This window comes from Sus scrofa, chromosome 9 (assembly GCF_000003025.6).
Source record: "Sus scrofa isolate TJ Tabasco breed Duroc chromosome 9, Sscrofa11.1, whole genome shotgun sequence".
NCBI classification, from domain to species: Eukaryota; Metazoa; Chordata; class Mammalia; order Artiodactyla; family Suidae; genus Sus; species Sus scrofa.
In genome coordinates, this window is record NC_010451.4 from 130,709,913 (window position 1) to 130,831,808 (window position 121,896).

The 121,896-nt window shown below is 46.7% G+C and overlaps 3 protein-coding genes across 6 annotated transcripts in view; 1 reads left to right on the forward strand and 2 right to left on the reverse strand.

Annotated features, from left to right (window-relative positions):
* Positions 1-1,807, forward strand: part of BATF3 (basic leucine zipper ATF-like transcription factor 3) — a 12,628-nt gene extending 10,821 nt beyond the window's left edge. The window contains exon 3 of the mRNA XM_021063852.1: positions 1,304-1,807. Coding sequence (XP_020919511.1) covers positions 1,304-1,489 — 186 coding nt within the window. The 3' untranslated portion in view covers positions 1,490-1,807. The remainder of the gene's footprint in view (positions 1-1,303) is intronic.
* On the reverse strand, positions 56,238-58,132 carry FAM71A (family with sequence similarity 71 member A). Its single transcript, XM_003130409.4, has one exon. It carries the CDS (start codon positions 58,118-58,120, stop codon positions 56,327-56,329), a length of 1,794 nt encoding a protein of 597 aa, XP_003130457.2. The 5' UTR covers positions 58,121-58,132; the 3' UTR covers positions 56,238-56,326.
* Positions 62,347-119,766, reverse strand: ATF3 (activating transcription factor 3). Of its 4 annotated transcripts, none has more exons than XM_021063853.1 (4): positions 119,673-119,766; positions 69,036-69,279; positions 64,963-65,070; positions 62,347-63,809 (listed from the first exon to the last, which is right to left on the reverse strand). In XM_021063853.1, the coding sequence occupies exons 2-4, from the start codon at positions 69,273-69,275 to the stop codon at positions 63,612-63,614; spliced, it is 546 nt and encodes a 181-aa protein (XP_020919512.1). In that variant the 5' UTR covers positions 69,276-69,279; positions 119,673-119,766; the 3' UTR covers positions 62,347-63,611. The 4 variants fall into 4 exon arrangements, with proteins under 4 accessions (XP_020919512.1, XP_020919513.1, XP_003482797.4 ...); XM_021063854.1 differs by lacking the exon at positions 119,673-119,766 and adding an exon at positions 119,543-119,563; XM_003482749.4 differs by lacking the exon at positions 119,673-119,766 and adding an exon at positions 75,410-75,671.

Sequence of the window (121,896 nt, forward strand, 5' to 3'; positions counted from 1 at the left end):
ATATCAATCGTATTTCAAGGACATACAGAGAAGCGGCAGATGCAGACCGCGCCTGCACTTCTGTGCAGATTCCAGAAGAATCCCCCGAGCGAGGCGGCTGTGCATTTAGGGCCAGCCCAGAGCAGACCGCCTGCACGCATCTGCCCTCTGCACGGTTGGACCATCCCCAGAATCATGCACTGCATTTGGGGAACATTTTCTCAGAGCTCCTGGCACATCAGAGCATGTGCCAAGGATGGCCTCCAGGAGGGCAGAGGGACCACAAGTCCTAAAACCCAAGGTACTCAGAGGACCTGAAACAGTTGGGTTCAGAGAATACCTAAGGGGAAGTGGTATGGGGCTGTCTCCTAACATTTCAAGAACCGTGGCGTTGGAAAAGTATTGCATGTACTCTCTGTGGTTCCATAGGTGGAACCAAGCCCCGTAGGTGGGTTTGAAGGAGAGAGTGAGTTTGGATCAGTACAAAGAGGAACTTTCTAATAGGCAGCTCAGACTGTCCTTTGAAGGAGAGAATGCCCAGGACAAGTTGGATGAATGACATGGGGATAGTTTCTACACTGTCTGGGTGTGGCTAAGGGGGTCTCTGACCTCCCCTAGTTTTGAGCCTCTGGAAACTCTGACGTAGCACAGACTTAACAGGTGAGTGTTGGAGTGGAGCCAAGGCGAGGAATGTGGTCCTTCATTTACTCAGCACGCACCAAACATTTGTTATGTTCCAGGCTCTGTTCCAGGTGCTGGGGCTGGTGCAGTGAACCTGACAGAGACCTTCAGAAAGCAGATCAGTGGCTGGGGGAGGGGCAGCTGACTCCAAAGGGAAACTGGGAACTTTTCAGTGCGTGGGAATGTTCTTTCTCAACATAGTTGTTTGCATTTGTCAAAACTCATTGAATCATACACTTAAAGTGGGTGCATTTTATCTTATGTAAATTATACCGCGATAAAGATGAGGCGAAAAATCAAAGCCGCTTGCCCAAGGAGTTCCTTGGTGGCCTAGCAATGAAGCGTTCAGCCTTGCCACTGCTGTGGTCCTGGCTCGATCCCTGGCCCAGGAACTTCTAAATGCCTCAGGCTCAGCCAGAAATCCCCTGGAAAAACAAAAAAAACCAAAGCCTGGCCTTTGTGAGCCTTTCTTGCCGGTGGGGAGGGAAGAAACAAACTAATCTGAGTGGTGGAGGTGGGCTCAGCTCATGAGAACGCTTTCAGGGACCGGGGTGAGCCTTGTGGCAAGGATTCGATCTGCCGGGAGGACCGAGGAAGGGCAGGTGGTTTCAGCACCAATTTCGTGTATTCTCTGTCTCGCCAGGAATATGAATGCCTGGAGCAAGAAAACGCAGTGCTGCGGAGGGAGATCGGGAAGCTGACGGAGGAGCTGAAGCACCTGAGTGAGGCGCTGAAGGAGCACGAGAAGATGTGCCCACTGCTGCTGTGCCCCATGAACTTTGTGCCGGTGCCTCGGCCAGACCCCGTGCCTGGCTGCCTGCCCCGGTGAAGCCCAAGGACGGCCCTCCTTTGCCCAGCGAGGAGTGTTGGTCTTTTTCGCACCTGGGAGGAGGCTTCTGCCGGCATCTGTGGACCGGGGGTCCTGTGGCCGGGTCACCTCCTCAGAGCTTCGGGCCGTGTCCCCAGCAGCCCAGGCTCAGCTTGATGCTCCCACAGGTGCCTGGCTCGGAGCTTGCGCGGATCCAGGCGGGGAGGCCATCCTCAAGCATCACTGTGCATCCACTTTGGCAGCTAGGAGGTTCCGCTGTTGTGCAGAATCATGTCCTCCAGAGAATGGATAATAAAGTGGGAATCTTCGCTCCTTTCACCTTGTTCTTGGAACTGAGAGGCACAATACCTTTCCTTTCCTGTTAGAGGTCATCCTTCTCCTCAGGCTGCTTTGCAGCTCCTGGGTCTCGCTTGTCCTCCTGGTCCTCTCCCCCAAAGCCACGTCCATGCTAGAGGGGGAGGCACCTTTGGGGTGGGACTCCCCAGCTGGGCCATGCAGGGGTGTGCTGGGCGTGACTTGTGCTCTGCACAGCCCTCCCTCCCAGTCAACTCTCCCACCCAGGCCCGGCGGTCATGGGAGGTTTTCTGTTCCAGGCTGGTTTTCCCGAGTGCTCTGTACACTCCCAGGTCACCTCCCGTTCCAGGGGAGGGGACACATTTACTTAATAGCAGTTGGAATGGAGGCTATCTGTCCCTCATTTCAACACGTATTTCAGGTAGGTGAGGAGAAGAGAGTCATTCCCTTTCGAAGGTGCCATCCAACAACTCTATTCTTTCAGGAAAAACGGAACCAGGCCAAGTTGAGGTGGCCCTAGTGAGAAAAGCAAGATGGGAGAGCATGTCCCATCCCTTCCCAATTCTCCTTTTCCCTGGAACAAGAGGGCTGGGAAAAGTGGAGCCAGCCCACTACGAAGGGAATAAGGAGTAGGGACAGAAAGGGAAGTGCATTGTTGTAGATAGTTGAAAAGAAAAGAAAAGAAAAGAAATAGAAGTCAGCCCTTCATGGGAGGGAGGGACTTGCAGACCCCAGGCTTGGATCTGTGTTGGCTCCCCCCTAGCCTCCTCTTCCCCGGGGAAGCTCCCCTGCCTGCTGGAGGCTGGCCTGCTGTCTTCAACCTCACACAGGCTGATGGTGACAAGATTTCCCTTGTCAGAGGCATTGTGTGCCTACTGGCAGGACCAGGCCAAATGCAGCGGTTCCAGGGGTATGCTGGAATTATTTAGCACAAGGGACTTTAATATCACCCAGCCTCATCCCTTCACTTTGCGGATGACAGGTGCAGCGGGGGAGGGGATTGCTCACGGGCGACTGTGGGTGAGAAGCAGAACCAGGCTGTGGGCCCCAGGGGATCCGACTGCTGATCCACTGCAGTTGATGGAGTTAGGCTGAAGCGAGTCGGGCCAGGGTCCCGCTCAGCTGGTGGCTAAATGTGGCGTGATCTTGTCAGCACCTCGCCAGGCTGCCAGCGCTGCACCATCCGGGCGAGCGGCTCATCTGCGAAGGTCGGACTCAGAGCCAGGGTCCTGGAGCCTGTGTGGCTGAGAGCTTGAACACATGGAGTGTGCATCTTGTACTCGCAGGCATTTTTCAACTCCAGTGCTTTCCAGAAAGGAGCGTGTTATACTCTGCCTGCGGCTCACCTGACCCTGCAGTACCCTATGCTCTGGCTTGCAGCCCCTCTAAGCTGTCCTGACTGCTCATCTGCTCTGACCCCTAAGGTCCCTTCTGTCCAGTTGGCCGCGTACCTACTCCAGGGGTCCATTCCTGTCGGCCCCACTGGCCCGAGCTCCCTGGCTCCACACAACAATTCAGTGGCCAAACTCCTTCCAGGTAGTTGCTTTGGGCCTCCCAGCGCCGCCCCCTACCCCAGATCTTCTCCTCTGACTGGGAGACTTGGAGGAAGAGTCCGTAGAGGATGCTGTGCAGGGGCTGTATCTCGGAGCTGATGGTGCTCATTTCACACCCCTAGTCCGTGGGCCACCCACTTCTCGGGGCCCCGGTCACCACCTATCCCTATTCTAATATCCCCCATCGGTACCCAGAACCGGCTCTCTCTTCCGAGGACAGACCTGTGTACTCAGCTGTCCAGCACGTGTCTATGTGAGGACAGCCCCCAAGATTTTCCCACTCAGCATATTCAAAGCTATACTCATGATCTCATCATCTTCTCTTGAAACGTGCTGCTCCATCGCTTTCTTTTTACCTGTTTCATAAAAGGCTCCGTCATCCACCTGGTCAGAAACCTACACATCCTCTCTGAGTCTTCCAAGTCCTTCAGTTGTGTCTCCTAAATACCCCCTCAGTCCAACCACTTGGCTCCAGTATATGCCAGCAGCCTTCTCCACTGTGGAGAATATCAATCACATTAACTTCTGAGCACAGAGGCTTTCTCCCTCAGCTGTGTGCTCTCTGAGGTTGAGCTCACATTTAGGGAGAGTTGGGCCTCCACTTTTGATGGCAACAGCAGATTTGGAGTTAGGGAACCAAAACTAGGGTAGCCCAGGGTAGTGAGTCATGGTGATGGGGCCAAGTCCCCTCCAGGATACCTGGAGAGGCGACGAGAGTTCTGAAAACCCAATATTCCAAACCTTGCTGCTGAGAGCATCTTTCTCAAGATCCTGGTAACATTAGGGGCTGTCTCAGCTCCCCAGCTCCTACTCGGAAAAATCAGAAGTTCTGTATAAATCAGAGAAATTCTTGCTGTATTCCAGGAGGAACAAAGAGGGTAGACCAGTTCTAGAGACTGGGTCTGACGGATTGCACTCCCACGGCTCCTGGGTGCCGGGCTGGGCGTTGGGCCTTGCGCCTGAATGAAGTCTGAGAGTGGCTGTTTGCTGGCCTGGGAGGAAGGGAGGGAGGCTGAGAAAGGCCCCTTCAGAATAGAAAGTGTCAGAGAGGGAGGAAGTCCTTCCTTCACGCCCAGGCAGCCACACCACTTCCTGTCCGCAATCCTGCCCCAGATTGCACCACCTCAGCCTTGAAGCCTGGGGTTTTCATCACTGAATCAGGCCCCAATTTTGGCCTCAAGCCTTAGCTGAGAATGATGACTGTAACGGACAGGAAGACGAGAGACCCAAAAGCCCCTCTCTTCTTTCCCATCAGAGCTAGGGTTTCCACAGTCTGGGCGTGCCCACCAGGGGTGTGGGCTCTGCCCCCGGCAGGAGCGAGAAGAAAAGGGACAGCCCCGAATCTCACAACACCTCTTCTCACCCTGATCGCCAGGAAGTCCCAGTGGGGTTATCCATGTCACAGCAGGAAGGCTTGTCATCGAAAGCCCGTGAAGCAGGAAGGAGGAGGAAGGGGAGAGGAAGGAAAAAAGGAAGTGGGAATGGGGGAAGGGAAGAGGGTGACAGGGATCCTTGTGCCCTGAAGTTAACTGCCCCCGCTCCTGGGGCGCTTACCCTAAAGCCCCGGGAAGGGGATGCCACACGTCGTGAGGCGTGAGCGTGGAACTAGCCTGGGCCAGTCTCTGGAAACCAGTCTGTGCTCGGGGTCAAGGGAAAGTTCCTGGAATGGCCATTTGGAACGTGGCCACCTTGAGGGAATTGTCCCACCCCAGCGACGTGGGGCAAAGGAGATCCTTGTGGTCCCTCTCCTGTCACCCTGGACACCATCCCCGTCGGCATGACGCACACTGAAAGTCTGCAGTTAGCAGGTGCAGGTGTGCTTCCTCGAACTCGTGCCCCCATCTGGGGCTGTGTTCAGGGAGGCCTCGGTCCCTAGAGACAGCTCACCTGCTTTTTGGGGTGTTCCAGCATGACCTTTTCTGGTCTAGTGTTCTTAAGAAGGTCAGAAATGCCATCTCAGATCAGGCCAAAGGCCACTGGCCCAGAATTCCAACCACGACACGGAGGGAGAGCGTGAGGGGGAGTCCAGAGCTGGCTTTCTCAGACACCGTCCTGAAAGGCCCAGGGTGTCCTTGGAACTTCCCTGATTTCCCTTAAGAAACCACCGCTTATCTATCCATCCATGAATCAGGAGTCTTCCTGAACGGGTCTGAGTTCTCTGTCGCCTTGTACAGGGCAGCACTTGTCTGAAGCCCAGAGGGACTCATTCTTGGGCAGCGCAGGTGCCCCTGCTGAGGTCTGAAAAATAGGACCGTTTTCTGAGCATCCCGAGGTCACCAAGATTCCTCCAAGGCTTCTCTCTAGGCTGGCAGCAAGGCCAAAAAGTACCTTCCAAAATGTCACAAACCCACAGAAGGCTCAATTTGCCAGGCAGTACTTTTTGAAATTGAGAAAGTAAGAGAGTTCCAGAACCACCAGGGTGGCCTGTGTCCTAAGGCTAAAGTGTGGGAAGAACCCGAGAGTGTTCCCTGTAGCCATCCTTGAGCGGTTTCGCCATGTTTGCAAACCATTAGTTAATCATTATAAAACTTTATTAGTAATTAATGACATTTTAATTCATCTTAATTGTTGCAATAAAAGGATACATTTATTAATAAAATAAATGATAAAATAAATAATTTCATTTGCTATTGTAATACACCAATACATTAGCCTCTTAAGTGTGTCACAGCATTATGCCTAAAAGCCAGTGTTTGACTCCTAGCCTGGTAACTTCCCTATGCCGCGGATGCCACCTTAAAAAGACAAAAAACAAAAAGCATAAAGAGTAAAAAGAGTGTATATACCTTAATGTAAAAATAATTTATTGCGAAAAAAGGTGAAATATCACCTGAGCCTTCAGTTGGTCATCCTCTCTTTGCTGGAGGAGTGTTTTGCTGCTGGCGGATGGTGATAGCTGCTGACCAGTCTGATCAGGGTAGTGGTTGCTGAAAGTTGTGGCAGTTTCTTAAAATAAGAGCAGTGAAGTTGTCTGCATCAAGTGACTCATCTTTTCACAAGCAATTTCTCTGCAGCAAGCAAAGCCGATTGACAATATTTTACCTGCAGCAAAAGCCCTTTCAAAATTGGAGTGAAACCTCGCCACTGTTACTAAACACATTTGGTCTGCTTGCCTGATGCTTTTTTTTTTTTTTTTTTTTTTTTTATTTCTTTAGGGCATATGGAGGTTCCCAGGCTAGGGGTATAATTGTAGCTGTAGCTGCTGGCCTATGCCACAGCCACAGCAACACCAGATCCGAGCTGCATCTGCAACCTACACCACAGCTCATGGCAATGCCGGATCCATAACCCACTGAGCGAGGCCAGGGATGGAACCCACAACTTCATTGCTCCTAGTCGGATTTTTTTCTGCTGCACCACGACGGAAACTCCTCCTGACGCATATTAAAGCCGATCTACTGACACTGGGTTGTAGTGAAGGGAAGTATAGCATTCATTGCAGAGCTAAGCAGGGAGACCCAGCAGTTCATGCTCAGAAAACCCAAACTCCACACTGGCTTTCAGGGAAGGGTTTTCAAAGGCAGTGGGAGGGAGAGGGTCTTGGGGTACGTGATTAGCTTGTGTATATCCTCCTAGTTGGTTGGCGGCAAGGTAACCGGGTGATGGTTCTAGAACTTCAATCATCAACCTTCTGGTTCCAACTGGTCTGGGGTTTATGTGCTGGTGATTAGTATGCAGTTAATTTTTCCACCTGGTGGAGGTTTCAGTATCTGTGAAACAAGTCAAGGATATGGCTCAGGATATTATCTATAGACTTTGAAGAGAAACAAAAGGTCCTTGGCTTTGTTTTATGGCTAAACTATTATTTTTTTCTTGCTTGTTTGCTTTTCTTTCTTTCTGCATTTTATCACTTCTCTGATTAAATTCATTCTTTGGACCTCAGGGAAGGTCTAGGAAGCTAAAGCATTTCTGCAAACAAGAGGTAGAAGACACAGGGGAAGGGGATTTGTCCCTAGGAACGTCCTGCAGGGTCCTGATAGGTTTCAACCCCTGCTTTTTCAACTAAGTTTTACCTAATATGACAAATTCTTTGTTGCCATTTCAACAACCTTAACAGCATCTTCACCAAGAGGAGATTCCATTTCAAAAAACCACTTTTCCTGGTCATCCAGAAGAAGCAACTCCTCATCTGTTAAAGTTGTATCATGAGACTGCTGCAATTCTGTTACATCTTCAGGCTCCACTTCTAATTCGAGGTCTCTTGCTATTTCTACCACATCTGGAGTCACTTCCTCCACTGAAGTCATAAACCCCTCAAAGTCATCCATGAAGGTTAGAATCAATCTCTTCCAAACTCCTGTGAAGAATGTTCATATTTGTATCTCTTTCCATGAATCAGAGCCACAGTCACCAGCCTACGCCACAGCCACAGCCACAGCAAGGCAGGATCCTAGCCTCGTCTGCGACCCACACCACAGCTCACGGCAACACCAGATCCTTAACCCACTGATCAAGGCCAAGAACCAAACCTGCATCCTCAAGTATACTACTGGGGTTCGTTACCACTGAGCCATGATGGGAACTTGAATCATGAATGCTAATGTCATCTAGAATAATGAGCTCTTTCCAGAAGATTTTCAATTTACTTTGTCCAGATCCATCAGAGGAATCTCTGTTTATGGCAGCTAGAGCCTCAAGAGATCTATTTCTTAAATACCGTTAAGACTTGAAAATTGAAATCATGCCTTGGTCCATGGGCCACAGAATGCATGTTGTGTTAGCAGGCATGAAAATAACATTAATTTCATTGTACCTCTCCATCGGTCCTCTTGGGTGACCAGTTGCATTGTCAATGAGCAGTAATATTTTGAAAGGACTCTTTTTTCTGAGCGATAGATTTCAATAGTGGGCGTAAAATATTCAGTAAACTGTGTTATAAACAGATATGCTGTCATCTAGGCTTTGTATCTCTTTTTATAGGGCAGAGGTGGAGTAGATTTAGCATAAATCTTAAGGGCCTTAGGATTTTCAGAATGATAAATGGACACTGGCTTCATCTTCAGGTCACCAGCTGCTTTAGCCCCTACCAAGAAAATCAGCCTATTCTTGAAAGCTTTGAGGCCAGGCATTGACTCCTCCTCTCCAGCTATGAAAGACTTAAATGCATCTTTTTGCAATAGAAGGCTGTTTTGACTACACTGAAAATCTGTTGGTTAATGTAGCCATCCTCATTAGTGATCTTAGCTAGATCCTCCAGATAATTTGCTGCCATCTACATCAGCGCTTGCTGCATCACCTTGTGCTTTGATATCATGGAGGCAGCATCTTTCCTGAAACCACATGCATCGATCTCTTTTAGTTTCAGACTTTCCTTCTGAAGCTCCCTCACCTCTCTTGACCTTTATAGAGTTAAAGAGAGTTAGGATCTTGCTCTAGATTAGTCTCTGGCTGAAGGGAAGGTTGTGGCTGGTTTGATCCTCTATCCAGACCACTAAAACGTTCTCCATACCAGCATTAAGCTGTTTCACTTTCTTATCATTCATGTGTTCATTGAAGTAGCCAATTGACAGCAGTGCAAAATAATTCTTATTGATAGACACGCAAATTACATCCAAAGACAATTAACTCCCTTCCTTCCTTCTCCCTCCCCAAACCAGTTTGCCTCTGTTTGCACAATCATTGCAATATGCCAAATCTGTAAATATGACTGGCCTTCGGATTCTCTTCTGAACTTGTTATAACTGCTCAGCAACCCCATTGATTAATGATCTTTAATCTTTATGACATTATTTAATCTTTAATAAGTAAAAAAATATTTTTTTGGCCACACCCACAGCATATGGAAGTTCCTGGGCCAGGGGTCAAATCAGAGCCACAGCTTCAGCCCAAGCCACTGCAGAAGCAATGACGGATCCTTAACCCACAGTGCCACAGCGGGGACTCCAATAAGTAAAAGTTTTAACACATACTCATTTCGTATCTGGACAAGAGCCACGATTTTGCCTCTTTTTTGGAAGTTGATTTATTTATTTGGCCACACCCACAGCATCTGAAGTTCCTGGGCCAGGTATCAAACCCAAGCCCCAGCAGTGACCTGAGCCACTGCCATGACAATGCTGGAGCTTAACCCAGTGAGCCACACAGGAACTCCTGAAATTTACTTTTAAACAGAGTCAAGTGATCCTAGTGTTGTTGGTTAAGAGATGTTCACCCCGTGTGGATAGAGAGTGTATTGATATTGGGGGTCACCTCCAAGGAGCACAATCTCTGGGGCCTCTTCTCCCGTTCTGCTGTCCTGGGCTGTGTTATCCTGAATCAGACACTCATATTTGCTGTTCCTCCTTCTCAATTTTCCTTCAGTTCCTGAGCATCCTTTACGTCAGAGGATGCAGGTCACTCTTCCCAGAAGCCTGCTGGATCCCAGACACATTTGATTAGATGCTCTTACCCTGTGCTTCCCTTGACCATACCTTGAGACAAGGTATACATCCTAGTCTTTGGTTTTGCTCATTTAAATACAGAAATTTGCAAATGGATGGATCCTGATGGGAAAGATTCCACAGCACCTTAAAGCCACCTGTTCTGATGCCCCACTTCAGTAAGAAAACTTTTGGGGTATAAACAGAATCTTCGTGGAAACTTTTCTTTCTTCATTTTCAGCAGACACATTGTCTTTTAAAATTTATTTTGTATTTTCACCTGCTTGAAAACACTCATACCTGTGTCACTTTTTCTGTTTCGTGTTTTCCTCTGTCTTTCTTTTTTTCCTCCTCTATCCTCTCTAGTGAACCACAGAGCCCCCAAAACTGATTGAACCTGTATTTGCATATTAATGCTTTGAAGGCATCAAGATCCGACACATTTCACCTTGGGCTGTTCTGCACCTGGGGATGCAAGGAAGGAGCGGGCCTCTCCTGAGGCCACCCTTGGAGAAACCTTGAGCCTGGTGTGCACAGTCTTCACACCCCCAAGAGAAAATGATGCTGTGTGCTTGTCTGAGTCACTGACCTTTGTAGAAAGCTAGGGAAGTAGAAGCATGAGAGGCACTCTGGGCCCCAGATCAGACTGTGCAAATCTGTGCCCTTCTCCAGACTAATTATTTATATTAAGGACAATGATGATGATACAAATCAGAAATATCTGGACCCCTTTTCAAATCAGGATTTCAGAAAGGCTCTGTGGTGTACTTGCATTTTACCCCAGGGCCGTGCAGTGTGGTTGGTGGTCACCAAAGGTTCTTTGCCTTCCAGCTTATTGGTGAGAAAACATGGAATCTTGTGTCATTAAGAACTGAAACTGTCTAGAAACAGGATTTGATACCCAGCAGGAGACAGGAGACTTCCCTTTTGCTGTTCAAGTTTCATCTTCAGTTATCAGGAACTGAGCAGGGGGCACCAGGACTGGAGCTGCAGCAGCACAGGCCTGCGAAGCTGCTGCTCTCTGGAGATGAATACACTCTTCTTTCCTTTTGAATGTACCTCATCACAGTGAAAGAAAGTCCCTGGCCGACTCTGCACGTCCCAGGGGTTCGCTGGAAGAGGAGAGCCCCAAGCGCAGTCCTGGATGCTGGCCAGTCCCAGGATTCCCCAGGGCTGTGCTCTGCTGCCTGGCACCCTGTCTGCACGGGGTGGGACCCTGGGAGCAGGGAGCACGGGTGGAGCCCAGCTTGTGCTGGTGAGCGAGTCAGCTGACTCCCTGTACAGTTAAGGGACCCTGCGTTGGAAGGCTTTGAGGGTCACATGACCCAACATTTTGCAGCCCAAGCAGTCGAGGCCCAAGATATCAGCCACAGGCCCGTCAGGATGGTTGGTGTGTGGCAGGGCCTGGACTGTCAGGAATCCAAGTACCTGGACCTCCTGGGGTGTGGTTTTCCTGCCAGTCCCTAGAATTACTCATGCCACTGCCTTGCGTGGGCTGTGTTGGGACTTGCGGTCATGCTGGTGGATCTCGCTTACTGCCACACACCTGAGCCCGTTTCCACCCTCCTCTGCCTCACTCTGTGTCCATGATGCTACGTCATCCACCCCCTGCTCCGCTAATGGCTGGTTTCTAACTGACATCAGCCAGTGGGAGGCACCAGTAAGAGACTAGAGGGTGAAAGGGGGCTACAGGTCCACCAGGGGGTTTCTTGCCTCTCCCTCCCTGATTTGAAACCTCAGTTCCAGAAGGGCCACATCCTTCTGTGACAATAGCTACTCCTGGAATGACAGCCCGTCTTTGACAGCTCATTTCCACAGGGCCCCAGGAGTACCCTCCTTTCCCTCTGCCCCTTCAGACCTAGATGTTGGGACAGCTTTCCACGGTTGATATCCCTTGGGTGTCTCAACATCTTTTGTGGGTTCCCTCAACCCTGACCCCATCCCTGTGAACTGTCCCTTCATTAAAATCTCATCCATAGAACCATTGTCCTGGAGTCCTAGAACCTGACTGATAATGCTGGTCAAATTTGTTCGGGCTTTCTAAACCAAGGGCCAGTTGGCTAGCAGCCAACAGAGTCCATGCTAAAGAAAACCACCACCATCCCCCAAAACATGGACAAAATTGCTTTGTACTTGCTCCGAGCCCAAAGACTCAGCAGCTATCTAACTAATTAATGCCCAGAGAACATCTCTGCCCCGTGCCAGCCCACCTCTAGCTCTCTGCCTGCTGGGCACACCCAGTGGGACTGAATCTTGAGCTCTCTGTGGGACACGTAGGTGTAATTCTTCCCTCCATCTCTCGCACCCACCACTCCTCACTATAAATCAACTCTGCTCTTCATTTCCCAAGTCCTAGAAAATGAAACCATCATCCACTCAGCTGCCCAAGCTGGAGATTACAGGGTTAACTGGACTTCTTCCACCAAGTCCAGGTGGTCTCCAAGTCCATCCCTGTCTTCCGGGAGCTCTTGCTTCTCTGTCCTCATAGGTGTCATTATGTTTGTTTGCACTAGTTGTTCTCAACCAGGATCAACTGGGGAGTTTTTTCAAAATGCCGTTGCTTTTAACTCTCCTTCCCCCGTCCCCCGAGGGATATCAAATTGTCGATCAGGGTGAGGTGTATTTTGCGTCTACTCAGTCCCCATGTTTGCTGAGTTCCCCTGGTGTTTACCTTCATATACCTTCCTCTTTGATCTGCCTGTTTCCACCCTCTCCGCACCGACAGAACCATCTGCCTAAAAGCCAAGTCTGATCATTTCTTTCTCTTGCTTAAAAATATTCAGTGGCTACAATGATAAAAATGAACCTGTGGAGTTCCCGTCATGGTGCAGCAGAAACAAATCCGACTAGGAACCACGAAGTTGCGGGTTCAATCCCTGCCCTAGCTCAGTGGGTTAAGGATCCGACGTGACCCTGAGCTGTGGTGTAGGTTGCAGGCATGGTTCAGATCTGGCGTTGCTGTGCTGTGGCGTAGGCCAGTGGCTACACCTCCAATTAGACCCCTAGCCTGGGAACTTCCATATGCCACCTGGTAAGTCTTTCAACTCCCAGTTCAAATGGTATCTCCTTTGAGGAGCCTTTCCTGAGTTACCTAATCAGAACTATTCTTCCTGGAGTTCCTGTCATGGCACAGTGGTTAATGAATCCGACTAGGAACCATGAAGTTGCGGGTTCAATCCCTGCCCTTGCTCAGTGGGTTAACGATCTGGCGTTGCCGTGAGCTGTGGTGTAGGTTGCAGACTCGGCTCGGATCCTGCGTTGCTGTGGCTCTGGCGTAGGCCGGTGGCTACAGCTCCAATTGGACCCCTAGCCTGGGAACCTCCATATGCCTCGAGAGCGGCCCAAAGAAATAGCAAAAAGACAAAAAAAAGACAAAAAAAAAAAAAAAAAAGAACTATTCTTCCTTCCTCTGTGCCGTTGTAGAACCCTGTGTGTGTCTCTGTTACAATATCGATTATATCTTATTCAATTTTAGTTTAACTGTATTATTTTAAAATTTTCATATAAATTTATTTATTAATTATGATTATTGGTTTTTTGGGGGGGTTGGTCTTTTTAGGGCTGCGTCTGCAGCATATGGAGGTTCCCAGTCTAGGGGTCTAATTGGAGCTATAGCTACCGGCTTACACCACAGCCACAGCAACATGGGATCCTTAACCCACTGAGCAAGGCCAGGGATCGAACTCATAACCTCATGGTTCCTAGTCAGATTTGTTTCTGCAGCACCACGATGGGAACTCCATATAAATTTAGAATCACTTGCCAATGTTCAGAAACCACAGTTGTTTTCAAATAGAATTGCATTAAATTTATATTTCAATGTGGGTAGAATTGACGTCTTGATAATCTTGAGACTTCCAGTTGATGCATGTGTTATATCTAGTCTTTTATTTAAATTTAAAAATGTCCCTGAGTTTATAGAATACATTACAAAAAAAATCCACTGTAGATGTCTCCCATATCTTTTACTAAATTTATCTCTAAGTGTTTGATGCATTCTGATTTTAATTGTCAATGGGATTTGTAAGATTATAATTTTCCAGTTGTTGTTCTGGTGTATTGGTTTTTGTGTGTTGATCTTGCATCCTTTCACCTTGCTAAATTCAGTTAATAATTCTAGTTTAGTTTGTTTTTTAAAAGATTCCTTGGAATTTTCTATGTAGACAATTATGTTGCCTGTAAAATAAAGTTTTACTTTTCCCTTTCCAAATTGTGTAACTTTTATTTCATTTTCTCGTTTATGCGTTGGCTAAGGGCTCCAGTGTTAAGAGCAATTACATTTTCATTGTTCCCTCTCTTAGGGGAAATCACTCAGTCTTTCACCATTAAGTTTTTTTTTTTTTTTCCCAGAATTGCCTCTAGTCAAGTTTAAGAAGTTCACTTCTATTCTTAGTTTTCCAAGATTTTTTATTGTGAAGGATTATTGGATTTTTTCAAATGCTTGTTCTGCATCTATTGAGAGGATTACTTGATTTGTAATCCTTTATGCTGTTAATATGGTCAATCACACTGACTGATTTTTGAATGCTGACTTGACCTTTCATTCCTGAGATAAACCACATTTGGTCATGGTACATAACTCTTTACATACTGCTGGATTCAATTCACCAAAATTTTGCCAAGAATTTTTCTGTCTATGTTCATAAGAGATATTAGTCTGTGATGTTTTTCTTGAAATGTTTTTGTGAGATTTGGGTTTAAAAGTTTTTTTGTTTTTGTTTTTAGGGCCGTGACTGTGGCATTTAGAAGTTCCCAGGCTAGGTGTCGAACTGGAGCTGCAGATGCTAGCCTGTGCCACAGCCACAGCAACATGGGATCCAAGCCGTGTTTGCCACCTACACCATAGCTCATGGCAATGCTGGATCCTTGACCCACTGAACAAGGCCAGGGATTGAACCTGCATCCTCATGGATACTAGTTGGGTTCACAACCTACTGAGCCACAGCAGGAACTCCCTAAAAGTTTTGTTTGTTTGTTTTTAAAAATTTTTTGGCTGCACTCATGGCAGGCGGAAGTTGCTGGGCCAGGGATTGACCCTGTGCCATAGCAGTGACCCAAGCCATTACAGTAACAATGTGGGATCTTTAATCCACTGTACCACAAGAGAACTCCATAAACGTTTATATTTATTTATTTACTTACTTATTTTTGCTTTTTTTTTTTTTTTTTTTAGGGCCACACCTGTGGCATATAGAGGTTCCCAGGCTAGGGGTCTAGTCGGAGCTGCAGCTGTCAGCCTACACCACAGCCACAGCAACACCAGATCCAAGCTGTGTCTGCAACCTACATCACAGCTCACGGCAACACCGGATCCATAACCCACTGAGCGAGGCCAGGGATTGAACCCACAACTTCATGGTTCCTGTCGGATTTGTTTCTGTAGCACCACGACGGGAACTCCATATAAACATTTATTTTTAAATCAAAATTTAGTTTGTAATAAAACATATGCATAACTTAAAACATCAAATAGTGCTAGAAGGCTTGTGGAGTAATTATAATTAGCTTCAACTACAAGTAATAGAAAAAAACCAAATATCTGTGCTTAAACAAGATATACATATGTATGTACGTATATATATATATGTATATATATATATATTTTTTTTATGTAAAAGCAGTCTGAGGGGAATGGAGTCAAGCTGGTGTGGTAGCTTCACTGTGTTAACAGAGACTCGGGCTCATTTTCTTTTCCTGCTTATCCTTAAAGTCAAGTCATATTCCAAGGTGGCTTCTAAAGCCCCATTCATCAAGGACATATTCCATGCCATCAGCGAGAGAAAAGGGGGAGAAAAGAAAAAGAGTGTCTGCCTCTCACTTGAAAAATATATATATACATATGTCTCAAAATATTTCTCAAAAAATTATATATATAGTATCTCTCTCTCTGCCCCTCTCTGTCTCTCTCTCTATATATATAATATACTATTTTTCAGATTATTTTCCCTTATAGATTATTACAAAATACAAAGTATTTTTCCTTATGCTATGTAGCAGGTCCTTTGTTGGTTATCTATTTTACATATAGTGTTTATATGTTAATCCCAAATTCCTAATTTATCCCTCTCTCTACCTTTGGTAACTGATAAGTTTGTTTTCTATATCTGTGGGTCTCTATCTGTTTTGTAAATAAGTTCATTTATATTATTTTTCAAAAAGATTCCAGGAGTTCACTTGTGGAGCAGCAGATTAAGGATCTGGCATTGTCACTGAAGTGGCTTGGGTTGCTGCTATGGCATGGATTCAGTTTCAGGACTGGGAACTTCCATATGCTGTGGGCGAAGCCAAAAAAAAAAAAAAAAGATTCCACATATAAGCTATGTCATATGATATTTATCTTTCTCTGTCTGGCTTACTTAACTTAGTATGATAATTTCTAGGTCCATCCATATTTCTGCAAATGGCATTATTTCATTCTTTTTAATGGCTAAGTAGTATTCCATTGTGTATATATACCACATCTTCTTTATCTATTCCTCTGTTGATGGACATTTAGTTGGCTTCTATGTCTTGGCTATTGTAAATCGTGCTGCAATGAACTTTGGGGTTCATGTATCTTTTCAAATTATGGTTTTCTCCAGCATATACCTGGGAATGGGATTGAAGGACCATATGGTAGGTTTATTTTTAGTTTTTTAAGGAACCTCCATACTGTTCTCCATAGTCTGCCTCTCACTTTTGAAGAGCCTTTCAGAAGTCCCACATGACACTTCTAAATATATGTCCTTGGCCATCCTACTGTCATACGACCATGTCTAGTTTCGAGGAAGGTTGGGAGATATAGTCTTTTAACCCAGGATCTACTGAGGAAGAAGAAGAGGATGGATACAAACATTATGCTGAGCCAAAAAGGCCAGGACTCACAAAGTGTACACGCTGTATGATTCCATTTACATGAAACTCTGGAAAAGCCAAATTTAATTTCTGGTGACATTACTGATTACAGGCCAGGATAGAACGGGATGGGATAAAAGGAAACTCTGGGGAATGAGGGAAATGTCCTCTAACTGTATGTTTTAAGTGGATGTGTATATAAATTACCCCTCAATAGAGTTAATTTTTCTAAGTAGTAGAACATCCGAGCAACCATCACAAAACGACTCAAAGTATCTTTACATGATTTAAATCGGAATGCACATAATGACTTTGGATCTTGGTTTTTTTTTTTTTTCACTTAACATTACACTAAAAGTTTTCCATATTCCTTCATTAATTTTCATAATTACATTTTATTTTTTTTATTATTATTATTATTTTTTGTCTTTTGTCTTTTGTTGTTGTTGCTATTTCTTGGGCCGCTCCCGCAGCATGTGGAGGTTCCCAGGCTAGGGGTTGAATCGGAGCTGTAGCCACCTGCCTACGCCAGAGCCACAGCAACGCGGGGTTTTTTTTTGTTGTTGTTGTCTTTTGTCTTTTGTTGTTGTTGTTGCTATTTCTTGCATAATTACATTTTAAATGACTCTATAATATTTTGGGAATTGAAAATGTAATAGATGATTCCAGCAGAAAAAAAAAAAAAAGTCAGAAAGATCCCACAGAGTAAAAACTAATTCTTCTCCCCAACTCTGACTTCTAAGGCCCCTTACTTAGGAAGCAGGGGACAATCCAGTTTCTTGCATGGACATCCAGAAATACTCTATGCACATAAAGACATAGATGTGAGCATCTTTCCTTCTCCTTTCAGACCCAAAGAAGACAATACGAGATTCTGGCTTTTTCCCACAATATAATGTGCGTACCATCCCATGTTCATGCATTGAAACAGGCCTCACTCTTTTTAACCACAGCATGTGATCTATAAACTGAACCAATATTGATAAACATTTAGGGTTTTCCCAGTTTTTTTTTTTCTTACACATACCACAAGATATAATGTTGAAGTTTTGACTCAGCTATAACGTTGCAATAGAGGCTACCTTCTAAAGGAAGTGCTAGCCTGTACAAAAAATATTACCACAAAAGTTGCTGAAAGTTGGTTGCCTGACCATTGAAACCTCTCCGCTACACTGAGGGTATAAAAGGGATCGGTGGGGGCTTCCTCAGCCCCCTAAAGTCAAGAGAGACTATTCAACAGGTAACTCAAAGGGCACGATATAGGCCCCTACGGGCCTATGGGGGACACAGCGAGCTGGGGTCTGACTGCTGCCTGGGAAACACTGAGAAGGGAAGAAATCCTGCAGTGCTGCCTTAAGGGAGTGAGGTCACGTGGCTGCTGCCTGTGCTCGACCTGTGTGCTCAGGATTCTTCTGGAGAAAATTACACAAGTGTGGACTTCCCCTTGTGGCTCAGCGATATTGAACCCAACTGGTACCCATGAGGATGCAGGGTCACGGCATTGCCGTGAGCTGTGGTGTAAGTCACAAAGGCAGCTCAGATCTGGTGTTGCTGTGACTGGGGTGCAGGCCAGCAGCTGCAGCTCCGATTGACCCCTAGCCTGGGAACCTCCATATGCTGCAGATGCGGCCCTAAAAAGACCAAAAAAAAAAAAAAAAAAAAAAAAAAAGAGAGAGACAAAATAATTGCAGGTTTTCCCGAGCAGGTGTTGGCATTAAGTCTGTGCCAGCTTTATCCCTGCCCCCCTTCCTTTTCTTCCTTTGGTCTGGCAGCTGGGGGCTCAGAAGGCCAGCTTTGATCTCCTTGCCCCATGAATCATAGCCTGTTTCTCTCATGTTCTCAACACAAGTCAGGAGCAGACAGGCCAGGACCTCTGGATTGGGCCTAGGTCCAGCTCTCAGCCTGGTTCCTTGCCTTTGACCCTCAGCACACCCACCTGTGGGCTGGGCTGAAATGGAGACACGTGGGTCCCTGTGCTGAGCCTAAAGGGCTTCTCTCTTCCTTCCTACCACCCTCATCAAAACAGGTGCTTCCTCTCATAGGGTCCAAACTCTCACCCCCTGAAGCACACTGCCTTCCCAGTAGAACCCACTGACTGGGCTTCTTCCCTCTCATTGCTCCTCCTGATCTAGAAGCCAGCTGCCAAGGTCATGAGATGCACACCCCCTATGGGATCTGTCCTATATAGGCGTTGGGTTGCTCCCTCTCTGTCCATCTCACCTTCAATTAAGCCCAGAACAAGGCACATGCTCAGAGAGGACCAGCCCATTAACAGCCTGGGAAGCAAAGCAAAACTCTGCCAGGAAAGTCACTACCCACGAAGACAGCCTCCAGCATGGCGCTTCTCGAACTTGAATGTGCACTGGAAGCACGTGGGATCTTGCTGAAACATCTTGACCCAGGAGATATGGAGCCTGACAGTCTGCATTTCTAACAAGACCTCAACTGGTGCCAATGCTGCTGGTCTGTGGACAAAACTCCGCATTGCAGACTTAGTCCATTCCAAAGGTAAAGGGGATTTTTAAAAAGTCATTCTTTGGGGAGTTCCCTGGTAGGTTAAGGATTCAGCCTTGCTGCTGCCGTGGCTCCAGTTTGATCCTTGGCCTGGGAACTTCTGCATGGTGTGGGAAAGGTCAAAGGCATTCTTTGGGATCATCTCATCAGGTAGGGAGAGCCGTCGGCACGCAGTTATTTAGATATTGTAAAGCACGAGGGCTTTTATTTCATTCAAGGACACGTGCGATCATGGAGTGGAGTGACAGAGAGTTAAAAAAGAGGGTCCCGTGAATCTGCTGCAAGGAAGGAAGCATGGAGACGCACAGGTCTGTTTTCCTGCTGCAGGTGAGGGCCTCGAAACAGCTTGAAAATGCCCGATTCTTACCCACAGGCCAGGCTGCTATGACTGATTCCCTTTTTTTTCCCTTGACTACAAGGGCCATGTTTAGGGGTGTTTCTAGCCCTCCTTAAAAATGTGCTTACATACGCATTGAATAAATGAAGAAAGAATTGGATTAGTCCACTTAGAAATTAGTTTCCTCATTGTACGAAAGTAAACTCAGGTCCCCCCACTGCACTGTCACAAAGTCTGTGCACTGTTCAGTTAAACGATTCTTTCCCAGAACCTATGCCAGGCTTGCACTCGTGTCCTTCTTGTGCCCCTGTTACTCAGGGTTGGGTGAATGTGCTTTCCTGAGCCAGGCTGGGCAGTCACTGTTTTGTTTTGTTTTTTTTTTAAATTTTTTTATTACTCAAATGAATTTATCACATCTGTAGCTGTATAATGATCATAACAATCTGATTTCACAGGATTCCCATCCCACAGCCCAGGCACATCCCCCCACCCCCAAACTGTCTCCTCTGGAGACCATAAGTTTTTCAATGTCTATGAGTCAGCATCTGTTCTGCAAAGAAGTTCAGTCTGTCCTTTTTTCAGATTCCACATGTCAGTGAAAGCATTTGATGTTGGTGTCTCATTGTATGGCTGACTTCACTTAGCATGATAATTTCCAAGTCCATCCATGTTGCTAAAAATGCCAGTATTTTGTTCCTTTTAAGGGCTGAGCAATATTCCATTGTGTATATGTACCCCATCTTCTTGATCCGCTGCTCTGTCGATGGACATTTATGTTGTTTCCATGTCTCGGCTATTGCAAATAGTGCTGCAGTGAACATTGGAGTACATGTGTCTTTGCGAGTCATGGTTTTCTCTGGATAGATGCCCAGGAGTGGGATTGCTGGATCAAATGGTAGTTCTATGCTTAATTTTCTGAGGAATCTCCATACTGTTTTCCACAGTGGTTGCACCCATTTACAATCCCACCAACAGTGTACTAGTGTTCCTTTTTCTCCACACCCTCTCCAGCACTTATTGTTTGTAGACTTTTGGATGATGGCCAGTCTGGCTGGTGTAAGGTGGTACCTCATCATGGTTTTGATTTGCATTTCTCTAATGATGAGTGATGTTGAACATCTTTTCACGTGTTTCTCGGCCATCTGTGTGTCTTCTTTGGAGATCTGTCTGTTTAGATCTTCTGCCCATTTTTGGATGGGGTTATTTGTTTTTTTGGTATGGAGCTGCAGAAGGTGTTTATAAATTTTGGAGATTAATCCCTTGTCAGTGGATTCACTTGCAAAGATTTCCTCCCATTCTGTGGGTTGTCTTTTCGTGTTGTTTAGGGTTTCCTTTGCTGTGCAGAAACTTTGAAGTTTGATTAGGTCCCATGTGTTTATTTTTGTTTTTGTTGTCAACACTCTAAGAGGTGGATCTGAGAAGATGCTGCTGTCGTTTATGTCAGAGAGTGTTTGGCCTATGTTTTCCTCTAAGAGTTTTATAGTGTCTGGTCTTATATCTAGGTCTTTAATCCATTTGGAGTTTATTTTTGTGTATGGTGTTAGGGAGTGTTCTAATTTCATTCTTTTCCATGTGGCTGTCCAGTTTTCAGGCTGGGCAGTCACTGTTGCTGCCCTGCAAGGACAGCGGGTAATGGCGTGCCTGTCATCACCTCCCTCTGCCTGCGCTAGGTGGGGTGGGATGCAGGAGGACACACAGGGAAGCTAAGTAGAAGCTTTGAAAGGCTGCCAAGCTAACTGCTGCGTGGTTTCTCTCTGAGTCATCAGGGCAGGGATGAGCTTGGAGGAGCGGGGTTTTGCTGCCAGTTTTCTGGTCTCTCTGGGTCTAAGTGGATGCAATTGGCTCTGCAGACTGGCAACCAGCCCTGTGGCTACCACCTCATTTGCATCATGATTTACGTGGCTGGGTCTTGGACACTCACGGGTAGGCATTTTTCTGAAAGGTCTAGGCAGATACACATTTTAGGTCTATCCATGCAATAAGAGCTCTTTGCAGTGATGGAGGATCAGGGAACTCGAATTTTGGCTGTTTCCTCCTTTGTGCACTTGTATCTGCAGTGTCAGCTGCTAAGGCAGGCACGGCCATGCAGCCAGAGCTTCTCGCTAGGGTCCACCTATGAAAGGCTGCACATGGGGCCTTGATGTTGGAGAGGAGAGAACATAAAGAGAACTGGTAACAACTGGTTTTTGAGGAACTGACAGTCTGAGGCAGGAAGAGAAGCAAAGAAAGATCCCGAGAACTGATGAAGGAACTTCTGTGCAAATGGGTTTAGGGGGCACCAGGGCACAAGGTCGTGACCATGGAGAGAGCAGAGGTGCTGTGGCCTGGGGGCGGGGGAAGCAGAGGAGGATTAGCTGTGTCCTCTAGGGAGTTACTTACCTCCCTAGGCCTTAATTTCCCCTGGACAGCGAGACAGAAACACCTGCCCACTCAGTTGCTTTGAGGAGTAAGTGAGATAATGACTATGAAATGCCTGGAGCAGCATCTGCTCTCAATGGCATCTGTCATAGGAATGACTGCTGCCAAGAGTATGGACCTGTCGCCCAACCATGAGGCTGTCCACTGTGAGGAAGGCCTGCTGGGCGCTCCCTCCTGCCTCCAAACCTTGGGTTGTCCTTGGAATCTGCATCACCAATGAATGGCAGGACAGAGGGCAAGGTACCACCAAACAGGACAGACAAGAAGGAGGCTGAGAGGGCCACTTGAGGGAACAGTGGGGACTGCAGCCTCAGGGACAGAGAGCATAACTCACTTCCCACCCCCCGGCCAGCGGCTGTGATGAGCTGCAGGCTGAGGGGCTGCATGGCGAGTCATTGAGAGCACAGAGCCAAACTGGATTCAAATCTCAGCACTGTCATCATGTGTATGCCCTTGGGAAAGTGAATTAAGCTTTCTGTGTCTCTCTTTCTTTTGTTTTTGTTTTTGCTTTTTAGGGCTGCACCTGTGACATATAGAGGTTCCCAGGCTAGGGGTCGAATCAGAGTTGCAGCTGCCGGCCTACACCACAGCCACAGCAGCATGGGATCTGAGCTACATCTGCCACCTATGGCATGGCTTGCAGCAATGCTGGATCCTTAACCCACTGAGCAAGGCCAGGGATCGAACCCATATCCTCACAGACACTATGTTGAGTTCTTAACCAGCTGAGCCACAATGGAATCTCCCTGTGCCTCTGTTTCTTGATCTGTCACATGATGTCATAAAAGTACCTACCTTGAAGTGCTGTTGTGAGAATCAGTGTAGTTAAGACATACAAAGTGGTTGGAAGAGTGTCTGACACAGAGTCAACACCATTAAAATAGAGCAGGGCCCTGTGGGGCTTCTGGGCACAAAGGCTTTCTTGTTTTTAGGAAATGGGCTTCATTCAGTCTGCATGGCCTTCCCTGAGTTCCAAGGGGCAGATTCAGACAGTTGCGGATCAGGGAAGGGAGGGCATGCAGAGACCAGGGAGGAAGAGCCAAGAAACAATAGTCCAGTCTTGGGGCAGGACCCTGGCTCCCTCTCAAGGGAAACACATAAGGATGTAGGCATCTTACACACCTAAGAGAAAAGTCATACGTCTTATGCTTCTTTTAGAAACGAATACTTTAAAATGGAACTGCATGGAGCCTTCCTTGTGCTTCTCTCTAGTTTGATGGCATCCTAAACACAGTCACCTAAAGATTAGGCACCCTGAGCACAGTTGCCTGTGGTTTGAAGATTACAAGCACACGATGTTTTTCAGGAACTTTCCTGGTTTGTTCTAATCTCTGATCCATATTCCCTTTTCACAAGAATGGTTATTCCAGGCAGTAACCCTGGGACCACCCCAGGATCACGTGAGATCTCCTGGCGCCAGCTTCCATCATTAAGATTCCCCCTAAGAAAGAAGAATGCATGTTTGCCCCAATCCTGATTCTTATCTGAAACCCTGTTTTTCTCCTTTTAGACTCTAAAACTCCCTGCACTTCTTCCCCAAGGGAGGGCACAATCTTTTTAAGGCATTAGCCTGCTGTGGTCTCCTCTGCCTGGCAAAACAATAAAAGCTATTTTTTTTTTCTCCTTTACTCAAAACGCTGGCTCCAAGTTTCTATTCAGCACCGGTGGAGTCACTATAGCAGACATTATAATAACACAAAATCTTGAAATTCTGTGAGAATTAGCAGAATTTGACACAGAGACATGAAGTGAGTATATGTTATTGGAAAAATGGTGCCAATAGACTTGCTTGATGCAGGGTTGCCACAAACCTCCAATTTGTAAAAAACACAGTACCTGTGAGGTAAAATAAAATGAAGTGCAATGAAAAATAAAATTACATATATAATTATATATATAATTATAATTATATATATCTAAAATTATAATTTCATGTGTGTGTGTGTGTGTGTGTGTGTGTGTGTATTCACACATACATCTTGCTCAGGTTAAAGGAGGGAGAAGGACACCAAGCCCGAGACCCTGGTGGTCCCCTTTCTCCTGAGGCATCCTTACCTAGCCTTAGCTCTGGGGAGCCCTGTTTGTAAATTACCAGTCTGCTCCATGGGAAACTGTGCTGCAATGTTTACTATTTCATTTTGATGCGGAAAAAAAAAAAAAGAAAAGAAAAGAAGGAAGTGAGATAGTTTCTTATGACCTTTTGGACAATTTGCTAATTGTTGATGGCCACTAACTGCTAAAGAATGAATATTCATTACAACCTAACAGGGAAGAACCAATCAAAAAAAATCAAAATCCTATTTACCTTTCTATTATATAAGATAAGCTTTGTGAGAAGTTCCCCAGTGGCTCAGGGGGTTAGGATCTGGTGCTGTTATTGCTGTGGCTGGGGTCACTTCTGTGGCATGGGTTCAGTCCCTGGCCTGGAAACTTCCTCATGCCATAGGCATGGACAAAAAAAAAAAAAAAAAACATTGTGAGTTTAAGTAAAATTTTGGTCTTAAATATTACTGACAGGATTTCATAGTTAAATGTGGGTCCTTGATGTTACATGTATAAGAAAAAAAATTCAAACGTCACTTTGGAACAGTTTTAACCAATTATCGACATAACCTCTATATCGGCTGCCTCCATCTCTCCCATACCAGAATTCCTTGTTCCTCAAACTGCCTCTACTTTCTTGTTTCTTGTCTTTCTCCTTTCATGTTGAACCCTCTTCCTCCTCAACTCTGAGCTCTACGAAGCCTCTTAGGACCTACTTAGTCCAAACCCTGTAGCACTATGTCAAGCACAGGCTGCTCTGGGTTAGAATCCGGACCTGGCTCCCCCAGGGAGGAGGTAAAGCGGTGTCTGTGTCACTTCATACTTAGTGGTCAGCCTGTGTGAGGGCAGTGGCTCCGAATAACTTCCCCTGGTCTGCTCTAGCTTTGCCTGGTACCTAAAATGCCCTCTTCTAAAATAATTAAAATTTTATAGCCCTGTTGGTATAAAGCCAAATATATTAATATCATATATTAAGACATTTTCTTAGAGACTTAAAAATTCATTTTTTTTCTTTTTCTTTTTTTTTTTTTGGCTTTTTAAGGCTGTACCCACTGCATATGGAGGTTCCCAGGCTAGGGGTCAAATTGGAGCTGTAGCCGCAGGCTTACATCACAGCCACAGCCGTGCTGGATCTAAGCAGCATCTGCAAACTACACCACAGCTCATGGCAACGCCGGATCCTTAACCCACTGAGCAAGGCCAGGGATCAAATCTGCAACCTCGTGGTTCCTAGTCGGATTTGTTTCCACTGTACCACAACAGAACTCCTTTTTTCTGATTTAAAAAAAAAAACAAAGCAACATTTTTGTAAGACTCCCAAAGTACTATGGGCCCTTGACACCATGCAGATGTATAAGGCTAGCTAGATGTATAAGGCTAGCTAGATGGACTGGGCAATTTACTTGACTTCTTTGGGTTCAGTTTTATCATTTGTAAAATGGGAATAATAATAGGACCCAACTGAGAAAATTAAAGGTTAGATATTACTAATATTTGTTTGTATTGCACAGTTTAAAACAGGGAAATGCAAGGGACAGAATCTTAATTTCTTCTTGTGCTCTGAGCCAATCTCAAATCTAGTGCTTTCTTCTTGGCAAAAGCAGACTTCCTATTTCAAAGGAAACGCATGACAAAACCCAAATGACACCAAACCCCAGAGCCTTTCCAAGACATCCAAGGACTCCTGCCAAACACCAGCTTGATGAGTCCATAGCAAATGAATCAGAGACACACGGCTTAGAGTCCTTCTCAAAGTCCCAAGAGGGAAAGAGGAAGATGAGGACTTGAGTGCACTGGCTGCGCCAGCCTCCTCTGCCAGCTGAGCAAGACATCAGATCGCCCAAGAGCCCCCCAGCCTTCCTTGCCCTGGGCTGGACTCACATGTGTTTGACTGTGTCCTGGCCCAGAGGGTAGATGGCCGTAAGGAACGCTGACAAGAAAATAACCAGGGCACCCAAAACTAGTATTTGGTTATTGCTTAATCCTCAACCTCTAATCCATTCATTTCCCAGCTGCAAACAGGTAGGGTTTCTAAGAAAGATACGGGAGGGAGGAGGAGGGGAGGACTGACTCTCTGGATGATGTTTTCCAGGAAACTCAGCAGGCTTCCCGAGAGATATCACACACGGGAACGTTCCCAGGGCTGGCAGGGGAACTCTGGAGTGACTCAAGTGAGGACCTGAATCAGGAAAGGGGGGGTGGTTATGGCCTAAAAACCACACCCTCCTCTCACTTTGTCAAACAGCATCCGTTTTAATTACGGCTTCACCCGCTCCCCCCACCCCAACACCGCCCCAAACCCGGAAGGCTTCCCAAATGAACTAGAAGCTCTTTCCATCCCAAGTCACTCTCCACTTCCAAGACTCTCATTTGCACAGTGTGATTTTATTGACCCCGGAGTGATCTGCGAACAGCTTCACCAGGGTCTTTCTAATGGAATCCAAAGAGCTGGATCACAGATTCTTTAAAGATCTGCTCAAGATCCAGCTTGGTCGCGACCCCAGAGCCAATCTGTCAGACAGTCAGTCGATGCATATGGAATGATCACACACAGCTAGCAAGGCCTTTTGCCACGTTAGTGTAAGACAGAGAGACTGAAGAAAGATCCGACTCTTAGAGATGAAGAAGTCAGGAAATATATAAATAATAACAACGCGAGAAACAAACATCTACAACCTGACTTGTCAACCCACGTGGTCATGCCCAGCACACCTCTTTTTTTTTTTTTTTTTAATTTTATGGCTGCACCCATGACATATGGAAATTCCCAGGCCAGGGACTGAATCCGAGCCGTAACTGAGACCTATGCCTCTGCTGTGGCAACACCGGCTCCTTTAACCCCCTGTGCCGGCCATGGCTCGAACCCACATCTCTGCAGCAACCCGAGTCAATGCAGTCAGGTTCTTAACCCACTGTGCCACAGCGGGAACTCGCCACACTGTCTTGATCTGGCTAAGGTTCTAGAAGCCAAAGTTCTAGAGCCAGCTTCTTCTCTGCCAAGCAGGTCTTTATATAGAATACAGAGTCTCTCCAATCCTAAGTGGAAACAAAACAAGCTTTAGTGCCACCCCTCCTTCTAGACCAGCCCCCCCACCTCAGCCACAGGGAGCAGGAGGGACTCCCTAACCTAGAGGAGAATAAAAGGCTCTCATCCCTCAAAACTGGGCACCAAGCACCCCACAGCAGAGAAGGGGAGCACTCAGCAATTGCACCTGCCGCCCTAGGTAAGAACTCAACTCCGGGAGAAGATGAGATGGATGCAGAATTGTAGCTGGAGGCTGTGGTTTGTTATGACCAACATGACCCACTCTAATTACCAGGCACAAAGTGAGGGCCTGCGCTGTGCACAGAGGTAGATAAGACAGCCCTCTGGCCAAGGGACATCCTATAAGAAAAATCAGCCAAAAGCACAAGGCTGTCTGCCCTGAATGCCAAAGGCCTGCTGGGCACAGTGTGTCAGAGGAAAAGAGAGTAAGAATAACATGTATTGAGCACTTCCTATGTGTCCAAGCACTATTCCTAATGATATGTACATAGGTAATTCTCCCAATAACCTATGAGGTGGGTACTAGTATTAGTCCCATTTTATGGATGAGAAGAATGAGTCTCAAGGAGATTAAAAAACTTGTTTGGCGTCACCTGATTTTTAACAGCAGATCCAGGACTTGCACTCAAAATTGCGCCTCACCAAGCATGTTTTTCTTAAAAGATGGGAAAGGACTTTGGGAATGAGAGGTGACAGAAGGCACTTATTTTTGATATCAAGAGGGAAATTCAATGGATGAGTTTTAAAGTAGAAGCACACCTTATAGTGAGGAGATGATTTTTGGGGTTTAGTTTTGCAGTAGTTAAAATCTTCAGGAGTTCCCTTCGTGGCGCAGTGGTTAATGAATCCGACTAGGAACCGTGAAGTTGCAGGTTCGATCCCTGGCCTCCCTCAGTGGGTTGAGAATCCGGCGTTGCCATGGGCGTTGCCGTGGTCTGTGGTGTAGGTCGCAGACACGGCTCGGATCCTGCATTGCTGTGGCTCTGGCGAAGGCCGGCGGCTACAGCTCCGATTAGACCCCTAGCCTGGGAACCTCCATGTGCCGCAGGTGCAGCCCTAAAAAACACAAAAACAAAAAACCCTTCAAATTGTGAGCATGCTTAAATTATAATTTAAGCTATATTCAATATCTTATAATGACCATATTCAATATCTTATAATGACCTATAATGGAAAATACTCTGAAAAAAGATATATATAGAAGTCAATCACTCAGTGCACCTGAAACCAACACGATGTTATAAAATATTGTTAAATCCACTATATTTCAATTTTTGAAAATTATAATATATGAGAGCAGTGGGCTGGGACAGGCTGGCTGGGCCGGGGAGGAGCTGAGGGGGAAAGAGGAAGGGAGGGCCAGGAAGGGAGAAACAGTTTTCCTGGGTGCTGCCTGAGAGTCACTGCGGAGTCCCAGGCCAGCCGCGGGGTCCTGCGCTCCCTGTAGAGGCCTCGGTTCCCCAGGCGGGAAGGAGGACGGAGGGGAGAGGGATCCCGGTGCCGTGGAAGTGGAAGAGCATTCTCAACGACCTCTTTCTGCGCCCTCGGGGTCGAGTCCTTTGCGAGGGCAGCTCTGTTCTGATGGGTCCCATCCCCCCAAGGTCCTGCGTCCTGGTCTTCGGTCCTCGGAGACGGTGTCAGGCAGGACCCCAGTCTCCTGAACCGCAGCGCCATCGTGTGGCCGCTGCCAGGTCCCTCTGGGGCACCTCTGGCTCAGGTGTCTCTCGCTCTTGCCACCCGCGCGCTGGTGGGTTCCAGCCGGCTGTCTTCCTGGGCAGGGAGCTGGGAGGGACAGTGGGCCTGGGTGCAGAGAAGCCAGGCCCAGATGTGCCTGACTCGGAGAAGTAGCTTCTAGAGGGAAGTATATTCGAGGGAAAGATCCTTCCAGCTGGGCGAGCCAGAGCCCTGCCCCTTGCCTTGTGAGCTTTTGTCCCGGAGCCTCTCTGAGCCTCAGTTTTTTCTCCTCTGTAAAAGCGCCATAATGACGCTGGGTGGAGGCTAAATTGCAAAACCTCTAAAACAATGCCTTCAAGCAGTAGGAGCTCAATGCGTCATTGACGGTGTCGTCATCCTCCGTCACCACAACAGGTCTATTCAGCCAGGCTTGGGAAATACTCCATCTTTACCAGTCACTCCTGCCTCCCACGTGGGAAGCCCTCTGGGAACAAAAACACCCACTTCTGGGAGGTGTTTTGACAGTGGCGGGAAGGGCAATGGTGCAGGGGGTCCCGCAGACCCAGAGTTCCTTGCCAGGTGGGGATCTGGGCTGAGTCACTAACGTCTCTGAACTGGTTTCTCCTCTGTAAATCAGAGCTCTTAACCCCTGCTTCCTTAGGCTTTTGTGGAATTAAGTGAGGCGCTCAGGTAAAACACTGCACACACTGGATTTAGCATGCATTCATGTCGCCAGAGGACTTATTAAAATACTAGTCACTGGGCCATGCCGGGAGTTTCTGAATCAGTCCGTCTGGGGCGAGGCTCAAGAATTTGCCTTTCTAATTTGCATTTCAGGAGATGTTGCTACAGTCTGTCGGGAGTGGAGGGGGGCGAGCTTTGAGAAGGACTAATCTAGCATATACTAGGCCTTCAGTTAGTGTTCGCTGTGATTAATCCACCACCCAAGCACAAGTCAGATGGGAGAAGGAGGAGATGGGGGGAAATTGAACCCAAATCTAACCAGGCAAAAGCTGCAAACCCAACATCCAGCCATCAGTAGGAATAGTTCCTTTCCACAAATGTTAATTGAATGTCTTCTCTCCATTTCTTCCATAGGCTCTATTGGGCAGTGCTTTGCTCACACACATCACCGCATTCCATTAGCATTATAGTCTTTTTTTATTTCTTATCTTTTAGGGCCACATCCATGGCATATGGAGGTTCCCAGGCTAGGGGTTGAACCAGAGCTGCAGCCGCTCGCTGGCCTACGCCACAGCACACCAGATCTGAGCTATGTATGCGACTCATAGCACAGCTCATGGCGACGCCAGATCCTTAACCCACTGAGCGTGGCCAGGGATCGAAACTGCATCCTCACGGATACTTGTTGGATTCATTTCCACAGAGGCACGACGGGAACTCCCATCATGGTCTTCTGAAGCGGGCAATGATCAGGAGAAAGGGACTCTCAGAGAGGCTGAATGATTGCGAGGGACACAGAATGCTGGAAGGCTGAGCTCAGGCAGCTGGAATCAGCTGACTGTGATTGGGGCCTGAAAATGCTGCCTCTCAGACACCTGAGCATGCTTGCTGAGGCAGGGTGGGCTCCGTGAACCTGCCTCAGGCCCTGCCCCCTGACAGCCTCCGTCCTGTCTAAATTCCCACCACGAGTCCACTTTCTTTACCAGCTCTGCCTGCTTTGGGGCCAAGTGTGAGTCATCTCCCCCTTGCCAGGCTCACTGACTCTGCCTCTCTTCTCAGCCACAGGACCCTTGGTCCTTCCAGAGTGTGTCCTGGGTCTTGAACTCTGGCTGTTTGCTCTGGGCCCCAGTGCTCCCATCAAAAGGAGGAGGTCCTCGGGGTTTGGGGTAGAATCAGGAGGCCCACCCAGGTCGTCTCAGAAGAAGTCTCCCTCTTGCCCATCCTGGGCATCTGAGAGGCAGAGACCCAGCCATAGCAACAGCTCAGGAGGGAGCCCCTTGGAGGCCCAGCAGGAGCTGCAGCCCTCCGCGACTCAGCCCGGTGGGGAGAGAGGAGGGGCTTTAACTGCAGGGACACCGCCAAGGTTGCCTGCTCCAGGCCCCATATCCGTTGGAGTTTTTCTGGTTGGTGGGAGGAACATGGCCTTGAGAGCAAAAGGCCACGATTCGAACCAACCCTGGGTCCCTGCTACCAAAATAGCCGTGTGGTCTTTAAGGAAGTTGCAACGTCTTTGCCTGCATTTATTTCCTCATCTGCAAAGGGCTGTGTGACCTGAACACATCTGTGTGCTTAAGCTGCTGGCACCTAAAGAGCGGTGAATGGCCCCGTTTTCCTTCCTTTGACATTTATCCGCAGCCTACGGTGAGCCTGTCCCTGGAGGTACGAGGCCTAGAGCCAAAGTCCACCCCTCCACCCCCCGCCCCCACAAGGAGCTTCCACTCACAGCCTGGCCCAGACAGGGCCATGGCAGGAGGTCTGAGATGGGATCTCGCTGGGGGTGTTGGGTACCAGAGTCCAGGCTGCTGGTCCAAGGGGCACCCGGTGTGTGAACTCTGCAGTGGGGTGACGAAAGCCTGCTCTGTGCCATCTGGGCTTGAGTCAGAGCTAATGGCCTGCTAATGGTTTTCAGAGCTTTGCCTTGGGGGTGTGGAGAGCGTGTGACTCACTGCTGGGCCAGCCAGAGTGGAGGGAGCCTCTTCCAGCCAGCAGTCTCTGCTCCTGGCACCTTTAGTTTCATGTTCCTTGGTTTATTCTTTTATTCATCCTGCAAACGCCTGCCAGGATCCCGGGGTGTGCTGAGCCCTGGGAACACAGGCCAGGGTGAGGAAGCCAGACTTGAAGGGGGAAGGACTGAAGTGGGTGGCCTCCCACCTGTCCTGAGTGAGGATGAGAGGAGAGGAGTCAGAGCGTTCCTCCAGGCTCTCGAGGCTCACCCCTTTCTCATGGGGTCAGGCCTGATGGAGGAGGAGTTCCTTAAGTTAATTGGGCTGAACTTGGCTCCTGCAGGGATGTGGGATGAGGGAGGAAACATGGAAGATAGTGCCTGGGGGACCAAGAGAAGGGTACAAGAGACAGATGGGGCCATGGAATTGGATTGGGGGGTGTGTGTCAATTTGGCTTCAGTTTAAGCGTTTTCTTGAGTTCCTTCCTTCCTCTTTCTTTTCCTTCCCTTCCCTTTCCTTGCCACACCAGCAGCATATGGAATTTCCTAGGCCAGGGACTGAATCTAAGCTGCAGCCACAGGTCACCTACGCCACAGCTGCAGCAATGCCAGATCCTTTAACCCACCGTGTTTGACAGGGAATCCAATCCAGGCTTCTGCAGCTATCTGAGCTGCTGCTGTTGGATTCTTAACTTACTACACCATAGCGGGAACTCTAGAGTTTCTTTCATTTTAGGAGATGAAAGGGAGTCAGGAAGCCCAGGATGGGGATCGTGGGGGATAAAAGCCAGGATAGAGGAGTGTTCTTGTGGCACAGTGGGTTAAGGATCTGGTGGTGTCACCGCAGTGGCTCAGATTGCTGCTGTGGCACAGGTTCAAATCCTGGCCGAGGAACTTTTGTATGCCACAGGCACAGCAAAAATAAAAAGCCATGATGGAGGGGGCAAATGTTCCCAAGGCCACAGCTCCCTCGATCGTTCTTCCCTGTTTCTCTGTCTCCAGCATCTCCCCTCCTTCTCTGGCCGTCCTGTCCATCCTGTTGTCTCTCCAATGCCTCCCCAACCCAGACCATCTCTGAAGCTCTCAAGAAATCGTTGAAAAGTACAATGACCCCCAAACCTGCACCCCTGCCTCTGCATCTGCTGTCCAGATTTTGCTTCAACGTTCTGCCTGAGATTTGCAAGCAGGAAAGAAGTCTTTTTCAGAAAAGAAAAAGAAGTTGAGGATTTGTGTTAGGAAGTGGAAGGAGGAAGGGACCTCGTTCACATTCAGGGGACGGTGACCCTGCACTGTGGCTGGTGAGGTATTAGTGGGACATCAACACCAACCCCAAATTCCACTCAAACCCTGCTGACTAGAGGTCCGATTAAAGGCTACCTGATGGATGGTGCGCGTGAAGTGATTTCTCTAAGGGGATTCAATAAACATCAGTTTTCTCCCTTTTGTCCTCCAAATTTCCTGAAAGTCCTAGACATTCCTCAGAACCACCGCCCTGCCCCACCCCCCATCACCTCTGTGGCCGTGGGTCAGCTTCTGACCTCCCGCCCAGCTCCCAGAGCCCAGAGGCGGTTAGGACCTTCGGAGTAGGGATGCTGGGTTCTTACTAGCCGTGGGAACTTGGGGAGTACTTAACATCTCAGAGTCTCAGTTTCCCCATCTGTCAAAGGAGGATAATATCTACCCAACGGGATGCCGTAAGGACTAAATGAGATAATGAGTGTGAAAGGCTTAACATGGTACCCAGAAGAGAGTAGGCTTTTGACAATGTCGCTCAATAATACCTGCAATAATAACTCTACTTGGATGACTTCCAATTAACTTGTACTCAATATTTCTTCCCCACAATCCAGCTCCCTGGCCTCACTTTCTAGTTCCCCTTGGTAGACGCAGCATGCCTCCTACATGTCCTTGGTGGCCTGGTCACCTAGATTCTATTCTCTTCCTTTCTCACGAGCTCCCTACCGTCTCCTCGTGCCCATGTTCAGCCCTTCGTTATGTCTCCTCTGGGCTCCCTGACATCAGTGTCCCCGTTCAGTCCCTCTCCACACAGCCACCAGATTGAGCTTTTGGACTATGTCACTCTCTTCCTCAGGAAGCTCCAGAGACTCCCTAGGGGCCACTGTTAATATAACTACGCCCTCCTTCCCCCGGTGGTTCAGGCCCTCCATACACTCTGCCACCCTCCCGGCTGCCCTTTGCCTCACCCAACTTCGCCCCTTGGAAGGGTCCTAACTGTTCCCACTGCCCTCTTGCTCCCCAGCAGAACAGGTTGCAGAGACTATCCTGGGTGGAAAAAGGAACGTTTTGATGCTACCCTCAACCCACCAATACACTGGTCCCCTCAGTCAAGGTTCTCCAGAACAGATTTGTATATAGAATGTCTGTATATATAAATGAATTGGCTCATGGAATTATGGAGGCTGGCAGCTCCATCATCTGCAGGGTGAGCTGGCAGGAGGAAGACAGGAATGCCAATCTACAGTTCCAGTCCGAAGGCCATCTGCCATAGACTCGGGATGAGTCAAGTGTTGCAGGTGAAGTCCACAGACGGTCGGTGGGAGAATTTTCTCTTACTTGGGGGAGGCTGGTCTTTCCTATTCAGGCCTTCCACTGATTGCATGAGGCCCACCCACGTTATGAAGGGCACTCTGCTTTGTTCAAAGCCCACCACTTTACATGCTAAATTCATCCGAAAACATCCTCACGGAAACACTCGGAATAATGTTTGACCAGACATCTGGGCATCCTGTGGCCAAGCCAAAGTGACCCATAAAATTAATTATCATGCCACTCGTTCCTCCCAAAGTCAATCCTCCTGAGAGGATCCTAAAAATTCATCCACCTTGAGGAGTACTACGGGACATTTTATCTCCTAGGAATATTTACATTGTATCTGTAATGGTGGAATTTCAGCACTGATTTCCCATGCAAAATGAGTATGATTTGGGGCAGTGGCTAGGGTAGGGGGGGTCTTTATGGAGACTCTGAAAAAGATCACGGCCCACAGGCATCTCTGTCAGCTAGCTGCTGTCCATGACTGACATTTTCACTGGGTTCGGGTCACTCTCTGGCAGCTGTGCAGGGTACAAAAGCTAATTTCTAGCCTTTTTCAAGATCCCCTTGGTCCAAGCACAGCTGCAAGAAAAATTGTGAAGTATGCAAAATACAAGGCATGAAACCATCCAGAAACCACAAAGAGTACTCGTCTGTGAGAGGAAGAGGCCCTCACTGCCAGGCCAGTGGGAACTGGACACACATCTTGCCCTTCCTCAGGCTCTGGAGGTTCGGGTGTCTTAGTGCTTTCTGCTCTGCCTTTTTTGCCCCTCTGCCCATGTCCCTCAAATGCTAGGATCCAGGTTCTGTTCCCTGGCTCCCCCCCGGGGTCCTGCCCTGGGCACTCAGTCTCTTCAGGGTGTTGGGGAATCTGCTGTGAGGTAAAATTCCGGAAGCCCAGCTTCTGCTTCTGGCTCTGGCTCTGCATCTGCCACATCTGTTCTTCTATTACCAAGTGACTCACAGCTAGTTGATCTCTCAGGTCTCTTCTAGCTTCAACAACATGTGAATATTTGGGAAAACAGAGAAATTCACTGCCTCAGTATGTCAGGATGCTTCAGCTGCAAATATCCAAACACTTGGAATAAAGAACTAAACAACTCGAGCTGATGCATCACAGCAAACCCGCAAATCAGAGGGAGGTGATCTGAGAGATCATTGTGGACCCAGGCTCTTCTACCTTCTCTCCCTGACAACTTCACAGCTGCAACTGTTTTCTCTTATGGTGGAAAGATGGATGCAGTGGCTCCAAGCTTCCCTTCTCAAGCAGGAAGAAAGGGCATAAGGGTGCAATCATTGAAGAAAATCTTTCTCAGAAGCTCCTAGCAACTTCCTCTTGGGTTTCTTTGGCCAGACTTGGGTCACGGCTCTAACTTTTAACCCATCACTGGGCAAAGGGATGGGACTGACCAATCACGACCCATACCAGTGGATCCCAGTGGATGTACGAACAAATGAAGACTTGGGGTTCTATTAGCAAGAAAGGTTTGGAGTAGCTCTTGGGTGGGTTACTGATGGCTCCTGTCACAGCCAAGGGGGATGCTTTCAGGAGCAAGAAACAGTGTCTGGTTGTTGTACCCAAAAAGGGAAATTACTGGGAGGAAAATACTGGGTAGGCCTGGAGGATACAGGCAGGAAATAGCAGGAAGCTTCTGCAATAAATGCTTTTCAGCCAGAATGGCCTGATATAGACCCCTCAACCCTGGTAAAGAATTCTAGTGCTTCTGCACTTTGCACCACTTGTCAAGACTAAAGGCAGAAATATTGTTTTGAATCAGGCCGGGATTCAGCCCACGACCTGGTCACCTGGGTGCAAAGAATAGGAGCATCTGGCCTGTTTAGTCTCCAGGGTGCCACCTACCAATCATCATATAGTGGGAGATTTTCTTCCGATAGGAGAGGCTGCACAGCCAACACAAAGCAGACAGCTAATATCCAGGAATTCGAAGAGCCTCTATTATGCCTGCGGTTCGGGAGATACAGTCCTTGGGAAGCAGCGGTTGGGCTTATTGAGTTCCACCATGATTAATTACCCGGAAGCAAAGTAATGACTTTGCAAGTCATATTAACTTGCAAGTAAGTTTAATTTCATTTCAGCACTAACATCTGTGTCTGTCTGCAAGTTTGCAGTGTGGTTAGCTGTTCACAACTTCAAGGAATGAGAAGAATATGGTTAAAAACAAACAACAAACGTTAGAAGGAACATCGTATCTCAGGAAGCTGAACTGGGGAGGAGTGTGATTTTAGCGCCGTAACTGCAGCTGCTTTTCCCTGGGGTCTTTTCTACCGGGCCCCTCAGGGAAGACACTGATGGAAGCAAAGGCTCCCTAGGGGCCCAGGTTACATCTCCAGTGACTTGGTAATGGGTTCAGTTGGGAGGGCAGAAAGGTGCAGGTGGTCTTGCATTTTGCCAGTTCTGTTGAATTGCAGCAAAACTTCTAGCCATCCGCAGGACTGCCAATTAAAATGAGTTGAAGACAAGTTTGGACTGCATCGTGTCACCATCCCTGAATGCGGGGACCTGGGTGTAGGACGGAGGAAAAGACAAGGCAAAGGCACCCCCCCAAGCCAGGGATGCGCACGCGCACAGCGCACCAACCTGTGTGCGTGGGCAATGCCCCGGGTCAGGGCCGACTTCTCGCGATGTTTCCTGCAGTGAAGCAGGGTCTTGGTGCCAGGCCAGGGAGCCTTGAGAATCCGCGACGGCTGCTCCGGGCTCTGGGGAGGAGGAGGACCCCGTCTGCTGAGGTAATGGCCTGGATTTTAATGGGCGCTAAGTGACTTCTTTGCTAGACGCTTCAGGATAGGATTCGTGCCCACCCTTGGGGACAGACGAGGTTCCCCTTCCTCAGGGCCCCACGGGGGAGGGGAAGGGCCAAATTTTCCTGCGCATCAAACGTCGCTTCCTGCATCCGCCGCACTGTAGACATTTCGGATATTTAGTATCTTTCCTCTCAGAGCACGCTCAGCCTTGACCAGGAAACTCAGCAATGGTGGTTGTCACATCACCTAAAAGGAACCTTCGTGTATTAATTAAACCTCTGACTGGAGTATTCAAATCCCATCCCTATGCAATTTTAATCCTCTTGGGTAAAGCATTTCCCCCCCGACCCCAGCCGGCATATCAGGCCCGCTAAACAGCCTCCTGAGGGACCAGCAGGTCTCTGACCACGACCGCCAGGGGAGGGGTTGACCCCCGGAGCTCAGGTCACCAGGCCTGCGGCAGCAGCTGCACACACTAAAGGGGAGAGGGGAGAGCCCCCCCTCCTGCCACCCGAACGCCTCTGAGACTCAGGAACCCAGCTGAGCGCCTCCCTCTGCCCTCGCATACCCCTCACCCACTCCCCCCCCATCCTCTTCTTGCCCCAGTAGAGAGTCACGGCTGTGTGACAGCTTGGTTTCCATCGGCCCAGGCCTGCTCCCTTCAAAGACTCCTTTCCTGACTGCCCTGCCCCCACTCACCCTCTGCCCACCGTCATCAGGGCAAGGCTTTTATTTCCGTCCAGACACTGCACTTCTTCCCTTGGCGATCTGTTTTCCTGGCTTAGAGGCCAGCTCTGGTGTTTATTCAGCCTGATGTCCCTGGACTGCAGATGTGAGGTGTGGTAAATGGAGGGGGAAGGAGATAAAGGTAGCCTTTCCCATCCGTGTATGACATTCCTTCCAGCTTTTCTCTTTCCCGGTGCGTTCCTTCGTTTGTTCCTTCATTCATTCGTCAAACATAGTGGCTCATCCATCACAGTCAGGTGCTATGAAAGCTGTTGGGCATGAAAGAAGATGGGTAGGACACACACCCTGCTCTCAAGAAGCTCACAGTCTAGTAGGACAGGAGTTAGAGGCCCCCAAGCAGGTGGTTACAATACAATGTAGCGAATGCAGTGATAAGCCTTACAGGAGCCCAGGGAGGAGCACTGGACCTGGGTGGGGATGTAGCTGAATCCTAAAGGTTGAAAAGGCATTAGCCAGGGAAGGTGGGGTGGGGATGGGGGGGTCAAGGGACAGAATGGTGTCCTGGGGGAGGGGACTGCTCGAGTAAGAGCCTGGAGACCAAAAGTCACAGGTGTGTCCTGGGAACTGAGGCCAGACTGAAAGCCATTGGAGTTTGGAGCAGGGAAGGGTTTATTTCACGGTCATGCAAGGGGACAGGCGATTCATACCCCCCTCCCCCACCTTGGACTCCCCTAACTTTTTTTTTTTTTTTTTTTTAAGGGTAACACCTGCAGCGTAGGGAAGTTCCCAGGCTAGGAGTCAGATCAGAGCTGCAGCTCTCGGCCTACACCACAGCCACAGCAACTCAGGGTCCGAGCTGCGACCTCGGCCTATACCACAGCTCACTGGCAAAGCCAGATTCTTAACCCACTGAGTGGGGCCAGGGATCAAACCCAAATCCTCATGGTTACTAGTTGGGTTTGTTACCACTGAGCCAATTGGGAACACCCCCTTGTTTTTGAAAAGCATTTTTAAAAGCCAGGTGAGGGAGGGGGTTGCAGGGCAAGTGGTCGGCTCATGCACAGTTCTCTGATTGGCTGATGCTGAGTTGACACGGTGGTGTCACAGGAGTTAACATTTTCATTCCTTAGGCTCCAGGAGGCCTGGGGGCTGTGGGCTCATGGTTATCACCTAGTTAACATCTTCCACTTGCGGGTGGGACTGGGGCGTTTCCCATGTGTAAAACATCTCAGGAGATGCGCGGCAGATACCCACATCTAGGCACCTGAGAGAGGAGCCAAAGCAGAGGATGTGGGGGAAGGGCCTATCCTGGGAAGTTCCCCGTAGGATCCTGCTGGGTAGCAAAGGTAGTTTAGAGTTGCGGACCTTAAGAGGTGAGCCGTGAGGCCCAAGCTGCTACAGCACCTGAGGGCGTTTTCCTGCTGTAGTTGTTAGGGGACCATTGACCGAAACTGCCCACTTTGGCAAGGCCTAGCCGCTTGCGTGAGTTGTCTCACACTAGGAGGCCCTGATAAGGAACAAACAGGGTGCTGCCCTGAAGACTAACCAGGAGGATTTGGGAGGGGCTGATAGAAGGAGGGGTCACCCAGCCTCCCAGGATCCTTGATTCTAGAATCTTCTTGGCTGAGAGGTTCATGCACCACCAAGAGGACCCTGGGCCAGGCCAAATATGGGCCAATCAAGACAATTAGCCAGAAATGACTGGGAAACTAACCCCATTCCCATAAAACCTGGGACTGCAGGCCATGGGGCAGAGCAGTTTCTGGGTTCCCTTACCCTGCCCTCCGCTGGGCACCCCTTCCAGTGAGGTCTTGCTTTGTCAGCCTGTGTGTCGCCTTGGATAGTTCATTTCTTTTTTATTGTTTTTTTTTTCTCAGTGAATTTATTACATTTATGGTTGTACAATGATCATCACAATCCAATATTATAGGATTTCCATCCCACAACCACAGCGCATCCCCTGCCTCCCCAAACTGTCTCCTTTGGAAACCATAAGTTTTTCAAAGTCTGTAAGTCAGTATCTGTTCTGCAAAGAAGTTCATTCTGGACAGTTCATTTCTGAGTGTTAGACAAGAGCCCTGGAAGGGCTCCTCCTTCCTGCAACATGCTCGGTGCCAATGGACCTCCTGCTGAGAAGAGCTTTTTTTTGTGGCCTTAGATTGTGGTCCTGAATGGGGCCCAGAGGCAGGGGGCTGAGCTGGGTGGCCTTTACCATTTGAAAAGGACCAAAGAAGGTGCACTTCAGCTTCAGGCTTCCCCAGCTCCCTGGGCCTCAGTGCGTGTCCTTCCAGGCTGTGCTCTGGCCTCTTCCTTCCATTCCCTCCCCCTTAGGTCGCAGCCTGTCAGGACTGGAGGACACCTTAAATGCCATTGAGAATAAGCCCCTCTTCTAACAAATAAGGACATGGAGGCTGGGAAAAGGGATTGCTGGAGGTCACACGGTCGGTGGCAAAATCTGCCAGTCTGTTCTTCCCTGAGACCCAGTTCCCTACTGGCTGCGTGGACAACATCCCTGACGTCCACCCAGCCCTTACTTCTCTCAGTATTTTCTGAAGCTAATGTGCTTAAACGTTTCCTCTAACAGTTAATATTGGGTGGAGGTGGGTCCTGGGGTTGGCCGGTGAGGCCTGAGGAGAAGTTGGATGGAGAACCGTAGGAAAGGCATTTTTTTTTAAATTTTTTTTTTATTTTCCCACTGTACAGCAAGGGGGTCAGGTTATCCTTACATGTATACATTGCAATTACAGTTTTTCCCCCACCCTAGGAAAGGCATTTTCTTACTCTTCCAGAAGCACCCTCTCTCTCGCTGGTTGTGGGGTGAGGGCTGCGTACAACAGTTGGGTAGAAACTCTCAAAAGAGGTTTGGAAGAAGGAGGCCCTTGGGATCCAGACACAAATGTGAGGTAGGAGAGCCCCCAGCCTAACCTCTTCCTCACCCCTTTGGGAAAGAATGTCAGAAACGCTGGCCCAGCCCAGTGTGGTCTGGGAGACTCCGGCGAGGGGGACACTAAACAGAAGGGAGTCTCGTCCTGTCGTCGTCCCCTGGGTAGTGCTCTCTCGGGGGAGGCGGGAGGGAGCATACTTGGACTTGCAGGTAGTGGTCAGGAGGCTCACGGCGGTGCTGAGAGTGATGGCTGGACCTCCGCCTCCCCACCGCCGTGCATGTGCGGCGGTAGGCCTGGGTCTCGTGTGTGTCTCTTCTGCGGATGGTGACCTGCAGGCTTTGACTCTATCCTCTTCCCCTCCCCCTCATGTTGGGCCATCCTGTGATTTGTTTTGGCTAAACGAATGTGAGTGTAACACTAACAGAAGCTTTAAATGTGCTTGTGTGATTGCAGTCCTGAGTGCCCACTAGTCCCAGAATTTGGAGAAGCAGCATGAACTTGACCCCATAGTCTGAAGCAGAGCCACCCCAGGCCGCCCATAGGCCTTCGAATGAGAAATGTGATTGCCATCTGAGATTTCAGGGTTGTTGTCACGAGGTAGGGTCAAGAACAAATCCTAGAATGTAGATGAATTTGTGAGTAACAGGAAATACAAATGAGTTGTGACTTAAACCAGAAAGGTTTTATTGTCTCAGTGAAAAGTCCAGAGGTAGGCCAGGGAATTATCCAGATGCAAGATCTTTCCAACTTTCTAGTTCATCCTTTCCAGGATGTGGCCCTCGCTTTGTCATCCAAAGTAATGTCTGTGTTCACAGTCCAACCGTCCTGCCCACACTTGAGCCAAGAGGAAGGATGAAGGAAGCGGGGAGGAGGGCATACCCATCTCTTTAAGGAGACTTTGAAGTAGTTTCACGTCAGAAGTGATTTTCAAAATATTTACAACATGGATTTCAAGTAGTCAGAATGGATGCCCTCTGTCAACAACACTTACGTCTGTACCTGTACATATGGATTAAACAGTCCCAATCACGACTTTCCACTTGTAGGTCTCATGGGCCAGGTCACAGTCACATGACCATACCTGGCTGCAAGGAGTGCTGGGAAATGTGGTCTTTATTCCATGGGCCCACTTACCTACTACCAGGGACAGAGGACATTTACAAGGGGACAGCTAGCGTCTCTGCCACACTATGGAAAGTACTTAGAGCTCTTGATACAGGTCTGCAAGCCCCTTCCACAGTTTGAAAAAGAATTTTCAAATTTTTTCTGAAAACAAGTATTTTTCATAAGTCATTAGATGGTAAAATTTGACCTGAAGTATCTGTTTATCCCATTTGTGAATATTCATATATTTGCTGCAGAAATACAATGTTTGATTATGAGGTGCTGTCCTAGATCCATGTAGGGCATTTATATGTATGTGTGTGTTGCACACACACACATCAAAGATACAAATGTGTAGTAGTACCTATAAAATCTTTAAAAAGTCTGTTTTTTTTTTTTTTTTTTTTTTTTTTTTGCCTTTTTAGGACCACACCTGCTGCATATGGAGGTTCCCAGGCTAGGAGTCACATTGGAGCTGCAGCTGCCAGCCTACGCCACAGACACAGCCACAGCAACACTGGATGTGAGGCGCATCTGCAACCTACACCACAGCTCACTGCAATGCGGGATCCTTAACCCACTGAGAGAGGCCAGGGATAGAACCTGTGTCCTCATGGATACTAGTTGAGGGAATTCATTTCCCTGAGCCACAACGGGAACTCCTCCAAAAAAAAAAAGTCTGAATTTGAAACCACTCAGGGTTTTGGACAGAGTGATCATACATCCCAGTTTGCTTGGGACATTCGGGTTGACCCTTGTCCTCGTGAAATTATGAATAGCACTCCCAGCTTTCACTTTCACAATTGCCCAGTTTGGATAATAAATTGTGGGGTTAACTACGGATAAGGGATTGTGAACCTGTAAAACTAAGCTCTCAGTAAACGGCAGCTGTTATGACTGTTCCCCAGCAGCGCTCCCATCGTGCCTGTCTGTTCACATAAATATGCTCAAATGTTTCTTCAGGTCCCATTCAGTTCCTCATGGCTCATCAGTACCCTCCTGCCGGCTTTGGCTCCGTTCTTCGTGAATTGGCTTCCAAGCGAGTGTGGCGACCAGTTTCATCCCGGCTGCCTCGCAGCACAGGCTTGGAGGCAGTGAACACTAAATTAAGGCACTTTTACTGAATCAGGAAAATGACTAGCATATTCGCAACCTTGACAGACTTTTTTTTCTTCATTTCTGGTGAGTTAAATAAATAGGTCTGGAAATGACTGCAGCAGAATTCCACGGGCGTGATACCCTCTTTCCACAGAAGTGTAAGGAAAAGGACTGAGTAGAAAGGCCTTTTCTTGATTTCTTTGTCTTCCTGGTCTCAGGACCTCAGCTGTGAGCAGGGTCGACCCTGGTTGAGGCTGTCGCGGGCCTTCCTCTGTTTTCCCCACTCTCTGGGCATCCCCCTCTCCATGTACCCTCTTAGTCTTTCCCTCTGCGAGACACAGCATAGTGGACCCCAAACCTGGCTGGTCTTTGCTCTCGCCTAAGGCCTGCCCCTGACAGTGATTTGGGAGTCTGGCATCAAGCCTAGGAACTTGTATTTTAACCATTTCCCTGGTGATTCTAATGAGGAGTTCAGTTTGAGAAACATTGGCATAGTGCAGTGAGCAAGGACTTTGGAATCAGACAAAACTGAGTTCAGATTTAACTTTTGCCGCTGTGGCCCGGGGCCATTACTAAGCTTCTCTGAGTCTCAGTTTGCCCATCTGTAACATGTGAAACCCGAGTACAACAATTTTTTTTTTTTTTTTTGTCTTTTTTAGGGCCGCAGTTGCAGCATATGGAGATTCCCAGGCTAGGGGTCGAATCAGAGCTGCACTGTCGGCCTACACCACAGCCACAGCCACAGCAACACCAGATCTGAGCGGCATCTGCGACCTACACTACAGCTCACAGCAACGCCGGATCCTTAACTCACTGAATAGGGCCAGGGATCAAACCTGCATCCTCATGGATACTAGTCAAATTTGTTTCTACTGAGCCATCCATGCCAGGAACTCCAAAATGATGTATTTTAAATGTAAAAAATATTTTCCACATTAAAAGTGTATTCTTCTCAATTATAAAAATGGGGTGCTCGCCAGGCAGCTCATTAACCCAAAGGGAGTATCAAGGATAAGAATCTCCCCGCTAAAAAGAACAGGCTTGTGCCTGCCTCCCACCCTATCCTCTGCCCCCCTCCCATGTGGGAGAGCAAAGGGCGGCGTTCATGACCTCAAGGTGACAATAAAAGTAGTTTTGTCTGTGTTTGGCAGGTAGTATGCGGTCACCAAATATTTGTGGATTGCTTGCTTGATTTCGTGTTTTGCTTACCCAGTTTCCCCTAAAATCTTCGGGAATCTAGTTCTTCGTTATGGGAGAGGCATGGTGGAGGAGACGTGAACTGTGAGATTGGATCGTATTTTTTGTTGTTGAACTTTTATATTTCTGCTGTTTGTGGTAATACGGCTTAGTGAGAGAGGCGTGTAGAGGCGATGAACGCTCAGTGGGTGAACACAGTGAAGGTTGACTTCATCCAAGTCATAGTCCAGTGCAGGTAGCAGAGGGCAGGGTGAAGGGTGCTCTGCCCCAGGCAGTCGTTCAGGGAACAAGCTCCTCCTCATGGCTTCCTAGTTCCCTGGGGGGTCCAGATAGTGATGGGGAAGGGGGTGGTGGATGTCGGTGTTTACGGACCAGGACAGAAGGGGCGAAATCACTCTGACCCTGTTTCACTGGCCAGATGTCAGTGATGTGGTCAGCCTAATAGCAAGAGGGCCAGGAGATATAATTTAACATTTGTCTAGAAAGAAAAGGAGAACATGGATACTAATGAGCAGTGGAAGATTCTGCCATGACCATTCATCAGCTGCGGGACTTTGGACAAATGCCTTCAACTCTTGGCCTTGGTTTCTTCATCTGTACAGTGGGAATAATACACATCTGGGAGGACAGCTGCAAGATTTAGAAGATATACGTACCGTGCTTGATGCAGTGCGCCCTTCCCTTTTCAATGTATAGGAGAGCATGGTGCCCTTCCCGTGAGTAACCGCTAGTACCGACTAGCTGAGAGCTGGCTTTCAGCAAATTTTCTACCCAGTTAGGGGAACACAGGTGAGAACACAGCGCTCCCTGTTCTCTGGGGTAGAGGATGCAGTTTGTATCATCTCCTTTCAGGGGAGCAGTGAGGTCGTCCCTGAATCTTGGGGAATTTGTCTTAAGGTCTTTTTTTTTTCTTTTTATGGCAGCACCCACAGTAAGTGGAAGTTGCCAGGCTAGGGATCAAACCTGCTAGGGATCACACCAGGCTGCTGCAGTGACAATACTGGATCCTTAACCCACTGGGCCACAAGGGAACTCCCGTCTTAAGGTCTTTTCACAGCATGAAAAGGAGTATAACCTCAAAAATTAGACACAGCTATACTCTGCTTGCCTGGAGGAAAGAGCCAGAAGGAAATGACTTCATGACAGCATTAAGCATTTATGTTCATCTAAATAAAAAACATTCTGATGAAGCTTAGTAGACTGTTGGAAAGATTTTGGAAAAAATCTTTTCTTCTCTTGAAAACTTAAGAAAAAATCAGGAGTTCCCATCATGGCTTAGTGGCAAATGAATCTGGCTATTATCCATGAGGATGCAGGCTTGATCCCTGGCCTCGCTCTGTGGGTTAAGGATCTGACATTGCTGTGAGCTGTGCTGTGGGTCACAGACACAGCTCAGGTCTGGTGTGCTGTGGTGCAGGCCAGCGCCTACAGCTTTGAATCAACCCCTAACCTGGGAACCTCCATATGCCTTGGGTATGGCCCTAAAAAGACAAGAAAAGAAAAGACAGGAAAAAAAAAAGAAAAAAAATCAGTTTTTCCCTTTGGAGCTACTGACTACATCCCAGCCTAGAGGCAGAAGAATGGGCTGCCACTTCTGGGGCCACCTTCTTTTCACCTGTCCTTTCTTGGAGTGGTGTCCTTTTCTCCCTCCTCCTGCAAATGAAGCACCCGAGGCTTTGTGTCCACATTGACCTACCTCAGAGCTGTCCTCTGAGGCCCTCTTTATAGGAATATCCAGACTGCCTAATCCCCTTGGCCAGGTTCCAGAACATTCTGTTCACTTGACAGGTCATACCCAGTGAGGACAAGTAGAAGAGAGTCAGTGTAGGAGGTGCAGGAAGAGAGGAGAAGAGCAGAGTGTTGTCATGGGGAGTGGGACATGCCTGATAGCTGGGTTCAGAGTGTGGCAACGCCTGGGGTGCTCTGCCCTGCAGAGTGTACCCCGAAGGATGGTTTTGGCAGGGCAAGGGGCTGAACCAGAGCTCGGGGCCAAGAGAAGAGAAGGGGGGAAGGCTTGGTGGCCAGATGCTTTCTCTTCCTCTCACTTTTGCTGGGTCACGTGGTAATGACAGGGAAGCCAGACAATGACTTCCAGCCACACCGCTCCCCATACCCCAACTGGAGGCCACTCTATTTTTAAATTTCTCTTGGGAAGTAGATTTCCAAAATTTCCCTAAGTCTTCCCGTCAGGGGAGCCTCTGATTTCCAGTAAATCCAGGGTCACATAGTTTCTATGTTCATTTGCATTCAGTTTGCATAAATTAGCATGCCACCAAAAGCAGCCTAGGGAATTAATGCAAACGGGTTCCAGCTTTTGTGCCTCAGGAGATGGCAGAGGAAGGGCAGTCCTGGCTTGTAGGCAGGAGGTCCTGTCATCCCCTTGGCCTGCAGATTGTCACCTTGGGCCACTGAGAGCTCTATCAGTGTTTCTCCTCTGTTTGCTGGATCCTCCTGTGTTGGAGCCCATGAGAGGGGATTCAGGTCACACGGTGGGTGTGGGGCGTAGGTAGGGAGCTGGGTGAGGAGGGATCCTCAGATCTGAGGGAAGGTCAGAAGGGTGCAGAGCTGGGGCAGGGGTGGGAGCAGACGTTGAGGGTCCCAGTGAGACAGGGCCTTTTGGTGGAGATGGAGGCAGCCCGTGGTGGGGGGACCAAGGGGAGGAGGGAGGAGGAGAAAAAGTGGGTGGGTAAGTAGAGGCAAGTTGGTGGCATGGTCTGATGGCCAGTTGGAATGGGGAGTCCACATTTGTTATCCAGCAAGTTAATGGTCCCGGAGAATGTGTGGCCAGGCCCATTCCCCAGGGGCCGTTTTCCATCCTCTCTTGCCAGGCAGGTGTTAGAGTGGGGCTTCTTGCGGGAGCCTCGAAAGTCATCCCTTAGGTCTGTCCAGGGACTTTCTGAGGTGTCACATCTGAAAGTGCAGATGACAGATTTTAAAGTGGTTCCAGTGAGACAGATGACAGCAGGACAGGACTTTGGGTTGTTTTTCCAGAAAAAGGAACAAGCCACCTTGCCCATAGAAGCCACTCATTTCTCCAGTGGCCACGACACTCCTGAGCCTGTGTGAAAGGTGCTGCCTGCCACAGAGGAGCAAAGAGAAGTGGAGTGTCTCTTGTAGCCAGGGGAAGGTACCTGGTGTGGCACCTGCTCTTCTGAGTATCATGTGTGGCCCTAAGCCACGGAGTTTATTGACTGCCGGCTGTAGGCTGGCCACTGTCTACGGTACAGGGTCTGATACCTTCTAAGGTCAGGCACTCTGTGGAGTCCACCCATGGCGGGGTCAGGAGTGTGGGCTCTGGGGTCAGACCTGTTGGTATGTAAATCTGGCTGTACCACAGGGTATCTTGGATAAGTTATTTGAACTCATGTGTACCTCAGTTTCTTCATCTGTAAAATGGGAATAATATTGCCTGCCTGTAGAGTTGTGGAGAAAGAACTAAATAGAGTAATTCCTATAGAGTGCTTAGAACAGTGGCTGCTAAGGGGAAGGACTCAGTACTTGATACTACTGTTATTACACATGGCAACTCCAACTAAGATGCAATGAAAAGATTGCAGAACTTAGAACCGTGGGGTGGGTTCCGGATTCTTGGCTCTGTGCGGCAGCTACTCATACAATTTTTACTCAAGTTGGTGCAGCCACAGCAGCATCTAGACTGTGTGGATGAGAGCCAGGCACAGACTCTGGCCAACCACGGGCTGGGAAGTGACCCTATTAGCTGATGATGTTTCTGGATGATGTTTCTGTTTGTTTTGTTTTCTCCTGGGGGTGGTGGTAGTGGTGAGTATTGAAGGAAAAGAAATCCTTCCTTTATTTGTTTGGCAGGGCTGGAGAAAGGGACCCCAGCAAAAAAGAAAGGCAGGGGACCCTCTGTGACTTGTTTCTGCCACTCCCGTAGAGGGTCCCTGGGGACGGTCTGGCATCACAGGCAGGAAGAGACTAAACATTATTAGCGGTATTTCTCCATGTCCTGGGCCCCCCATCAGTTAGAGCTGGCAATGGCCTGTTGAAGGGAGGAGGGACAGTGGAAGGTCACAGCCATGCCTGGATGCAAGGCAATGACTAGTGGACTGGTGACTGTAGGTCTTTGTAACCAGGTAACCTAGTAAGTGCCAAGCTCTGTGCTGCACCTGGGGACCCAGAAACAACAAGACATGGCCACCTTCTTAAAGGAGCTTACAGGCTATACCAATGTGAATGATTTCAGTCCCTTCTTCTCAACAGGGTCCTCCACAGATGCCCTTTCTCCCTCTGTCCTGGGGAACACAGAGGGCCTTGGGGACCCTCGTTGGCCTATGGTGACTTCCCTGCAGCACCACTGTCCCACTCTCAGCTTATCATCAACTTGCAGAGCTGCTCTCTGGCTGAAAGCACTGAGCTGGTAGACGGCGAAAAGTTCTGAGAAACTTCGTAGCAGGCTCTTCTCTAGATCATTGCTCTTTAGATTCCAGAGCAGTGTGCCAGCCCAGCTTCTTCTCCAGCCCTTGCTCTGTCCTCAAGATCCAGCTGCTGATGTGTCGGGATGTCTGGTGGCCCAGCCTGGGATCCCTACTCGCGGCCCCAGACCCTTCTCACTCGGTGGGAACAGAGGAAACGGACTTTAACGTAACAAAACTGCTTGGGCCTGGCCTTAAGAATTGTGTCGTCTTGTCCTGCATCACCTCTGATGTATCCTTAGCCTGACTTTAGTCATCATCAGCTGAATCACAGACCAACCCTGGACATCCAGAAAATTTCAGAACTAGCTGCGAGCTAATGCTCGAATTCAGGGACTTCTCAGACTTCTGGTATCAGAAAGGAGCTGCTTGTGTCTGGGGTGCAGGGAGGTGGTTGGAGGGGTGCTGGTTCCATGGATCCCAACTTGCTGTATCCATGCTGTTCCAGTGCCGTGCCCCCCCTCCCCCAATCCATCTCTGAAGGCTGGGACCCAGGCCAGGGCTGGGCAGGCACAGAGCCTGCCAGCACTGGTTTCATTCCTTAACCACGAGGCCAAAAGGACATTGTGATGGTGAGGCAATGAATGTGAAACAGAAACAAGTGGCTTTAGTTTCAGGAAGTCAGAAATGGAAGCAAGTGTTGACATTCTTGGAGCCCCATTGTAAGCTGTGTTTTGTGCTGCACTGGCCAGAACTCTGCTCCGTGCTTGAAGGACGACCTTGGGAAAGTCCCTTTCCGCTCTAGGCCTCAACTTCCTCATCTGTAAAGTGCATGTAGGATTAGTCAGGATCCTTCTCCTGTGCTTCTAGGTGTTCCAGTAATCTATCACCCAGAGGTCAAAGAGCTTGAAAGTATGTTGGGGAGAGATGGGGAGGCAGGGGCTCAGGAAGGTCCCGTGGGCGTCCTGGTGAGTTTGGTTAATGGGAAGGGGAGAGGGAGGGAGGGGAGTAAAAAATAAAGTGAAAATGGGGGAAGGGAAGAGCGTAAGAGTAGGAATAAGGTGCCCCCACTGTTGCCTCAGGGCTCCTCGGTACATCCTGGTTTACTTTGTCAGGATGGGGCGGGGGAGTGGCAAACTGTGTTTTCCAGAGAAGGCCATGAGGACATGGCCATGTCCTTTTACAGTGAGGTCTTGCCCTTTCCCTCTCAGGAGGTGGAGCCTAGTTCCTCTCCCTCTAAATCTGGCCTGGCCTTGTGGCTTGTTGTAGCCATAGAATGTGGTGGAAGTTATGCTGGGAAATGTCTGAGGTTCAGTCAGAAGCAGCTTCTACTTGGTTATCTTGACCGTCTGACTCCCAGGGACCATCATGCTGGAGAGGTCACATGTGGGCAGGCCATTGACAATCCTAGCCGAGCCCCCACCTCTAGCCGTTTCCCACACAGCACCAGGCATGTGAATGAAGCTATTTTTGACTCACCAGGCCAGACTACTCAACAAAGGAGCCGAAGATTTGCGCCACTGAGCCCTGCTCAAATTCCTGTTGTAGAAGAATCTTTGAGGAGTTCCCGTTATGGCTCTGTGGGTTATGAGCCCAACTAATATCCAGGGGGATGCAGGTTTGATCCCTGGCCTCACTCTGTGGGTCAAGGATCTGGTGTTGCCACAAGCTACAGCATAGGTCGCAGATGCAGCTCAGATCCTGCATTGCTGTGGCTGTGATGTAGGCCTCAGCTGCAGCTCTGATTCGACCCCTAGCTGGAAACTTCCATATGCCGCAGGTGTGGTCCTAACAAGAAAAAAAAAAAAAAAAAAATCTTGGAGTTACAAGAAAATGACTGTTGTGTTAGTCTTAAAGTTTTGAGGTGGTTGTTATAAAGCCAAAGGTCCTGGAACAGGATGGTGGAAAATGTTTAAAAATAAAAGCTCCCTTGAAATGAACAATCCTTAAAGATATATAAACAAGACTTTTAAGGAGTTCCTGGAGTGGCACAGTAGAAATGAATCCAACTAGTATCCAGGAGCATGCAAGTTCGATCCCTAGCCTCGCTCAGTGGGTCAGGGATCTGGTCTTGCTGTGAGCTGTGGTGTAGGTTGCAGACCTGGCTTGGATCCTGCATTTATGTTGCTGTGGTGTAGGCCAGCATCTGCAGTTCTGATCCCACCCCTACCCCGGGAACTTCTCTATGCCACGGGTGTGGCCATAAAAAGCAAAAGGCCAAAAAAAAAAAAAAAAAGAAGACGACTTTTAAGATTTCAGATGTGTGAAATTTCAAAATTAATTTGGAGATCAACTTTAAATTTTGCCTCTTAGGGACATTATAACAAAACGACCTCTTTCTATAGGTCATCATATTATATATTTAAGTATATTTTTATCATGAAAAAGGGTGAAAAGGCACTATAGCCCACCAATATGGCTAACATTAAAGAGATAAACAATATCAAATGTTAAGAAGGATGTGGAATAGCCAGAACTTTTCTACGTTCCTGGTGGCAATTACTATATCCACAGGCGTTTTGGGAAAGTAGCTTGGCAGTATGATCTAAGGCTGAACGTATGTTATATGTACTACGGTACTACATTACAAAGTATATGCCCAACAGAAGTTTATGTATATTTTTACCAAAAGCTCTCTATATAAATATTCATAGCAGCACTTTTTTTTTTTTTTTTGCTTTTTAGTGCCACACCTGTGGCATATGGAGGTTCCCAGGCTAGGGGTCTAATTGGAGCTATGCCTATGCCAGAGCCACAGCAATGCCAGTACCAAGCCACGTCTGCGACCTACACCACGACTCATGGCAGTGACGGATCCTTAACCCACTGAGCGAGGTCAGGGATTGAACCCACAACCTCGTGGTTCCTAGTCAGATTCTTTTCTGCTGCACCACAACGGGAACTCCAGTAACACTATTTTTAATAGCCCCAAACTGATACTAAATCAGCAGCAGAATGAGTAAATTGAGGTATCGTCATATAATAGAATACTGTATAGAAGTGAAAATGAAGAGACGATTGCCAGGAAAGTCATGGGCAAATCTCATAAATATGATAGGGGAAAGAAACCAGAGTCAAAGAGCACACACTCTGTGATTCTGCTTCTGTAAAGTTGGAAGGCAACATTTATCTCTGGTGTTAGAAGCTGGGTCACGGTGACCCTTTCATGATCAGAAGGAGGCACTTCCAGGGTTGTGATGTTCTGAGTCTTCATTAGCTAATTTCTGAAATGTCATTCAGTGGTGTGCTTACATGGCACACTTTGTGTATGAAAGTGATAAACTGACCCTTGAACAACGTGGGGTTAGGGGTGTCCAGATGAAAATCCACATGTAACTTTCCACTTGGCCCTCTGAATCCATGGTTCCACATCTGTGGATTCAACCAGCTGTGCATCATGCATACTGTATGTAGTATGTGTTTAGTTAAAAACAAAACAAAACAAAAAAACCTGCATATAAGTGGACCCAGGCAGTTAAAACTCGTGTTGTTTAAGGGTCAACTGCACTTCAAAATAAAATGTTTAAAAAACAAGGAGACAGAACATGATCTCAAAGCAAAGGATAGGTCTTTGAAAAACGAATTGAGCTTTATGAAAAGTTTTATGAAAAACATCGTATTTTTCTACTTTGCCCTTGATCCACATATGCTGCGTTGTGGCAGGGTCCTGGGATGATGAAAGTGCCAGTGGGAAAAGAAAAGAGGGGTGACCTTGTTGTGGAAACCGCAAAAACTGTGGCCACGGAAGGAGACAAACAGCACTCGGAGATATGGAACAGCAAGGTTTATTTAGTACCGGTGCGGGCTCAGAGGAGTCACCTCCAGAGTCTGAGCACCAGGGCTTTGTTCTCAGTAGCTTTTATACATTACAAGGTCTTGATTTTGCCATGTAAGCATCCCGGACCTCCCCCCATCCCCAAGCAGACAGTGTTCCTCCCTAAGAAACTGAGCACCTGGTCAGCACCGGCTGAAGCTGTGGGGCAGGCTGGCTCTCCAGGGGGGTTACTTCTCAGCAGCTCCGTGCTGCTGCACTCATAGGTCACGTGCATACTGTATCGTGTACCAGCGTGTGCGTGTCTGGAAAGCCGTTTCCCAGCTGTTCACAGGCCATGGCACACCTAGAAAATGACAGCATTGGAATGGCACACTGGGGTACCACATGGGGCTCCTGGCAGCCAAAGTCGACTGGCCTGGTCCTCCCGGTGCTGCCAGGAGGAGGGGTAGCAATACCTCAGCACGTCTGTGGATAGTGTTCACTCAGAGAGTGTGTGAGAAGGCATGGGCCTCCAGGGTACGTTTCGTGTTCTCTGAACTGGCAAAGGGGAGGAGTCTGGGCTTCCCTTGCCCTTCTGCTCCCGGTTTCCTGGAGAAACTGGCTCTGCACACACCTCTCCCCTGGGTTACAGGTCCTGTTTGCAGTAACGAAGATCATGAGGTTCAGCAACATCCTGGGTGTCTTTATGCCAAGGCCTCATTTCTCCTTCTAGCCTCACTTCTCACTGCACCCTCAGCCCACACCCTACTCTCTCTCTCCTGAGCACATCACACCCTGGTCACAGTGCACTCATCTGTCGTCTCTGAGAACTTCCCAAGCCCTTCTCTTTCCCCGTCATGCCATTCTCTGCCAAGAGTACTCGGCCTGTCATCCCCCTGCTCAGACGTCCCCCTGTCTCTGAAGCGTCTTTCTATACACTGAGCCCATCACCACACTGTGATTTGTGTGTTTTGTGTGTGTGTGTGTGAGAGAGAGAGAGAGAGAGAAACATCTCATGGTCCCTGATTTCCTATCTTGCTCTTGGTAGGTACCCAGCAATTGTTGCTCAAATGACTTCCAGGCTGCAGAGGGACCCCGACACTAACTCCACCCCAGCCCCTATTCTTGGTTGTCACTTATTGCCCCCTTGAGTGGGAATCCCCAGCCTCCCAGGGACCTGCCTTTCAGCCATTTCACACTTTGCCACGCCACTGCCAGGGGCTCAGAGCCATGCAGCCGGGATGAGACAGATCCTCACTACCCAGATCCCCTCTCCTCCCCCAGCTCACACCCGTGGGACTGGCATTAGGCTAATTGTGCTGTGACAAAGGGAAAGGGGTCATGGTGACTTACCCTGCAACCTGGCGCCCCTTATTCAAGCACCAACCTGCAGTACAGCATGTGGCCACAAGGGGCTCTCTGGGGGCAACTCTTCGCCCAGGGCAGGAGGGCTCCCGGCAGCACATCTTGCCCAGAGGAGCAGGGAACTGCTCAGGGCTCTGTCCTCTCAGAGATCTCCGAGTGCTGAAGCTCCGCAGCCACCCCCACCCGCCACCCCCTACCCGATGCCTCCTTCTGCTGTTTCCCTCGTAGCCGTCTAGAAGCTGTTGTCTTCAGCTTTAACACATTACTCCTTGCTTTCCCATGAGCCTCTCTTCTGGCCATCCCCTCTGCTGAACGCTAGTCACCGCAGGGGGAAGTCACCTCCACTTTTGTCGGTTCCACTTCCTGTAGATGAGTGCCAGGCCCTCACCGTGAGCTCCCTGCCTTTCAGGATGTGGGCTGGGAAATTGTCCAGTTCCATCTCTCTAACATCTCCTGCCTCTGGCCCCCTTCTGTCTCCCCAGGGCCACCCATGTTCAGGGATTCTCCATCTCTGGCCAGGACCCGTGCAGTGGCTTCCTGGAGGATCTCCTGTCTCTAGACAGCCCTCTGCCCATCATCTATCCACTCGGGAGCCAGAGAGATCTTACTTCCAGCAGGCTGGCCTTCAGTGGCTCCCAAGTCCTAGGCAGTCCCACAGTACCCCAGGCCCCCCAAGACCAGCTGCCTGATTCTCTAGCCTCAGGTCTCCCCTCTCTTGTGCTCCAGCCAAAGGTGCTGACAAACTTGTAGTTGCTCAACACAGCGTGAGGTTTCAAGCCTTTGTACTTTGCACAGACTTTCCTGTTGGCCTGATACTCTCCCTGCCCCCTCCCACCCCTCCCCCGCCGTTACTCTTGCTCCTCCTGGCAGTTCCTCAGTGAAGCCCTCCCTGAGCCACAACTCCTTTCCCTGCCCCAGAACCCCTCCTCTGAATACATCCTGTCCCCAAACATACATGTCACTGTGTTTGTCACTCAGAGTTGTGATAATTACTCATGCTCCACTGTCTGTACCTGCGGCTGGGACCTGGGAGGCACACTGCCCGAAAGCTGTGGCACTCTTGCACCATCGCCTCCCTCCTGGAGCAGGTCCTTTAACTGCTCTGAACTTCTTTGCTGGTCTGCAAAATGGAGAGATGTGAGAATCAGAAGGGAGCACGTACATGAAAGAGCTTCAAAATGGCTCAGGGCTAGGCAGGTGTTTTTATTGCATTTTCTTCCTCCAGACTCGTGTTTCCCTGCGCTTGCCTGTGTGGAAATCATAGGATCAAAGGAGTGTGATGTGATCTTTTGGTAATTTCTCTTCCTTGAGTCCAGGGAAAAGCTGGTGAAATGTAAACCATTAATTCTGTCTGCCTGCAGCCCCCAGTCTTCTCCAAAGCTCTGGGTTAATGATTCTGAGGTTGTTTTCCTCACAGGGCCAATTCATATCTAATCTTTGGCATGGCATGTCCCTTCTTTCTTAAGAGTAACTTGACTCATCTTGGGGTCAGGAATCTTGTTTTGCCAGAGGAAATGATGGATTGTAAGTGTGGGGCTGTCTCCCTTTCTTATAAGTGCTGCGCCCCCACCCAGGGCCCACTATTCTCAACACAGAAGAGACCTCTCCCCTCTTCCCATGGTGAGGTCTGTAGAAGTCACAAACTGAGGTGCAGTCACCAAGGATGCCATGACCTACCAAATATCTCTCTCCTGTGAGGTTTAAGGATTTCGTTTTGGAACCCCAAGAAGAAGAAAGGTCCCGAGGAGTTGGCATGGGGAAATGCTTCTGAGCCTGGCATTTAATTAGCAGCTAGGGGAGGACTAGGCTGCAAAGACAGGCAGCCCCACTCAGGAGTGGACTCTGGAATTCCAGGCGGGAGCCTGTTTATGGCTGCAGCACAGGTCACGCCACAGGCTAGCAGTAGAAGCCTGAGAGTCAGAAACAGCTCAGGGGTGGTCTGGCTTCTCTCGAGATAAGGCCAGCTGAGGGCTGTGGGCTCACCGAACTTTGAAAATCAGCGCAACCAGCCCCCACTTCTCCCTCCCCTCAATCCAGTAAAAGTGACGCTCAGCTCGAGAGTTTTGGAATGCAGCAGCGACAAGAATGCTGGTGTCACAGGTTCTCGAGCTGGTCCTATCTCAGGCTTGTTTGCTTTGCCTCCTTCCTGTAATTCAGACCGGTCTCTGCATAAAGAAGTGGGCTGGGGTCACTGTTCTGTAAAGATCCCATTGTGTGGCTGGAGCAGGTTACCTTCTCTGAACCTCAGCGTTCTCATCTGTAAAATAGGGATATCATTCCTTTTTTGTTAATAACCAAGTGTTCTTGTAATTTACCTTAAATAAATGTAATGTAAAGAGACCAAACCTTTCTAGCATACCACTTTTGTGCATACATAAAAGTGAAAACATAACGGAAAGGCATTGGCAGTATTTCATCACAATTGATGTAATATCATCATGATTTCAGAGATAGTAAAATGTGAAAAATACACCTGTGTGCCTACCAGCAGCACCTCCTCAACCTAACCTTTCCACTCTAGGAAAAACTATTGTCCTGAGTTTTGTGTTTACTGTCCCCTCATTTGTGCCTACATTTTTATGAAACGTATACCCTATGCAATACATGGACCTTGTTTCCGAAGGGTTCTATAAATGGAACTCCATCCCAATCTTTTTTTTTTAATGAGAAGTTGATCCATGCTAATATGTGTAGCACCTTCATTGTTCATCATTGAATATCCCACTCTGTTCCTATTCTGCTGTATTAATTCTGTTGATGTAAATGTGGGCTGCTTCCAGTGTTTGGCTGTTACGTTTTGGCTGTGAACTGTCTCATAGTGCTTTCTTCAGGGAAGAAACTGGGAAAGGAATTGGTTGGTCTAGTTGAGAGTGCTCAAGTTTCTGATTGCCTGCGAACACCCTCCCCCACCCCCCTAAATAGCCTGAGGGGATGTGTGTCTGGCTCTGGCTTTGTTTGCTTATTTTCAGGGGGAATACACGGTTATAAAATGGCTAGGGAGATGGGGAAGGAGCGCTTCCCCAGTCCATAGTCTGACTCTCAGCCATGGCTGTGGGGAGCGAAGCCAGGGAGGAGTGGAGGCCAGAGGGAGCACTCCTGTTGGCGCTGAGCGTGTGTGTGAGGTGCTGCTGCCCTTGGCTGGACCTGGGGGTCTCAGGCTGTGGCACAGCTGACATCACAGGATCCACTGTGACGTCACAACTGGGCTCTGGGACCTAGAAATTCAGACAGAAGGCTGCATGCCATTCTCAGATTGTATGGTTCTTTATTTAAACTGCAGGAAGGAATCTGGAAGAGGCTCCCAAGGGTACCTCCCTGAGCCGTGGTCCCCTTTTCAGCTTCCAGCTCTGGGTCGTATTAATGGGCTTCAAAGGTCACTGTCTCCATTGTCTCAGATGTCACACTACCCGCGATTTCTAGCCCCTGGCCACTCTCTGCTGACTCGATGATGGCCTCCATTCTGGTTCTTTCCACCGCCTTAGCCAAGATGTCCACATCTTTATCTCGGGCTGAGGCCGCTGTCTTTGTAGTGAGGTTGGCTCTGACATTCCTCAAGAAAGAGCTGATCCTGCTGAGCCTCTTGGTGGCAGAACCTGAACTAGCTGTAGATAAGCTCCTGCCTGATTTGTGCGACGTCCTGGACTCCTTGGTGATGGGAGCATGGCTGATGCCTTTGTGTGCGGTACCCCGCTTGCTGCCCGCCGAGCTGCTGCGGCCTTTCTCTTTTTTGTCATCTCTCGTGGCTCTACGGCCGGCCGAGGAGCGGTTGGCTGCTTTTCGGATGATCTTGTCGCCGCCTGCCTTGTGGCGGCTTTCTGCTGACCTGCGGGGCTGGGAGCTCCTGCGCGCTCTCTCCTTTTCCCGGCGCTCCCTTCTCTCCCTTCTCCCCTTGCGGGGCTGGGACGCTCGCTGTGGCCTTCCATCCTGTTCACTCATTTGGTCCTCCTGTGACAAGGTTGAGATGAGGGGCTCCTCGTCTTCATCATGGGCTGTTCCTCTGACTGTCTTGCTGGTAAGTCCTGCTCCTGCCACAGTCATGCTGGCCTCTGGGGAGAGGCTGGTGGACGTGCTGGAAGCATACTCTAAATTGTTCGGGGCACCCGCCAAGGCCATTTTCATGCTCCTGGGGGATGTTTTGGCAGCACCTGCCGTGGCTGTATTGGTTTTGCATCCTCTTGGACCCTTGGTGGCTATGGCCGCTGTGGCTGTGCTCTGCTGTTCAGGGGCGGTGAACTTGGTCACTGCCATGCTCAAAGCACCTGCTCCGGTGCCCTCGGCAGTGCCTGCTGCCACCCCTGCTACCTCCACCTCCATCACTGACCCCACTGTTGACTCATTGTCAAGCTCTGCAGGCTTCACATTTGTGTTGGCAGCATCAGGCATGGCTGTGGGTTTGTGGAAGTTCAGCTGGATCCCCTCCCCACCAGCAAAAGCTGCAGAGGTGGCTCCGGCCACCTCAGAGCCCACGTGGAGGCTCCTGATGCTCACCTGGTCCTGGTCCCCCTTTCCTTGGAAATCGGCAGCTGCGAGGCTCCTCCTGTCCTCCTCCTCCGGCACAGGCATGCAGATCATGTCCCCAGCTGGAATGGCATAGGTGCTGCTGTTACTGTCCACTGGTGGCCGGAGGAGGTAAATCAGCTTTTCCCAATAGGCAAAGAGGTCCTCCCGTGTGTCCAGGGGGGGACACAGCTGCAGGTAGCAGGAGCGGCCAGTGGCAAACTTCAGGCGCAGCTGCTGCTTCTCGCGGTCGTGAACGGAGATCCTCACGAACTTGAGGGGAAGGAGCCTGGTGAGCTCTACGGTCCTTGCCGCCTTTCGGCTCCTGCTCTTGGTGGCCTGGTTGCGCCCAGCGTGCTCGTCACAGCCAGTGGCCGGTCGGGCCAGCAGCATGACGTCCGGGAGCGGGAGGATGGGGCTGGTGGACGCGATGCCTACGGTCACCATGCGCACGCGGTTGTGCACGTCGATGACCTCGCCCCTCTTGGTGATCTGGATGAAGTCGCTCTCAAAGATGGGCGCGTGCTTGAACATGTCGTATTCTCCCTTGTGCAGTTGCCGCTGCAGTTTCCCCATGGTGGTGTGGAACATGCCCGCCCCCGAGGCGCTCTGGGCCGTGTGATACGGCAGCAGAGACTCCCCGCTCATGGCCATCTGCGGTCAGGACAAGCGGTGCTGGCAAGGCCGGCCCCTCCTGGGCCGAAGAGGGAGCAGTGGTGCTCCCGGGTCACACAGGGGGCCCCACGGCCGGTCTCCCAACCCCACCCCCCCGGGCCCCCCACCTTTGCCCCAGAGCCTCCCAGAGGCAGGGGTGGGGGTGACGATGATGGCCGTGGGGACGCTGTAGGGCGCCTGAGAGCAGGCTGATCTCTTCTCGTGTGTGGGGAGCTACACCAAGCTCTGCCTCTGCCTCACCTCACTTCTGCGGCTGATTTTTTTTTTTTTTAATCTCCCTGAGAGGCCTTGAACTGCAGTCCTAGTGAGAGAAGTGACCAGTCTCTCAGCCTAACCCTGCTGCGCAGCCATATTTATCCTCTGCTGCCCTTTGTGACCTGTCACTGTCACACACGCCCCTTTGTCTCGTCCCCCAGCCGCCCCCTTTGGGCAGGACCCCCGTCCTCCCCAAATACCCCATCGCCCTCACAGAGGACAGGTCACCCTGCCAGGGACTCAGGCGGGTACCAAAATAAAAATGTCCTCAAACGGGAAGATTTTGTGTGGGCGGTTTTTCCTCCCTCCCCCCCATTCAGCAGCTGGACACAATCTGTGAGAACGTAAGATGATGGGATAAACTTGAGCCGTTCGAGCTCATGGTGTAATTGTACCGAATAACCTAGACTTGACTGTCTTGATCTTTCGTCTGTCCTTTCATAAAATCTCGGTCATCGATGATGATTTTTTAATAACGTAGTAACATTGAAAACCACCTCTCCTCGGCACCAGGCTGTGTTCTTCGCATATGAGCCCAGGAAGCCATTGAGTTTGGTACTGTTGCCTCTGTTCTCAGTTTTCAGGTGAAAAAATTGAGCTTGTACACCTGTCTAAATTTACAGAACTGATGGTAGCAGAGGCAGTATTTGGACATAGGTCTAGCTGATTCTAAAGCCTTTGTTCTGAACCACTCCAGTGCTTTGCCTCACAGAGAAAGGTGTGCCAGGCAAATGTTTTCAAGCTGGACTGATTTAACTGCCTTTAAGAAGACCTTTTGGGGGAGTTTCCCTTGTGGCGCAGTGGTTAATGAATCTGACTAGGAACCATGAGGTTGCGGGTTCGATCCCTGCCCTTGCTCAGTGGGTTAACGATCCGGTGTTGCTGTGAGCTGTGGTGTAGGTCACAGACGCGGCTCGGATCCTGCATTGCTGTGGCTCTGGCGTAGGCCGGTGGCTACAGCTCCGATTAGACCCCTAGCCTGGGAACCTCCATATGCCGTGGGAGCGGCCCAAGAAATGGCAAAAAGACAAAAAAAAAAAAAAGACCTTTTTGGTGTACTGTTAGGAGTTGCACAATTAATTCTGTGTGTATAAGTTGTGGAGAGAACCCAAGACATCAACTGGGCTGATTTTGGGGACTGAATCACCTCAGATCCTACCTTCCACTATGCTTGTGAGAACAGCCCTTGTGTGAAAATCTAGTCATTCTCTCTTATGACCCTCCTCCCCCACCGAAGTGGAGGGTGCGTAGCCTGAGATCCCAAGAGCCCACCAGATCCCCTCTCGTAACCTCCCTACCAGCGAAGTGGTTTGGAAGCGTTAACACCTACAGGGAGCATGCACTATAGACACTCTGCCTTATTGCCTCTCCCCCAGAGCCAGTCACAGAATAAGGGATTTCTAAATTGTTGCTCGAAAGTTCTGAGAAGGATCCCTGTTCCCAACTCTTATCTCCCAGTTTGATGTTATGCCGCCTGAAATTCCACCCTAGAGATTCATTCCTTGAGGATAAAGGCTATCTTTCCATTAAAATACACACAGCTGTCTGTCAACAGATGATTGGATAAACGAGCTGTGGTCTATTGGTACAGTGGAATATTATGCAATCATAAAAAGGAATGAGGTACTGATAGGTGCTACAGTGTGGATGAAAACATTATGCTTCGTGAAATAAGCCCCATATTGTATGATTCTATTTGTATTAAATATCCAGAAGCGGCAAATCCATCTAGAGAGAAATTAGATTAGTGGTTATCTAGGGCTGGAGGGAGGGGAGAATGGGGAGTATAGCGTGATGAAGAATTCTGGAACTAGATGGTGGTGATGGTTACACAGTATTGTGAATTTACTGAATTGCACATTCTAAAATTACAATGGTAAATTTTATGTGTGTTTTATTGCAGACACACACAAACACACACATACACTACTGCTCAAAACCTTATAGTTATAAAACATAGCTTTCAGCTTTAGAAAGGTCACCTGTGTGACCTTGGGCAAACTACTTAGCTCTTAACTTCCTCATCAGTAAAATAGGTATAATAGCAGTTGCTGTGAGGATTAAATGAGATAAGGCAAGTAAAGTATGAGTATATTGTCTCACTCAATAAAAACCAGCTGTTATTAAACCTAGTCTCAATGGCCCTTTAAGCCTCAGTGCAATTCCCTTCCTGATAGCAGTTTTCAGTAAGACACAGAGAGAAGCTTCTGGGGTTAGAGCCACCCACGGACACAGAAGGATCCCCATCAGGCAAAGCTGACTCTTCTGAGGTTTTTCCTCCAGGCAGATACATGCACGCACTATTCCACAGAGAAACTACATGAACACTACTGAAGAATATGGGATGCTGAAGAGCGGAAAAGCTTGGTATGAGTTTGGGTTTCAGGGTTTGTTCAAAGCTCGTGGGAGAAATTAGGATACAGATGGAAAGTAGTCAGCATTTTAGCTTCTGGCAGGAAGTGGAAGTTTCAGCTCCAGAACCCCTGTCTGGCCCAGGGCCAGAATCCTTTACAACTCTTTACTCCAGCAACGACTGTAGGTGTCAGGCCAGACCTCAGGGAAAAGCACAGGGACGGGATGAGGGCAGGAGGCAGGAGGGAGGTGGGCTTTCCACGTCTGGCCAGTGTGACATCACCACCCCAGCAGGAGGTAGCCCGAGGAGGAGACCCTGTCAGAGCAGGTGTCTGTCTCTGGCAGAGATCCCAGCCAAGTGTATTCTCTCAGAACCCCCACCTCCCCTCCGTCGAATGTCAAACAAGATGAACGAAGGAACTTGATGGTAAATACACATTCGTCCCTTTTTAAAAGTTAAAGTATCAAAATGTTAAACTTGGCTACAGAAAACAAAAGTATTTTTTGATGCACCCGTTAAAAGAACTTACAGTTCCACTGATGATTTACAGTGCATTTCTCAGATCAATTTTTTTTTGCCACGGCCACCTCCCCTTCCTTCCTCTCTAATTCATTGTTGTCCATGGCAGCTTTAAAAGTGTCTTGAGTTTCATAACGGCTGATTGGTGGCACAGCTGGAAGGTAAATGCAAGGAAATCCTTTCTCTTCCACCAAGATAAGGAAAATAGATTATCTCCCCGAAAAGTGGTGAATGGTACTTCCACCAGATGCTCTTTACAGATTAGGCATGGCCCCTGACATGTAATTAAAGCAGCAAAATGAGGATGCATGTGTCACAGGTGATAGTCTTTAAAGGAACCATACAGGAGCTCCTTTAAAGGAGCAGGCACCATTCTTGTGCATGAACCTTCAACGAAGCCAAGATCTTTCTGAAGTAGCCAGTTTTCATTTCTAGCTGTGAGTGCAGAGGCAAATATGTGCACAGGCAAAGAACAAGGACCCTGGTTCTCTTCCCGACCTAAGGGATCACCTGCTTTGGAGATGCCGGAAAATTACGTGGATTACTTTTCTTTGGTTTATGACACCTATCCTGTTTTAAAATTATACTCTCTCTCTCTCTTCCTCCCCATCCACCCCTCATTCTTTTCCAAATTTGAAGTACATATTTGCAACAATGAGACATATTTGGACATTACTAGAGATGTCATTTGGGTAAATACTTCATGAGGAGTTCTGTGACAGAATGTAAGGGGTCTGTGGTTCAAGCTGAACAAGTGTTCATTTTAGGCTTTTGTATATTCAAAGAAACTGGCAGTTGAGGTATTCAGATTTTATATCAAAATTCTATCTTAATACCCATTAGTCTAGAGGATATACTTGCTGCTGTGTTCTAGAGTTTGTCAATGAGAAGCTGAGCAACAGAAACCTCAGACTGAGGACTAGGATTGCAAGTCAAATAGCTAGTGACACCCCAGAGAACAAAGGACAGCACCTGAATAGTTAAGCTGGAGACCACCCCCCAGCACCGAAAGGAGAGGGGAGGGAAATGGTTAGATCTCAACAAACACCGATGGAAAGAATAGAAACCGGCACAACACTTAAGTTCACCATGTTTTGGTTCCAATATTTATTACATTGACAGGTTAGGAATACTAAGATAAATAAGTAATATTTTCTCTTACAGAAAATTGTAATGATACTATTGAGCAGGATTAAACACTCTGAGAATTTCACAGAAACATCAGAATTTAAACAGACAGTAGCCAGAGTCCTCATGGCCAGTGTGAATGACTTTCTCACAGCTATAAATGCTCTGGGCCAGATTTGTACAAACATCTGCATGACAGAAACAATGTCATTAACATCTAATAATGCTAAAGCCCGGGCATCACCTGGCTTCAAATGTGTCTCCACTCAGTGTGGTTTTCAATTGCAAGAAAAAGAAAATGGAATATTCTTTGGCTCTTCCAGCCTAGGAAGACATTCCTGACCTACGTCACTGAGCAGAGTCCTCACCTTTTGGAAGCTGGACTCTGCTTCTGCTTTCTTCCCGTGACATTATAACCGCATCATAGTGCAACAGAGGACCTGCGTTAATAATGCCTGGGTGCCGAGGGGAAGGAGGCCTCTTCTGTTGGCACGCAGCAGCACTCACTGCTGGCCAGCACACTTCTGCTCCCCCGGGGCTGACAAGCTCTTCTGGCCACCTGGACACTTTGTAAGACGCTGCATGTGGTGCTGCTAGCCCCCCAAACTCTCAGAAACCAGATCTGAGCGAAGTCACGAAGAAGTCACAGCAGTGCTGTGCGACACAAACGTCAGAAGAGCACGATGCCTAGCTTTGAAATGAACGCCTTGCACACAGTAGTTCCTGTACAGAACAGCATATTTGCTAGAAAGCACAACCCTGGCCATTGCACGACTTCACGAGATGCCAGTCTCACTCCACATCCCCTACGAATGACAGTGGCAGCACAGCGGCAGCGGAGGAGATGGCCTCACCCCACCCACCCAAGGTACAGACACGTCTGCATGAATCCTAATGGTGGGAGTGCTGGCTTTTGTAGAATCCAGAGGAAAGGCAGGACCCTAACCAAGGGCCATCTGGAGAATCCAGGGATGCCCGGGAGGTTAAGGCCTCAGTCCTGGAGTTGAGGCAAAGGCGCCCTTGCCCAGGTCCAAAGTCCACTCTGGGTTGGAGTGGAACGGCCCGGCTGAGTCACCGAGGGCCCTCGCCTTGATGGCTCTTTGCTGCTGGGATTCGAGAGGTGCACAGGAAGTCAGCTCTCCAATGGCTTCAGGGTTTTGGATGTAAAAGGAGGATTCGATGAGGACTCCCCAGTTGCCCCCATACCATGGCTGCTTAACTCTGCAACGTTCCCTCTTTTATCTGTTGGATAAAAAGGTTTCTCTCATCTTCTGGAGTCCGCCCGTTCTGAGCCCGGACAATACACGTGGGCCGATGAAGGTTGAGCATGTATATCAAATGCTGCTTCTCATTCTTGAGCTCCTCAATTTGGGCCTTCAGTTCAGCATTCACACTCTCCAGTTTCTCTGACTCCTGGGGGACAAGCAACAGAGGGATCAGGAAGGGAGTCAAGGCCCAGCAAGGAGCGGGGGTGGCCTGCCCTTGGCTCCTGGGCGGCAGGGGTGACAGCTGGGACACATGGGGACTTATCGCACTGGGAATGGCCTGCAGAGGGAATGCCATTGGCTCCCTGCTGCAATGCCCCACAAAGCAAGAGACAGGAGCGTTAGGTTCGGAAGAATTCAGAGCCCGGAGAAGCCTTTAAACTCGGAGGCTTTTTCAGAGATGCCCTTGAGTTTCCACTCAAGGTTGTGACTCTAATAGGAGGGAAGCAGCAGCAGAACCAGCGGCTCAGAGATCTCCTTTGCATGAGCCCAACAGCCCGAAAGGGCCTTGGACTGGAAAGAAATCCAGACTCATGGTGTTTAGACTTTTATGAGTCACTGATTTCACCGAGAAGCTCATCTCCCGAGGAAAAAATGTACACAGCAATACACAAAATGTCTTAATTTTCACTGACCCCTTGAAGCAATGAACCTGGGTGAAAACTCTGCCCTGGACTGTCCACACTTAGGGGAGGGGACCTGGCTATTGGAAAGAATGCACATGGCCTGCTCCGCCTGCCAGAGATGCCCTTCCCACTGGTGCTGCTCCCTTCTGGAACGGGAGCCGGCTGACTGCAGCTGGGAGCACAGACCGGAGAAGGGCTGCAGGGTTAAGAACTAGAAAGGAATGCAGGGCAAGTGTAACCTCTGCCTACAGATTAAGGGAATAACCTGTTTGAAGACAGTAATGAAAGGCTTTTCACAGTGAGCCAAATGAGAGCAGGCAGCTTCCCTTTCTCAGGAAAATGGGCAAGTGAAACCTATTTAACTGGACTGATATATCCTGCAGCCTGGAAGCTTCCAGACATAGATGGATCAAGTCTGCTGGGAGTATGGGCATTGGACAGTCTTGTGGGTTTTAGTTTGCACACTTGCTTCTTACATACCCAGGGTCACACTGACTGGGGCTGACAGCTTTGCTACTTCCTCATTCTGCAACTGGTATTTCTGGTACCAGCTCCAGTGCCCTTCCTGGGTAAACACTTCTGGGTGGGGGCTCTCAAACTCCCCTTCCTCACGTGACATGAGGTGGTGGAGGACAGGCGTGAGCAGGAGGAAGGGGAAAGTACAAAGTTACCCACTTTCTGCAGGCACTCCGTCTTCTCCTTCTTCTTGTTCCGGCACTTGGCGGCGGCAATCTTATTTCTTTCCCGTCTCCTCTTTTTCCTTTCATCCTCTTCAGGGGCTACCTGTAAAATTAAAGAGGCACAAGCTTAATGGGAGGCAAAAAATGCAACTCACTTCAAATACACTGCCTCTTATTGCCAACTGAACCTGGCAAACCAGGGCAGCCCTAAAGGAGCCAGAAGTAAAGCCCTAGACTTTTTGCATGAAACCTCTTTTCACATATACACATACACAGAGACTTAAGAATGAATAATGAAAATCAAAGAACTGTTACAACTGTATTGGCAATATTAGTAAGTTAAAATTTATTGTATTTTTAAAAAAGCATTTGCATTTTAAAATAGGAGTGTGCTATTCAAAGTGATAACTATTGGTAATAACTCTATAATCAGAGCAAGAAACAGATTTTTTTGTGGTTAATAGCCCTTTCCCCTAGCAGCAAGAAAGACCCCAGGAATGTCATTTCTCCACCCATTCCCCCTGCATCTTCTTGGATTTATCTGTCTTTAGCTGGAGCATCATCTTAGCACCTCCTTCCTAAATTCAGGGGAAGCCCATGCAGCTCCTCAGGAAGAGGCAACCAAGCCCATTCCCCAACCAAAGTGGCGTTACCAGCCCATGGCTTGGTGCCAACTGTGGGTGGTGGACTAGAACCATCCATCGATTCATCCAAGTAGATACCGATGTCTTCCTCTGCGCCTCACCCTGAGCCAGCCCCGGGATCCTAGAGAACAAAACCCCATATCCTGCTTTAGGATCTGATCCTCTGTGAAGTTCACTCTGATCCTGACTTTGTCTGAGGACTGAAGGGGAATCAGCAAAGCCTGGCTGCTGGCCTTGGCTTAGAGACCAGAGTCCAGCTGGAGTGAAGCACTCATGGTGGGCAGAGCAGGTGATGGTTTAGGCTGCTAATGTCAGACCTTGTCCTGTCACTTGAAGTGCCCCAGACAGCAGGAAAGGGCACGAGAGCCTCACTCCGAACCAAAGAGATCCTGAGACGCCAAGATCACCTCACATCTGACTTTGGATTAGATGTGACATCAACTTTTGGGGGGCTGAGATGGCGACCTTACAATATAGGAGAAACAAAGCTCAAGGGAAAAATACAATGAGAGGCATTTTTACCTTCTCTGTCTTGGTTCCAAGAACCCCAAGACATTGGGGTTAGAATAAACTGTCTCTGAATCCTAGCTTCACCATCTCTTAGCTATGAGTACTTGGGCAAAGTTATCATGCTCTTCTGAGCCTCGGTTTCCTGATTGTGAAATGGAATCAGTAATCTCACCTCCCTAATAGGACTGTGACGAGAATAAAATTAATTAATATAAGTGCTCTGCACAGGGTTTTGGTTATAGTCAGTGCTATGAAAGCTTTAGTTATTATCATCATTAACATCTTCATTAAGAACTCAGTAACTCTAGTATGTGCTTTGCAACTAACTCTACATGTGTTTTGGAATAGGGAGAGTAGTCCAAGTTTTCTCCTAAGAAGCAGTACTTGAAAGTAGAGCAAATCTCAGTGTCACACTGTCAGACATAGAAAAGCCTTTCTAAAGGCCATTTAGTTCAGTCCCCTCACTCTGTTGATGTGGAAATGAGGCACAGAATGGCCAATAGTAACGTCCTCAAGGAGGCCCAGGAATCACCAGCTCATGGTCACCAGATGTAAAGCCAGGCTTGCGGCTCCTTGTCCTGCATCCTCTCTTGGCCCGGCTGCCTCATTCCATCTGCTGCCTTCTCTCCTGGGATCTGGGGAGCAGGCTCATAACTGCCCAGGATGCCTATGGTTGTCACAGACTCAGTGCCTCATTTTAAGTTGAGAATTAAGGCAACCTAGGGGACCAGAATATTCAGCTAGGTCATTTGGTGTATTATCCCCCAGTAGAAAAGTCTATTTGCTAAACTGACCTAAGATCAGAAGGTCACTTGATGAACAAAGAAGCACAGTCTATGAGTTGGGTGGTTTTAAGGAGTGTTTCCATGAAGCAGGGCTGCTTGCTGCTGCTGCTTCTTCTTTATTTTTTTTTTCTTTTCTTTTTATGACTGCCCTGCGGCATATGGAAGTTGGAAGTTCCCGGGCCAGGGGTGGAATTGGAGCTGCCCTAGCTGCAGCCTACACCACAGCCATGGCAACACCAGATCTGAGCCACATCTGAGACCTATGCTGCAGCTGCAGTAACACTGGATCCTTAACCCACTGAGGGAAGCCAGGGATTGAAGAGGCAATGTCGGTCCTTAACCTGCTGGGCTATAATGGGAACTCCCTGCCTGCCTCTTCTCTGGAGAACCCTGAAAATATCCTTCCAATGCTTTCCTTCCTTCCATGGGCACCCTACTACTTCTGCTGCATTCTATTATCACAAGACATTTAATTAGAAATTTACACAAATTTTTTTCCCTTGAATGTCCCATGTTCCATCCTGCAGTGTCCTGTATTGGACTGGGCACCGGTGACCTCTGAGGTTAACTGGGGTACAGCCAGTGCCCCCAGTGATGCCTTGTGGATACAGTATCATATAGATGTCTTGCCTGCCATTCACTGGGTGCTAACTATTGGCCAGGTCCTCTGCTGGACCCTTAACAAATGTCATTTCATTTAACCCTTAGATCAGTTCTATACAGGAGTCATTATTACCCCCCCCCCAACAAAATCATGAAGATTCTTAACCAGCTTCCTTTAAAACTCAGTTCTTTTCTGGCCAGGTCCATTGCCTCTAGCCCAAAGGTAGTGATCATGCCCATCAAGTAAGCTTGAAACACTCCCGTCTCGCATCCATGAGGGAAAGACCAACAAAACAACGGAGACTGTGACTCTGAGCCACCAACCATCTCCGGCAACCACCTTCCGGGCTTCTGACTGTGTCTGTTTTTCCAGGTGTCTTATAAAAGGTTGCCAAGCAGAGACCAGCACAAGTGTCAGAGACAGAAGAGAAGCTGGAACAGAACCTGTACCAGGGCTGTGAGCATGGCCGGCTTGTCCTTGCTTCACAGTCTGGCCACCCGGCTTCTTGCGGTGACGAAAATCATCACCGCACTCTGCTTCTTGAGAACAACTGGACGCAGCAGGTGATCTCCTACAGCTTCATGGCTTAACTACCACCCCAAGCTGATGGCTTCCAACTCTGCATCTCCAGCTCCGACTCTCCTCTGAACTTCAGCGCCACACCAACTGCTCCTTCCACCCTCCACGGGGGTGTCGGAGGGGACAGGCACTGCTCTTGTCCCACAATCCCAATCTCAGCAGCAAATGGGCTCTCCGTCCTGACTACCACCAGGTCAGAAATTCTGAAGTCCCTGTTGGGTCCTCCACGTGGAGTCATGCTCCACGTAGGACTCCAGGAAATCAGCTACATCATCAACACAGTTCCCGAGGCCGCTGACGTCCCGGCACCTCTCTGCCCTCATCCAGCCGCAGACCGTCTCTTTTCGGTACACTGCTCTGCCCTTGCCGCTCCTGCCCATCCGCAACGTGACGGCCAGGGTAATCGTTGAAAAATAGTCAGACCGTGTGGCTCCGCTGCTCAGAGGCCCTCCAGTGTCCTCCCTCCTCTCTGAGTAAGTACGTGGCACGGCTTTACGGTCGCGTGTAAGACCCAGCGTGATCTGGTCTCTACCCCGACCTCGCTTCCCACCCCCCATCCCAGCCACTTGGCCCACGGGTACACCAGCCACCCTCTTCCCTCAGTCTTACCCTTGATCTTTTGCCAGATACCCACATGGCCTGCATCTGCTCCTCCTCCAAGTCTCTGCTCAAAGGCCATTCTATTAGTGATGCCTGCCTGGACCTCCTGATGTAAGACAGCCACCCCACCCCTAGCCCACTCCCCTGACCTCCTTTGCCCCGGCTCTCATATTATGTACTTACTTACTGTGTGTGTTGTCAGTCTCTGCCCAGTGGAAGGTAGGCTCCCTAAGGGCAGTGATTTTGTTTCTTTTATTCACTGCAGCTCCCTGCCAGAAGCGTTCCTGGCACGGGGAGGTGTGTGATAAGTAAGTGCCGAAAGGACGGGGACCCCGCGAGAACTTACCTCGGCTTTCGTGACTGACATCTCGAGGGGTCTGCCGCTGACGGTGACCGACTCCAGCGCCGAGGACATCCGGTGGCAGAGGTGCTTGTTCTGGATGGCGAACCTCAGCTCTTCCTTGACAAAGGGTGTCAGGTTAGCAAAATCTTCAAACACCAGTGACCCAGGAGGGGACAGGCAGGGGACGATGGCAGAGGCACTGACTTCCGAGGCAGAGACCTGGCCTGGGTGTTGAAGCATCATTTTGCTGAAAGACACATCAAAACCCAAACTACTTCAGGGATGTGGGGGATGGGATCAAGTACCCCCCACACACCCCCCGTGACCTCCAACACTCAAGTCCCACCCCCAGAGGGAGGTCCCACAAGCCCCCCAGCTTCTGCTGTTCTCATTTCACGCCACCCTCATCTCGAGTAAAGCAGTTTCTTAAAATACCCAACTCAGCGATGTGGATAAAATGCCTAATTGAAGTTTATATGGGATGGCATTTAAGGCTGTTCTGAATTCATAAGAATTATTAGCGTTGGCTGGTGTGCCTGTATGCAAAGTAGCCTCTAACAGTCCTGAAAGAGGAAGAGCATTAAAAAAAAAAATCAGTGAGACTATTTTGGAACCCCATTTGTAGTCTCCTTTTTGAAAAGATATTTGGAAGGTTTCTGAAATCGAGTGGCATCTATCAGGGAGTGCAAGTAAAGCAAGGAGTGAGGGACCCTTGAATTGAGCAAACACAGCTCTAAAGCTTCTCCCTTGGGAAGCTGGATCCAAGTCAACAAGAATGAGGACAGTAACTGTAGCAGGTGTGTTTCTTCGCCCCAGTTTGGCAAGGTATGGGGCGTGAGAATTCAGGTCACAAGGGACTAGTGGTCCTTCCTAAGGTTAAGGCTGGTGAAGCAAAAGACCTCGGAGTAAAGAAAGTGAGGCGCTCAGAATTTGGACCTCTCTTGGAGAGTATTGCTCAGCCCCGTGGTGTTTGGAGGGGCTTGGACTGTGGGCAGAGGGGGCCCTGGGACTGGCTCTGGCACTAAGGAGCAGTGTGACCTGAGCTCTCTGAGTCTCAGTCTTCATATGACAAATGTCTGGGACCTCCTGCAGCACTGGAACGGGGGTCTCCTCTGTCGCTCTTTCCAGAGCCTAGCCCAGCGCCTGGCACCAGCTGCTCCCAGTGCCTACTGACTGCTGGAGACTATCCGACTGAATACATGAAATGGGGAAGGGGCGGTCCAATCAAACAGCCTCTGAGGTCCCACCTACCTCTGCTGCTCTATAGCCAGGGAACCCCAAGGGACAACCAGAAGAAAATAAAGGGCAGAAACAGTAATGGTTCCATGGTTCCAGTTCTAGAATCTTTCCCAGCCATCCCCCCTTATCCCTGCCATCAGTTTTCCAGGTGCCGTGAGTGTGGGAATTGTCAGGGCCGACGGTCCCTTGGGGCATCCCTCTTAATCCGGGACCTACGGTCATTAGCCGAGTCCAGCCAGACAAGAAGCCCTTCATGTAACAAGTGCCTCCATTAAACGAGTGCCTCCTTCCTGCCAGAAACCTGATATGCATCATTTCACTTAATCTTCATGAGAACCCAGTTAGGTCCTAGTCCCATTTTATAGATGAGGTAACTGAAATTTAGACAAGCTAAATAAGTTATTTGTCCAAAGTCATAGAGTTTAGTATGAGGCAGCATCAGGATTTGGAATTAAGTCTGATTCCAGAACTCATGCCTTTAATTTATAGAATGTAGAGAATTAATCTTCATTGCAAAAGCAAACAAACAAAAAATCAGAGAAAACTTTTCTTGGGGAGTGGGTGCAGGCTTGGGGATGAGTAGGGCTCCTGGAACTGAGGTGATGGTGGGGAGACTAAGCAAAGAGCCATGGGGAAAACTTGAACTCTGTAATGAATGGCTGAGCTTCCTCTGCCGGCGGCACGCTCAGGCTGTTGTCTGCTCTCAGGGATTATGTGTAAGTGGGTTTTTTATGCACAAAATTCCCAGACTGGGGTCAGAACGTCAAGATTTGAGGGCCACTCTCTCAAGGGTCATCCTTATACCTCCCAGAGCCTTCTTTCTCTTCTGTAAAAGAAGGCCAATTAACAATCACCCTCTTTGCCCATAGAGTTGTACAAAGTGTTGAAGAAATAATACCTGCATGTACCCTGGAAAACCGAAAGCAACTAGGGAATATCTTATTACTGGGCCTCCCAGGCATCTCCCCAGCCCAGGGCTGGCTCTCTGAAGATGCTCTGTGGGGTCCAGGTGGGAGGGTGGCTGGTCACTCTTTGATCTCAAACACTTCTGAATAGAACACCCTAGCCTCTAAATCCCCCTTAAGATCCAAGATACACTGATGAGGGCAAGCATGCCAGGCCAACAAACGCCACTGCTGTTGACTATTCAGAAAAAAACCAGGAAATGTATGTAATTCTCTTCTCAAAGCTCTGTGTCATGAGTCAGAGCTGATGTTCTTCTATCAGTTTAATCCTATAATCTTAGGATGCCGGGAGGAGACTTTTCTGGCAGGTGATAAACTCTGAGAAGCCAGCTTTCCAAAGCCAGAGGCTTAAGATTCTCCCATGCATTCATGTTTTCCCTCCCTTTCCAACTTCATTAAAACACCCAGTAGTTCAGGGGTGGAATTCAGAGCTACCCCTGGGCTGGCCTTTGTCTGGAGCACTGCGTGGCTTCGTTTTACAAGGGCAGTTTGAATTCTGCCACAGTTGACCGCAATTCCATTTCACCTCCCAACTAAGTTTATTAATGTGCTCTCAGTGTTTGGGGGGTCTGCTGTTTGGGACGTCCCCCCTCCCCTTGTTAGTGTAAAGTCAGCAGTCCTGATGAAAGAAACTAAAGAATGTCAGCGGTATGGAATGCTTTTATGAAAAGCATCGAGTGGGCTTATTTGAAGATGGAAACAGGTTGTAAAAATGTTAAAAGCCTCTCAGAGAGTAAAGCAGTTGTATCTGAAGAGATCTGGGCTTTTCCTATACTTGGCTAAAGCTTAGTTACTTGAGATACTTTCTAGTTATTCCTTGACTCAGTCTCTTAAGGTGTGATTCAGCCTAGACTCAGGCTGTGTCCCTGCAGGAAAAATGAAGTTAAATCTTCAGACAGCTTTTCAGAAAGTTGGGACCCTCTCACATTCCCCTCATTGAAGAAAAAAAAAATGTTTGGGGATTTTTTGAGCTGACTTTCTACATTGGTCTTAAAATCGTCCAGCCCTACTACAAAGAACCTGCATTTTGCTTCTGCTTCATTATCTCCATCAGAGATCGTGTCATATCATCCGTAGTTTCATCATTTTCAAGAAAGTGAAACTTTACTCATTTATTTCTTTAACTGGAAATTCAGCTCCCAGATTTTATTTCCCAGTAGCTGCTACTAGGTTGAATTTTCACTTTTAATTTTCATCTCTTTCCACTAAGCACTGCTCATAAAACATCTTATAGAAGGAAGCCAGTTCTTTCACCAACTTCCTATCTTGGTCTTTCTCCTAGCCCACTGAAGGCTGTAGGTGTAAGGCTGGGCATCAGGCCCAGAGATGATGCTTGCAAGCCTGTCACTCTCACTCCCCCAGCGACAGGCTTTCTGGACCTCAGTCCCCTCACCTGTCAAATGAGACCAGTACCACCTGTGCCTTCACAGGGCTGTCAAGAAGATCATATGAGATTTGTGAAGGGGATTTACATATTCTGGATGGCCATGATTGCTGTGATTCCACGTTCCTCATGTTGGGGGAGGGGACTCATATCGCTGCTGTTAATGCAACTTAGCCCCCATAAATCAGGAATTAACTGGAACTGTCAAGAAGTTCAGGTCACTCACAGATTCTTTTGTACTCTCATTGACCTCTGGGCTCTTGACACACCAGATCAATTCCACCCCACTATTTGCTGGCACCAGCTTGTCTCCACTGGTCTTAAGTACTTGAGAAACAACCAGTTCTCACGCATGAAACCATTTCTGGTTTCTGTGGTGTCCTGGTTGTATACTTCCTCCTCCCCAGGCTGGGTAACTCTTGGAACCACTGACCCTGTTCCATGCCCAGCTAGTATGAAAAAGGAAGAAATCATGAGCTCCGTACAGTGGGATAGAACAGCCAGTATCAGAGTCATCCAGGTCAGATCTTCATTTGGTAATGGAGTAAAACAGGGTCCATCTAGGAAGGTAAAGGGAGGTGCACAAGGCCAGAAAGCTGGTGAGTGGCCCAGCCCAGGCCAAGCTGTTGACCATCCCCCTGCTGCGCATTTTGCTCCATCACCAAAAGAGATTCAACACCACGAGGCTCAACCAGCAAGGCAAATGGAGAACAGAGCCATTGGCCAGGTAGATGAGAAGTTCGTAATCTTAGTAAGCTGTGCCCATCGCAGAGGAGGCTTTGATAGTGCTAAGACAGGGAGGGAGTATCGACGAAAGAGAACAATGGGGAGAAAAGACCCAGAAAGAGAAAGAGAAAGGTGTGGTTAAGACAGGAAGGGAGTTCCCCTCGTGGCTCAGCAGTTAATGAACCCGACTAGCATCCATGAGGACTAGGGTTCGATCCCTGGCCTCGATCAGTGGGTTAAAGATCCCGTGTTTCGGTGAGCTGTTGTGTAGGTCACAGACTGCAGGTCGGATCTCGAGTTGCTGTGGCTGTGGTGTAGGCAGGAGGCCACAGCTCTGATTCGACCCCTAGCCTGGGAACCTCCATATGCCGCAGGTGGGGCCCTACAAAGACAAAAGACCAGGAAAAAAAAAAAAAAAGGGAAGGATCTGGAGGCTCCAGTAGCTGCCACAGGTGCTGGGTGTAGTATCTTATTAACACTGTGTCTGGAGTGCTGCCTGCAGTGCACCATTCAGACAACTTCCAAACCATTCATACAACACCTCCACCCCAGCCCGCATCCAGGATATCCCCAAAGCAATAGCTTCTGTATTAGCATTACTCCACAACAAATGCTAAATGCAAAACAAGGAGACAGTCATACCAATTGCTCCTTCATTTAAAAAGACAGAGGCCCCAAACAGATGTGACCATCACCCACAGTGAAATGGATGCATTGAGAGCGCACCCCGATATTCTAGTGCCAGATTTGATTTTTCTGGCTCCATTAAGAGTTGAGCAACTCCTTTATTTGTAAGGAAGCATATGTGATTTGGTAATGAAATGAGGGAAAAGAAAATGGTTAGGAGGAAAGGAAGTAAGTCGAGATCAAATAGAGAAGGAGAACCATTCCAGCAGAAAGGACGTTGGGAAGGGAAGAGATCCTCTCCCCATAAAGTTCCTTTCCCCACTGCCTCGGAGGCTGGCCAGGGACATCCAAGCCCCCTCATTCAAGTCAAATCCCCTCAGCGGTCCCTTTTCCCTTAAACCACTCTAAAATCTGAAACTCTTGGTCTAGAAGGGACTGTAAAAGTTATCCGATCCAGCCACCGCCTCGTGCTGGCAAACAGGCAGAGGGGGCTAGGAGTGTCTATATGCCCGCATTTCCCAGCTGGGGATACCGAGGCTGCACATCTAGTGCAGTATAAGCTCTCAGTGTCCCGGCCGCTAGACCAAGAGCCATTCTCTCAGTTATCTGACCTGACTTCACACTCTCGCTTCCCCCTTACGGTAGGTCGGTACCCCTGGATGAAAAGCAGAGAAATCCGCAAACCGCCAGAGGAAGAGTCGGAGCTTGGGTCAACGGGTAAGAGAGAAAAGCGCGTGAGAAACGCGGGACGGGACGTTTCAGGCCCAGGAGCTCGGCACAGGTGCCGGGAGCCCTCTCCGCCTTCCGCCCCGGGGCAGCGAAAGGAGCGCGCGCCTCCTTCAAACTTAGCCCAACCAACTTTTAGCTCCCCGCCACCGGCGCGGCTTCCACCGCCCCGCGCTCTCGGGTGTGTAAGGCGACCCCCAGCGGCCGCGCCTGCGACCCCGGCTCGCCTGCCCCTTGCCCATTCATTCCGCTCTGCCCCTGGAGCAGCTCTGCCGCGAGCCCGGGCCTCCGCACGTCTCGGGAAGGCTGGGGTCGGAAAATGTCCCTGCGCACGGAGCGAGGGATGGAGCAAGACGGCTAGCGGGAAAGGCTGGGACACCCCGCGCACCCACCTCTCCTCTCCTCGCCCGCTCCCAGGGGGTAAATTCAGCGCAAGGGCTGAGACGGGCTGTGCTCCGAGGCCGATTGAGGAGTAGGAGGCGGACCTCTCCGTCACCGGGAACACCTCGCGCCCCAAGTCAAAAGAGAAAGTTCTTTGAGCGAAAGTTTCTAAAGCGCCGAAGAGCGGTGGCGGCTGGGAGAAGTTCAGCCAGAGTTCTTTTGAAGCCGAAGGCTGGGGGCAAGGGTCGGGGACTGGTTACTAGAGGGGCGCAAAGCAATGAAAGCTAGCTACCCTTGCCGCGTTCACTCACTCGGCTTCTAGCGCTCACCTCCTGTCTCCACTCGGGGTGGCCAGGGTCCGGAGGGCTGGCGGGGTCGGGGTGGGGTCTGGCTGGCTGTGGGGCCGACGGGCAGGCACGGAGGGCGCTCGGCCGGGGCGCGATCTGGCGGGTCCGCTGGGGCGGCGGCGCGGGGACAGCGCTGTGCCGTGCGCGCCTCTCTGCGTGCGACTGTGGCTGGGAGTGCGTTGCATCACCCCTTTTATAGCCCTCCGGCTGGCGGCGAGCCCATTTACTCCGGGTTACCAGTCCCGGGCTGACGTAATGCTATTAATAGCTTCCCCGGAGAACCAGCCGAACAAGGCTGGGCAGAGGGCGGAGGGAGGGGGGAGGGGCCAAAGAGGAGGAGGGGAAAGTGGCGGGGGGGTTGGGGGGGACTGGTGATGCAAGCTCGGGGAGGAGCCGGCCTGGGCGCGTTCTCCCGGCCTGGAGCGCCGGGGCACACGCGCTCGCCCGCCCTCTCTCCATATCAGGACCGGAGCCGCCCGGGCTGGCCGCCAGATGTGCGTACTCACTGCTGCGTGTTCGAGGCATGAGCCAATGGTGCCCAAGCCAGAGGCATGACTCCACCGCGCTGGCATCTCTCCCTCCGCTAGGTTGGGGAAGGGGAGGGGGGGCGGCTGGAGAGGCGGGTCCTGGCAGCTGTCCAGACTAGGTGAGGCTGGGAAGCGGGCAACGACCTTTCTCTAAAATGCGTGGTCATTTTCTGGAGCCTCAGGAAAATACCCCGTTGCCAGCTAAATACCTTCTCAAGTAAGAGGGCCGCGTAGGAACAGAAGCGTTAGCCTGCGGTGAGGGAGAAGGGCTCAAGCGCTCCCTACGCTGAACCCACGCCGTTACCCCCCGGGGGTAACCTAGGCGGCGGGGGGCCGTGAGAAAGTGTGTCGGTTAACCCAAGCGCGGAGGGCGGCCCACGCCCGCGGCCCACGCACGTCCCACTGGCGCTCCCCGCGGAAGCATCTCCTGGCGAGTTGGAAGCCCGACTTCGAGGCGAGGGCGAGTGTAGGGCCGTATGGATTAGGATTTTTTGTTTGTTTGTTTTTTAAACAGCCACAAATTGTTTGAAATTGACATTGAAACAAGCCCGTGGAAAGATGAGCGACCTGGAGAGGTAACTCAGAGAGGGGGTAAGAGTAAGACTGAAGCCTAAAGGCCAGGGAGAGTAGCAAAGGCCGGGCGAGGGTTGCCTCGCCGTCAGGCAAAGTTGCGGGAAGACCCATCTTCGGCTTTCCCGTGTTTTTCCGCGCCCAGAGAGGATTGGGTTGGGACTCGGCAGCCCGGACTGGAGGGACTGGAGACGCACTGACAGCAGCCGAAATGAAGCCCCGTGGCAGGAATCCTTTCCGCCCCGAAGCCGGGTGGCGGGAGGGGCGGGGTCTTGTGGCCCAGATTCCAGCCCAGGCTTCAGCAGAACTGAACTTGAACCTTAAAATCGATTTCCCAGTTCCGATTCCCCGACCCCAGCTGTTCTGGATTGGAGAGCAGCAGAATCAGGGACCTTCTCGACTGCTCGCCGACGAATATAGGTGGATGCGAGCGTGGCCCGCCATGTTACCTACCTATTTGGGAGGAGACCCGCGCGCGCCTGTGGGGTGTGGGGGCACCTGCTTCCACCTGCCTTTACGGAGAGAGGCGATCCAAGGTCACACTTGGGTAATTTGGGGTAGGAACTAGAAGGGTTCCAGAGCCCAGATCTTTCCCTCAGCCCCGCCCCACCTGCAGCCCTCGGCTGTTAACAGTTGGGGATGGAGGGGCCTGTCTGTCTGTCTGTGTGTCTCTCCTGCATACAAAGACAGAGTCCGTACCCCCGGGGAATCAGTTCCTCTCCTCAGCCTCCCTTAATTGCTCAGCAGCCTGGGACAGATACCTCAAAGGTGCAGATAAAGCTGAGTCCCTTGTACCTGGGTTCCTCCCTCGAATCCGAGCCTCACCCAGAACACCCCCACCCCAAACTTTAGGCCCGGGACAACGCGGAGAGAGGTCTTAGAAGTCCACCCGCCGCCGGGAGCCCCGGATTTCCATGCAGGATACTCGGGGATGTGCCCGGGATCTCACTGGGTTTCCAGCGAAGTCGGGAGGGAAGCGAGAGGGAAGCGTGGGGCGGTTGTTTTTGCTTTACTTTTCGCCGTAGTAACGGGCTTCCTGGTCCCACCCCACGCCCCAGGCCCCCATGCCCCGCCCTCTTGCCGAGGCACCGGCGGCAGGTAAACCCCGGGCGTGTCCGCACAACCCCTAAAACACAACGAGAGCGAGAGCGGGAAGGGCGTTTATAAATTTTCGTGAGTTATGTGGGATTCTCTGCAGATCTTGGCTGTCTCTTTGTCCACTGCTCTCGAGTGAGTTGCACCATTATAAAGTGAGACAAGGCGCGGGTGGGTGGGTGCGGGGAACGCATGAAAGCTTTCTCCTCCCCACCTTTTCCCTTCATGCAATGCCCACAGAAACCTTTAACCAGTTGACATTTTAAACTGGAATTCCATTAATACGCTCAAGCCAGATATGTAGAGGTTTTGTCCTGTCCTTAAGGGGAAATTCAGCTTCGGGCATAGGTAAACAGCCAGACCAATCTCCACAAACACAATGCAAGAGACAGGTAATTAAGACAGAGAAGCCCACAGCCCCTGATTGGTTTATTTTTCTTACCGTGATGCCTCTCCTCCTATTAAATCTGTTTCATTCTAATAATTCTTGGTTTTGAGTCCCCAAGTCACACCTCGGTAGAAATGCTGTCAGCTGCCAGGCAGACTTCTGAGCCTTCCTTTCCCACTGAAACTCTAAAAGAATCTTGATAGATTTGTAAGTCCACCCCCTTGTGAATGAAACTTATCCAAGGAAAACAAAACCTACTGCTGCCTGCCTCCCTGCCCCCAGCTCCCAGGAGAACTGTGACATCCGCCTAAAGGGAGAGAGGCTGGGAAAGAGCAGGGGGAGGGAGTAGCCCCAAGGTGTGTGCCCAGAGGGCATGATCCGTGGCATCTGAATTCTGTGCATCCTCATTTCACCCTGACTTTGCTTCCTGCCACCAGTGTCCAGCATGCAAACTCTGTACCACCTAGAGGAGGGCAAAGAAAGCTCCCCAGATCAAAACGCTTCTCTACACAAAGGCAAAGAATACCCCTTTCCTCCCTGAGAAGGAAGCCCTTGGTAGGGTTATTTCAGGGGTTAATCCTCACTGAAAGAGGGTTAAGCAGAGGCTTGAATATTGCTGAGGTTTTACCCTGGAGAATCGCCTGGGGAATCTGCCTTCAGACCAGCCCCCGTGTGTTTGCTGAGTGAGATAAGAATTGGAAACTTCATGTTGGGGCATGTGCAAAAGAAAGGGAAAAAAGTTAAAAGGGGAGGGGATGGAACCAGGCAGCTAAAAACAGCCCACTGTAGCAACAGAATCTAAACATCAAAACATTGCAGGGAGCCAAAAGAGGGGAAAAAAAAGTTCAAGAGATATTTAAAGGTTTTAGCAGTTTCTGAGTCCAGGGAGCAGTCCCTTCCCACTCCTCCCCCCCAACCCCATTCTTCTTCAAACCTCAAGACTGTATTTGTTCACCCAGCTCTGGAGAGGCAGGCAAGACACAAGTTGAAATCAGCCAGGGTACTAATAGCCCTGACCTGAGTCAACACACTTCTTCACCTCAGAAAGGGAGTAGGGTGGATTTTCTTCTTCTCTCTTCTGCTTTCCAAAGCCCATGCTTTCGATAAAGTCAGTCTGAAAGTGAGGGTTAGTAATTTAAGAGTCTTTTCCCTCAGGAAATGTGGGGAAGCATTGTACACCGGGCTCTGAACTGGGCAAGGTGGCACTTTGCTTTCGGATTCATCCTTAGCAGCTCTGTCACCTTGGATAAGTCATTTCACCCTCTGCGTCAGTTTCCTCAGCTGAAAAACGGCACTGATAATAACACCTAATGTATACGGCTTCCTTGAGGTACAGAGCCAGTCCTCTGCAGTGGTTCAGTAATTATGATTCAAGGATGGCATTCTGGGGATACCCCTAAATCTCTCCCAGAGCCCACTCTGTCCCTCCAGTCAGTGGCAGGGGCTTTGTGGAAGAGTGGCGCTATGTCCAGCAACGACCTCTTTCAGGGGAGCAGGGATAAGACTCCACAAAGAAAACAATGAGAATGAGGAGTTTCTGTCCTGGCTCAACGGAAATGAATCTGATCAGTAACCAGGAGGACACAGGTTTGATCCCTGGCCTTGAGCATCGGGTTAAGTATCCAGCATCACCGTGAGCTGTGGTGTAGGTCGAAGATGCAGCTCGGATCTGCTATTGCTGCTATAGCTGTGGCTGCAGCTACAGCTCTGATTCGACCCCTATCCTGGGAACTTCCATATGCCGCAGGTGCAGCCCTAAAAGGACAGAAAGAAAGGAAGGGAAGAAAGAAAATGAGAGCAAGCCCCACTGTCCATCTACACAACTTTGGTGCATATGCAGGGCTCTCAGTGCAGGGCAGACCGGTGCTAAGTTCCCTGGGCTGGGGTAGGGGGTTGAATTCTCATCTGGTCCTGCCTTTATGATTCTTGAGCAAGACACTCCATGCAAAGCCCTCCTCCACTCTAAGGGCCCATCTTCTCTGAAGTGAGGAGCCCTGGGCTGAGCTCTGAGGTTCTTGAAGGAGACCTTCTGCAGATGTATCTTATAACTTCTCCTGAGAGAGCTGGAGGGAGAGAAGGCATCAGGGGAAGACACTGGAGAGCACAAAGAACAGAACCATTTCAGTCATCTCTCTTCCTTCCCAAAACTGCAGTTAAGAAATGTCCAGGAGCTCCCTGGTGGCTCAGTGGGTTAAGGGTCTGACGTTGTCACTGCTGTGGCTCAGGTTGCAGCCTCTGTGGTATGGTTCCATCCCTGGCCCCAGAACTTCTGCATGCTGCAGGTGAGGCCAAAAGAAAGAAGGAAAGGAAGGAAGGAAGAAAAAAGAAAGGAAGAAAGAGAGGAAGGAAGAAGGAAAGAAATGTTGTCCAGCTTGATTTTGAAACACAGCCTGTGGGCCTGCAACCTTCCTTCTTCCTCCCCACCCCCCTTCTGCTCTCCCTCTCCCTCTCTCTCTCTGAACATTTCAGAGGAATTTTGCCATGAACTTGGTGCCTTGCTAGATAGGAAGGGGGTGTGAGTGGAGTATCCCAGGAAGAGATAGCATCTTTGGGGACCTTCTTGCATGCAGTCCATCTTCTATGCCATAGATGTCTACCTTGGACATAGGACCAAAGCCCATTTTAGATGGAGATCCTGGAGCCCCATGGCATCCAAGATTGAAGTCCCAGGAGCCAGGGGATTAATAGGATTCAGGAAACCTGGGACCACTCAAAGTTTCCCTCCAGACAATTGAGTGAGTTAGTGTAGGTTGTAAATACTTCGTATGTGTTCCAGTCTGTAATTTATATTTAATATTTACTCCCCCCAAAGTGTAGTAAGAAACAATGAAATACCAGATGTGAGAATCATTTGAAAATAATTAAAAGAATCATACTTTTAGAGATTCCTTTGGGTGGAAGTTCCCATTGTGGCTTAGTTGTAACAAACCCAACTAGTATCCTTGAGGACACACACAGGTTTGATCTCTGGCCTCACTCAGTGGGTTGAAGGATCCAGTTTTCCTGTAGCTGTGGCATAGGCCAGTGGCCACAGCTCTGATTCGACCCCTAGCCTGGGAATTTCCATATGCCGCAGGTGCAGTCCTAAAGAGACAAAAAAAAAAAAAAAAAAAAAAAAATTCCTTTGGGGAGCTAATATAAATTTATCATTATGAAAATTTGGTAAGTGAGCAAAAGAAAAAGATTACCGTAATTCAAAACGATTAGCATTTTGGTGTCTTTTCCTCTGGTCTTTTTCTCACGCATATGATTTTTTAAAACCAAATTGTGATTGAGACTGTGAGCAACTTTGAAATTTGTTCTTTTGCTTATTACTCCGAATTGTATGCGGTCTTTATTACCATAAGTTTTTCCTACAATATGTTATCCATTTTATTGTGGAATGTAGCATACGTATACATGATCGTAAGCACTTATGTATTCATTGTGATAAGAGACTTCGAGAACCTACCACCCAAGTGAAGAAGGAGACCATTACCTCAAATACTGAGACGCCCCCACGTGACCATCCCTGGTCAAATCCAGCCTCTAACTCCCAGAGGTAACCACCGTCTTCAGTTGCCATAATTTTTAATGACCAATTGTCTTGATACAACTTAGTCATTCCCCTACTTTTAGCATTTAAAGTGTTGCCAATATTTTGCTAGAGTGCTCTGAAAATTAGAATCCTTATTATGGGGAAGAGGCATCAAATTCCATCATTGCCCAGGTTGTTTGAATGAGATTAGAGACGGGCTCTTGATTTGTCCTCATATGCTGCGTGGGGCAGAGTGGAAGGTGGAAGGACCCTCCAAGAATCGTCACCACCTGAGCATTTTCCTGGTTTCCTAACGTTCAAATAAACGAAATCCTGCAGGCGCTTTTCCCCGCTTTCCCTTTCTACCTTCCCATCCTCTTTTCTTTGTCCTCCTCAGAACAGACAATCTGGTCTGCAGCAGGGGGAGTGGTACCGCGGCAGAACAGCTGGAGTGATGCTTCTGCCTGTGCCTTCCAGGCAATAGCTCACTGTGGCTTAGGTAGCACCTCTGCCCTGACGTCTCTATGCCAGCTCAGTGGCACTGAGCGTCACGGGTGGCAGAGGTGATACTAGATGGGGACCACTGGAACAGGTTCCTGGAGCCTGGTGCCACTGATTCTGCCAACCACAAAACAGCAGAGCCAAAAGGACCTTGGAAGTCACCTACTCCCATTAAAGTAGGCATGAGCTTGTACATGGGTACACCCTTGTGCCCCAGAGCCCGGAGGCAAACAGAGGGTGTCTTACTGGAGTGTGTGTCCACTTAATGAGTTAGAGTGCTTTAAATATTGTTTTATGTTAAGCAAATATGGATATGTTGAATTTAAATATGTCACATAAGAATTTTCAAGGAAAGGAAGAAGATATCACATACATTTGGGGCTTGGGATGGGCTAAACTCCTAGGACCTTGGGAGGATTAGTTCCCTCTCATCTGTCTGCCTTTATCATTATTATTATTATTTTTTGTCTTTTGTCCTTTTAGGGCCGCACCTGTGGCATATGGAGGGTCCCAGGCTAGGGTCTAATCGGAGCTGTAGCCGCTGGCCTTCGCCAGAACCACAGCAACTCAGGATCCGAGCCTCGTCTGCAACCTACACCACAGCTCATGGTAACGCCGGATCCTCAACCCACTGAGCAAGGCCAGGGATTGAACTTGCCACCTCGTGGTTCCTAGTCGGATTCGTGAGCCACTGAGCCACGACGGGAACTCCTCATCTGCTTTTAATTGTAAAATAATATGAGCAAGTGCTGTTAAGCAGCCCTCACTGTTTTCCAGACTGTGGGTTAAGCCCTTTGCATAGAGATACTGCCTGTTACCCTCATAACCACCCCGTGAGGTAAAGACTGCGAACATCTCCACTCTGGCGATGAGGAAACTGGGGCACAGAGAGAGTAAGCAGTTGTCAGAGTTACACAGCTAGTGAGAGCCAGAGCAAGATCGGAGCCCGGGCAGCCTGGCTCCGAGGCTGGGTGCTTAGCCGCAGCACCTGCTGCCTCTCGGCACATGCTCACAGGAAAACCTGGGGAGCTCTGATGCGGCTCATCGTGCTCACTTGATGGTTGGGCAGTTGAGTTCAGAGAGGAGAAGTGTCTCTTCTTACTGTTCTCCAAGTCATAAATTCTTACACCAAAAGGCACCTAGCAGCAGACATCTGAGCCTGCTGTTTGCCCATTGCCCCAGGAGATGCTCCATTTGTTAAGATGGGGCCGAGGTAAAGAACACCTGAAGGTGAGAGGGACAGACAAACTTTTAAGGGCGTCCTGTGCCCGTGGCTGATCCCATACAACATCCCCAGAGCTGAAAGGGTGAGTGGCAGGGGGTGGGAACCAGGGATAGCAGAAAGAACCTTGCACCTGTACCTTTTTCCTTCCTTATGTCTTGTTGAAGCTAACATGTCACAAAGAACCCTGACATCAGAAATGCCTAGAGTCCAATGGAAAGCTCCATCTCTCAGACTGACCGACTTACTGATTTTTAATAAAAAAAAAAAAAAATCAGTGTGAGGTCAGGTCATATTCAGTCCTAACTATTTACTGAGCACATGCTACATGCCAGGTACAATGGTAAGCACTTTTAAAAATACCCGCTATCTTATTTCATCCTTGTAATAACCCTGTGAGGTAGGTATTATTATTTCAGTTTTACCGACGAGGAAATCAAAGTTCAGAAAAGTTAAGAAAATTGCTCTTAGGCATTGGTGTCAAACACTGGTCTGACTTCCTTCAAAACTTCTCTTAAGCTCTACTATCCACCTGATCTTTTTCTTTCTTTCTTTCTTTCTTTCTGGCCACCCCTGTGACATATGGAAGTTCCCAGGGCTGGGAGTTGAACTGGAGCTGCAGCTGCCGACCTAAACTACAGCTCATGGCATGGCCAGATCCTTTAACCCACTGAGCGAGGCCAGGGATCAAACCCGCATCCTCATGGATAATAGTCGGGTTCTTAACCTGCTGAGCCACAGTGGGAACTCCCGTACTATCCACCCAATCGTAGAGAGCTTCACACGTTGGTATGTTCCTTTAGCCGCCCAGCACCCCCTCCCTTTACCAAAGCCTTTTTGAATGCATAGAACCTTCTAGTGTTGACCTTACTATTACACCTAAAGTCTCAGAAGACTCTCACATGATGAATTCCAGATCCCTGTGCCCTCGTGACACTATCCCGTCTGCCAAATTTGAAATTATTCCATAATTTGCTTTACCCACAACATAAGCCCTGTTATTGACTGAGTAAACTGAGCAGAGCTTTTTGGACTTTTATTCTGTTTCCCAAAATACAATGAACTGAAATCATCTGATGATGAACTTGTACTTGAAACTGGAGTGGCTGAGGTGGAGTGAGTCACTCCGGTGAGTTTGTACCTACCAGTCACTCCTTCAAATTTTGTCCTGTTGCCAGATCCTGTGCTCAGCAGTATGTTTAGACATTGTGGGGTTACAAGGGCAACCTAAAAGCATCCTTTGCCCTTGAGGAGTTTAAAATCTGTTTAGGTGGCAAATTAACATGCACGAAACAGTATCCAGCCTGTTGGTGTGTGAGAGAGGGTGTGTATGTGTGTATAGTGTGTGTATGTATATACATGTATGTATGTATGTAGTATAGTATATGTGTGTGTATATATTTAAAATAGGTGCCCATTAAATGTTTGCTGAAAAATATATTTTAGCAAATATTTAATGGGCACCTGCTATGTGCTGGGTATTGTGTCAGGAGGTGCAGAGGCACCGTGATGCTCCCCTGCCTGGAAGATGCTCACAGCTCATGGGGAGATAGAATTTGGTAACAGGTAGGTTGAGGTAATCAGGTCTACAGTGGGGCCAGGAAGCTTTGCCCAGGAGAGGTGACGAAGGCTGTTGGACAAAGTGACTTTCGAGCTGGATGTTGAAGCTGAGCATTTTCTGGGCAGAGGTGGCCAGGCATTCCAGGCATAGAGACACGTATATGCAGAGGCTATGGGTGCCAGGAAGTCAGGGACTGTGCCCTGCTCAGCTCTCTGTTCATTCCCAGCTCCTGGTACCATTCCAGGCATAGGCTGGGCTCACAGTAAAGGTACATGCAGTGAGTGAAAATACTGACCTGGGAAAACGTGCAGCAGGTCTGGAACATGCTGAAGCAGCTGCTGAGGAGTATGCGTGAAGGGGAGGGGGCTTGGGGAGCCAGGGGGGAAACAGATTGTGAAGGTTGTCATAATCACTTTGGATTGTGTCCCAGGACGAAAGGGAGAGGTGGGGCCCAGGGTCTTGCGGCAGTGGATCGACTCAGCAGATGTTGTTTAGGAAGACTGCCGGTGCCAGGCTGAGAGCGGGCTGGATGGGAGAGGAGGATGCCAGTGGAGGCATCAGGGAGCCGCACCTCTGCTTGGGTGAGGTGATCGCAGGTCAGATGAACTGAGATGACGCTGATGCCCCACTCCCCTGTGTTATTTATTCAGAATAAAAATTATCCATGAAACATACCGCTCTTCCGTGCGTAGAAAGTGAAGCAGCTTTTTGTCTCCTAGATAGCTTCCTTTCAGAGTTCGAGATTCCTTCATTAAAGCTGAGCTTTTCTCATGGGGGGACTGTTCCTCACTTTACCAGAGTCCTAAGCAGGTGATTGTTAGGCCATGGGGGTGAAGCCGTGCTGCCTGAACTGAGGTGGGGTCCGTGAGGTGAGCAGGAGAAATGATTTGGGACACTTCTAGGCAGCTGCCTTTGGATTTTGGCACCGGCTTGGTTTAAGGACAGACCAAGAGGGGAGGAGTCCCCTGCCTCAGGTGTTACAGTGCAGAGTTGGGGGTGGGTTGGGGGTGCTTGGCGTTGGAAGGGCTGTGGGCAGGAAAGGAGCTAATGGGTTATTTGGGGATACTGTTTTTAACAGTAGGATGTCAAAGAAGGCAGTGTCTGCTGAGCACCAGCTTGTTGGGGATGTCAAAGTGACAGAAAGGCTCAGGGGAGAGAGGGGACAGAAGGAGGAAGGGTGGCCAGGCTGGGCCCTGCAGCTCAGTGTAGGGGTTGACGGAGCCTTGCTCTGGGTGATTCAGAATTTACCGTTAAGGACCAAGTACCGTGTAAATCTGCTCCCACTGGTTCACAGCCTGTGCTGGTGTTTTTTGTTGGGATTTTGACAGCTATATTAATCCCACTTCAACAATAGGAAAACAAATAACCCCATTTTAAAAATGGGCCAAAGCCTTTAACAAACACCTCACCAAAAAAGATTTTCAGATGGCACATGAGAATATGAAAAGATGTTCCATCATCAGGGAAATGCAAATTAAAACAACAGTGAGATACCACTATGCACCTATGAGAATGGCCAAAACCCAGAACCCTGACGACACCAAATGCTGATGAGGATGTGGGGCAACAGGAACACTCATTCATTGCTGGTGGAAAAGCAAAATGGTACCACCACTTTGGAAGATAGTGTGACAATTTCTGACAAAACTCTTATCTGTTCTTACTCTATAATCGAGCAATCATACTCCTTGGTATTTACCAAAAAAAGTTGAAAACATGTCCACACAAAAACCTACATACAGGGAGTTTCGTGGTGGCTCAGCAGGTTAAGAATCTGGCATTGTCACTGCTGTGGTTCAGGTTTGATCCCTAGTCTTGGAACTTCTGCATGCTGTGCGTGTGACAAACACACGGAAACACACACACACAAACCTGCACATGGAGACTCATAGCCCCTTTACTGGTAATCACTAAAACTTGGAAGCTGTCAAGATGTCCTTCAGTGGGTGAATGGTTAAGTAAACTGTGGTACATCCAGACAGTGGAATATTATTCAGTGATGAAAAGAAATGAGTTATCAAGACACGAAAGCCCTTAAATGCATGTTACTAAGAGAAAGAAGCCAATCAGAAAAGGCTATATACTATTTGGTTCCAACTATATGACATTCTAAAAAAGGCAAAACTGTGGAGACAGTGGAAAGATCAGTATTGGCCAGGGGTTAGGTGTGTATGTGTGAGTGGGACATGGATAGGCAGAGATTTTTTAGGGCAGTGAAAATACTATGTATGATACCGTAGTAATGGATACACGTCATTAATTATCCATTGTCCAAACCCATAGATCCACCACCAAGAGTGAACCCTAATGGAAACTATGGACTTTGGGTGATTATGATGTGTCAGTATGAGTTTATCAGTTGTAGCAAATGGGGATTTGATTGGAGAGATTGATAATGGGAGGGGCTGTGCATGTGGAGGGGGCAGAGGGTATATGGGAAATCTCTGTACCTTCCTTTCAGTTTTCTGTGAACCTAAAATTGCTCCCAAAAGTCTTAATAAAAAAAAAAGAATGACCCTAGCTAACAACTGTTGAAGTGGCTAATGAGAAATGGTGTGGTTACCAAGGGACCAGGAGAAGTCAGTGATTCCTGGCCTGGCGTAATTGAGAATTGGCAAAGAAGATGCTCGTTTAAGTAAGAGTCTATTTTTTCAATGCTATGCTCCTATTTAAAAAGATGTTTACAAAGAGCTTATTACTTAGGGAATGCTGTAGGGACAATATAAGTTTTAAAAAACAAGATACATTTAAGACAACAATTACAATAAAAACTATAAATAAACAATGGAATGCATGAATAGAGAATAAATTTCCATGGAGTTACTGTCATGGCACAGCGGAAGCAAATCCAACTAGGAACCATGAGGTTGTGGGCTCGATCCCTGGTCTTGCTCAGTGGGTTAAGGATCTGGCCTTGTCATGAGCTGTGATGTAGGTCACAGACGCAGCTCAGATCCTGCATTGCTGTGGCTGTGGTGTAGGCTGGTAGCTGTAGCTCTGATTCGACTCCTAGCCTGGGATCCTCCATATGTCTCGGGTGTGGCCCAAAAAAACAAAAAACAAAAAAAAAGTCCATAAAATATTAAAAGTGCTTTATTCTGATTGGTGGAAGTACAGGTGGGTGATTTTCTTTTTGCCCTTATATATATGTCAGAATTTCCCAACTTTTCTATAATGGGGGCAAGTTAAAAGATGAAAGTTTAATTTTTATATTATAATGAAGGTAAAAACTAGTATCCTGTGCCTTTCAAAGGGTATAGTTGCCTACTTTTTTCCAGTCCTGCTTCTGAAGAATACTAAGGACTGAGAGTCTATCCAAATCAAATCTTGGCTTAATTAAGTGTATCAAGTCCTGATTGAATGCTTGCCATATTCCAGGAACTGAGATGGATATAGGAAAAAATGAAATAATTTCTAAGATGGGAAATGGAATGACTGATTAGTCCTGAATTATTTCGGATAGTCTTTGTCCCACTAACTTAGTATTAACTGACATCTGCAAAACAGAAAGAAATCCAAAGTGTGCTCATCTTGAATTGAGAAATTGGGCAAGTGGAAACGATAGAGGTCTTGGATTCAAGTCCTGGTTTTGCACTAATTGAATACCCTTGGGTACTTTAATGAGGGTAGATTCCTTCTGTGTTAATCAAGGAACCTGTGCCAAGGGGATGGCTCCAAGAGGCAAGAGTCTGGGCTCTGACTCTTGCTGGCCTGGACATTGAAAATGGAGCTAGTAAGACCTACCTGGCAGAGTTGATAAGGCGAGGGTAGTGTGTGACATATCTATGTCTCTTTATAGTGGTACTATAGGTTCTGAAATTTTTTCATTTCTTCAGTTCTCTGATTTTAATCTCTATGTCTGCAGTCAGTGATTATTGGTGATCATGACGGCGACGTTACACTTCAAAAGCCCCTTTTCTTTCTGTTGTCATTCTCTGTTGCTCAAGGGTTCTACAGAAGAAACATGTACCTGGTTGCATAAAAGTCACCGAGGAAGCCCTGTGTGGTCCCTCTTTGCCTGGATGGACTATCTCTTTCCTCGATTTCCAGCACATTGCCTTGGTCTCTGTTTCTTGATCTGAAAATTGCACAGTCACATAGGATTACTGAGAGCAATAAATTTATTGACTTTTTGTCAAATATTTTGTATGCCTGCAACATGCCAGGCATTGTTCAAGGTGCTAGGAACAGAAGAGTGAATGGTCAAAGGCTCTACACTTGGTGTTTATCAGATACCTGAACATTAATCTCTCTCCTACGTTTAATTTAAATTTTAAAAAATACTGGAGTGGAAACTCAAAAAATTCTCAATTCAGAAGAACCAGTGTTGTCTCTTTCTTTTAAAGAATCGGGAGCAAAGTATTGACCTTTACCAGCTTATCATCCCATGTGTTGGAAGAAAGCCAACATCTTTTTTTTTTCCCCTTTCATTTTGGTCTTGATAAGGTGAGAGGCTGGGAGAACTGGGACCGTGTACTTTCACTCTTATGTATAAAGCCTTAGTTTTAATTTTTGCATTCCCCACAGCACACTTCTGCTTGACTGTTACATGCCCTGACATGTAGAACCAATGGAAACACAAAATGAAAATGAAACAATTCTCCACCTGAGTCACTGTCTGTGTTTCTCCTTTATCACCAAAGCAATGCACTCCCACACAATTGAGGCTTGTTCTATTTAGGTTTTAAAACGTCATCCTTGTAATTAAGGCACACTATTATTGCTATAGAGTAAACAATCGGAAAACACGTTCTTAGAAACATCTCTCTGATTCATAAATATTTGGATGATGAAGTCACAGAGGTGGAATGCTAACCTTGCCAACATGCTGATGATAAAGATCAGTAGGCGATAATATTACACAGTGAAAACTTAGCTTTAGTCTGGAGCAGAAAAATAAGGTGGAAAATTGGGCGATTATTTTGTAATAATCATTTGAAATAATATAGGTTTAAAAATACTTTTTTCTAATGTGGTAATTCACTTGACTTGTATTTATTAATTTCATTTAAGAAACACTGAGTGCCAGCCTTCTGGCTTGACACAAATGTCCCTCTCTGCCGGTCTTTCCTGCTCAGCTGGGCTCACTCCCCACCGGCACTACCAGCTCCAACCACTTGAGGCGCTAGTCGTTTCAGTTTCTCACAGAGCCTTTCTGTCGCTACATAGTTGCCTACCTATGCAATACCTATGGAATTTCCTCTTCCCAACTACCCAACCCTCTCTGCTTGGAAAATTGCTATTTTATCTTTCAAAATTCAGTTCCAAAGTCATGTATGTAAATGATAGTCACAACCAGGATTAGCTATGTAATTTATAATTTAAATGAAAATGTAGATCCCTTTTTTCAAAAATTAAGAATTTCAAGATGGTGACTGCTGAGCATTAAACCAAGTGTGGGACCTTTTAAAAGTGGGACTGCGCAGGAGTTCCTGTTGTGGCTCAGTGGTTAACGAATCCGACTAGGAGCCGTGAGGTTGCGGGTTCGATTCCTGGCCTTGCTCAGTGGGTTGAGGATCTGGCGTGCTGTGGCTGTGGCATAGGCCAGTGGCTACAGCTCGGATTAGACCCCTAGCCTGGGAACCTCCATGTGCCGCAGAAGCGGCCTTAGAAAAGACAAAAAAAACAGAGTGGAACTACACAGATCACAAGCTCATGGAGCCAGCCCTGGTCACACTTTTTCTGTGTTTCCCCAATTCTTAGTCAATATTGTTTTTTATTGGCCACCCGATTCAGGTACCTGTCTCCCAGTTTTCATCTGGGAAAGCCATTCCCCTCACACTTGCCTTGCATAACGCACTGAGCCACCAGTCAGAGCAAACCATGCCAAGGGCCACTGTGATTGGTCCAGAAATGCGCTTGGGATCCAATCAGAGCCAATGAACTGCTGAGAGCATTTGGCGGGGCGAGGGGAGTGGCTACCAGAGACCCAGTTAATCGCTTTGCGCTGGATTTGAATGTCGGGCGCTGTGAGCATGAGATGGCTGAGGCTGTCACATGGAGCAGGAGTTAAAGGACAGAAGCAAGAGGTGAGAGGCTCTGTATCAAGGTGGGCCTGCAGCCGCATTTATCAAGCACTTTTCAGTTATGTGAGCCAGTAAATTACCTCCTTTTGCTTAAGCCATTTAGAATTGAGTTTTCTTACACTTGGAAACAAAAGAGTACAGGGAATAAACAACTATTTGGTCCTTATACATTTTTGTGTGTATATGTTTCCCCATTGCTCTAATGAGCTCCTTGGGAGCAAGATTTTTTTTTTTTTTTTTTTTTTTTTAATCTTACCATCTCTGGTACTTGGGATAGTATTAAAATATCCTTTTTTTTTTTTTTTTTTTTTTTTTTTTTTTTAAGTTAGACCAATGGCTTTATTGAAAGGTCAGGGCAGAGCCCCTCTCCCCCTGTGGTCCTGGCAGCTTTGAGATCACACCTTGAGCATCCAGGCATCCTGAATCCAGAGAGCTCATTAAACTAGTAAGAAGTAGAATGATTATGACAGTGGATGGAAAAGCAGCAGTTGGTAGTCTCATCTTCATTTCCCCGAGTTCTGTTGTGAAGTTTAACTAGTCTGTAAAATCAAGATGTCTGTGATCCTCTGCCACACTTCCATTCAGTTTAGTTCCTGCCAAGTCCAGTGACCAGGCAATAGATTGGTAGGTTAATTCTGCTCACAGGTGCTGGCCACACTCTCTTCTTTCTCCTGAGGTGGGGGCCTGTGAGGGGCCTGCAAAGCACATTCACCTCCCTTAGCTCCTGTTTATCCCACACAACCCTGAAAGGGATCAGAGCAAGGAGAGTCATTTCCAGTTCACAGACTGAAAGTGGAGAGAATAGTCTGAGCAGTTTTGTCAAGATGCAAGGTCTACGAGGTCCAGTATGATAGCTACCTGCCACATGGGGCCATCGAGCACCTGAATGTGGCTAATCCAAATAGAGATGTGCTGGAGTCTAAAATGCACACTGGATTTGAAGACTTAGGAAAAAAAAAAGACAATTCCCTAGCACATTAATTATTTTTACATTAATTACATGTCGAAATTATGTTTTGAATATATTGAGTTAAATACAAATATTATTAAAATGAATGTCACTTACTTGATTTTACTTTTATTAATGTGGCTCCTAGAAAATTAAAAATTGTATATGCAGCTCACATTTGCAGCTCGTATTTTATTTCTTTTGGATAGCTGATCTGGAGCCTAGCATCCTGGCTCCTGCTCTGTTTCTATCTATAGACTCAAGCTCTCCTCTTGCCTCTTGTCACCCTCATCTGAGGCGCTTCTGCACCACTGTCTGTGAACTGTCTTTTCTCTCCTTATTCCTCCATCCTTCTCCCTCATAGAACAGAATGTGTGAGAGGTAGACTGACTTTTTCGGTCTGACACTTGTTGGCTTCTGCTGATTTATCAGGGCAGAAAATGAGCAATATCGATTCTGAATTTTGAAAACTTGTCAGGGTTTATCTTTTAGTTCATATTCTCTGAATATTGACTTTGAAAAAATAATTTAGTATTTAATTTGAAAAGAAAAATACCAAGCCCTTTCTGGGAAGTTACAACAAAACATATTTTAATTCTTGCCAGTCTTTTATAAATTCGTGAAGCATGTAGGCTCTCTGTGATGGGTCTTAGCCTCGTGTATCGTTTCCCCAGCTCCCATCTGCAAGGTCTGCTGGCCACCTGCTCTTCGGCCCCACTGAGCCCCAACTAGGAAAGAGAATTCAGCTCCAGGAAGACAGCTAGATGAAACAGGAGGAAGACTGACTCTGATGAGAGCTTAGCTATTAGATCAGGCTGGCAAGGCAGGTGGAAGAGGACCCCTTTTGGTGGGTCTGTGTGGTTCCTAATGGGTACCCATTTGTAGGCAACTCAAGGACTAACTGGAAATAGAGAGCTGTCTAGGTGAAATCTGAGAGCTCAAGAATTCCAGGAGTGGAGTTCCTGTTGTGGCTTCGCAGTAACGAACCCAACTAGTATCTATGAGGATGTGGGTTTGTTCCCTGGCCCCGATCAGTGGGTTTAGGACCCAGTGTTTCTGTGAGCTGTGGTATAGGTCACAGATGTGGCTCTGATCCCGTGTTGCTGTGGCTGTGGCGTGGGCTAGCAGCCGCAGTTCTGCTTGGACCCCTAGCCTGGGAACTTCCATATGCCACGGGTGTGGCCCTAAAAAGCAAAAAAAAAGAAAAAAGAAAAAAAAAAAGGAATTCCAGGAGCGGCTGTTCGGTGTCATGGATTGAACAGGGACAATGGGGAGTTCTGAGAAACAAATAGACAACAGTTCTAACGCGGAGCCTGGTGACTAAATACATAGACACAGTGTGCTTAAGGTCACTAACAAAGACCTGAGAACACTAATTTTAAAATGCCTTATTATCAATGAGTGGATCAGTCTTGCAGCACCCAAACCCACTGATCCACGTTGACCTCCCTAGAAGCAAGACCACTGGACACCAAGGACCTCTTGCTGTGATGTCATAGGAAGCACACAGCCAGCCCCATGAAGGGAATTGAACCTGAATCTAATGTAATCTAACATAATGCCCTAGATATGACCATTGTTTCTCAGAATAGGGGCTAGAGGAAATGATTAAATAATGCTATGAGGATGCAATCAGCCAAATCCAGAATGGAGGAAATTCTTTGGGACAAAATACCCTTTTTCTTCAACAAATAAATAGCATGAAAAAAAGGGAGGAATTATCATAAATTAAAAGAGACCTGAGGCACATCAGCCAATTTCAGCGCATTGACCTTGTTTGGCTCCTGTCAGTCAAACCAACTGTAAAATGACATTTAAAGAGATAATCTTGGAAATGTGAATATAGACTAGTTAATTAGATGATACTAGAAAAGTATTGTTAATTTTGTTAGGTATGTTGTGATTATTATTTTAAATGTTTTCATGAGTCTTAAAAAAAGAATGAAATTCTGATGCATATTACAGCATGGATGAATGTAGAAAACGTTATGCTAAGTGAAATAAGCCAGACACAAAATGATGCATATTGTCTGATGCTAATTACATGAGCTATCAAAAATAGGTACATTCATGGGGACAAAAAGTAGAATAGAAGTTACCAGGAGCTATGGTGAAGGGAGAATGGGGAGTTACTGTTTTTTGTTTGTTTTTATTTTTTGACCCTGCCTGCAGCATGAGGAAGTTCCCAGGCCAGGGACCAAACTTGAGCCACAGCAGTGACAACCCTGAATCCTTAATTGCACTAGGCCACCAGGGAACTCCAGGGAGTTATTGTTTCATGAATATGGAGTTTGAATTTAGGATGATGACAATGCTCTGGAGACGGGTGGCGTGATGGTTGCACAACAGTGTAAATGCCACTGAATTGTACACTTAGAATAGATAAAATGGCAAATTTCATATTGTATTTACCACAATTTTAAAAAGTATTTACCTGTTAAAAGATATACCCTGAATAACCTATGGTTTGCTTTTATTTATTTATTTTAGCTCTTTTTTATTTTCTGGCCACATGTGTGGCATATGGAAGTTCCCAGGCCAGGGGTCAAAGCGGAGCTATAGCCGCCGGCCTATGCCACAGCCACAGCAATGCAGGATCTGAGCTCATCTGTGACCTCCAGCACAGCTCATGGCAGCGCTGGATCCTTAACCCACTGAGCGAGGCCTGGAATCAAACCTGCATCTTCAGGTGTACTAGTCGGGTTCTTAACCCATTGAGCCACATTGGGAACTCCCTTTGTGATTTGCTTTAAAATGCTCCTACCCTCCCTCCCCCACAAAAAAGTAAACAAAATAAGTTTCAAAATGTTAATCATTGTTAAAGCTGGGTGATAGGTATGGGAGATGTATATGGGCATGTTTGAAAAATGCCACCATTAAAAAGTGTTTAAATGACTATAAAATGCCTGACTTTCAAGAGTAGGTGACTGCAGTGCAACTCTGTCAGCAAATTGGAAAGGCACTTGCACTGGACCCAGGGCAGGGCTGTGGAGACCTCTGCGGCTGCATTCCCCTGACAAGTCCATAGGCTGCCAGTTTCTAAGGAGCGCTTGCTTTTTCAGAGCCGCCTCCCTCGGTGACAATGTTTTCCTGACCTCTGCTCTTGCTGGAACACCTAGTACCTTCTCAACCAGATTGATGAGCTTCTGGATTATATTTTTTCCACACGCCTAAGCCAAGATATCACTTTAGATTTTGCCTTGCCATAGTGGCCTGGTGGTAAGTGCTGAGTATATCGTTAAAGAACCTCTTTTGAGTGACAGGATGGTACTAGCTGCTTGGCATCTTTGGGAGGGGCCCTCCTTGCCTAAGGACCCTGAGGAGGCTTCAGCAGGGGAGGCTCCTTTAAAGAAGGTGAGTCTTGAAGACATACCCTTAAGACAGCAGGTAAAGGCGTTCCAGGCAGAGCAATCAGTATGTGCGAAGGCAGGGGAGCGCAAAGGAGAAATGTCTCAGGTGGAGGACCCAGAGGGGAAGAAGAGGCTGGGAAAGCTGGCTGGCGTCAGATTGTGGATGCTCTTACATGTCCTGCTATGAATTTCATTCTTTCAGTAAATTAAGTGCCTAAGGGGTACATTCTTTGCAAAGATGAGCCCTTTCCCTCCCAACTAAGACATCTGACCAAGAAGAGGAATGATGAAGGGATGTGACTTCATTGTACAACCTGGGACACCTGGCTATGGGCTCCATAGCTATTTGTTACACCTTGAATCTTGAATCTCGAATCATCTTTTAAACCCAGCTTTGTGGATGTGGGTAGAAGCAGAGCAAAGAAGAGACACCTGCCTAGGTAATAAAAGAAGTTTCCAGACTACAGATAAGCCTTGGTGCAAGAAACCAGGTTCATCTAGATATTTCTCACTCTGTGCACTCTCTTTTCACTAAGTGTTCAGCTCACTTACTTTGTCGCCAGCAGTAAGAGCAATGAAAGTACATTATCCTGCTCCCCTAATGTAGCCCATATCTAATGCCAACCTCCTACATCCCTCAGTCAGAAACCCATGAAGCTTATATTACCATTTAAAGAAGTGCCTGGAAAGTGTGCAACTTTTGAAGGAATAATAACACATTGCTATTGCAAAATGAGAATCTGTAGGTTTGGGTGTTCCTGTCATGGCTCAGCAGAAATGAATCTGACTAGCATCCATGAGGACACAGGTTCAATTCCTGGCCTTGCCCAGTGGGTTAAGGATCTAGCATTGCCGTGAGCTGTGGTGTAGTTCACAGATGCGGCTTGGATCCCGCATTGCCATGGCTGTGGTGTAGGCCAGCAGCTGCAGCTCTGATTCAGCCCCTAGCCTGGAACCTCCATATGCCGCAGGTGCGGCCCAAAAAAAAAAAAAAAAGCAACTGTAGTTTGGGCTCCTGGGTTCACACTGAATTCACCTTTTAAAAATATGTGCTTTTAAAAGATGTTTCCCTCTTTTACATCTTTGAAACTGAAGTATATTTAGGCACAAGATTTAAAATTTTCTAATAGTTTGGGATATATTTAAAGAAAATCAAGTGTTCACCCCACATTCATGTCATTTTTCAGAGACCACCACTTTCACCTGCCTGTTTAAAAAAAAAAAAATTTTTTTTAGGGCCGCACCTGCGGCATATGGAGGTTTCCAGGCTAGGGGTCAAATCGGAGCTACAGCTGCCAGGCTACACCACAGCCACAGCAATGTGTGATCCGAGCTGTGTCTGCAAACTACACCACGGCTCATGGCAACACCGGATCCTTAACCCACTGAGCAAGGCGAGGGATCAAAAGTGCACCCTCAAAGATACTAGTCAGATTTGTTTGCACCGAGCCACAATGGGAACTCCCTTAAAGATTATTTTTAATTTTTTTTTTTCAGATTTAAAACAATACAATTTCTCGGTCAGTTTAAGACATTGTCTATTGACTTATCTCTAAAACATGAGCATGTTAGCTTCCTTCTTCCCTGCCCCCAGCTTTCTGATTTAGAATTTAGTCCTGTTGGTTCCCTCTGTACACTTACGTGCTGCACTTAATCCTCCTGTTCCCTTTCCATCTAGGCAGTGTGTAACTCCCAGCTATGTAAGCTGAGGATCTTAGCACAGTTCCCTTCTTTTCATCTCAACCCTCTACTTCCTACTGTCTGCTGTTTGTACCTTTACCTTTGCGTCAAGAAGGAAAGCATCTACAATCAGCTAGCTCTGTCACTGGCATTGAGTTGCCCTTGCTTTGTGAGTGGTTTGATTTCAGAGTGAAAAGCAAATAGGGTTAGCATTACTAGGACTATGCAAATTGGGATTACAGCGCTTCCTCAATTTACAATGGGGGGGGTTTACATCTCAATTAACCCATTGTACATTGAAAATATCTTAAATCAAAAATGCATTTGAAACCTAACCTACCAAACATTGGAGCTGAGCCATGCCTATCTTAAATGTGCTCAGAAGACTTGCATTAGCCTCCAGTAGGGCAAAATCATCTAGCACAAAGCCTATTATCTCATGTAATTTATTGAACACTGTACTGAAAGTGAAAAACAGAGTGGTTGTCCGTGTATCGGTTGTTAGCCTCGTGATTCTGGGGCTGCCTAGGATCTGCAGCTCCTGCTACTGCCTGTGGCATCTGACAGAGCATCAGATTGTGGACCGCTAACCTGAGAAAAGATCAAAATTCAAAGTATGGCTTCTGTCGAAAGCTTATGGCTTTCAAATTACCGTAAAGTTGTAAAATCATAAGTAGAACCTTAGTCATAGCAATTTGGGACCGACTCTACTGCAATGTCTGGGGACCTGCCAGGATCATATTTCCTTCTCTGCCAGGTCAAAGTCACCACTTCTCTGCCATGAAAAGGAGAACATGCCTAGCAAAACCAGTCACCTGGGTTCTCTCTTTTGCTCAAAATGATGCTGTGTTTTAGTTGGCTTCAAATGAGACAATAATTTTCTGTTTAAAAATATAACTGTGTACATTTTTAAAAAGGAAGGTATTGACCAAATACGAAGACAACAAAAGTGTGGCATTATTTCGAGCATTTGAAGGAGGTTATGCAGATGGTTCAAGAAGAGAGCTAAATCCAGAAAGTCCAGAGTTAGAATCAGTAGACAGTGTCCCCAAATGGAAAAATCAGGAAGTTAGCAGTATAAGGGCAGTATTTATAAACATGGCAAAGAAATGGCTAAAGGATGGAAACAATTGTCTTCAGGGAGTGGAAATCAGGGGTGGGGTTGCCTGGGCTGGGAGACTGTTGCATTTTTAAAATTTCGGAGCCTCTAGTCTTGTTGGAATTTTAAAACTTTGTTCATGGATTACTTTGATAAAAATTATGATTAAATTTATTTATTTTTTTGTCTTTTTAGGGCCACACCCGAGGCTTACGGAGGTTCTCGGGCTAGGGGTCCAATCAGAGCTACAGCTGCTGGCTTACGCCACAGCCACGCCTTCGACCAATACCACCACAACTCACAGCAATGCCAGATCCACTGAGGGAGGCCAGGGATCAAACCCACAACCTCATGGTTCCTAGTCGGATTTGTTTCCGCTGCTCCACGATGGAAACTCCACAATTAAATTTAAAAAGAGAGTCCCTAAGCCTCTCATCTCACTTCTAAGATAATCACTGCTGACCCAACTGTCAGCTGAGAGTGAGGCACTAAAAAAAGAATGGGGGTTCTTTGTGTGGGGCTGAGCCTCGTGGCCTGGTGGTGATGCCCCAGGGTGATGAGATGTGATTCTTCCTTGGAAGACCGCAGTGTTAGCAACCCTAAGTCTTTTTTTTTTTTTTTTAATTTTTTAAATTACTCAATGAATTTATTACATTTATAGTTGTATAATGATCATCCCAATCCAATTTTATAAGATTTCCATCCCACAACCCCAGCGCATCCCCCTACCCTCTGAACTGTCTCCTTTGCAACCATATGTTTTTCAAAGTCTGTGAGTTAGTATCTTTTCTGCAAAGAAGTTCATTCTGTCCTTTTTTCAGATTCCACATGTCAGTGAAAGCATTTGATCTTGGTGTCTCATTGTCTGACTGACTTCACTTAGCATGATAATTTCTAGGTCATCCATGTTGCCAAAAATGCAGGTATTTCGTTCCTTTTAATGGCTGAGTCATATTCTTTTCTGTAACTTCCCACTGAGGGGGACTGATGGAATCATGCCCGATGGGGGCTGTCTGTGAGCAGGACGGGAAGCACGCTGAGGGTCCCCAAGTTCAGAGTGTGCAGAGACTCGTTTAAGCCCCTTGTTTTTATCCAGGTCCACACCCTGCCTGGAATCTTCATGTCCCAAGCCTCTCCAGCTTCAATTTCCTTTAAAAGAAGCTTCTTAGGGTGGGAGGGTAGCCTCCTGGCTGTAGGGGGTAGGATAAGCTACTTAAAGGGTCACCTCTTGATTCAGATTTATAAGCAGCCTCCTGTGTTTCAGCCTCACCCCTCACCCTCACCTCTGCAGTTACTGTGCCCTCAGATACTGAGTCTCACAGGGGTCTGTAGAGAGACCCCCATCCCTCCCCAGTAGGCACCTCCCTTGGGATCCTTCTTCCTGCTAAATTAATTACATATGCCCCATCCCACCCCTGCTTTCCATCTTCCACAGTTCTGCTTATATCTCTTGTCTGCTGTTATTTATTTTCCTGTCCTTTCTGTCCTTATAAGTCAATATAATTTTTTTTAATCGCTTCGGTGTTATTTTCAAGAGGCTTATAAAGAGAGAGAATGGAGATATCTATGTATTTTGAATGAATGAATGGTTAATGCTACATTTTAACTGAAGTTGCAATTGACTTTAAAACAGGAAGCTGGAGTTTATCATTTTCTGCTCTTTGTTGTGAATTCACATTCTGGGGTATTACCTGTTAGCAATGCTTTGTCCCTCAGTCAACGGCTGCTTCCCTGAGCTGAGCCTATAGGCTTCTAAACGTGTGTGTTGGTGACAAGAGGCCCAGTCTAGAGACTGTGGTTTGCACCATGTAACCCACCCCCATTGCAACACCCCAACTTCTACAAAAGTCCAATTGAAGTCAGTTTGGAATGCAAAATATATTTTTCTATAGGAACTGTATAATAAGGAAATATTTTAGTTCCCAGCTTTCAAGAGTCTTTTTTAAAGCTCATAGGTATGAATATTCTCTATTTATTAATGTACCCACACCCCAAATTTGTTCACATCAGTTATGTGTGATTTGAGCACTGTATTATTATCATAAGATCCTATCAAACACAATCTTTTAAAGACATCATTGCTCAATTTATAGCTTCCATTATTTTTAACTTCTAAGTGGTCCTCTCTTTTCCAAACATACCCCTCTTTTCTCCTCCCTCAACTCACTCACTTCACCTTAAGAGAGAAAAGCAAAGCCTATGTCAGAGTCAGTGCAAATGTTCACTTGTCAGAGACAAGAAGCCCCCAGTGATGCTCGCTGCTCCTAGAGGGCTCCTCTGCCCAGTGAAGGGCCCTTCTGGAAAGTCACTCATCATGCTTTCTCCAGGGCATTGCGGTGACTTGGGTGAAGCTGGGAATTAGCTCTTCATCAACTGTCTTTGGAGTTCTAAGTCTATAGCACGGACATGAACAAAAAGCCACTTTTTTAAGGCTTATTACCAATAATTATTGGTTATTTTTTACCTTCCCCTAAAATTCAAAGATGATTGGATCATGTTACCAATGCAGTACTTCATGAGTTTATATTCTTGTACACTGATTCAGTCTTGGCTTGCAGAGAGCAACGCTCTCACTCAGGAGGAGGGGGACAACTACATTGCAGAGGACATTTGAAACTCTCACCAAACTAAGTTCTTTGGCACTTTCTCCAAGGTTATTCTGGGCAGAAGTATCATCCAAGATAGAAAACTCGTACTGATATAGTCATTTGTTCATTTGTTCTTTCACTCATCGACTATTTACTGAAGCCTTGCCATGTACCAGGCACTGTGCTATGGGCTATATATGCCCTCCTGGAGCTACCTCTGCACCATCAGTTCTGCACCATCAGCTCTGCACCATCAACTCTGCACCGTCAACTCTGCACCATCAGCTCTGTACTGTCGCCTCTGCACCATCAACTCTATACTGTCAGCTCTGCATCGTCAGCTCTGTACCATCAACTCTGTACCCTCTGCTCTGTACCATCAACTCTGTACCCTCTGCTCTGTACCATCAACTCTGCATCATCAACTCTGTACCATCAACTTTGCACCATCAACTCTGCAGCGTCAGCTCTGCACCATCAACTCTGCACCATGGCCCAAGAAGAGTATTCCTTCCCACTGACCACCCCGACCCCAGATAAAGCTCTATAGCTTGGGAAAGAAGAGAGCATCAGGAGAGGGAGATGCAGGGATAGCTCCTTCCATCCCCAGTCAGGCTCTAGGCTCAGAAGATCATAGAAGCTCCATGGAAAACTGCTTAACTTCAGAGCATAGAAGACTTTCATCCCTCCACAGGTAACTTCCCAGAGAAGCCTGTGTGTGAGGGTAAAGAGGCATGGCTGAGTGAGGCATCCACAGTGGGCCCAGAGCAGCCTCATGGCATGGGACAGAAAGAGTAGCCAAGACCCACTGCAACTCCGCCCCCAGCTCATAGGCAGAACCCAGGAGAGTTGAGAGAGGCTGGAGAACCCAGTTAGTTTGGGGAAAAGGATGATGCAGAAGGCAGGGAAGGCCACAATAAGACCTGGGTCATTTAGGAGGAAGCTAGGGGGATGAATGCCAATGATCAAAGGCTAAGGGGATCCTACACCTTAGCAAAATCATTATTTTGAGAAAGAGACCCAAAGGCAGAACGCTGAATTTGACTGAATGGATAACCTGAAATGATTCCGTAGTCATTAATCTGGCTGAGTTTATCCCAAGAAGACTAGATTATGCCCCTGTGACAAAGAAATTAATAAATACAAAAAATAATTGATTATATTTTATGCATAAATGAGTATGCAGCCTGTGAAATTTGCTGCTGCTTCACAAGTAAATTGAAAAAATCACATATCTTTCATGCAGTCTCTGGGAGAAAGATATAGGTGGTGAAATAGAGGCCAAGAGGGAGGATCTATGTTGGATAGGGTGGTTTGAGGAAGGCCCTTTAAAGGGGGCTCTCCTTAAGGTGAAGCCTGAAGGATGAGAAGGATCCATCCATGCAAGAGGTATAACAGTGTCCTAGGCAGAAGGAACAGCACCAGCCAAGGTCCTGAGGCAGGAAAGAGCTCAGCTGTTTGGGGAACTGTAGGAAGTTCAGTGTGACTGAGCATAGTGAGCAAGGGGGTGAGCAAAGTTGATTTTGGAGCGGTGGAGAGGCGGGCAGATCCAGCAAAGCCTTTGAGTCCTTCCATAGGTAGCAGCTGCAATGCCACCCCACAAACAGAAGAATCCTTCTTCAACCTCTGGCTTCATTAATAAAGCCTCCCTCTTTGCCCACTATGCGTTTGGTTCTGCCTCACTGCGAAGGCCCTTCTCCCCTTGCCTTTGGAGGCCCTCAGAACAGACTTCCCTTGGAGAGGTTTCTTCACCTCCTCCGGTTGGTATCTGGCAGGTTGGAGAGGGGGCACTGTTAGATGATCCAAGGGTTCAAAAATGGGCGGATTCCTCAGTCTCCCTCCCAGGCACTCAAGTGGGAGGCCTTTCTGGGCCCTGCCGTCTCCATGCTTAACAAGCTCCTACAAAAGCCTGATGTAGGTGGACTGGGAGTCATACCTGGAGAAACTCCAGGTAAAAGAGAGAGGTCAGATTTAGACAGGAAGCAAAGAGGGATAACTTGAACAATTTTTGACTCTAGGGTTGTGTAATGGTTAATTTTGTGTGTCAATTTGACTGGGCCGCAGGGTATCCAGATATTTTGGTCAAACATTATTCTGGGTGTTTTTGGACGAGTTTAACATTTTAATCAATAGACCAAGTAAAGCAGATTGCCCTACTAATGTGGGTGGACCTTATCCAGTTGAAAGCCTTTGAGCTAATGCTTGAACTGAAACATCAGCTCATCCTGGGTCTCAAGCCTGCTGGTCTTCAGACTGGAACTATAAGAAGTATACCATCAGCTCTTCTGGATCACCAGCTGATGACTGCTGATCTGAGGGCTTGCCATTATTGTGTGAGCCACTTCCTTATAAAAAAAGAATGTCTGTCTATCTATCTATCAAATCATCTCTATACCTTTCTATCAATCATCTCTCTCTCTCTCTAAATATATATATATATCTTCCATTTTTCTAGACAACCCCAAGAATCCCAACTAGTGCAGGTAGTGCTGTTTTCTCCTTTTGAGATGCTCAGAACTTTGTGGTACAGTGGGCAAAACTAGCCTGCAGTAATGGTTGTTAATAAATATTATGAGAAATTGAGAAGTGCTGCGTGACAGGAGTCTCTTTGGGAGACTTTAAAAATAATGATAGCTGCTATTTATGAGTACCCTCAGTGATATTTTATCTCTTCCCTCTTGTAAATACTGAGGTAAAGTCTGGCTTTCTTGTAAGTATAATCTCCTTGAGAGCAGATATACTCTCTGTTTGGGTCACCACTGTATCTGTGGGAGAGAGCCTGGTACACAATAAATACTTGTTGAATCTGTCATTTGTTCCTCATCTTCACAGCAACGCCCCGTGCTCAGTACTGTGAGTTCCATTTTTAAAAGAGCAAACTGATGCTCAGCTTGAGCGCCGTTGCTCTCTGATTACAACGCCCCACCCCCACCTCTTCCGTCCATGTCCGCCCTGGTCTGGGCCCTTGGAAGGCTGACCTCTACAGACAGATAACCTGGGCTCCTGGCCAGGGAAGAAGAGTCCAAGGTTAAGACCTCTGTTCCAGGGTACGGTTCTGACAGTGGCTGTGTCCTCCAGGGCCACGGCTCCTGTCGGACGGCCCCTGTTTTATGGTTCCAACTTTCAAAAGGATCCAATAAAATATTCCCTTGCTTTTTCCTTCAGGCCTGGGGTGATGATGGCTTCCTGCTTTTACTGTCTCTCTGTACTTCACCCTCCCCTGTTTGTTGACTTACTGCTGCGAAAGCCTCAGGTAACAGTCCCTCACTAAACTCTCGCTAGTTAAATGCTTTGTGTGGGCCATCATTTTCCTGCTGGGATCCTGATGAAGAAGGATTAGTAGCAAAGTCAGCTCAAAGTGGTAGAGGCAGAACTTGAACCCTGGTGTGTCTAGCTCTGAAGCCTGTTTTCATTTTATTACTCTACTCTTCTCTCAGAAATTGCTTAGGACCTTCCCCGGGACATTCTGTGATCTCTTCTAGAATCTCCTATAGACCTAGTGTTCTTTAGACCTGCTGCTCCCAGAAAGGAAGACAGGTGGCATGGAAAAAGGGCTCTGCCTTCTGTGGCCCCAGAGACCGTATTTTGAATCCAAGCTCAGCTTGCAGCTCTGTGACTCTGGGCAAGGGGCTTGACTTCTCGGAGCCTCTGTTTCCTGGTTTGCAAGGTGGAGCTGTACCACAGTGGACAGGAATGAGGAGTCAATAAATCAGTGTGTTCCTGTTACCAGTTCGGTAAAGTTGGTGTTTCCTGTCTCTCCTCAGTGTGGGTCTTGTGGCAGTGCCTGAAGTCACCCAGTCTCTTTTTTAGGTTAAAAAAAAAGGACTCAGGGAGAGCTGTCAGGGATTTTGATGGCTAAAAAAAGGTGGGCGAGTTTGAGATGGAGGCCTCTCGAGTCCTGGGCTCAGGAGACAGGTCTTTTCTCCCAAGCTTTCTTTTTCAGGCATTTAGTTTTGACTCTCTTGCAACATGGTCCAAGGTGAATCGCATGACCAGTGTGTTTTTTCTCCAGCGCTAATGACTGTGACTAAAATAGGGCGCTATGGGGCCAGCCCAACAGCCCTCCCCTCGGAGAAGTTCTAGAGGCCGCACTGCTTTACAAGGATGCAGAGGGTTTGAGAACCATTGGTTGAGGATCCTAGTTCTTCATAAGCTTCACAATGTGTAATCGAAAATGCGTTAATGCAGGCTTGCTAATACAGGGTATGTGCAGTTTGGGGCAGAAGCTGGCCTACTTCTCTCCAGGAGATGGTGCAAAACGAGGGTTAAAAAAAAATGAGGGTGAGTAATGGCTGCCAGATAAAGTACAGGATGCCCAGGTAAATTTGAATTTCAGCCAAACAAAAAATAATTTTTTTTCTAGTATAAGTATGCCCCCATGCAGTATCTGGGATATACTTACACTAAAATGTCTTTATTTTTAATCTCAAATTCCTATTTACTTGGGCATCGTGTATTTTTATTTGCTAAATCAGGAAGCCCTACATAGGTGAGGGGAAGAAATGTTTTACTGGCCTAAGACAGCGTTGTTTTCAGGATCCTCACACACATTTTAGAAGCTCCCTTTTACTCAGAAACCAATGTGCTTTTTATAAATTGCTTTTTTATGTTCATTAAAAGAGGACACTAAATAACATTCTATTGGCAGAGTTCTAATGTCTATGTTCTTGAAAATAAGAAAACTGAATTTCCTTAAGAATATATAACTATATCCCTTATCTAGAGGCCACGCATCTAGCAACATCCAATACTAAATCACTGCCGAGTTTTCATTGTATATATAGGTAAGACAGTTCACACCCATATATGATATATTCCTTGTCATACTGGTAATTGTTTTATGCTTTAATTTGTATGGCTTGTTTTTTCATAGTATAGGTCATATTTTGTTTATGATATTATTTCTCTTAAATAAAAATTATTATATCATAAAGTTTAATATTTATAGCAGAGCAAACATCTATGGAACCACAATTTTTTTTTTTAATTCAATGAAACATGCTCCCATTGGTTAAAACAATAACAATGACAACAACAACCAAAAACTCCACAACACCCACAAGAGCTACCATGGGGCTTACGTACTTTTCTCAGGGCACTGCTGAACTTTTCGTAGATAGCAACTCAAAACTGAATTGTGTAGTCACTGCCCTTCTGAGATCTGGGTTTTCATGTTTTCCACCTCGAGGGAGCCATGGGGAGCAACTTGAGTAAGAGCAGAAGCCCCAGGGAAATACGGGACCAAGAACTCAAAGAGCATCCTGGTCAGGGGGCATTTCCTGTGGGGGCTGGCAGACCTACACATTGTGTCAGCCCCTGCTGGCATCACTGACTCATTGAGGCATATAATAATGTTGCATGTCATCACACAAAAATTAAATTATGTTCAGGTCAAAAGTTTTGTCTTCCCATCTCCAGAAAGAGCACCATAACACTTCTAAAAATAGTATTGTAGTTCTGAGGATTCTAGACAAAGGTCACAGTTTTCTTAGAAAATTGGAAGACTGCAGGGAGTTCCCTTGTGGTACAGAGGGTTAAGGATCCAGCATTGTCACTGCAGCAGCTCAGGTTGCTGCTATGGCACAGGTTCAGTCCCTGGCCTGGGCACTTCCATATCCTGCTGGCATGGCAAAAAAAAAAAAATTAGAAGACTGCAAATGTGGGCTAATTACTGATTTTTAATGTGTTTGTCCTTCGTAGTGAAAATGAAGAACAATAACCATATTTACACATTAAACTGGAAATTGGAAACAATAGTGCAAAAAAGAGGATCCTTCCCCCACCAGAGCTCAAAATCTGTGGAGAGGAGAGATACAGGTAGGTAATTGTATTGTCAGGATAGCCTAGGTTACTGCGGTAACAACTCCAAAATCTCAATGCCTTGAAACAATGAGTTTGTTTCTCATTAGCACTGCGTATCCACCAGGTGGGTATTTGCGCTAAAATTCTCACCCTGGAACCTAGGTTGATATCACAGTCACAATCTGGATAGAGTTCATTTTATAGAAGAGGAATTCTGGGTTTGGGATGATTGAGTGATTTAGCTAGGCAAGAGGCACAGCCATCCTCAAACGGAGGTCTTTGAACTCCTGCACCACTGTTCCTTCTCTTGTATATATACAAGTTATCTCTGTATTAGACGGACCACTCTTCATGGAGCAGAGCTCCAGGTTCAGCTATACAGGTGTAGTCATGTTTGTGACATGTTAGTCATAGCACATTCATTCAGCTTACTGTGTTTAGGCATTATTTTATGCTCTGGGTATACAGTGGTGATCAAAATATACACATCCCTCTCCTTATGGAGCTTATGGTTTTATGGTGGGGAGTTACATGGACTTGAGTTTCCCCAAGCTTGGGAAGAGAGATTGAGGTTGCAGAGAGTTGCCTGGGCTCTAAATGCTGGAGTTGCAGGCCTAGGGGTGTAGGAGGATGCCGACATCGTCTGCTGATTGGGAATGAGTCAGCGACTGGATCTGCTGTGTCCCTACCATCACCATGCAGCAGCAACCCTGAAATGCCCCTAAAAACTCTGGTTTGGGTTTGAGGACCTGGAGGGCTGGGTGGGACAACTGCAGCAGTGGTAGAAAAGAGAGGCATGAGTGAGGAAAAGAGAGAAAGAAAAGAGAAACAAAACCAAACATGACTTCCATCTGAAATGAGTCTGCAAACTCAAATTCCAAAATATGTGGGTGAATCTAACACTAAGAAAGACAGTCAGCAAAGTCAATAATCGGGACAAGATTTTTACTCCACATTAAAACTAATTTTACAGACCAGCCTAACAAAGACTAGAAATAAGTACATTTGAGGGATCAAAAGAGAGGGATAAAAAATATTAGAAATTATGGAACAAACAATACTAAGTTTATTATTATTTTTTAAAAGGGCCAACTAAAAATCTCAGAAATAAAAAATACCATCGTTGAAATTTAAGATGCCCTGGATGAACAAATTTCTGCACTGAATAAAGTTGAAGTTGAAGTGAGGTGTAAAGGGGTGCTAAGAACACACCCAGAGTACAGGCAGAGAAGGGAATGTATTAACAGATCTGGAGAATTGATGAAGAGACACCAACTGACCATCATCTAAGGGCAATTCTGAAGGAAGAGAAAGGAGGGAAGGACGGTCAAGCAGTATTTAAAGAGATCATTGCTGAGAAGTTTTCAGAATTGAAGACTTCCAATTAAAAGTCCATTTGAGTACCAAGCATGGAACAGGGATAAATCCATACCTAAACACATGGTAGCAAAATTGCAGAACATTAAGGACGGTGATAATCCAAAATTAACAGAGATGAAAGATGGATTAGCTTCAAAGGAATGAAAATGTTTGATGGCCGCCTTCTCATAGATAACAGTAGATGCCAGAAGAAATGAGGATAATATGTTCAAAGGACAGAGTTAAAGTAACTGTCAATCCGGAATACAATACCCTGATAAATAAAGACATTTCAGACACGCCAAGACCAAGACTTTATCAATCAGACTGTCACTAAAAGAACTACTAAAGGATATTATATTTTAGTAAGCATGGATAACTGTTGATTGTTTATGTTTTTGTTTTTTTAATTAAAACAATTTTGTAACCATTTATTGTTTTAAATTTTTTTTCAACATTTAAAAAGAGTGCAACTAAGGCGCTGAAACAAAAATAACAAGATGGGAAGCGGGGTTCAACAGTTAACTAAAAAGTGCTGGTCAAGAGAACAATGAATACTTAATACCTTAAAAATATTTTCAGTAGATAAATAAAACGATCACCTTAAGAAACTAGGAACAACAGAAAGTCCTAAACTAGAAATAAAAAGTAATAAATATAGGAGAAAAAATTAAAGAAATAGTACTTAGGGAAGATGAATAAAATCTAAAGTTGATTTTTTTTTAAATGACTTACAGAAACAGATGAACCCTGAGCAAAACTGATCAAGAAAATGGAAAAAAACCAAAATAACCAATAAACAGAAAATAAAAATAAAAAGGGGGTTAGAAACCTTCATGGCAATAAATATATAAACTGGAGAAATGGGTAATTTTTAAGAAAAAATTAAAAATTTGGTAATTTATTCAGATTAAGCCAGAATAAGGCCTTAGCCATTAAAGAAATTAAATTGTTAATCAAAAGGTCTTTTTCCAAAAACACAAGGCCCAAATGGTTTTACCAGATCTTCAAAGAAAATTAATAAATAGAACATTTTTCTAGAAACAAAAAAATAAACTGTTCCAGAGAATGGGCAAAAAAGAAAAAGGATTATTCAACTAATTTTTTTATTTTTTAAAATTTAAATTTTGTATCCTTTGTCTTTTTAGGGCCGCATCCACGGCATATGCAATGCAGATCCAAGCCACATCTGCGACCTACACCACAGCTCAGGGCAACACCAGGTCCTTAACCCACTGAGTCAGGCCAGGGATTGAACCTGCAACCTCATGGTTCCTAGTCAGATTCGTTTCCACTGCGCCACAATGGCAATTCCACCTTATTTATTTATTTATTTTCTAATACTAAAGCCAGGCAAGGAAATTATAAGGAAAGAAAATTATAATTTAATCCCACTTTTCATGTAGATACAAAATCTTGCAGGAAAATAGGACTTAATCTCAAGTTGAAAGCAAAATTGAAGATTAGAAAACCTACTAAGTTTAAAAAAGAAAAAACCTTTTTCTTTTATTTTTCACATTTTTAGTGTCATTTTGATAAATGCACAAAAGATATTTCATTGCATATAGAATTCATTCATGGTTTAAGAAAAATCTTTGCAAAAGTTTGTATAGGAAGCAACTTTCTTTACCTGATGAAGGCCATGTATCAAAATTCTAAAAACAAATGTTCTACCAACTGGTTATATTTTAGAGGCATTTCCATTAAAGTCAGGATTATTATTAAGGACTTATTTTATTTATCTATTTATTTATTATTATTAAGTATACTAGTTACACGCCTGTATTCAGCGTAGTGTTGGAAGTCTTGACTGAATTTTTTTTTTTTTTTTTTTTTTGGCAGTAGCAAAGAAAGGAGAGCGTGTGGAAGGAGAAATAAAACTGTTCTTGTTTGCAGAAAATGGAATTGTGTACATAAAGAATTTAAGAAAATTCACAGAGAAATTCTTAGAGCTAAAAAAGTGTTCAGCAAGGATGCTAGTTACAAAAATCACACAAAAACTAGTAGCATTCCTAGTAATAGTCACTAGTTAGAAAATATAATAGGAAAAAAAGAATTCTATTCACCATAGTAGAAACTATATGGAAACTAGTAATAAGATTATTGAGTGCAAGACCTCTGTGAAGAAAACTATAAAAGTATTATTGAACAATGTAAAGAAAGACCTAAATAGAGAGAAATATCATGTCTGTTGATTATTCAATAACAAAAACATGTCAGTTTTCTCCATATAGATTTATACATCAATGCAATTGTAATTTTAAAAATCCTCAAAACGTGAGGAGGCACACAGGTGTCTTTGTGTGTGATTTTTAATAAAATTCATGTGAAAGGGACAGGAAGCATCAAGACAGTTTTGAAGAAGAGGGTAGAGAGAGACTTGTCTTATTAGCTATTTAGATATTCAGAAAGACCTGGATGGTACTGGCCTGAAGGATAGACAGATTGATGAATGTAACAGAACAAAATCCAGAAATAACTCGTATGCATGAGAAAACTCTGTACAATGAAAGTAGCATCACAGAGCGATGGATGGGGACCGGTGAGATCGAGACAACTGGCCATTCGTGTGGGAGGAAAGAGATATTAGATTCCCGTCCACTCGGCTGTGAAGACTAGAGACGTAAATGTGAAAGCAAGTTTGCAACTTTGGGAGGAAAATACACTTATTATCTCCATTTAGAGAAAGAATTGTTATGTAATCTACAAACATACAAACCATCAAATAAGAGGGAAACATTTGATTATATTAAGACAAAACCTATGCATAAGAAAAAGACATGTAAACAAAATGGAAAGAAATTACAGGAGAAGGTATTTGCAATCATATAACCATAAATAGGAGGTATTTTGGAAGCATAATTATACAAGCTTAACTTTTTGATCACAGGGCAATAAAACTATTAATAAATAGAAATTTAAACAGCAAAGTATAAGAACATAGCAGTTAGAAGATAATTAAAATAAGAAAAAACATATTAAAAGTTATGAAGTGTTTAATGAAAGTGTTCTAAAAGGTGAAATTTGGTCTTTCTGTTTTCATATTTTCAAGGAAAGGAAAAATGAAAGTATTCAACCCAAGAATTTATAACAACAATAAGAAAATCCCTTGAGAATCAAGAAAAAGAAAAAAATAAAGGCAAAAACAAAACGAAATGATTTAGAATATAGGAAAATTTATAAAATTAATTCAAGAGTTTATTTAAAAAATAATAAAATAGATAAGCCTTAGAGAAAGTAAAGAGAAAAAAACCTGTGAATAATAAAATTAGAACTATAAGGAAGGGATTCAACATCAGATAAAGATACATAGTTTACACAATACTTAGCAAAGTTTTAAGTTTGAAAACTCAGATGAAATGATCTCCTGAATACATATATTATAAAAATTAGAAAGATTAAACCTAAATACCCTAATCACAGCTGAAGAAACCAAGGGAAGAAAGAGGGAAAGAATTCCCTCCAGAAAAAAAATGGCTAGGCCTAGAAAACTTCATAGGGAAAATCCTTCAACTCTTAAGGAATAGGTAATATTATGCTTCAATAATTATTTCAAAACGTTGAAAAATTTGGAAAGTGTATATAATTTACTTCACAGAGATAACCCTGAAGTCAAAATCTGAAAAGACAGATCAAAAAAAGAAAATAATAAACCTATCTCAGTTAAGAACACAGAGAAGAAATCTAAACACAGATAACAGAGTATCAAAAGAAGAACCCCAATAGGATTTAACCTAAAAGGAAAAGGCTTTATGTCTTAATATTTGAAAAATCAAGTAGTATAATATATCACATCCACCAGTTTAAAAAGAAAATCCAAAAGAGATTCTCAACAGATGCAGAAGACAGTAAAACTCCTCAGCCAGTCCTTATTTAAAAAAGATCATAAATTTAAGAACCCCTTTTTAACAATAACAGAATGTTTATTTCAAAATAAATATTTCAAAATATTTATTTCACCTGGGAGAATGAAATACTAAGGCAATGTTACTAAAACCAGAAACAAAGCAGGGATATAATTAACTGCCAATTTTATTTAATTTTTAACTGGATTTCTGACCAACGAATAATATAGATATAAAAATAGATAATAAATACTAGAAGGGAGAACACAGATTTATAATTATTTGGATGATAATTGCACCCCCAGAAACTCAAAACAATAATTCAACTAAAAATTCTTAGAATTGATATGTGTTAAAGAAAACTGCTAAATATACAAAAGAGACACAAAAGCCAATAGTTTTTCTATATAGAAATACTATCTAGTTAGAAAATATTACAAAAAAGAAATCAAACTGCAATAGCAAAAATTAACGATGATAACATGAAAACCTCTATTAAATGCCTTGGAATAGTTTAATGAGAATGTGAAGGATCCATATAATAAAAACTACAAAGTGTTACTGACAAATATAGAAGAAAATTTGAATATTAAGTTCTATAGCAACAATGTCAGTATTTCTCAAATTAGTTTGTACACTCAATATACATTCAAAAACAGTCTCAGCTTTTCAGAATTTGACATTACTATTCTAACGTTTACTGAAAGAATAATTAGGTATATAGCAAAGAAAACGTTGAACATAGAAAGGAATGATGACACAGAGGCCCTGCCAGATACTAAACCATTTTAAAAAGCAAGTATTAATAAAACAGTGTGGAACTATCAGAAGAACAAATGTATAAATGTACAAATCAATTGCTCAGAATTGATATCCTGTATATTACATAAGAAATTAATCTATCATAAATCACTACAGATCAGTAAGGAAAAAATTATCATTTAATAAACTATGCTGGGTATTTATTTAGAAAAAATAAACTTTGAGATTACCTCAAGTTATAAAAAATTTAGATGAATAAATAGGTGTAATTAGATAAAAATACAAAATTATTAAAGCTAAGACTAGAAACACTTGAAAAATGTTCAGTAATTTTGGTCGTCAAAGAAATGTAAATTAAAACTATAATAAGGTACCACTGCACACCCAAAGAATGGCTAAAATGAAAAAGACCGACAACATCAAAAGCTGACAAGGATACAGAGCAACAGAAACCTCATGCATTGTTATGGGAGTCTAAAATGGTACAACCACTTTGGAAAAAAGTCTGGCAGTTTCTTTTCTTTTTTTTTTTTTGCTTTTTAGGGCCGCATCTGCAGCACATGGAGGTTACCAGGCTAGGGGTCGAGTTGGGGCAGTTTCTTATAAACCAAGCATATATCTATTCTATGACTCAGCAATTCCACCCCGGGTGTTTCTCCAAGAGAAATGAATGTATACATCCACAAAAATACATGTTCAAGAATGTTCATAATGTCCCAAAACTGTAAACAGCCCAAGTGTCCTTCAATAGAGGAATAGATAAACAACATAACAAAAACACATAATGAAATATTACTCTTGGCAACCAAAAGAAACCCTTGGAACACACCAACAGAGATGAGTTGTTTTTTTGGTTTTTAGGGCTGTACCTGCAGCATATGGAAGTTCCCAGGCTAGGGGTCTAATTGGAGCTACAGCTGCCAGCCTACGCCACAGCAACGTGGGATCCGAGCCGCGTCTGTGACCTACACCACAGCTCATGGCAACACCAGATCCTTAACCCACTGAGCAAGGCTAGGGATCAAACCCACATCCTCATGGATCCTAGTCGGGTTCGCTAACCACTGAGCCACAAAGGGAACTCCCAGATGAGTTTTTAAAACATTATGTCAAGTAATGAAACGTTACATGGAAGTGTTCAGAGTGTATGATTTTATATAAAGTTATAAAAAACAAGCAAAACTAATCAATGTTGAAAAAACTAAAGACTATGGTTGCCTCTGGGGTAGAGTGGGAGTGAGGATGTATTGGGAAGAGACACTGGGAACTTTTGAGGATGATGTTAATTATTCTCTTTCTCTCTCTGTATTTTTTGTCTTTTGTCTTTTTTCTAAGGCCGCTCCCATGGCATATGGAGGTTCCCAGACTAGGGGTCCAATAGGAGCTGTAGCCCCTCACCTACTCCATAGCCACAGCAATATGGGATCCAAGCCACGTCTGCAACCTACACCACAGCTCACGGCAACACTGGATCCTTAACCCACTGAGCAAGGGCAGGGACTAAACCCGCAACATCATGGTTCCTAGTCAGATTCATTAACCACTGCGCCACAATGGGAACTCCATCTCTCTATATTTTTTGATAGCTTTATTTAGATATAATTCATATGCCATACAATTCACCCATTTAAATATGCAATCCAGTGATTTTTAGTGTATTTATATGTGCAACCATCAGCTCAAAAAAGAAACCCTTACCCTTTAAATTTCTAAATCTTGATAGGTCTTTGCTTTTGTCCTTTGTCCAAACTCACTGAATGATCAATCCACTTAAAATTTGTGCATTTCACTCTAAATATGTAATATATGTAAACTTTACCTTTAAAAGTTTATTAGAAGGAAATATGAACTAATTTTCAAAGTTTGTGTGTAGAGTCATTCTTCAGAAAAGAAAATATTGATAGTTTTGATTACTTTAAAAACCTTTGTGTGTCAAAAATGTATAAATATAGCCAACATTAAAATGCAAATATCAAGCCAGAGGATGATTATTTTTAAAAAATATTAGAAAAGGATAAATTTGTCTATATATTTGATATATGTGTAAAACATTCTAAATCATTACAAATATTAAGATAACAACAGATAAGTGGACAAAGGTTCTGAACAGGAAGTTCACGTGTAAACAGGAAATAAAACTTTATATAGGAGGAAATTTCTTCATGTTTACAGGAATTTGAAAATATATCAAGAGCAATATATATATCAAAGGCCCTAGGATTTATATACTCTTTGATTTAATTTCCTTTGAGAAATATATTTATTTATTCTCCTTTGAGAAGATATTTTAAGTGAATAAGAATGGTGATGCACAAAGATGTGGCTTCAAGAATGTTTATTGCAGTACCATTACATTAATATTGACGTGTCTGATATTACCCAAATGTTTAACATAGTGTATTAAATAAATTATAGTAAAAAGGGCTCCTATACAACCATTTTAAATGATGTTGTAAACTACTTAATGATGCTTACATCTTAAGTTTAAAAAAAAGGAAAAAAAGGCTAAAACTCCCTTGATCCTGTTAGGCTAACCTGTCCCCTATGTCTCTGCTGTGAACACATAGGCACTGAGCCCTTGCCAACTTTCTCTTTTCCCTTCTTCCCCACTTCCCTCTGGAAGCTGTTCCAGGAGGAATAGGCTGGCATTAGAATTGGGGGAAAAAATAAAACACTTTAAAAAAAGTGAAAACGGGAAAAATGCAAAACACTATTTCAGTTAACCAAATTTTTTAATGAGAAAAAGTACATGTGTAGGTGATTAAAAATTAAAATAGTCAAAAAATGCATACGATGAAAGTCTCTCTCTAGTCCTAGTTGCCTTCATCAGTTTTTCTTATCTCCTTCTGGATATGTTTTTTAAAAAGTAAGCAAAAAACAAAAGGAAAGAGGAAAGAAGGAAGGAAGGGAAGGAAAGATGGAGGGAGAGAATAGAGGGAAGGAAAGATATAAAGAGGGAATATGGAGAAAAATAAGCATAAGTTTTTCCATGAGGATTCTGAACAGGCCAAGTTTATTTCAGAATATATGTTAAACATTTGGGTCTCAAATGTTCAGCAACCTGCTAATAATAAAACTATTACATGAATATTACATTATTTACACATATTTACAAAATAAATGAATCAAGGTTAAAAGTAAGAAACCTAACTCGAGATGCCTTAAGGATCAGCGACTGTGTCATCCAAACCCAATTTAGGGTTCCTAGCCTGACAGGCATTAGCGTGCAGGAACAGCAGAGTAAAGGAGGTGAACTCAGGAGTGTCGGGAACATGCAGCACTGATAGAACGGAGGCTCAGAACCTCAGAAGCACCCCCAGCCTGGATTTACCCCACTGGAGAGCGTGCCTCGGGCAGAATGTCAAATGACAGCCACTGGGAGCCCACACATTTTCTTTTCCGGCATCATCTTCGGATGCTCGGGACAGGACCATATATCCTGACCTGTCTTTTACTATCATTTTGGATTGATTAGTCATGAAGTTTATATTTTATAGTTTATATTTACTGCTTGAAGTAAGCCTAACAATATTGTTGTAATGGATGGGGAGAGGAGAAATCGGTCAATCCAGGTCGTCCACAAGACACACACCTAGGCCTCTCAGTTGAGGGCAGGTTAGGGTTCTCAGTGGGTATCTTTCCCTGGGGGCCATCCCTTTTTCCCGTGATGCAAATGCAGAGCCTTCTAAGGTAGTGTAGTCAAGGGATGAGGTTTGATAAAATGAATTTTTACTGCTTCATCAAAGACATTCCTAAGTGAAGAGGAATATTTGTGTGTGTGGTTAAGCTTGGTAGCTCAAAAATAATTAGCAATTTATTTATAAGTGAGCTTATAATTAGTTCATGACTTTTTCTTTTTACATTAAAAAAACCAAAAAACAGAAAAAACACCAACCCTATTGACCACTCTCCAGGGGGATGATACCTTAAGACAGTTCATGAGAAGGAATGCTTGGGGGAAGCAGCAGGGAACCAGAATGAAAGGAGTTAGCTTAGGGATGAAGGGAAGAGGGAGAAGGAGACAAAGGCAAAGAAGCCAAAGCAGGACTGGAAAGAACAAGAGAACAGAGTGATCCTTGTAAGCCCTTCTCAAAATTTAGAAATCTGTTCTTCAGTGTAAATCAAATGAATGTTTTTCCCTTTTTTTTTTTTTTTTTTTTTTAAGTGGCAGGATTGGAGTTCCCTTGTGGTGCAGTAGGTTAAGGATCTGACATTGTCACTGCCCCTAGCCCAGGAACTCCCACATGCGTGGGTGTGGCCCCCAAAAATAGCAGAATTAATCTTTCCTAATTTATTTTATTTTGTACTCTTAAGTGTGGATCTGAGTGGAACTTTTATTTTTCAAGGGTTTAGCCAGTCCAACCACTTATCTTTCACTGGCCATCCTGATGCCCCAAACCAAGTTGACTTTTGTTATAACACTTGCGGTGATGCTTTCATTCAAGATCCAGCAGGTGAAATTAAGCCTGCCAGTTCTCCAGATGTAGCTCCAACATATAAACAAAATTACTGCCATGTTTTTGAGTGAGCCTTTTCTAAAGGAGTTTCTGATTTGAGCATTTTCTTCCCTCTGACTTTAGCAGTTGATCCCAAGGATGTGAGCAGTTATTTTTCCGTATTAGTGCTGGTACGTCAGCAGACGAGTCTCAAACTGAGCCCCTCAGCCCTGGGCACAGGGAACTAAAGGCAAGAAGACCAAATAAACCCAAGAGCAGAGCTCTGTGTTCAAAGCTCTTATCTCATTCCTTAACTCTGCAAATGCTTACTGAGCACTTACAATGCGAGAGCTCCAGGTTAAACACTGGGGGGCACAGGAGCGGGCACTCTTGCTGCCCTCCCAGAGCTCAAGCTGTTCCTCTGAGGTAGGCAGAACAAGTGCTAGTAATATTCCCATTATGAGAAACAGAGGCAAGGACAGAGACAGCTCTGGAAGAGGACTGGAACTCAGCTTTTCTCTCCTAAGGTCTAAGTCAATGGCTCTCAGACGTTCCTCTCACTAATCAAAGGAGCTTTGAGAAGGCTTTCATGCCCCTACCATGGGCTTCTGCGCCCCATCTTTGAAATTCAGGAAATGATTTGTGACCTCTTTCCTGTCTTAGAAGAAGTAGCCCATTTCTTCACACAACTTTAGATTATTATTATTATTATTACTGGTAATAATTTGGCTTTAAGAAATGGTTGTAATCTTTAGGTCCATCTTTGCCTAGCATTGGTTATATGAAAATGAATACTATGAAAACATTTTTTTTTCATATAAAATGATCAGACAGCCAGATATTCAGCTAAAGATGCTAGATCTGGATCCTTCCTCAGGGAACTCTGAGTTCACCTGCCTTTCACAAAATCCGAATCTTTCCCAAGGAAGAGGAACGGAGAAAGTCAGCTTCTTTTTCCGAGAGCATTTTCTTACTCTTTCACTGGTTTCAGCTGTTAGCAGCAGCTGGCTCCCTCAGCGTGCTGAAATGCCCGCTGCTTCGTCAACATTCTCTCTAATACCGTGCATTACTCATAGTTTGAAAATCACTTTGACTCTTAAAACATAATTATGTTAATGTCAGATGAGTCAGCAGGGGGACAGCAAGCGGCTCTTATGGCAGCCACGCCTCCTGCCAGCCTCTCAGCTCCTGGGGCTTCAAAAATAAAAACAAAAAAAATTTTTTTTTGGCAAAAAAGAGAAAACCCCTTTTGATGGGAGAGAAGAGAAATTACGCTTATGGCTCAAAGAACTGCTTCAAAGGAGTGGTCGGTCGATTTCATTTTCGCTGTAACATGAAAGAGAGACTGGAAGTAAAATCGCTAACCCTAGGTTAATCCGTTTACGTAAAGAATAAACAGGAATTTGGAGAGTTTCTCTAGCAGATCTGTGATTTTCCCGCAGAGATGAGTCGAGACAGGTCACTCTGGTGAGCATACAGCCGTGATGTGATTTCCAGGGCTCCCCTCGGAGCTGTTTTTACACCCCTAGGAGGTGATGCGGGGCAGCCCAGAAGGTGCTCAGTTCAGGGCTATTACCCCCGGGCAGGGTAGGAAATGAGAGGCTGCTGGTTTGCGCGGGGATTCCGAGCCCTGGTCGGGCTCCCCTCGGCCTCTTTGCTTTGGCGCCGTGCGCACTCGGGCAGCGCGACCCCCTTAGACAAGAGTTTGCAGCCACCCTCTTGGGCTGTTCTCAGCATCGCTTACAACCTCTCAATAGTTTCCCCTCCCTGGGCTGCTGCTGGGAAATGAAGAGGAACCGAGGAGGACTGGGTCGGAGGTTTTCTCGGCCTGGACGACCGTACCCCCACCGCCCCCCGCTCCTAGCCCTGGTTTCACCCCACCTGCCGCTAACCCCCACCGTCTTCTCCTCAGCCTGCCTTCCCCCACCTTCCCCCTCGGAACTCAGGAAATCACTTCATTGCATTTATATGGTGCCTATGAAAAGGCTCATTATCTCATCCGTATTTTGTAAGTTTTATAAAGGCTCATTATCTCACCCTGATTTTATAAGTGAGGAAACTGAGGTTCAGAGACAGCGTGTCCTTGTGGAAGGTCGCAAAGTAACGTGGCAGAAGCACGCACTCAGACCGCGGGCTCCCTTTCTCGTCTGCCAACAACAGACCAGGGATCCACGCTTAGAAGACTGGAGAGGGCAAGCTAGGGTTAAAGGACCCCGAGAACGAACGCAGTTTTACAGACAAGGCAAGCGATCAAAATCTGCAGAGAGGTGGTGACCTGCTCAAGGTCAGCAGGCTCAAAAAGTGGCAGAACCAGCTGCCACACAGGGTCTCCCGAGCCCGGGGTCCAGGGCTTTTTCTCTCTAGCCTCTTCATTTCCTCACTCTGGAGCTATTCCAGGTTAGACACAGGAAGAGTCCGCTTTCCCCAGTTCACCTAGGCATCTGCACGGCTGAAACAAAGCATTCTGTTCCCAAAGCACAAGGCCCCATGGGAGGCAGAGATGTCAAGGAGGAGAACTCACTGGCAGGAAGGGGTTAACCACATCCAGTGGTTTTCCATTATGATATGACTGATCAATATGCCAAATTAGCTAAGGCACTGATGGGTGTTATCCCCAAACCATGGCTTCATCTAGGACATTTCAAAGGCTGAGAAAACATCATTGCCTCAGTGGAGTGATTTGGCCTGTTCTGTAACCTGGGAGGGTAAAATGCCTAATCCAACCTAGAGAGTCTGTAGCACCCTACCTCCAGGCCTTTTCAATCCCCTTCCCTGAGACCACTTCTTTGGGTGCCATGCAGATGTCATGTAGCTGAGGCATGGGACACACTTTCTCACCCTTCTACAAGGCGGCGTTGACCCCGGCCATGGTGGGTATCCTTCCAGCTGGAGACTTCCTGACCGAACACCTTTCTCCCATGGCATTTCCCCTGCTGGGTCCCAAAGACAAAGAAAATTCAAGACTCACATTTTAGGGGTGAGGTGCCAAAAATCCTTAGGAAGCTGTGGAACACCCTTATTTAGAGGAGGATTCCTCCTCTTTTCTGGTCTCCACGTCCCGTACCATCCAATTTATCCTTGAGGCATGGTTGGTCAACAAAAGCTGATCCCGCCTCTGCCCCCCAAAGCAAATAACAGCTGTTACTATATTGAGTAGCAATATGATGTCATATCATAGGTGACTAACTCATAGAGGCTGTCCTGCGAGCCATCGTCTAAATATGACAGCCTGCCATCATCCTGACCTTTTCACGTGAGAAAGCTGAGTGAGGGGCTTGATACTGCCTTCCAGGGTCAAGTTCATATCTGGCATTCTGTGGCCACCATCTGGGACAGAGCATGTGAGGACACTCATGCCCCCTGCCACACACAGATCCCCTTCCTAGTAGAAGGTCACTGTCATTCAAGACAGCTTTTTCCTCCACTGGCCTGACTCTGGAATGAGTAGCCATTAGAAGAGTTAATCATCACACTGATAAAGGGAGGAATTGGGGAAAGGGTTTTTATATTTACTTGTATATCCCAGGTACTGGGTTAGACACTTTACATATAGTTTGCTTGTTTTTGTTTTGTTTTGTTTTTGTTTTCTTTTTTAGGGCCGCACCCACAGGACATGAAAGTTCCCAGGCTAGGAGTTAAATCGGAGCTGTAGCCGCCAGCCTACACCCGCAGGATCCGAGCTGCATCTGCAGCCTACACCGCAGGTCATGGCAATGCCAGATCTCTGACCCACTGAGCAAAGCCAGGGCTCGATCCCGCATCCTCATGGATAATAGTTGGATTCGTTTCTGCTGCACCACAATGGGAACTCCACATATAGTTTTTCATTTAATTTTCAAAATGCTCTGAGGAAGGCAATACAGTCCTGCAGAGTTAGAGAAACTGAGGTCAGAGGCGTTAAGTAATTTTCCCAGAGTTACAGAGCTGGTCATGGTGGGGCTTGGACTCCAGCCCAAGACTCTGTGGCTCCAATGTGGACGGAACTTTACATACAGAAGGGTGTTATTGCACCCGGATTTTTAAAATACGGACTGTATTTTGTAGAGCAGTTACAGATTTATAGCAGAATTTAGCAGAAGGTACAAAGAGTTCCATATACCCCTTACCCGCCCCACCCACACGCTCCTCAGCTGGACCAGAGTGGTACATTTGTTACAGTTGATGAACCGACACAGACACGTCACAATCCCCAAAGTCCATAGTTTACATCATGGTTGGACCTTGGTATTGTACATCCTGTGGGTTTGGGCAAATGTATAAAGACATGTATCTACCACTGTGTATCATACAGAGGAGTTCACTGCCCTGAAGATTCTCTGTGCTCCCCTATTCAGCCCTCCCTCCCCTCTAACCCTTGTTAAGCACTCACAACTTTACTGTCTTCATAGCTTTGCCTTTTCCGGAATGTCATGTAGTTGGAATCATAGGCATGCAGCTTTTCCAGTTGGCTCCTTTGACTTAGTGAAACACATTCAGTGTTTCTCCATGTCTTTTCATGGTTTTATTTATTATTTATTTTTTCTTTTTACAGCCACACCTGTGGCATACGGAAGTTCCTGGGCCGGGGGTCGAATGAGAGCTGCAGCTGGGACCTATACCACAGTCTGTGGCAACGCTGGATCCTTAACCCATTGAGCAAGGCCAGGGATCGAACCCACATCCTCTCGGAGGAATGTCAGGTGCTTAACCCACTGAGCCACAGTGAGAACTCCACTATTTATTTATTTTTGATACTGAATATAGTCTGTTGTCTGGATGTAGCACAATTTATTTGTGTAGTCACATGCTGAATCACCTAGCTTTTAAAACTTCATTCTCCTGCAGTTCATGGTAAAAGCTGAGATAGCCACAGGGTCTGATCCTTCTCTTTTGGATCTCATACCTGCCTATTTGCTCCTGCCACCCCTGCCACCCATCCAGCACCTGTCAGAGGGCATCCTTTTGGCATTCCTTGTTTATGCATCATGTCAGCAGCCTGGGAACCAGGTCTTCCCTTAGTATGAGCTCTAGGGTGATGAGGAGAGCTTACACAGGCACATCTGCCATAAAATCGGGACAGTCCTTTTTCCCTCCATGCCAGCTGTACTCTCACGTTGCCCTCCAGCCTCTAATGCAGTGATTCCTAATGTGTCTCACCAGTTACCACACAGGTTTTCGTTTCCTTTTTAAAAGTCCAAGTATCCAACCACACA

What these genes read in the sequence shown, in the direction of transcription:
- FAM71A (XM_003130409.4), bottom strand. Translation starts at nt 58,120, where the DNA reads ATGGCCATGAGCGGGGAGTCTCTGCTGCCGTATCACACGGCCCAGAGC.
- ATF3 (XM_003482749.4), bottom strand. Translation starts at nt 75,612, where the DNA reads ATGCAACGCACTCCCAGCCACAGTCGCACGCAGAGAGGCGCGCACGGC. An exon ending in ACCCCGAGTGGAGACAGGAG is followed by an intron (nt 69,280 to 75,409) that starts GTGAGCGCTAGA and finishes TGTGTCTTTCAG; the next exon opens with CAAAATGATGCTTCAACACC. An exon ending in TGTCAGTCACGAAAGCCGAG is followed by an intron (nt 65,071 to 69,035) that starts GTAAGTTCTCGC and finishes TTAATTTTACAG; the next exon opens with GTAGCCCCTGAAGAGGATGA.